General features: G+C 38.5%; 7 protein-coding genes and 2 non-coding genes across 15 annotated transcripts; 4 read left to right on the top strand and 5 right to left on the bottom strand.

Moving 5' to 3' along the window:
• Positions 1 to 4,307: 4,307 nt before the first annotated feature.
• On the bottom strand, positions 4,308 to 10,383 carry LOC121628991 (SH3 domain-containing protein 21-like). The gene is made up of 5 exons (XM_041968451.1): positions 10,277 to 10,383; positions 9,997 to 10,028; positions 9,343 to 9,510; positions 5,657 to 5,739; positions 4,308 to 5,010 (listed from the first exon to the last, which is right to left on the bottom strand). The coding sequence occupies exons 1-5, from the start codon at positions 10,341 to 10,343 to the stop codon at positions 4,764 to 4,766; spliced, it is 597 nt and encodes a 198-aa protein (XP_041824385.1). The 5' UTR covers positions 10,344 to 10,383; the 3' UTR covers positions 4,308 to 4,763.
• Positions 10,384 to 14,046: 3,663 nt separating this feature from the next.
• Positions 14,047 to 15,300, bottom strand: rrs1 (ribosome biogenesis regulator 1 homolog). The gene has a single exon (XM_041968450.1). The coding sequence runs from the start codon at positions 15,246 to 15,248 to the stop codon at positions 14,205 to 14,207; it is 1,044 nt and encodes a 347-aa protein (XP_041824384.1). The 5' UTR covers positions 15,249 to 15,300; the 3' UTR covers positions 14,047 to 14,204.
• Positions 15,301 to 50,934: 35,634 nt separating this feature from the next.
• crhb (corticotropin releasing hormone b) lies at positions 50,935 to 52,579 on the top strand. The gene is made up of 2 exons (XM_041968371.1): positions 50,935 to 51,104; positions 51,657 to 52,579. The coding sequence occupies exon 2, from the start codon at positions 51,677 to 51,679 to the stop codon at positions 52,187 to 52,189; it is 513 nt and encodes a 170-aa protein (XP_041824305.1). The 5' UTR covers positions 50,935 to 51,104; positions 51,657 to 51,676; the 3' UTR covers positions 52,190 to 52,579.
• Positions 52,580 to 53,524: 945 nt separating this feature from the next.
• trim55b (tripartite motif containing 55b) lies at positions 53,525 to 57,943 on the bottom strand. Its single transcript, XM_041968404.1, has 8 exons — positions 57,676 to 57,943; positions 57,017 to 57,186; positions 56,152 to 56,329; positions 55,938 to 56,033; positions 54,960 to 55,193; positions 54,806 to 54,828; positions 54,357 to 54,481; positions 53,525 to 54,245 (listed from the first exon to the last, which is right to left on the bottom strand). Exons 1-8 carry the CDS (start codon positions 57,793 to 57,795, stop codon positions 54,079 to 54,081), a joined length of 1,113 nt encoding a protein of 370 aa, XP_041824338.1. The 5' UTR covers positions 57,796 to 57,943; the 3' UTR covers positions 53,525 to 54,078.
• A 977-nt stretch (positions 57,944 to 58,920) lies between these two features.
• Positions 58,921 to 58,993, bottom strand: trnaa-agc. Its single transcript has one exon. It is a non-coding gene; the product is annotated as a tRNA-Ala (tRNA).
• Positions 58,994 to 59,378: 385 nt separating this feature from the next.
• Positions 59,379 to 59,464, top strand: trnay-gua. Its single transcript is given in 2 exon segments — positions 59,379 to 59,415; positions 59,429 to 59,464. It is a non-coding gene; the product is annotated as a tRNA-Tyr (tRNA).
• A 6,566-nt stretch (positions 59,465 to 66,030) lies between these two features.
• Positions 66,031 to 88,186, top strand: pde7a (phosphodiesterase 7A). Of its 4 annotated transcripts, none has more exons than XM_041968351.1 (13): positions 66,031 to 67,062; positions 77,803 to 77,863; positions 79,856 to 79,888; positions 82,127 to 82,213; positions 82,870 to 83,033; positions 83,161 to 83,224; positions 84,461 to 84,657; positions 85,055 to 85,186; positions 85,311 to 85,402; positions 85,635 to 85,779; positions 85,874 to 85,970; positions 86,103 to 86,183; positions 86,275 to 88,186. In XM_041968351.1, the coding sequence occupies exons 1-13, from the start codon at positions 66,925 to 66,927 to the stop codon at positions 86,514 to 86,516; spliced, it is 1,533 nt and encodes a 510-aa protein (XP_041824285.1). In that variant the 5' UTR covers positions 66,031 to 66,924; the 3' UTR covers positions 86,517 to 88,186. The 4 variants fall into 4 exon arrangements, with proteins under 4 accessions (XP_041824285.1, XP_041824284.1, XP_041824287.1 ...); XM_041968350.1 differs by having other exon boundaries at positions 82,124 to 82,213; XM_041968353.1 differs by lacking the exon at positions 79,856 to 79,888.
• A 942-nt stretch (positions 88,187 to 89,128) lies between these two features.
• Positions 89,129 to 95,009, bottom strand: mtfr1 (mitochondrial fission regulator 1). Of its 3 annotated transcripts, XM_041968779.1 has the most exons (9): positions 94,925 to 94,993; positions 94,786 to 94,836; positions 93,908 to 94,003; positions 93,566 to 93,664; positions 91,656 to 91,789; positions 91,268 to 91,503; positions 90,901 to 91,147; positions 90,526 to 90,703; positions 89,129 to 90,382 (listed from the first exon to the last, which is right to left on the bottom strand). In XM_041968779.1, exons 3-9 carry the CDS (start codon positions 93,941 to 93,943, stop codon positions 90,335 to 90,337), a joined length of 978 nt encoding a protein of 325 aa, XP_041824713.1. In that variant the 5' UTR covers positions 93,944 to 94,003; positions 94,786 to 94,836; positions 94,925 to 94,993; the 3' UTR covers positions 89,129 to 90,334. The 3 variants fall into 3 exon arrangements, with proteins under 3 accessions (XP_041824713.1, XP_041824714.1, XP_041824712.1); XM_041968780.1 differs by lacking the exon at positions 94,786 to 94,836 and having other exon boundaries at positions 94,925 to 95,009; XM_041968778.1 differs by having other exon boundaries at positions 94,786 to 94,988.
• A 303-nt stretch (positions 95,010 to 95,312) lies between these two features.
• On the top strand, positions 95,313 to 104,888 carry armc1 (armadillo repeat containing 1). 2 transcript variants are annotated; one of them, XM_041968403.1, is made up of 7 exons: positions 95,313 to 95,542; positions 96,414 to 96,622; positions 97,186 to 97,277; positions 100,796 to 100,988; positions 101,532 to 101,648; positions 102,114 to 102,188; positions 102,733 to 104,888. In XM_041968403.1, the coding sequence occupies exons 2-7, from the start codon at positions 96,461 to 96,463 to the stop codon at positions 102,922 to 102,924; spliced, it is 831 nt and encodes a 276-aa protein (XP_041824337.1). In that variant the 5' UTR covers positions 95,313 to 95,542; positions 96,414 to 96,460; the 3' UTR covers positions 102,925 to 104,888. The 2 variants fall into 2 exon arrangements, with proteins under 2 accessions (XP_041824337.1, XP_041824336.1); XM_041968402.1 differs by having other exon boundaries at positions 95,315 to 95,542; positions 96,411 to 96,622.
• Positions 104,889 to 143,234: the final 38,346 nt, after the last annotated feature.

Here is a 143,234-nt window from a genome sequence, read left to right as displayed (position 1 = left end):
TTCTGTCGTCCATGTTCAGTGTGGTACACACCATGTCACTAAACACAGTGACTACTTGTCACCCTTTAAATAGACAGACTGACTCATTACAAGTTTGAAGACGCTTGTAATGCTAATTAGAAAACACACCTTAGTTGTCCCTATGGTTAAATTATTTTCAATCTTTTCTAGGGCTGCCATTATTTATGCTCAGACCTGTTTCATTAGTTTGTTTTTTTTTCTTTAAATTATTCAGTTCCAAAGCAATGTCTCGTTTTCTTGGGTTAATTTTCAGTATTTTTTTTTATTTATGATTACTTAAGTCAGTTTAAAGTTATTCCAGTGACCATTGTGGATTTTTCTTTCTTTAACAGATGGGTTACAACAACTTTGTCCTTGTCTGTATGTTGCTGAGAAGTTTATCCAAGGTGATGTGAAGTTTTGAGGATGGAAATAGGACGCTGTCAGTATTGCACTACTGAGTTGATTTTGCTGCTGAGGAAAGGGTAGTGTTATTAAGGGCAAACTGGATAGCACTAGAAATGGTATCTCTTTTACGTCACAGCGTTTTCCTTTCCAAGGCCATAGAGTCCATGGAGACATCAGTTGAATGTATTTCATTGCAATGTACATGTGAAAGAACCTCAAACGTGGAAGGGTACTATAATGTTTGTTTGTTTTATTTATTTTCTGACAGCTCTAAAGCTTAGATTTTAATATAAATTGGACACCATGAGTTTTCTAAGTTTAACTTTGGTGAAAAAAAAAAAGCCTAAAATTCTTACAAGCTCTAAAACATTTTTTTTCTCTCTCATTGCCAGTTTTCATATTATTATACCATCAGCATTTGGTTAAGAAGGGTTTAGTTTTTTTATGTGAAGGCTGTAGGTTTTATTTATTTAATTTCTACTAATTTATTTATTTCTTTAAAAAAGAAAACCTTTAAGAGAAATTATTGAAAGAATTATATTGTCTCTTCATCAAAATCAGGATTGGACAAGCTTCATTTCTCCAAGTTAGAAGAACATGCACTGCCACAAATTTTATGTTAATTACTCTTCCTGACCAGGCAAGATCTAGCAGGTAATCAATTTGTAGTTGTATGTGTGATCTTGTAACATAGAGATAGGACTTTTTTTACTCATTTAATTCAAATGAATTCTTCGCTATTAGGTAGCAGAACTTCACCTCCGACCTCCAATCATAGACAAATTGCACTTTTTACTCATTTGAATTTAAGCTTTTCTTTGTTCATTCTCATGAGGTAGCTCTTATGTGTGTGAGTGTGTTGTAAATGAGCAGTTCCCCTTGTTTTAAGAGTTGACATAAACACCTTGCTGCTTGATATTTAACATGTTATTTTCTCCTGACATGCTGCAGAAATCTGTTTTTAAAAATTCACTACATAAAAACCTTGCAATAACCTTTTTTAGACAGATGAGTCTGGGTAAAAACACAAAATAACTTGTGTCCTGCTGAGAGTCCCTTGAACAGGACTCAATTATTTGACTCTGCATTGAAGTAAAATACTTTACTGAAATGCGACTGAAAAATGAAATGTATTGCATTATCTTCCATGTTAATAGCCTGACTCAGGCTGATTCAGGCCATTTGGTAACAAACTTTCTATAATCTGCACTACGGCTATTAATGATCATCTTGTATTACCTCCATTAGTTGATCCAGTATTAGCTACAATCTGGATTATCCTGCATTAAGCCTTTGAGTGAGAAAAGGAAGGGAATCCGGTCAAGGAGATCAAGTGAAAAGAAGAAGTATCTGCTACAGACAGTAGAATAACATCCATATAAGTCATTTTTATTTGAATCTGGTTGCTGAGATGTGTCTAATCTGTATATATTTGTGTCATGTTGTTTGTTGTTTTGAGTTGTGTTTGTACATTCCATTTGTTAAGTTCAAGATATATTTGTACGTTAACAACACTTGGCCATGTAACATTGTAGGTTTTGAAGGAATTAAGTTCACATACAGGATAGTAGCAGCTGTCATATACTGTTGAAGTTATGCATGAGCAATATTCAAGATGCTGGACTTTGCTTTCATTTACAGGGTGAATCACACATCTAAAACCTGCGCTATTTTATGTAGTATTTTCAGTTGAAGACATAACCAAGGTACCATAGAAATCCTGCCAACTGTCTTTGTAACCATGTACCTAATTTGGAAAAATAAATGCATCTTTTGCATGACTTCTGTGGTGGTTCGGTGGTTTGACTTTCCTGGATTTGCAATTTTCCTGGTTTTTCTTCCTCTGCCAAATGCCCCTGTACAAATTAGTATGTTGCCTCACCCACTCAATAAAGATTTTTTTTTTTACACATGCACAGCAGGCCTTGCAGTAACCTGAGCTTTTGCCAAAAGTCCATTTACTGAGTGCTTTTTAGTGTTTATTATTGGTAAAATAGAACTTGAGTTCTTCCATCTTTGATCACATTTTTGCTGCTTTATCCCAGGTGTTGACAATCAAGCAGGTGAAAGCTGGGATTTACAGCCCATAGCGTGGTTTAAACTGACTTCCACGTCATATATGAATATATATGTTGGGCACACTGTCAACTTGGCCTGGGATCCAGGGACACGAGCCCCCTCCATCATAACAAGAGGCCTCTCCACAGGGTCAGCTGCTGGCCCTAAAGGGGCCCACTCACCCATGACTTAATGCCCCTGGGTTCCTTTGTCCTTTAGGCTGTTGGTTTTACATGCCCATTCACTCAATTGCCCCCCAAAATGGAGGGAGGCAAGGGACATGACGACCTGCCTTAAAAGTGGCAGCAGTGCGCGTGCATGCAAACAATGTTCATATAAACTCACGGGCGCCACAAGCACGCTATGTCCACTTAATCAATCTGCCCTCTCTTTGCTTTTATTCATGGACAAGAAGGTCTTTTGTTCTTGGGTGACTGATACATGGAGTTGAAATACGTCAGGAACCTTTTGCCTCTTAATTGGTTATTGGCAGCAGCCCTTCAACCTTATGTTTCCTGTTTCATTATAGGAGAAGAAAATTCTAGATTAAAGTGGTCTATTATACATGCTTTTTTCATGTTTGTTTTGTTTGTTTTTTTACAAAAAATAGACACTTCTTATATTTACTGAAGATGTATTATGTCAACATTTTACAGCTTTTATTTCCCCTTTATAGATCAATGAGTCTGCAAGGATTACACCAAATCAAGTGTGCACCCAATTATTTTTACTACCTTATGCACTGAAGACATGAAGCAGCGCCTGCTGGCATACACCAAAAATCTCCTTCTCCAGGCACACACTCCCACACACACTGTTTGCCTTTGTGTATGCTAGACAGCAGATGGCAACCCATTATAGGGCTGACGGAGCAGTCATCTGGCAGGCACCCTGTTACCCCCTCCTCCCCATCTAACCTCCCCCACCCCAAAGAAGACACCTAACACAACGCAGCAGGGATGGGATCTTTTAGGCGGGAGAATACACAGCCTTAATAAAGGGTATGCTTGCATGTGTGTGTGTGTTAAAATTGGACCCTAGCCTTTCCATCCTAAATAGGTCACAGTTTCCACTGTTGCATGTGTCAGCCCCTGTGAGGCTCACATTTATTTGGATTTGCCATACTTTGCAGCACCATTAGTAGATGACTTCCCCTTTACTTAAAGTTTTGCTTCCTCTTACCATAAGAGTGAAAAGTCACAAACCAGAGTTATGCTATATAGAATAGCCTCATTTTGTCTCATTACAAATCAGTGTTCTCAGAGGACCAAGTGGAGCTGTCTCCCTTTGTAACAGTTACACCCTTTCCTGTACAAGTCTTGCCTCCCAATCACTGGCCCCAGAGTGACTGCCTCCTACTGCCTTCATAACAAAGGATTATACAACAGTGAATATCAAACAGCTGAAGGAGGAGGTTTTCCCTCTGGATGTCAAGGCCAAGGTTAGGATTGGATTTGCTGTTTGCATGCACTAGAAGGAGGTAACCTATAGAGATGCAGCCACTGGAGCATGCTGGGAGGCACCACAGATGATGACATGCAACTTCTGAGAGCTGCTTTGGTGTTGCCTGGACAACTGGCACAATCCCTTCTCCTTTGGCAAGGCTTTAGGCAGGCCTCAATCACACTTCCTTTCGCTTCAGAGAGGTTTTTTGTCCTCCAAGACTTAAATAGAAGGAGGCCCAAAGTGTTCAAAGGAAAATGAACAGGAGTTTATGTGTGGAGGCAAATAAACAGATCATGGCCAGGAAGGGTTTCCTATTTTAATCATCATCATAGTAACTTATGAATACAACCACATATGTACAGTATGTACAAAAATCATGATAAAGAAACAAGAGCATCAACACTATAGAAAATGGCTTCATTTGATTATCAAGGGGAATAAAGATTGTTTCATTGGTTGCTACTACTGCTGTGTAGTTGCACACATAGTTGCTGTAATTGTATATTTTCCAAAGCTTATGTCTGGCATTTGATAACATGCTGAAAAACTGGGCAGCATTTCTCCACACCTCCTCATTAGTGATGTCACAGCATGAGTTGCCCATCAGCGGCAATGTGCAGAACAACCTCTGTGACATCCCTAATTGGGATGTTTATATTTAACATTTTTAACTTCTTGCTTGCCCCTTGCAGCAAAGTCAAGAGCGCCGGATGTGGGACAAGTACAGGATATCTAGATAGTCATGATGTATATTTAGATTGCATAAACTAAGCTCCCTACCCACCCAATCCCCAGTGCTGCACCAAGAAAGTGGACTCTGCTCAGTGGCCCAGCACAAAGAAAAGGGCTTCTTAGTCGCCCTCGAAGGCCCCGTTGGTGGCTCCCTGGCTTTCAGTCTTTTTCCGGCACTTGGACATGATCCTGTGGAGCAAACTTGGAGATCTGTGTATCTGAAGGTGGGAGGCCACAGGCGGGGGCAGAGAGATCTGGGGCCTACTCGCCAGGAAGGGGCCCTCAGGCTCAACCTGGCCCTCATCCAGCCCTACTTCTCTCCCTCCTCCTCTGCTCCCCCTCTTGAAAGCCTGTAGAATGTGTCCACTGGGGTACAAAGAGGAAATAACAAACACAAAGGCCCTGTTTATTCCTTATGACCTGAATTCCACTGCTGGAATACAAGTCGGGCACAGAGCTGTACAGAGTGCTGCGTAGTGTGAGTTTATTCATGTACATGCAGTGAAATATAATCTATATGAAATATTGTTTGTATATGCCTTTTACTCTCTCACAAACATAACTAATCTCTTGTATTTGTTAGAATTGACTGCTATGATTAAAAGATGTTAAATATTCAGCAATAATAATTATTTTTTAATATTATTTAATATATTTGTTTAATAGACAAAACAAAGCAATGCATTTTTCTATTACTCTGGCTCTAATTAGATGCAATGCAGTAAGAGGGGGTTGGCTTTTATACTTAAATGAGTGTGTGTGTGTGTGTGTGTGTGTGTGTGTGTGTGTGTGTGTGTGTGTGTGTGTGTGTTTAGGAGGCTTGGTAATCAGTTTGCTTTGTTATCTAATGAGGGACGAGAGTGGCCACCTGTTGGGGGGAGGGGGGATGGGATTTGGAGATGGGGGATGTGAGGAACATCTGCCGGATGCTGAGCGTGTATCAATGATGTGCAGGTTTGTTGAGGGGGGATGCATGTATTTGTTAATAGTTGTTGTTTCTGTTTATACTTACTTTCCAAATCTTATGCGCTCACTGTCCCCAGCTGAGGTCCTGAGAGATAAACTCCTTCGTAGGCCTTTTGGAGGCAGATTTACCTGTAAATGTATATAAATATATAGTATATACTATATTAAATGTATACAAGATGTGTTTGGATTAGAAATAAGCCACTAATGTCCTAAAATAATCTGTAAACTGTCTTTGGTGCTTTCTTCTATGTGCTCTAGTACTTTGTCTTTTCCTGTGATACCAGTATATTTATTTTTCCTGTGATTTCTTTCTTTTTTTGCAAACTTTAGCTGAAGACAGAAATGGATATAGTATGTGCTGTTCAGTTTAAGGATTAAATATCTTCTTATGGGCTACATAATTATATTTGACATATCAAATGTATGTATAAAGTAAAAAAGTGCTTACTTAAAAAACCTTTCTAGCATTCTTCTAATAATAGTGTTTTAAGGTTTACAAAACGATTCTAAATTTCTGCAAAAATATGACTCAGAATCTCAAATTTTCAGGCATGTTGTATAAATAGGAAAATAGAATACACACAAAAAAAAATTAGACTGATCAAAAATATTAAATCTGCTGGTGGAAAAAACATGTTGAACTCTAACTCCAGCAGATTCAAATTTAATGCCAGCTTTATTTTTGTTTTATTTGTAATATTAATTTAAATGGCAATTTATTTATTTTCTTTTAAAAATGCAATCTATGATCTTCACAACAGATCTTTTGGGAGTGGATCATGGTACAAAAAAGTATTTTCATCATCCTACAAAATATTACAAAACCATTTATAAAGAGTTTTGACTCCACCAAACCACTGTCAAAAAGATGATGACCGAATGGAAATTCAAGGACTTTGCTCAATCCAAAAGCCCATTTGCATTACATGAAATGGTTCAGGTTGGTACAGTATGCCCTGTTTGCGCTGAGAGGTTTGGGTCCGGTACGCTATTTTGTATGTTTCAATTATAAAAGGGGCCCATACAACCAAATCATACCCACCATCTATGGACCTCATTTGCTTGTAGGTCCATAAGAATATTGTATGGTACTGGTATCTAATGATAAAATCCATTGATTGGAGGACAGAAAACGTCACTGCCCACAACAAAAGCAAGCAAGCGAAACAAACACAACATTGCCGTTCAGTTCATGGCTCAGTTGGACATTGGAAAGATAATAGGAAAAGGATGCCTGCAAACAACACTAAGGTCTGGTCGTACAATGCAGCATTGTTCGTACAAAGATTAAGCCAACAGAACAAAAACTAGCTGCTGACGACAATGAATGTGACACAATTAACAACAATGATAAAAATTGAGAGCAATCTTTGTATTCTTCAGTCATTCTCTATTCTACAGTCATTTAGCAGACGTTTTTATCCCAAGCGACTTACATCTGAGAGTAAGAACAACACAAGCAAGAATTCAAACAAGATGGGACGTCATAATTAAGTGGTAGTCAGACTGCTGTGAGTCCAGTTGGACCCAGGTGCTGTTATGTTGTGCTAGAGGTAGTGCATAACTTTTTTTCTTTTTTTTTTTGTGGTGGGAGCACTAGGCGTCTTTCACTGGCAGAGCGTAACTGTGGAGAGGGAGTGTAGCTCTGGATTAAGGAGTGAAGGTAGACAGGAGCCGTTTGGGTTATTGTTTTGTAAGCCGGAAGCAGAGCTTTGAATTTGATGCCTGCTGCAACTGGAAGCCAGTGAAGAGCGATTAGCAGCGTAGTGACATGAGCTCTTTTGGGCTGGTTGAAGACCAGACGTGCTGCTGCATTCTGGATCATCTGCAGAGGTTTAACTGAGCATGCAGACAGGTCTGCCAGTAAGGAGTTGCAGTAGTCAATGTGTGAAATGACCAGAGCCTGGACAAGGAGCTGGGCCGTGTGTTCAGTCAGGTAGGGTCTGAATTTCCTGATGTTGTAGAGAGCAAATGGGCAAGATCGAGCAACCCAGGCAACATGGTCCTTAAAGGTCAGCTGGTTGTCTACCATGACACCAAGATTTCTGGTAGAAGACGTAGGCGCAAGTGTGATAGAGTCGAGCTGCACGCTTATCTGTGGGGGTAAGGAAGGATTGGCTCGAAAGACAATAAGCTCGGTCTTGGACAGATTTAGCTGAAGGTGGCGATCCTTCATCCATGCGGAGATATCAGCAAGGCATGCTGATATTTGCATTGAGACAGTTGTGTCGTTAGGTGGGAAAGAAAGGAAAAGCTGAGTGTCATCTGCATAGCAGTGGTAGGAGAAACCATGGGAGCTAATGGCTGCACCAAGTGAGGAGGTGTATAGTGAATGAGAAGAGGGCCAAACTCCAAGCCCTGAGGCTTGTAGTTCCAGAGGTGACCAGACCTTACTGTTGTTTGCTGGCATCTTTTTCTTATTATTTAATCAACACTATGTGAACAGTGAAGTGAAACAACTAAACTTCCACGAGTAGTTTATTTCTTGCTCGCTTTTGTCATGAGAAGTGACGTTTTTTTGCTCCCTAATCAACACCAGTAGCTCCACCCTAACCGTACCTTACTATTCTCTCATGGATCAACATCAGAAGGGAGCCCAGAAATGGTATAGCTTGGTTTGGTTGTAAGGGCCCCTTTTATAGCAGAAACACACAAAAAGCATAGCATGCTGCATTGCCCCAACCGTACAGCTTAGTAAGTAAGTAAAGTAAGTAAATGTTTATTTATATAGCACCTTTCAGGATAAAAATCGCAAAGTGCTTAACAATAAAACAGAACACAAAATAACAATAACACAGAGAAAATAAAAACAAATAAAACTAAGTAAAAACAAGTTTTAAAAGATGTGTTTTTAGCTGCTTTTTAAAAGAGATCATGGAGCCCATAGATCTCAGGCTGAGGGGAAGGGAGCGCCAGAGGGAAGGAGCCACTGCTGCGAAGGCTCCGTCACCTTTGGTTTTTAGCCGTGTTGGCTTAACAACCAGCAGACCTTGATCACTTGATCTCAGGGACCTGCTGGGCACGTAGGGCTGTAGAAGGTCTCTGATATATTCAGGTGCTTGGTCATGAAGGACTCGATAAGTTAAAACCAGAATTTTAAAATGCACTCTGTCATAAATAGTGGAAACGGACCGTAATAGTCTGGGGTTTTTCACATTGACTAATGTTAATGAGCATATTGAGAAAGGTGAATGCCTGGTGTGCATGGCAATAGTACAAGAGGAAAAAACTATTCTCCACAAAGAACATTGTTGCAGCCAGCAAAAGATTGCATGGACAAACCAGAAGATTGTTGGAAAAACATTTGTTGAAGAATGAGATGAAAATAAAAATAGGTTGGTTAAAATAAATAAATAAATGAATAAATAAATAAATAAATAAAATAATAAATAAATAAAATGGAAAATATTAACTTCATGCAAACTGTGAAACACAGTGGTGGTAGAATCATAGTTTGGGTCTGTCTTGGTGCATGTGGGCCAGGATAGCTTTTCATGAATTCAAAATCAATACCATTAAATGTAAAGTATTTTATCACATTTGGTTAACTTGATTATTTTTATCTACTTTTAAGAACTCAAACAAAATCCCACACAGACATACTGTATGTTGAAAATGATGTGTTTAAGCAGGATAAAGAGAAAGGTTGATCTGCTCTCAGAGTGCGCAGCAGTAGCAGCTCAGTCCTCTCATACTGCATTACTCAGTACATCCAGGCAGCCAACCAACCTGGCTCAACTCCATCACACATGAGGCGGGGAAGTAGCCCTGCTGCCCATCCTGCAGCTGCCCAAACCACCTCTCCTCCTCATGTTTGGACAGCACCCGGATGACGTCACCTGGAGACAGCTTCAGCTCATCTGGCCAGTGGGGCTTGTATCTGTGCACCACTACCATCTAATGGACAGAGGGAGAGCTACAGTCATTTCTTACCTGGGATGATGTATTATCAGATGCAATTATGAATTTTAGCCTAAACTTAAATTATGTGTGGCTTGTTTAATTGTTCTCTGATGTGATTCAGTCTACAGAAGGGACTGTGTAGAAGACTGCATGTCTAGATTCAGAGATTAAGTGCTGTGCAGTGAAATATAAACCCTAATTCTGGGTCTACTCCTCATTATCTGTTGCTTCTAAACATGTTCCAACATGTTTGTCAGAGTAATTAGATAAAAAAAATTCATAGTAAAGCTGCAGGAAGTTAACTGATTTTACATAACATCAATGTCACACTCAAATCAGTTTTTAGTATATATAAAATATATCTATTGTATTTAATTTTGTTTAATCTCTTTTTTTCTGCTTAAGATCTACATAATGCTAAATGAAGAAAGCACAAAAAAAAAAAAAAATAGTGTTTTTCATTAAGAAACTAGAACTTGCCTTTTCAGCTTGTGCCCTGTATCGGTATCTTGCTGTTTAACCATTTAGAGGGGAAATGAATCAGCAAAAAAAAAGGTTAGTATTAACATCTCCCATGACTGTAAATATGCACGACAACACCATTTTATAAGTGGGCATGCTTAAGCATCCTTTCAGCTGCGTCTTTCAGTAATGACAGGAAGAGAAATCAAAGCATCAGATGGCAGTGTCCTTGCTCTCACTAACAATGCAAATCATGTCACGCAAAACCACACTTCACCTCAGATATGATTCCACTCACCTTGTGGAGCAAGGACAGTGGTGAAGACTTCAAAGTGCTCACTGCTGTGCATGTAGATGTGCTGCATGGTGAAGATCTGACACTTGCACACTGACAGAGGCTCTTGCGATCTCTCTGCACTTCCTTTAAATAAATACAGCTGACTAATCCACTGCAGCACCGACTGGAGCTGGACACAAACAACAACTCATCCTTCCCAGAATACAACACACACAAGCATACACAGCACAATTAAGATCTCACTTCATGTCAGAAAGTGTATGACAATAAACAGAATTAATTTGTTATAAAGGTTAAATATCACATAAAAAAGATCTGTTTTCAATATTTTAGCTCAGCAGTGGGATAAAAAGTTGAGAGCTCATTAATAGGCAACCTGTCTTCATGATGGCATCTATTGTTCTTTGACCATCTGGTCATGTTGCAGGAGAAGTTTAGAGGCCACTGCCACAGCTTGCTCTGACATGAATAACAATTCATAATTTTATCTCATCAAGAGGGCTTGATTGATTTAGAGTTATTGACTGTGGCCCACTTTCCAGTGGCCTGGGTGAGCAGGGACAAAGATGAATGAGCTTTGGACGTGGTGGGGACTGCTCAGCAGATGGTGATTGAAACACCACCACCTCCCCTCTCCTGCTATGGTGTGATGGAGCTTGGCTTGTGTCAGCGATTAAAAAGCCTCCATCAATTACACTAGAGCAGTCATTCAGCCGGATCATCATATCTGAAGCAAATACCCCTGCAAACATGAGAAATAGCTGTTAGAACAAGGTGACAATACACACAGAGTGACTTTATCAGCTTTAGTTCTATTTACAAATTTACATTTTCTATTTTTTATATAAAGTTTAATCAATGTCAACAGAAAATAAGGCTGAAATCCTGTCAGGATTAATTAGGTGATCTGAGCAACCAGCACCTTTGTGTGACAACTGAAAGAGGAAGCACCTGTAAATGGATGAGACAACTAATTAACCGTATTAACCGTTGCTGCAGAAGGTCTGCAACAAATCACTGCATCCTTTTAGCTGTAAGGTAGTTTCCATCAAAATGAGCCAAATGTGAAAATGCATACCTGCAGAGAGTGAAATGCAAACAGCTTAAAAAGCATGGAACTCACTTAAGTTTATTTATGTTTTTGGTTTAAGTTGTGTGAAAACACACTGAAGGTGCAAATCCTGCTTTGTGGGTTATATGTTACACTTCTCACTGCTCCTAATTCAGTGTGATGCCTCAGTTGGAACATGAAGGCCAAAGCAAAGCCCTTACATAACCAAAGACCACAGCTAAACCTCTTAGAGAAAAAAAACTCACCCTGATGCTTACTTCTTGGAAGAGGAAAATGGTAGAATACTAAGCAGCTCAGAGTTTAAGCACTGTTAACACAATCTAGGACAGGTTTGGAAAAATGATGTAAGACACTTTCAAAAAAAGTTAGGCTTCAAAGCATCAGCTGCTACCTGGGCTCCGTTAATAATGGATTTGATGCTGTGCTGAAATCAGTGGGGAGTGGGGATGCTTCAGAACAGAGTTAGATAATAAGAGATGACATATATGTCAGATTTATCAGAATTTTTTTTTTTTATCAAATCATTTGTATCAAGTCTGTATATAAACATCCTTAAATATCTCTGGGGCATAAAGCCATTATAGGCAATGCTGCAAATGAGTGATGATTCCTTGACTAATTGGCTTTAAATTGTTTCAGGTTTTATCCAAAACTCTGTTATCTGCTTTTTTTTCCCAGCAAGAACTTAAAAAACATACAAAGTGAATACATTTAATAAAAGCATATAGAGCATTCACAAAATCCATTAAACCAAATGGAAAGATTATAACACCACAATGATCCTGCCAAGAGAGGGCAGACTAGCGTCCTCACAAAAGACCATCTTCATGGCCATAATAAACTTCATGTACTATTTGTCTACTATCTACTAAGGATTAAATCTAGTGATGAACACTGACTACTCTGATAAAAATACAAAGTGAAACATTTTGTTTGATTAAGTGCTTTCCATTTCATGTGTCCATTAAGTCCAGTCTAAAGCAGAATCAAATCAAATCAATTTTTATTTATAGAGCACTTTTTAATGCACAAAGCAGCACAAAGTGCTTTACATAATAAAAACAGATTATACTTATTAAAAACTAAATTTAAAAGCCTTCACACATCAAAGAATAAGAGAAAAAATAAAAAGGCGCAATCACACACATACAAACAAAGGCATGTACACCCCCCCCCCCCCCCCCTATCTACTTTTAATCCTTTATTTGCTTATTTACTAGATAGATATAAATGATGAACCAGTTTAGAATGGGCATTTGTAATTGGAGGGAGACCAGGAAACTGCTCAGCCTGGTGTCTGAGGGTCCAGTTCCTACTTACAGCAAAATGACTCTCAGAACCACTTTATCAGATTGGTCTGACTGGGAGAGCTCGCAACATAACACCTATCTTGAGACAAACTGAAGCATCAGAAGAGTCAGGAGAGATGGTGTGTAAAATCGGTTTCTTTATTAGCATTAAGCATTTCTATTACATGATCTTAAAATACATGGGATGAGTCAACATAATCTGTAATTAAACTAAAGTGAATCTTGTATGGATGATTACTTTAACTCTGTTACTTATCTCAGTCTTACTGAATGAATGAAAAATGAGTTCAAAAACAAACAGTTAAAAATGCAATACGGTTAATGATTTATTTTAGATGATGTTGGCCCAACCCAAATAAATAAAGCTGAGACAGCAGAATTGCTTCATGCTGAAAGAAACCTATAGTTGTGCAGCCATGTTTGACAGTTTTTTCTATATATACATTACTCACCAAGATTTAGGGATATTCAACTTTCAGGTGAAATTTACAGAGACTGTAAAAAGTTGATGCTACACTGACATTATATCATGAATGTAGGACATTTAATTATTACCATTAAATGATAATTCCTTTATCTCAAACCATTTATTTAAACAAAAGCTAACAACAGTTAAGACATAAATGTCAGTAACTTCATTAATCACTTTGTTAAGAACAGCTGTTGTGCAGTAAATGTGGTACATGTGCATTCAAACGTTTAGTCAAATTAAGTCCATCTGTAAAGGTTAAAGTGAATTTTAGGTTTTTACTGACATCATACAAGAAGTCAAATATCCCTAACTCTTTATTATTTTAAAAATATTGAAGACCTTGGACAACTCTTTTTCAGGTGGATCGTTCCGGACTTGCACACCCACTGTTTGCACTCACTTCTGGTCCTGATTTGTCACCTTGTTGTTGGTCAGCACATTTCTAAAATATTTTCAAAAAATGCTAGGATTACACATTTTAACTGGGACCATATTTATTATGTATTTATGACTCATAGAAGGTATGAAAAGACATTTATAAGGCTTAAAAACAATTTTGTATCAGAGAAATATTTGTGTCATTGCTTAAAACATTCAAAGTGCAAAACCAAGATAACATTAATTGAAGATGTTTCCAAAATTGTGTATCTAAGTTTAACTCGTATTGGTTTTCTAAAGTTGGTTTAAATGTTTGATGGTATAGTCTCCAATTCTAAATTATGACAAACAGATGCAACAGATACTTGTACATAAAATGCACATAACTGTAAAAAAAACCAAAACTTAATACAGGTGCAAATTAATATTTTAAATAATGAATTATTTTGAAATATGGATCTAAATCAGCTTGAGCTGTTATGGCTTATATCTGTGTTACTGAAAAGGAAAACCAAAGACAGCTTTGACTTCTGATGCAATGCTTAAGTGTTTGCTTTTTTAATCGAGCCTCTCTGATGCTGGCATCATTTTACAGTTCAGTTAATTTACATAAACAGAAGCAGGCACACAGATGTCACAGTTAAATGAGTTTATATTGCATTAGAAATGTCCAGTCCAACTCTGCTGGTGATATCCTCAGTGCTTCCCAGGTTTGCCTTTCTTCCCCCCTCCTCCAGCTTTACCTCCTTTTCCTCTACCTTTACCTTTCCCCCCTTTTCCTTTGCCCTTTGCTGCCATGTTGCCTTTACGTCCCTTCTTCCCTCCCTTCTTGTGTTTGGCTGCAGCCTCCTCTCTGTCCTCCTCTCTCATCTGTTTATTCACAGCCTTGGTGATGTCTAACTTGGGCGTCTTGCTGCCAATGACCTGGAGAAGCTCCAGCTGCTTCTGCTTCTCGTTGGAAAAGTCACCGATGAGCGGCTCGAATTTCCTCTTCTTGCCTGTGTTCTTTGGTGGCTTTTCTTTAGACAGGCTTTCCTGGAATCTACCGACAGATGCAGTGGAGGTTTTGGCCACACTCACAGCTCTAGACAGCTCGTCTTTGGACTGCTGGGCTTTGGGGAGCAGACCCACACCGGGAGCTTTGCCTTTATGCGCCCTGGCGATGTTTTTCAGCCTGTTGAGCTCGTTTTTGGCCACTCTCTCATTCTTGGCTTTAACGCGTTTGGCGAACTGATCCTCATTCGGGCCTGCCTTTTCTGGCACCTCGATCAGCCAATCTTTCGTGTCATCGTTGGCTCTCTTATAGCCCCAACGCCTCCTCCATTCCTTTGCAGTTTCATCCCAAACCAAATTGGTTTTCTTCTTCTTTTGTATACCTTTTAGCTTGGCGAACTGCTCCCATTTAGTTGGAGGTCTAGGTTTAGGAGGAGGCTTCTCTCTGGGCAGTCGCGTCGTGGGCTCCGGTAGTTTGGCTACTATAGCCTCCTCAACCCTCTCTGTGGGGTGCTTCCATATTTCGTTAATGAGAAGCTGCGTGTTGTCACGAGCTAAGGACCGTAAGAAATCCTCCTTCTTCTTGTCCCTAAAGTCCCGGGACTCGATGCGGTTTCTGTCATATGCGAGCAGATTCCCAATATCAAAGTCCAGTTCCAGCTCTTTCTGGACGGAGATACTTTTGAGTTTTTCAGCCTCTTCTTGCTCAGCTTTAGCTAACAACTCCTCTACACTGCACGCTGCCATGTTGGTCTCCGAAAACGTTCAATCCCCACGTGCAAATCAGAAAAACGCATACATCTACTTCCGGGTTATAGCTTGGAGAGGGAGGTTCCACTTGTGGCCACAAGAGGGCGGTATTGTTTCACCTCTTTATATACAAGGACACTAAAACTTCGACCACATTGACAAATACACATTTAGAATTAAACTATGTCAATGCAAATATTATCCTAATGTAAAATAAAAGTATAAATCAGCTTTTACTTACATTTTTTGCATTATATAGTACTGTAATACTGTACAGGAATATGTGCATTATTGTGCAAAAATGTTAAAGTAATCAAAAAGACAGACCATACAGACATCACATTAATGTAACAACTTTTGTCTGTAGGGGGCATCAACGAGGCCAGCTTGAGACAAGATATCAATGTTGCCATCTGTTCCACTGCCATTAAAGACTCCATACAGATATTCATTATGTCTCATACTGTAAGCTGCATGCTGAATCAATGACCTCCTGTTTGTGGAGATTGCGGATACACACGTTAATGCGAGATTATTGGTGAAAGCAGAACAATGTTTTCTCTTCAGCAGATAATCCCAAAAGACTCCATCTCACTAGTTCTGAATAAAATTCTGAATAATTAGTTTCCTGTTATACAGCGATATCGGTTTGTGATAACAGTTAACAACTGTGGTTCCCTCTAAGATCACTGATCTATATGAGGTTTGCTCAGGATACGTAAAGACAGACAAATACTTCATCTAGTCACCTGCTTAGAAATCCTTTTGTCTTTCAAAACTATGTGTGTCAAGTTAAAGTCTAGATAAAATTAATTTAATCTTTAATTGGTTTTCTATTTCACATTTTGCACAATATTTCAGAACCTGACACAAAAATAAAAAAAAGCTTAGAAACTGTTCAGAGTTTTGCTTTGTTTGTAATTTACTGGAAAATATTACAGAAATTGGTGATTCATGCTGCACTTAGAGGCCTATACTAATTGAGCTTCCAATGACCATGAATTCTAACAGTAAATTCCTGAACTGTAATCTTGAAGATTCGTGTTCAGCATATGGCCATTTTTATTATTTTTGGGCCAAAAGTGGCCATATTTGAACAAAGTTCATGGAGCTGGAGAGCGATACAATACTGAAAGATAACTGGAGACAAATCAGATAGATAGATAGATAGATAGATAGATAGATAGATAGATAGATAGATAGATAGATAGATAGATAGATAGATAGATAGATAGACAGACAGACAGACATACGTGAGGTGAGGTGCAACTCCATGATTTAACAGAAAAGCCTAAAACCTAAAAATGACTAATGTTGTCACAGTCACACATGCTCACACGTGCGCTTAGTGAAGACCCAAAAGATAAATACATAAATAAATTAATAAATTATATATATATATATATATATATATATATTTGTCATTATGTTCAAATAAACTTTCAATCAATCAATCAATCAATCAATCATAACATATAGTTCAGTTATTGCACATGTAGTGACTGAGTTCTGCACCTGAGTGTTTAACGTTCTCACGGCCCATAGAAAGAAGCTGTCATCGTTGAGGTGCAGGCTCTGATCGACCTGTATCTCCTGCCTGAGGGAAGCAGGTGCAACAGGTGAAGTGCAGGGTGGGAGGGGTCAGAGAGGACAGCTCTGGATGGCTAAAGCAGCGTAGTGGCTATCTCCTCATGGTGGGGCAGAGGGCAGCTGATGATTAGCTAATTTTATTCTATATACTGAATCATGGAATTGTCTTCATAAGGACCTCAAAGTGATTACAAGGAATCATACACACACACTGATATATATATATATATATATATATATATATATATATATATATATATATATATATATATATATATATATATATATATATATATATATGAAATGGAAATGGTAAATTAATAAGTAAGACATTTTTAACATTTACACAACATGGTACTCCTGTGGAATTACAATGCCAACATTTACGCAGTCGGAATTATTAGAAAATGAAAAAATGATAGATTAAGTACAGTTTATAACAAAATAAATAAATAAAAATGAAAGAAAGTGGGTATGACAGTAAATGCTTGTGAAAAGCCAAATGTGTTTTGAGTCGAACATTGGCAGTTAACAGACAGGGCATTTTAAGACACTTCCAGCACCATCACTTTCTCTTTTTACAGTCCATCATGTAATCACTATAATGACAAGTTTTAAATTGTAGTTGTAGGAAAACTGAAATTTGTATGAGTTTGGAAGGTAAGGTATGAAACATGTCGGTGCTAAGTTTAGAATATATCTGAATAATATTATAGGTGGAGCAAATATAAAAAAGCATACCATAGGAAAAGTACTGCAGTGGTGAAACATTTTCAGCTGGCAAGTAGGTAATTAACCCTAACTAATGCAGTAAGTCAGCTGCAGCCAATCCATCAAGTCATCACAAAATCTGAATATTTAAAACATGCCTCGGCCTGGGAAGGACCGTGGTGCTAAATGCAGCGGATAAAGAAAATGTTGTCTGATGAATCTAGATTTATTCTGTGATGAAAACATCAAGGTAAAACAACAGTGGCAGATGAAGGTCTGCACCCATCATACCTTGTGCCTACCACACAAGTCTATTGGTGCAACATTATGACCTGGTCAGGTTCGGCAGTCTTATGTGCTCAACAAAAGTTAGCTGACTATACATATTCAGATGTTAGACAAATGAAATGTTGTCTGACAAAACTTAAGAGCAGATTTGAACATGCTGTGATGTTTATCAACCTTAAACCGAAGTTAGAAAGCACATTTCATGCATGGAAACTTACTGTACTTTGCAATAAAACTTAAAATGGCAAAAGAGCCTGATCACCCACCAAGGAGAGTTACCTGGATCTGCACTAAAATTCATAGTTTTTTTTCTTTGCCAATAACCTGCTTCCATAAAATAAGTTCCATAAAATCAACTGAAGTAGTGTTTTGTGTAATTTTTCTGAAAGACAGACAGGATTAAAAACATATGTGTACTTTTGATCTTACACAGGAAAAGATCATTTACTAATATATGCAATACAATCGTATAACGAAAACACAGAGGCTTATACATACACATATATACATGCACATATACCGTTCACAGCTTTACCTATGTACAAATCTCCTCACAGACTTGAGGAAAGTCAAATTCTTACATAATAACTTGAAGCTCTTTGAGGATCGATCGTCCATGATGGATCATTCTTGACGTTGGACACAGCAGGTACCAAGACACACAGATGATAAAGTGGTTCCCCTGAAAGCTCAAGAACAGCCAATAGGTGGACTGTGTGGCTGTTTTCAACACCAAAAATTACCTCCAAACTTCAGTTTTTACTATCTAACAAATTTCCTCCTTTTAATAAATTTAAAATCCCTATTAAATAGCGACATGCATAATTGCAATGATTTTATCTTCCTTCATTTTATCACTAATGTCATTTGCAAATTTAACAGCCTGAATTTCGGTCTATTTTACTCCCCTGTGCTGAACATGAAAGAAGGATTGTTAATAATTTAACAAGTAGCCAGAATAATTTGTCTTTGCAAACTAACACTTGTTGAACTAGTTAACACTCAGTGGCAAAGCCATTGGGATTTTTTTTAAACTCAAGGTTACATTATTTAATGAGTTAAATATTAAATCAAAGTCTTATTTGGCATTTTTAATTTCTGTACGTTTCAGTGCTGTGACTCCTGTAATTCCTGCACATCATTTTAAAGTTCCGGAGCTGCGATACACTTTATAATAGGATTACTGTTTGTGTTTTCTTTAGAAATTAAACCTCCTGAATTGTTAATATCACATCCCCTCACTCCATTGCATTGTGTATGGGTTTCTCTCATAGACCTGAGACAATAACGACTCTATTTTTACCCTCGGCTCCTCTAATTTGGAGGTGGGAGGGTGGAGTTCTAAAACAATTGACTGGCTATTGGTTGCTCAACGACAATGGTGTTATTATTTTTGGGCTCCAGTAATTAAATTCATCGCCACACTTGCTATGTGAATGCTAACACTGACAGGCACAGAGATAAGGTCACAAGTGATGCTGTGTTTGGAGATGTGAAGAGGAAAAGCGTAATTAGTGGCCCAAAGTCCCCATCGTGATTTAGCGAGGGCTATAAGGTCTTCGATGACGTAGACATGTATCGTCTAAAATCATCCAATTTAAACATAGTCCACTTGTTAGCTGGCTGACCTCGTCTGCTGGTGCCATTTCTTGCTGACTTTTGATCCAGGGCGAATTCAACCAAACAGGATTACTTTTCTATGGTGTTTTTTTTATTTTTTTTATAAGGATACATATACAGACCGGATAAAGTTCTCTATGAGCCGTGACCAAGAAGCAAAGACTTTCCCGCTTTCATTGTGCACATCTCCGTAACTTTTAAATGTGCTTAGAGGATAAGACTCAAAAAAAAGTTTTTTTCATGACACATTACTGCTTTCAAGTGAAAACTCTTGCTGGTTTAGATTTCTTTATTTCCAATTCATTAGTCTCAGTCTGAGAAGCCCCCCCCCCCCCCGCTTCCTCCAACCTCAATATGTGTCCCATAAATCAAAACTTTTAGGACTTTTAATGGGTATTAACATTCTGCTGGTGTCTGAATTCTACCTGAGCTGTACAGTGCTGGAGAGGGATTCAGCTATTGTACTTAAACCTTAGTAATAATGCAGAGAAAACATAACATAGTGATAATCTATCACTCAATATGACATTTACAATATAACATGGAATAAGATTATTTCTTCTTGATGCATTTATGAAAATAAAGGAATATTGAAATAATCACAATTACATATAGCCAAAAGTGACACTTTTACAACTTTAGTATTGTCAAAACAACAATCAAATTATTAAAATGATGTCAAAGTATTGAAATAAAGTAAAATAGGAGCAGAAAACTTGCATAAACAGTAGAAATGTTTCCATTTCTATTAAATGTTTTAGTAAAAAACAGTAGTTCCAAGTTTAATATGTGATAACTGACTTATTATTTCAGATGTATTTGCATCAACTGATTTGTAGATTTAGGAGCTTTTGATGGGTTTTCTGTTATATTTTTGCAAAAGATATAATTCACTAAGCTGGCAAATAAATGCATTACAGTGAAAATAGAATATTTCCTTTTAAGGTCTAGAGGAGCAAACAGATGGATGACTTTAGTAAAGCATGAGTCCTTCAAATTTTGAGGTTTCTGAAGTTTGGTATTTAAGTAGAGCATTTAGTTACATTCAACCATTGGCAATATAAAAGAAAGAGAAACTACCTTATCTATGATGTTTCTGTACATTTTGTCTTTGCAGCTAAAACATTGTTCAGTCTTTAAACCGTTTCTCCAAAAATAAGCAAGTTTTTAAAAAAATTAAACTAAACCTTAATACTGTCATTTTTCTATAACTCTATTTAAGTGACTGATGTATTCAGTGTACTTGCTGATACAATTATAAATTTATATATTTGCTGATATTATATAAATTTGCTAATAAATTTATTATAACTGCATTTAGAAAATTTATAAACAAATCATCAGTGCATTCAAAACATTTGGGAGAGAAGCAAAGACAGAAATGTTTATAGAAAACACAAGTAACACAATTCTGGAAGATTCTACAATCAGTAGATTAATGTCAAGTGAGGGTGCCAGGATTGGTTATAAAAGGAACATCCACCAGCTGTTTAGTCTTTATAAGCAAAGAGGAGCTCAGCCAGAGAGAGAGAGAGAGAGAGAGAGAGAGAGAGAGAGAGAAAATAATAAAATCCCAATGCAACAGTCTGGGGAAATTTCAGTTTGTCCAGGCACTCCAAAGCACAGCAGGATGCAGATGACCTTTGAGAATTCATGTAACACTGCATGAGAAAAGTACCATGCAAAAGTTCAATGCAGCCACATGGGTTTATCCAGGGACTGAATGAGCACATGTGGCTGTGCTTATTCATTATCACCAAGCACAGTCTGCTGCTGTGTCCAGAAATGTAACCTCAGAATTGTATGGGGGCCATTCATTCATTTTGCACATTAATGCAACTGAGCTATCTGAGCACAAGTTCATCTCAGACCACATGTCTGTGGTCAGATGAATTCACATTCACAAAAAGGAAATGTGGTGCCCTTCAACATTCAGATTTATAAAAGAGTGGGCATGCACGTGTCACGGCCCCTTCTTCTTTGTGGCCGTGTTCTTTAATTATGTGTGTGTGCAGTGTACCTGGCTGTGCGTGCGTGCGTCAAGGGCCTGACGCACTGCGCGTATAAAAGACCAACCTAAGGCCGGCCTCAGCTCTCTCTTTTTCCTCGCTTCGCTCCCAGGCTGCACCTGCGCCCGCTGCACCTTGCTTTTGCTTTACTTTTAGTTTAGTTTTACACCATACAACATTGCACTCATTATATTCTTACACACAACCATGCACGCACCTACACTTCTGATTTTGCAGACAGCCACACTCCATGGTTAATCTTTCATTAATAAATAGTCATAATTGGCCTTATTTGCCGTTTGGCGTTGTTTTGTTGTAGCCGTGAGCCGAGTTATGACAGATGCGCCTAGAGGAGAAGAGAAAGCGAGAAACAGGGCAAACAAAACACAACAATGAACCATTGGCTATTCTACAGGTTCGCTACCCAGGTGGTACGAGATGGGACATCCCCAACAAAACACGGGATTCATCAATCAACCTGGACAACTCACCGCGTTGGACCCAGAGAGACGGGATAACAAATGGTCCACGTCAGCCAAGGACTATGAGTTTTTCAAACCGCCACATCACAAGCTGCCGCCCGTCTCTGGTTCCAACACCTGTTTCCGTTTATAGATCAAATCAACTCATATCTCAGTCAGTAGAGCAACCGTCTGCCAAGCAGGAGATTGAAGTTTGATTCCCACACGGGTGAACAGTAACACCTTCCAGTTGAGACAGTTAGGCAAAACGCTACAGCTACATCATTCCTTGATTTTATTCTGTGCCGTTTCCCGTTTATTCAGTTTCCCGTTTTCCCAGATTTTGTGCATGAGGTTCCTGTCTCCGAGGGATCCCTGCTTGGGACGCTCCTCCACCTCCTGAGGTCCCTGTTTCTTAAGGGATCTTAGGTTGGGACCCTCATCTATCTCCTGCAGTTCCTGTGCCCAGCGAGGTCGCTCTTCCTCTGTCTCCTGTGGTTCCTGATCCCAGTCTCCTGTCGTTGAGGCCTCCTCGCCATCCTCCAGAGACTCATCTCCTGTGGTTCTTGATCTCTGTCTCTTGTTGTCGCAGCCTTTCCAGCCACTCTCCAGAGACCTGTCCCCTGTCATTGCATCCTCTCGGCCGCCCTCAGACCCCAGTCTCCTGTCATTGCGTCCTCTCGGCTGCCTTCCAGAACACTATAATCTGGAGTTCTGGAAGGTTCACTAAAATAATATGGTTCATTATTTTAGTACTGTCCACACTGTGTTTCTTTATAGTATTCTTCTCAAGATGACCATGGATCTCTACACACCTTCTGGTTAAATGCTGTAAATGAAATTATTCTAATTCCTGTCTATATATCTTCAGCTCTGGACTGGATGATCTATTGGTTTATTTCTGGCCTCATCTGCCTCTGTCATGCATCCATAAATCATCTGAAATAGCTGCAATATTTGAATGTGGTCCTATGATATCATAAATGCAATTTTGATACATGGAGGAAATGCAAAATGTGTAAAACCACCGAGATTTCTTTCTGTCCAGGAAGAGATAACTAGAAACGTTAAAAATTCAGGCAATATCACTTGATTATTATCATCCATCTTCATTGTGAAAGACACCCTGACATGTGACAGAATAACTGGGATATAAATAAATACCTTAAGCAGCTTTGCTAATTTCTGATTTTTATGAATGAATACAACTGGTGAATGGTTCACCAAGCAGGAACAAACCCCTGATGGGATTAAGTGGTTTGCATTATTCAAAGGTCTACAAAGCCCATTTCTGCTGCACATTAAAATCACTGTGTATTAAAAGCATGCACAGTAAAAATATTCCTTTGTACCATTTGATTTGAACCTTTTCAAGTTGTTTATAAAGTGTAGCATTTCTCATGATTTGTGGGTTTTCATTTAGGGTTTTTAAGTCCTAACATGTTTAGTTCTATATCCTGTTTTATTTTGTAGGTTCATTCCCCTTGTGTATTGTGTTCTGCTTTGCTTTCTGTTCATTAGCAGTATGTTAAAGCTGAATTTATACTTGCATTGCATCTGCATATGGTAGGGTTGGTGCAGCTGATGCCTGTTAAATGTGCTGTAACACTGAAATGTATAGTTATGCCGTGATGTTGCAGTTTCTTCTTCAGAATAGTGGCAGCAGGTGGCAGATGCTGTCATCGCAGTGTCAGAAGGCAAGACATGCCAGAGGTATCCGAACATGTGGCTGGACATATCAGTAGCTGCGTTTCCATTACAGTATTTCGCAAAATAAAAGCGATATTTCTAAGATTTCGATAAAGTGCAATTGAGATTTGCAGGTGTTTCCATTGAATGGTGTTTAGCACATTAGCCATTATTCTCGTAAAATTTTGTCCTGTGAGACTCCACTTTGAGGATGATAGAGATTTCTAAATCTTTGTAAAACTCTTGCATTTCGCAGTTGTTTGCTATCAGGGATGACGATTATATTTTTTTCTTTAATTATTTGTAAAAAGATTTCCGTCTCCTGCGTCTACTCAGACTGTGCCATCTTGATTTGAAATTAACTGGTCACATGACCTGCTACGTCACGTCTGGTGAAGCGTAAACGTGAGAAAAGTGTTTCCATTACACTTTTGCGATATACTTCTATATCGACACGTCTGAAAAACCACCTCATGTGTTTCCATTACTGTTTTTTTTATTGCGATATTTTGCTTTTGCGCAATTCTCGGGGTAATGGAAATGCACCTAGTCATAGGGCATCCACCTGCCGTGCGGGAGATGGAAGTTTGAATCCCACAGGGATGAACATTAACACTTTCCAGTTGGGACTTTAGGCAAGACGCTACAGCCCACAGTAAATCGTTTTGGAAAAAGCGTCTGCTAAATGACAGTAATGATGCCGGTAATGTAGTCTTTTGTTTTAATGTATAAAATAAATATGCACAGATACATCTGAGATTGGTAGCAGTTTATTTAGTGTTAAATAATATTTTTTTTATAGTTCCTGGGTGTTTCAACTGGTTCAGCGGTGCTGCAGCTGGGGTTGGAGAGGGTGAGGCCGGAGACTCCTCGCAGCACCGCAGACATGTCCTCCGAGGAAGTCCTGCAGGTGCAGGGGGATACGATCACTGCGATTCACAAGGTGGACAAGGAGTTGCGGGAAATAAAGACCATCTTGATGGAGATTGGGACAACAATTACAAAAGGATTGTGTAAGAATAAATAAACAAAGAAAGAAAATCCAACTCTTGTGTGTTTCATAAGTGTTGCATCACTTCTAGATGCTCCAGTCTGTCCCACTCTGTTGGATCTCAGAATATAACCAAAGCTTACTTTTCGTATTTTCTTTTACTGACTGGTAAATGTTGGCAGCAGACTGTCCACCTCATCATGTCCTTGATTTTATTCTGTGCTGTTGGTGTCACAGTTTCCCATTTTCCCAGATTTTGTGTGTATGCAATGGTCAGAGTTTGCGTGGAAGTGGGAACATTCTCCTGCCAAGTTTGGTTTTTAAAAATCCCAAAAGTTGACTATACTTGGCATACTCCGGTTTTTGTACCTTTGCCAGCTGCATGCATGAGGCCTCTGGTCTGTGACATCTCCAGAGGTTTCTGTCTCCGAGGGATCCTAAGTCAGGACCCTCCTCTGTCTCCTGTGGTTTCTGGGAGGTCGCTTCTCCTCTATCCGTCTGCCTCTAAGTCCTGTATTTGGGTCCACTTCCTCCTCGACCCATGGCAGCATTAGTATCGCCATTCTAAAGAAAATTTTTATCCAGAACAAAAAGAGACAACAAAAACAATCAATGTGCTACATACTTACTGGTAGCTCCCAAGATTTAAATATCCCATAGGAGGAAAATAGGACGTTTAATCATGCAAAAACTAGCCTGAGGCTTGAATCCTCCTTCTCTTTCCAAAAGTTGACCTGTTAGCATCAAAGAACAAATGAGAGTGCTCGAGGCCAAGACACAGGAGAACAAAATAATCTCATCAGCACCATCCTGGCATAAATCAGACATGATAAGCTGCTGACAGTTCTCTTGTGTATTTTTAGTAGTTGAGTTATTACATAAAATTCTTTGACTTACTTGGCTTGAGGACAGAGGAAGTTTTTTTTTTTTTTTTTTTTTTTTTTGCTAATTTTGTCAAGGCTGAGAGGAACATCTTCCTGTTTGTTCTGTCCTCTAACAACATGCTGCAGTTTTTATATGTGTTCCAAGGTGACGTCTGCATTTAGACTGAATATGTTGGTAGGAATTTTCCTATTTCTCACATGTTAGACATGCACATAGAGTGAACATGTTGATGTATAACTGTAGTAAATATCATGGCAAATAACCACTTCTAAATTTTTTTTCAAAAGGTAATCAAAAAGAAAAAGAAAAAAGGCTGTTTGTTTGAATAATTTTTAAAAATTACTTCCTGGCCATCATATTCCTTTGCCATACGGGAGCCCTGTGTCCCCTTACGAACAGAGTTTAGTTGGCTGACAGTTGAGGTCAGAGCTTTTATTGATCTGCTGTTTTTGGGACAGAAACACCATTTGGCTATGAGCAATGCCTCTCAGTTACCTGCTGCTCCCAAACTACTGCCCACGCCACGTGGCCAGAAGATAAACCACATCATCTTTTTTTTTTTTTCTTTTTTTCACATCATGCAGGGGAAAGGGACACCAGCAAGGGCTTGCAGCAAAAGTCTTTATTTAGCTGAACTTAAAACATGACAAGAGAGGGTAAAAGGTAATCCTGTGTTTACACCTTACGTTGTAGGAAGTGTTACTTGGCTCTTTGGAGCAGGACACAGCAGTTATCTTGTTTGCAGATGACTTGAAAAAGAGCTTTTTTGTCCTGGAAATGCACCCCCTCTCTGCCCAGTTGACACGAGAAACAGTCCAGCTCCCACAAACCTGGCCATCTTCCTGGACCCAGCGTGTTATTGAGAGTCCTTGAGTTATCATTCCAACCACATTATAACTGTACTTGCATGTGTGTGTGTGAGCGAGGGGAGGGGTATGACGATGTGAGCATGTGTTTAGGAGACTGTGTGCGTGCTGGAGTGGCTCTATGTTGGATGCTAGAAGCACACAGGACCGGGTAGTGCCTGGTGTCATGGCAACTTGCAGAGGTCGTCCCTCAGTTTGGTATTCAGCTGCACTGTGGGGGTTATTGCAGTGACATCATTGGCTATACTCTGGGCTTCCTGAAGCTACAACACGCACCAAGTTACCTCACAACTTGGTCACAATTGTAGGAACTACAGTGTGTCCCACTGAAGCTAGATATAAACTCGCCAGGCCTCTGCATAAGTTAGGGTTGTGGCATCAACAAGATGCCACAACCCTATGCTTGAATGTGAGAGCACATTTCACCTGTGTCAGCTGTGCTGGCCATACCGTAAGCCAGTGGTTCTCAAACTGGGGGGCGGGCCGCCCTGGGGGGACGCGGCAACATGACATGGGATTGGGAAAAGGTTTTGACAACTTAGGCTCTTGGAAACATTCTGGTCCACAGTTCAGACCACTAAGTAGCAGCAAATTGGTTTTTGCCAACTGCCAAAAAATATAAAGAAGAAGAAGAAGAATGGCAGCCCAGAGATCAGGGTTTACAGAACGCATCGGTAACAGGGATGAAAAAGGGCAGATATCTTGCTCTTGGTTTAACAGTAAATGTGCTTCTTATTACATCTCCCTCAAGTCTGTGATATTATGAGTATAGTAAGTTAATGTAAGCTGTATATATACACACACCTGGTCCCCTTGCTCTGTGTATATAATGGCGAGTACATGGTGGAAAAAGTTTGAGAGCCACTGCCGTAAGCAGACACCTTACAAATATGAATCCAGCTTAGGACACCACAAGTTGTTTGGTGTTGTTCCTACTTGAACTCATTTGGGCCACGATTACTCTTCCTCTGATGTTTAAAATTGGATTACCATTTATTTTCTTGTGATAGTCTGTTTCTTTTTGTTTTCCTTTAAACAACATTCCTAATAAACAAAACCCTTTCACCAGGCACAGTAAAAAACAGTTTAGCCTCTCCCACTTACCTGCGTGACTGGAAAATCGACTTTAAATAACCCCAGGCCAACATTCCCCAAAGGCAGACACACAAAAAAAATAAAACACTGCCCCTTAGTGGTTGGGGGGAAAACATGGCTCAAATAATAATGATGAGCAGTTATTCAACTAAACCATTTTATCCTTTATCAGCTCTTTTAGTCTTTTAGTGTTTCTGCTTCCATTACACATCTTTGAAGGTCCCATGTGCAGTTAAAATGTTTTTAGAGACAGAAGTTAAAATAGTGGAATCACAATTATTAGGCTAAAAAAATTAAGCTGCAGACAATCTCTGCAGATACAACAAGCCTTCTCATACTTATCATCATGTCAGTAAGTGATATGGAAAATACAGTCCTTCAAATCCTGCTAAAGCATATGGTGGTGATGGTGGTGGGGGAAGGGGTGGGGGTGGTGGGTTTCATCCATTAAGTTAGGTGCTTTTTATGCTTGAATGATTCATAGGTCAAAGTGAAGTAGCTTAACAAGGTAAAACTTTAAAAGACTTTCAGAAAGTCTGGAGAACCATTGCTCAGTGCTGCTTTAAAAGAATACAAAAAGCCTGGCTCCCTGGAAGCAAAATGCAAAGAAACGAGAGGCTCATTGCTTTTGTACAGAACTGTAAGTCTCTATAGAAAGACGGTCTTTAAATATGAAACCATTATTTTCTTTGACCTTTATGCTACTTTGACTGAAAACCTGCACCTTTAAATCCCTCTCTTAAAAAAAAACCTTTTTGACTTTCATGTTACTTTGATTTTACTTATTTCTATGTGTTTGGTGGGCACAAACACCGCTAGCTTTGGTTTAAGAAAGCATCCAATATAGGTTAAACTAAACCATTTAATATGTTACCAAGATAACATAAAAAAGAGCACATCTATGAGTGTAATAGTGGGCTGATTTATCTCCTGGGTGACCCATGATTCAGTACTGTGCCTGAGGGCATGCTGTGGAGGGGAAAAAAAAACAAAACAAACAAAAAAAAAAAACTGGAGCTGGCAATGCTCTGCTAGACTACTTCACCCCTTTCAGAGTGCAATCAGGACAGAGTTTAGGGCACCACATTGCACAGTCTAGTCCACAATCTCTTTATACAACTCTATCTCTTCTCTCCCCTTGTCATTGTCTGTTTAGCCTGTTTTTGGTTAGGTTGGCTAACCTACTGCAAGTTTAATTTTAGTAAATGAAATCTGGAAACAGCAATAAGCTCACATATTTAGTAAAAATCTTTAAAAGAATCTTTACTTTTCTTCCCCTGTCTATTATCTTGATAAAAGTAGGCAGTGTGGAAAAATACAGATACTATATGTCTTCCAACGTATCCCTTTGTGCATCATTCTTTATCATCAGTTCTGTCTAGATTAACAAATCTGCTTGTGTAAGATATTAGTCTTCCATATTAATTAATTAGTCAATCAATTCTTACCATCCACAATCACTGCTAGGTGGGTAAAATAATCAAACCTTTCTAAAGGGGTCAACAGTAAACCTTCTCACAACTGTTCCTACTGTGGTATTGTCCTCACAAAGCTCATTGCTCTCTATAATTTACTCCCTGCTTCCCATAGGAGGCTCTAAAACATCCAATTATCCCTAATACTATTACGATTTGGCCTCAGTTTGGAAAACAATACAGTTCAGATAGACCTTCAATCAATACTAAACAATTACTTATTCTCTAAATAGGGATTGTTATGAAAAGTCTATTTTGCCTCCTTTTTCATCTTTCAGCTTAACAGCTTTTGGGAGTTGTCATCTCAAATCACTATTGGAGTGACATCTTCTGCCTGATGCATTCCTCATCCATATGTGGCAAGTGCTTCACAAAACTAACTTCAAATATGTTGAACTGACAAGGATATTTCCTGATAGAAGCTATACTGGAAACAAATGTCGGCTATGTCTGCTCATCATTTAAATAAGTTCTTGACAGTTCTGCAGCTAAATGATTTTTGGTCCAATTAATTAAAACAAAATACAGCCAGGAAACCCACTAACAGCCCTGTTCAGTCTTCTTCTAAGTATACCCTCCAGACTTTGTATTGATAGCCTTACTATCACTCCTAAAGAGAGAAAACTTATTTACCTTGAGTGTCAACGTGGGTTTGGTTTTTTCCTCTTTTGTAATTGTGTGCTGTGGACTCATTAGTTTCACCCATGTTTAATTAGTCTCAAAGTCTCTGGTTGCAGTTGGATAAAAAGTTTTTAATAATTTATTTGCTCAAAACCTTTCATTGACCTCAATGAACAACGGCATCATGAGGTTAAAAAAGTGTGAAGGAGAATTCATCTGAACTAATGAACAGACACCCATAGAGCTAAGAGAATATGATTGCACTTACACGAGATAGTGCAAAAGTATTTTATTTGTGAAGATAGGCTACAAAAACTGCACTGGATACTTTTCTTTGAGTATTTTCATTGTATATTCCAACACCATCCAGAAATAGAGCCAGAAATGGACAACAAAATGAAAAGAATGTGCAACTCTAGTGATTGTGATAGGAAATGCATATAAAGGGTAAAACTGGGATCCATTTAAATGAGTGTTGCATTGTAAAAAGAATGTATTTTAGCCCAAAGTAAGTAGTTCTGATTTCTGACCCTATGCAAGTTAACAGCCTAAAGTTAACCAGGAAATGGCAAAACATGACCAAGTTCACTAAGTATGTACTTGCTAGTATCAACATTACAAGTTACTTCTGAAAGATGTCAGTACACTCATTCTGTATTCAGAACAGCAACGTACTTGATGTTAAAGCTGTTGCAGCAAAAATGCTTATATTAAAACTCCAAAACATTCAAAAAATTTTAAAATGGCAGTGCTTGCATTTGCTGCTGGTAAACTCGACCTCAAAGCTGAGGAGGAAGTGATGAAACTGAGGAGGAGGAGATGTGAAAGATGAGCCAGGATATGGAGAAGGAGGGGGAGTACCAGGTGGTGTTTTTTATTGGCATGCCTGTCATTTTGGTAAAAATTTTTAAATAACCAATTCATTCAATTTAAACTTAAATTTTAACTTTGGGTTGATAGCCTTACACAACATTAGTAGTTGTTCTTGCATAGGGACAAAATCTTTACTAGAAACGTGTAGGTGATACTCCAGTAATATGTCAATCTTGTATGGTGGCACCTTGGGTGTCCATAAGATTTCAGAGGTGGTCAGTAGGTTTTGGTCGGAACGGCACAGTTAGGTGGGGATATGGTTTGTAAACTGTAATCTTGTTGCTTTTCTGTGGCTGAGAGGTGGAGTATCAGTAGATAGATGCCTCAGGTACGTTGTAGCATGATGCCATCGCAGCGCAATGCCTTCCTTAAAGTATAACCAAAACATGACTCACAAACAAAGGAAGGGAATGGCGGTCATCCAGCAGTTTGTGTTCTTTCTTCTTGGTGGTGCTTTGTAATGCCATTATAAATGGAGATTTAATCAGCAAAAAGAAAATATGTTCCTTTAAATAAGGACCCGCTCCTGCTTTGCTTTTATGCCAGAATGCTGTGAAGTGACCTTTTTTTTCTCAACCAATCAATGGATTGCTTTGTGTCAAACTCCACCCTATTGGTTAGATTGGTAACACAACGGAAAGGTCCCAACAAAGTGGGACGAGTCGGGTTGGATATCAGGGTACTCTTCACAGTTTTCGGTATGGAAACACAAAAGAATGCGTCCCACCCCACCCTGACCTGCATCCATTGGTGGAAATGGGGGTTTAGATCTTAATGTATCCTCAATGCATCCTGGGTGTGTTCACATCTGTATTTCTACCCATTATAAACATCTTTAACAATGGCGATACTGAAAGATAAAATTGCCTTAATATTTAGTTTGACTGTCAGCAACCATGTGAACAATGGAGGATTTGCTTTCTGGCTGTGATTATTTGGGATTGTTGCATGTGTTGCTATATAGCCATCACAAGAGCAAAGAATGCTGTTCCTCAAGGCTAACGTATTCCTTTAAATTCACCAGCCAGTCACCAGACACAGATACATTATGGCTAAATCTCTGCTCTCACAGGTCTTTTTTGTTCTTTCACGTCATAATCATGTTAAGGCTCCACTGGGCTTCATGACTTGTAGGGTGCCTTTAAATAGCTTGTCATTTTCTCATACAGCCTGTGGCATTTTTGTCATGTTTATAATGTAACCAGCCTCCCAAATGCATGCATGCAAAAAAAAAAAAAAAAAGACTTTTTGCCAAACTCCTGTCTTAATGTGTCATCAAGCCCTTTCAGTGGAGCCTAAGAAGTCCTCTTTGAAGCCTCAGCTCAGCTACAATAATGAGGGAGGCACAGCACTGGGCCCCTATGTGAGGGGCATTCAGGGGCCTTATTGATCCCCCGTTAATTAGCCCATATGTGCACACTGGCGCATAATCAGACTGATCCTGAGTTTAATGAATGCAGCCAACCATTAACCCTGTGGGGACATTTTCCTTCAGAAAAGATGAAGAATTTGGTTAATCAAACATTACGTAGGGAAAACAGCATTACGTGGAAAAAAAACTGACAATGTATTCACTTTTAAGTAGAGTTATAATTTCAATGTAACTTACTGACCACTAATTAGAGATAGGAAAATATGACTTATTCAGAGAGAGCAGCCTGATAAGGCAGTTGTATCACATTTTTATTAAAGGAGGTTTTAGTTAAGTCCTCTTCGAATTTGTGTAACCTGGGCCATATAGATTATTTAAGAAAAAAAATCATGTTGGCAAGAAATTGTTTCAAGCAAACTATGACTAGTAGCAATTGGTCTTTTCAAAAATGCATGAAGCCACAATGGAAGTTGCACAAGTCATACATCACTTGAAGAGAGTTTTATCTGCTTATTGAAACTCTCAATCATTCATGAATGCAACTGAAAAGTGTTCTGTGAGAGATTAACTACAATTTCTTTGAGGCTTTTTTGGTTATGTCACTTTTACTGACTGTTTTCCATTTCTGCCTCTTCAACTGGACAATCCTCAGGTCAGTTATTTTGCAGTTCACTAGATGACCATCTGCATCTGCAGGTTAGAAGAAAATGTTGGTATATTATTGGAAACCACTCATTTGAGTGATATATTCAGAGCAGAGTGTTGCACCCTGCATGGATCCCTAGAGACCCACCAGGGAGTTTTACCTTTTTTTTCTCCTGTGCCATTCAACAGATCAATGTATAGATCAGTCAACGTTGTTGGATGAGCCAGACGAGAGGTGCTCATTAGCTAAAGGGCAGAAGTCACCTTGCTCCACAGACCCTCAGGGCCACTGTCACTTATTGCTTCCACAGTGTCTGTGTGTGCATGCTAAACATCCCTGTACGATCAGATTAATGTTGGAGCAGAAAGTCAGTGATGACAATATAAAATATTTCTCCAGCTCTCATGATAGTGCCCCTCAAAGTGGCTCCTGTCAGCCTCTTTTACTTTGTTCTCCAAAAAGCTGTCAGATCAATGGCTTGATTAAATGTTGGTCACGCATCTTTTAAGAGTTTGGCTAACCAGGATGCAACAGCCTATAGATGCAACTGTCCTCTCTTGTAGCATGACAAGGGATGAACAGCCTCATGATCCCAATGGACCCTCCTAAGCTATAAATAATATGGATCACCTTTATCTATGCTGGGGCCCACAGGCTGCTTGCTTTGATATGAAAATTTTATTTAAGCTTTTTTCTAAAGTGAACTAAGGTTTGAGTAAGTTATATCATTTAAAAGAATTTTGAAAATGGTCTCAGATTAAAACACTTTTTGTTTCCTAAATTTAAATTTGAGCTTTAAGTTTAAGCATCACTTTTATGAAATATTAAATGTTTTGTTTGCTACACACAGATGTCCAAAACTCCTAACAGCTAATGTTAAGTGTGGAAAGACTGTACAAGCAAAGAGTAGTATAGGTCATAAAGTAGTGGTCAAGTAACTCATAAGTACTCATAGTTGTGGAAAAATTTGATAAATCCTCTCTCACATTGTTATTGGTGCCTCATTTTGTTTTTTCTTCTATTATGTGTTTGCTTTTGGTGTTTTGTTGAATTTACTTTGTGTTTGATTTCAATTCAGTTGCATAGTTCTTGAAGTGAGGTTGTGTGTTCGGTGTCATTTAATTTTCTTTCTTGTTCCACCTCTGACCATGATTAGAGTATCAACTGCAAGTGCTGAATGACAGCTAAGATAGTCAATTCCTTTTAAGAGATTTTGGGGTGGTGAACCAGTGTGCAGCAGGCAGAGAAGCAAAAGTGTGTGTCTGCAGACCTAGAGACCTGCAGATTCAGAACTGCTGATCTGGACCCGCTCTTCTGGACCCCTGATGCTTGTAAAACTGCAACTGCATTTCTGAAGCAACAGATGAAGATATCAGTTTTCAGACGAAACTGTCGCATTGCACCTAGTTCAAAATACTAATATTTAATTGCTTCATGAAGCTTCAACTAAAGAATTCCCCATGGAAATGAGTATTTGATGTTTATTACAGTATAAATTGTAATAATTTAAAGGTTTAGTTCATCAACAATTTGGCTTATTACACCAAACTATTAAACACTAACTCTTAATTAAAAGTTTCTTTAATTTGAACATATTTTCCTTGGATTTTATCACACAGAAATATGTATTATTGTATATATCTTAATATAGCTTTTACTCATGTGCTTCAAACTTGCTAAAATACGTAACAGTAAATGTCTGGTCCTTGATGTCCAGTCCTCATTTAGTTGTGGGAATTTGAAACAAAGAGTGAAACGCTGAAATGGTTTGAAATGTTTAATTATCTGGTCGCAAATCAGGGTAATCTGCAGAGAAAATAAAGAAATAAAAACATCCATCACAAAGCTAAGTAAAACAAAAAACAAAACAAACACTTTTCCATACTATGTATGTATCACTGTTACAGTCAGAAAGGACAGAGAAAAACTTTACAGAAGGTCCTATGTCTGTCTCCAAGTTGGACAGGTTTCTCCTTGTTAGACTGTTGTGTGCACCTTAAAAAGAAAGTGCTTAATTATTCAATTAATAAAATCTCTAAATATAAGCTACAGGTGCTCGTCATAAAATTAAAATATCATGAAAAAGTTTATTTATTTCAGTAATTCCATTCGAAAAGTGAAACTTGTATAGATTGACATATTTCAAATGTTTATTTCTTTTAATTCTGATGATTATAACTGACAACTAATGAAAACCCCAAACTCAATATCTCAGAAAATAAGAATATTACTTAAGAGCGATACAAAAAAAGGATTTCTACAAATGTTGGCCAACTGAAAAGTATGAACATGAAAAGTATGAGCATGTATAGTACTTAATACTTAGTCGGGAATCCTTTTGTCTGAATTAATGCAGCAATGGAGTCCATCAGTCTGTGGCACTGCTCAGGTGTTATAAGAGCCCAGGTTGCTCTGATAGTGGCCTTCAGCTCTTCTGCATTGTTGGGTCTGGCGTATCACATCTTCCTCTTCACATACCCCATAGATTTTCTTTGGGGTTAAGGTCAGGCCAGTTTGCTAGCCAATTAAGAACAGGGGTACCATGGTCCTTAAACCAAATACTGGTAGCTTTGGTACTGTGTGCAGGTGCCAAGTCCTGTTGGAAAATGAAATCTGCTTCTCCATAAAGTTGGTCAGCGGCAGGAAGCATGCTTTAAAAACAGCTTTAAAACTTCCTGGTAGACGGCTGCGTTGACCGTGGACCTAAGAAGACACAGTGGACCAACACCAGCAGATGACATGGCACCCCAAACCATCACTGACTGTGGAAACTTTACACTCGACCTCAAGCAACGTGGATTCTGTGCCTCTCCTCTCTTCCTCCAGACTCTGGGACCTTGATTTCTAAAGGACATGCAACATTTCCTTTCATCAGAAAACATAACTTTGGACCATTCAGCAGCAGTCCAGTCCTTTTTGTCTTTAGCCCAGGCGAGATGCCTCTGACATTGTCTCTTGTTCAAGAGTGGCTTAAAACAAGGGATGCGACAGCTGAAACCCATGGCTCGCATACGTCTGTGCGTGATGGTTCCTGAAGCTCTGACTCCAGCAGCAATCCACACTTTGTAAATCTCCCCCACATTTTTGAATGGGTTTCGTTTCACAATCCTCTCCAGGGTGCAGTTATCCCCATTGCTTGTAAACTTTTTCTACCACATCTTTTCCTTCCCTTCACCTCTCTATAAATGTGCTTGGACACAGAGCTCTGTGAACAGCCAGCCTCTTTAGCAATGACCTTTTGTGTCTTGCCCTCCTTGTGCAAGGTGTCAATGGTCGTCTTTTGGACAACTGTCAGGTCAGCAGTCTTCCCCATGATTGTGTAGCCACAGAACTAGACTGAGAGACCATTTAAAGACCTTTAAAGATGTTTTGAGTTAATTAGCTGATTAGAGTGTGTCACCATATTCCACAATATTCAAGTTTTCTGGGGTATTGAATTTGGGGTTTTCATTAGTTGTCAGTTATAATCATCAAAATTAAAATAAATAAACATTAGCAATATGTCAGTCTGTGAGGAATGAATGTCTACATTATACAAGTTTCACTTTTTGAATGGAATTACTGCAATAAATCAACTTTTTCATGATATTTTAATTTTATGATGAGCACCTGTATATTAAATAGATGTAAATAATGCTATAAAACATATATGGTATAAAAATGTACTTTTACCATAAAGTATAAACTGCTAAAAGCCAAAGTGTATCTTCAATGTCTGTCTTTCAGAAAATGTAAACAGTTTCTAAAATGCAAATGTTACTAAAACATTGGCATGTCCGTGTTTACTCATATCATGCACTTCCTTACTTTAATAATTTATTTATGTTTAATTTGTCATGGCACCTCGGTTTCATTGAACTAAATGTGTGGGTCAATAAGTTAGTTTAGCTTGTTGGTTCATTTCCAAAGTTGCAAAGTGGGCAAACATTTGCTTTTATAGAGGCACTCACTTGATGATCAATTAAACAAGTGCATTTCATCATCAATACCTGGATGCTATTTTCTTGATTCCTGTGGAAGAAGTAACTATATATTTGGTTTTTCACTATTATTTTCATATTTTGGCTTTATTTTTGTTAAATAAATAATAGCTCAGGGTAATATTTCATGTACACTGTTTTTGTTCATTTATCTGTTAGATACCTAACTAAGGACCAAATTGTTATCATTTTTTAATGCTCTGAAGCGTAAAACTAAAAGAGTGCATCCTCTTTCCTTTGTACATGACTGTGCTATTAACTCTGTCAATCATCCCCAAGAGGACTTCAGGTTGTGACTCTCAGTAGACAAAGCTCAAATGTATAGCAATGAGTCCTTTCAGGAACCACTTCTAATGCTTGTGCTCAAAGAAAGAAAGAAAAAAGAACAAAACAAAACAAAAAAACTGGTATAAGAAGCTCAATATCTGCACCCCTGAGCAATGAACATCAGTGGCACTTTCTTGGGAATTTGCGATCTTAGCGTGCAAAGCACATTTCCACCTCCTTCATCCTTCAAAGATTGAATTTCTTCTATTGGATAAACACGTTTCCAAACTGAAGCAGCACCTAAAGAGGGCTTGAGCTCTTTTTGAAGGAAATGTGCTGCCGCTACTTCCCAGGTAGTCAATTTTATTGGGTGTTTCTATTATTTGCCTGCTCGGGCTCAGAAGTACGACACAAGATTTGTAATGTGGGAGTCCTGCTGTTCTGTTGCCATTTTTGACTCGCTGCTAAGTTAGAAAAAACTACTGAGCTGAGCTATGATCACAATGACAGTTAAGTCAGCAGCTCTGAGATGCTCTTCTACTTTGACTTTTGCGGTCCTTGAAGAACTGCAAAGAGAAAGCAAATGTCACAACCCGTGTGCCTATTCTCATGATGATTTGGGAACTTTTTATTAGAAGACATCTGTATAACAGATATTTGGATAAATTACACACCAGTTTATTTAGCTCTTATTTGCATTTATGGTTTTAGATGAGAACATTTTACACAGCCAGACACAAAGGCCTTGACTCCTATTATACTTTAGAAGCAAACTCAGTGAGTCACAATCACATATTTTCAAATAAATAACAGATCCATTTATGATTCCTTACATTTTGTTATAGGCAGAGAGTAGGCGTGCAACAACATAGCATTCTTGACGCAGTTGTGTGAATCACCTCAGGCTATGTACACTACTTGTGGATAGTTTGGCTCTTCTTCCCTCTGTCCTGTTAAAAAAGTCATTGCCAACTCAAGTTAGACTAAATTGTGTTCACCCTGAGGCCCAGTGTTAAAATGCATTACTCAGTCATGCAGATTGCTGCATATATTTAGCCTCAGTTCTTACATCCTGTGGCAGGTTTATTGCTGTAACTAGGCATTGTGGGCATGAGAGAAATGCAGGAATTCATGTGTAGTGGGAAGCTACTGTTTCTGATAAAGCTGTTTTACTGTGTAAAATGTTGATTAAAAACAGAATAAATAGTGATTTGCAAATTATTTAAATCCTATATATAAAACTTAAACCTGTGAGAAGATGATGTGTCAAATATAACCACAAAAATTAAATAGTCTCTTTCTTTCAAAATAATTAGCTATTCTTGATTAATGCTGGATTTCACTTTCTCAACAGTTAAGGGACTCTCGTTATTTATTTCCATTCATAATGCACCAAATGTTTTACTTGTTAAGAGGTCTGGACTGCAGGAAGGTCCGTTAAGTAACCAGATTCTTTTACTATGGAGCCATGTTGTTATATAAGGAATGGGGTTTGACTGTGTCTTGCTAAAATCTAGATTGCAGCATATATTGCTTAGAAGGTAATAAGAGAATAACTAAAGGAGAACAGGCATTTTATTTATTTTTTTTTAAAAAATACACAGAACATAAAAAGCATACAAAGGATATGAAATGTTTATGTCCCTGCATGACTTGTCACTATTTGCTGGCAGCTAAATAGTTTATGAACTATTTTAGATGTGATATGTTAGGTTAACCAGAACAAGCTGAAAGGGGGCATATCAAACTTTAATCAACACATTAATCCCCCTTGTGTACTGGTCGAGGTTAATGACCTAGTCAAGCTGCAATTGTACTTTGAATTAATTATACATGTAAACAAACTGACAGATGATACAGCATCCATGAGGTTTAACACAAATTATCAATTTTGAGCCAGACTACATGAAAGTTATCCTCTTCACTTTGGTTCATCTTAAATGACCTCAGACACAGATAATATAGCTGCGTTTCTGCTTGTTTTATTCTTTGGGTTGTAGAATTTAAAGCTGAATCTCTGAATAAACAATGTGCTGTTTCTGTTAATACCCAGTCTTGTTTCTGTCAGGCAGACAATTCCAGCTAAAACACATATATATTATTCTATTCTTTCCTTATAGTTTTTTGGGCAATATCTTCATTTTGTTTAGAAAATAGGGATTGCAGTAACATGAGCATCATGGAGAGTGACGACTTCCAGCTCAGCGCAGAGTGAGGGACTGGTGTTGTGCCAGTTTCCAAATCCCTTATCTAATTAATGTTTACATAACTGCAGGTAATGAAATGCATGCTTGCCGATGTTGAGAGGGGTCAAGGAGCTTGGGGAAGCCCATATGAGCTTACAATCGCCTGTGTGGGAGTTGTATGCACAGACCAGTGAGCTGGACACATCAGGAGGAATTGAGGGGAGAGAAGCAAAAACAATCTAATTACGAAACACAGGTCAGAGAGCAACTCGATGTTCAAATTATAAGTTTTTGAGTGAAACTTCTATGATCAATGAATTAAAAACTCCCTACATCATGTTTTAATTAATTGACAATTAAAAAATACATGCATTGAGATAAATATGTAAAGAAAAAAGACTTTTACACAAAACAGAGTAGTAAGTTGAAACAACAATTATCTAAAATGCAGGTTCTCAGTTATGACATGATATTGAACTAACTCGAACATGCAGCAGAGAAAGTCTTAGCTTAGTAAATTTTCAGTGCAGGGAATTTTGAAAGCCAAATTAATTGCCATCTCCACAGATAAACAAAGGCAACCTTTACCAATGTTCAGAGAAGCCAATAAGGTGAACATAGCCTCTCCCAGCCAGACGAAAGTTGTCTTACTTTCGTTGTCAAAGGTCATCACTATTGTAAAAATAATTTACTTGTGGGAAAACTTAAGTTTCATTCAGATTTAAAACAAACAAACAAACAAACATAAAAACCTGTATCATCACAGAATGACAGAAATCAAGAAGTTCTAAAGATGCCCTTTGTCTAAGCTCTTACTCATGGCTGGGAACAGAGATTTACAGAGGGAATGACTGTTAATACCAACTTAAAAATACTGCATGGCAAAGACACAACCGTGTGAACACTCCAGAGGCCTTCTCCAAAGATTAAGAGGAAAATGTAAAATGTGAATCTTACAACAAAAAGCAGATTTGGAGGTTGAGGCAGGATGTGGTAAGCAGCTTAGGCCTCGTGCAGAGGTCAGTGTTAGCGAGTAAACTGAAACTGCTAAATCTAAAGATAGAGGTTATTCAACTCTCACAGAGGATTAAAAAGACCAAAAGTTGGCTAAGATGCCCCAAAAGTAGGGTGTGCAGTTGTAAAAATAGACTCTGAAAGAAGCAGTCGAGCAGGAGGATGTAGCTCAAGGACTTAAGGAATTGCAACAGGACTCAGAAGTCTTGCTGTATGAAACAAAAACAAAACAGGCTGCTGGTTGTAGCATCAATGCACCACCAGCAGGATATCACAAGGTTTGCCAATGCACCTGAAGAGTAAAGAACAGATGGACTATAGCAGCATTTGTGTTAAGGTGATACTGCGTCTGCATGTGATGGAGCTCTTCAGTAAAGTTTTAACATAGTAGGATGCAAAACTTTTCTCAAGGTCATTATGCTTGGCTGCAAATAAGCTTCACTTTAGAGTAAACTCATTTGTTTTACCCTTTTACAGTATTTAATGTTCTAAGAGCAATTTTGTAGAACTGAGAGATTTTAATAAATTTAGCCAGAGAGGGCACTAAGTTATTTGGCAGCAGTTAGGTATCAGGCCTGTCCTCTGAAAAAAAAAAAAAAAAATCACAACAAGAACTGCTCCAGTAGTTTGTTTGTGAGGGTTTTTTCCCCCTCAACCTTAATATTTTGACATGTTTTAATTGCCAGTTTAGGAACAAATAAATATTATTTAGGACTATATTGATATTGCTATATAGAAGGTTTAGGTAAGAATTTATGTACTGAAGTGAGATGTTTTAGTTTGCACAGTTTGTACTGGAATGCCTCATTTCCATATGCATGCAAATTTGAAGTGAAAGTCCATTCATTTTTAAAAAGAAATCCCCATAATCTTAAATAAGAGTACAAAGCTCCATCTTGGGAATTTTCCCTCAAGTATACCTAATTAATTAAAGATGTCAGATAAAGTCCCATATTGTGTAGCCTTAAACAGGATCTACATGAGCAATTTTGGTTGTTTGTATACACGACAACAAGAAATGGAGCAAATGTTATCAGAAAGTGTTTACTTATTGTTATTTTCTAGTGAGGGGGGTTGAGAGGAGGTAAAGGAGAAATAGACTAAGAAATAGGAGGCTAGATCAATACCATAATATAATAGCTAACTTTTCACACTCTCCTAGGTTTTTGTTTGCTTTTTGTTACTATTTTTTTGCCTTTTTCTTTGGTTTTGCCATCCCAGCTATTTGCTTAGATTGAGGCAATGAAACAATTTGGTTTGGTTCAGAAAAACATCAGTTTGGGCATAAACATTTTATAAGCTGACTGTGAAGATTTGATGAAGATGATGATGTATCAGGAGATTAAACATGCTTACACAAAAAGGAAGTGCATATATGGAAATTTCATTAGTGTATGTCTTAATACCTGCTTGAGCAAATGACCCACGGTGGTGTTTTATGTAAAATGATAAACTCAAGACTGATATTGTCATGTAATTTATTATAGAAATGTTATAGTATTCCTTTCGTGCTAGCACGCAGAAACACAGATGCATTGTCATTACCATTTCACTTTGCTTTTTAAACAGGACTCACTTTTCACCATATTCATCCTCTCAGAACTGAACAGGACCCCTGTGATAACGCGTGGGCTTTCTTGTTAGTTAGTTGGCTGCACCTGTGAAGGTGTTGATAAAATTCATGCCTAGCGAAGCTCACAAGAGCTTCCCAATGCTCATTTTTGAATTGCACCACCTTATTAAGTTCACATGCATTTTTAGACCACTAAAATTCCTATTGTTCTCATGTTTGTCTCCAGCCTTTAATTTTCATTGTTATTTATTAGGGTCACAACAGAAATGGGAGATCTTGTGAACTTTTTTTGTGTTTGAGACTTGAGTTTTCTTTGGAATTCTGTTAATGGTATTTCATTCTGACTTAAAGAAAATAGCTTCGAAACTCGTTTAATTTATATGATTATGTTATTTTCAGGCTTGGGGTAGTTAGATATTTATTGTATGAGTGCAGTAAGTAAAGACACGGCTGTGATATGTGGAATTTGGAGTTCAATAAAGCTGAAGTCACAAACTGAAATAACCTGCTGATATTCGGAAATAAAAACTTACTTATTTATTTTTATTATTGTTCTTACATTTACTGTATTTACTTTTATAAATGTTTTATTGTTGTTTATCTTTTGTTTCTGATAATTGTGAAGCACTTTGGTCAATTTTGGATTATTTTTTTATTTTAATTTTCATATTAAATTTTTAAATATTTTTTCAGTATTTTTTAATTCTGATGTCATTTGAAAGTGATATGATATGAATTTACACAAAAGTATTATAACAAATTGCACTGTAAATAAGCACTATTTTGTTTTTGTATTATAAGGAGTAATCCCCTGATGTTTTATGACCAACGTATTTCAGGGTCTCTGGACCTTCTATGTAGTAGGAGCAGTGATGGAGCTCAGTGATGCTGCGGGAACTACAGAGACATTTAAAACGTGTTTGTTTCAATTGTAAAAAAGTTATTCATCATATTAAATATACACTAAACTGTCTATTTATGTTCAGAGTCAAGTTATGTTCAGTTAGAGTAAAAGCTATAATGGTACTAAATAGAGACTCAAATAACTTAACATATTTAACATTTAACATACTAATATCATGTATTTATACAACTAAAACAAACTCAGATTTGCTGCCTTTCAGACTTCTTGACAGCAGTGTGCCTGCAGTGTGATTTGATTTGACAGCAGTTCAGATATTTCTATCTAAATGCAGATCCCTGTAGTGAAAGAGGGCACAGTATGGTACATATCTAAAAGACAACCAAAGAGATGTGACAGCTTTATATACCCACATGTCAAATCAGTAACTGATGATATTTGTTTCTTGTTTAAAAATAAGCAGTAAAAAGCTGTGGATGATTACAACTAATGATTTTTACAACTCAAGTTGGCAAACAAAGATCATTTTCCACCTCCCAAGGTGATTTCCAGTCTGAGCCTGCTCAGGTGTGTTTGTCAGTTTCTTATCTGTTGTTTCCCCCTCTCTTCAGCGCAGCTGGATTAAATATAGCCTGGAGATTGTTAGCAGGAAGATGGCACCCTCAGCTTGCTGCCTGGGTTTAACAAGCCTTTTCCTGATCTACCTTGTTATTAGACGAAACATGTAAATGTTGGAAGAAGTACACTGTAAAAAGCCAGATAAAAAAAAAAACTTAATATAACCATAATATATCAATAAGAGTAAAAGGATTTTCAAAAACAACATATTCAGACATCCTGGTGGCCTCTTGTCCTGTAGGATCATTTAGATCCTCATCAAAGCCTAAATATTCACTGTTGTTGTAGCATTACTAAATCCACTACAGAAACATTTAGTACCTTCTCAGTTTGAAAACAAAAGAAAAAAATATATCAACAAAAGGATCTTTTTAAGGTAAATGATGGCTTCAGTGATGCCAACAAGAGTGATTATGCTACTGTAACTGCTCGTATTACTCAAATAATAAATATAAATAATATAAGGAACTTAATGTCAAACTCATTATGTGTGCAGTATGTAGTGGAGCTGAAAGCAAAAAGTACTGAGTCCAAATAACATGTTAAATCATTCTGCTCCTTTTGTGACATTACATCTCAATAAATCTGCATATTGTTTTCTCAGGATCACAACCTGTTACCGTGATAAAACAAGCTTTTAGATCATGAGATGATAATAGTGAGCACGAAAGTAAGTGTTTCCTGTGTTAACATCCAATTTAATCATTCATTATTCCTATCTTGACATTTGGGGAATATAACTAAATCAAGACAAGCATGTGTAATTTTGTTTGCTTCACTGAACTGAGTAAATACCTGCTCTTGAGCACAGACAGTGATGTCTGTGGACATAGATGAGAGTTAACCAAACTCACCTTCAGCCAAATAAAACTGTCACAGTACAAACAGATGTCGCCTAATGTTTGCAAACTTGGCTCAACACAAAGACCAAAAGGGGCCGTAACAGATGGCATGTCTACATTTAACTAAATTTGAGCAGGTTTAGATAATTACAACTTTTTCTTTTTCTTTCTGTGAATAAAAGGCAGCGTTGAGTCCTCACTGATTTTTTTTTTTTTTTTTTTTTGTTGACTGGTTTTGGTGCAGAAAACCTGAACTATTTCCATAAATACTAAAAATGTTGTGTCCTTGTAAGGTACTTTTCTATGATTTCACTGGGAACTGACTGTGGAGAAGAAAAATTTTGATAGAATTTAATTTTGTATAAGATGTCACCTTGCTTACATTATTTCTTGTGCTCACAGCATCAAAGAGGTATTCTGTTTACATTAGCCGCACCACAGGCATTTATATCTGATCTGCTGTATTGATAAATGCTTGGATGACCTCCCATTATTGCTGGATAAAGGTGGAGGGAGACAGTCAAGGACAGTTCAGTTTCTGGCACATCTTCCCATATGACGGTCGCCTTTTGCGCAGCTTATCCCAAGAAATGATGTCACTCTTCAATCAGCCAATCACTCACACTGATGAATTTACTAGACAGGACAAGCTTGAGTGGTCAGCTCCCCGCCATCCTTTACCAACATCTTCCTTCTCTCAGTTTCCCACTTGTGCGTCCTCTTTCTTTGTAATTACACGGCTCCCTCATGGGATGCTCACTACGCAGCTTTCCCTTGGAGGGTTAAGCTTGGTGCTGAAAGGTTTCTGACAGAGGCGCTTCAGATTAATGTGTGTATCTCTGTTGATTGATTCATTACATTAGTTTTATTCAACTGGTTCAGCAGATTGATGCTGAGCTCTGGAAGCTTTTAAATTACAGCCACTCAATTGAATTAATCACAAAGAACAAGGTTTCCTCCAACAATGAGGCTCTGACATAGTTAATGCTCTCAACGCAACACTATATTTATTAAAAACATATTACTAATTGTACAGAGGTGGAAACACATTTTCAACTGAAATGTAGCATGCTTATTTTCCGGTTCTTGTTAAGAAACTGTATTTTTTTTTTCAATAAAATGATACATATTTTCTTCTGAACAATGTTTATCTGGCATGATTGTCTCATTTTTTTATTTTGGCTGCCACCATTGTGTAATCAGTTCCTGTTAGCTCTTCATTTAGGATCAGAGAAAGACCAAAGAAGAAACGTCAACACCTACACAAACAATTAAAGTGCAGCAACACTTCCCAATGTACTGTAGAAGCCTCTCAGCCATCTTCTGATCTTAACCAGATAAAAAGAAGAAGACAAAGGATGAGTCATTTGAAGTGTTGTGCATAGCATATCTTCATTAAACAGTCCCTCACCCAGTCCTCCTCCAAAGTAATGAACACCAAAATCAAGACTGCATTATGCAGTACACAAGAGGACTCAAAAGGCTTGTTTGACCCAGTTTGTTGCTCAGTCATTGTGCCTTCATTATTCTATTTTAAATGAATTTAAATTCTGAAAAACAAAAATGCATTTGCAATCACAGCAGACTTCATTGCATCTTCACTGGCTTGGATCCTGTCTCATGCAGTACTGGACATCCATTATTATGTGTGCTAAAGACCAAATGCCCCAGTGGGATTTTGTGCACATGGCATGAAGTGGAAGTAGGACACGTCTTGCAAATGTTGATGAAGGACCACACTTATGTAAGAAGGTCAGAGTATGTTTTGGTCAAAACATTTTCTGTACAAAGGTGACTATTAAAAAACAAAAACTGAGTGTTTTTTTTTAACTAAAGTGGCTTGATTTTGGTTTTAAAGTTTGCAGAAGAAATAATTAAATCACTAAAATTCAAACACAAAAAACTGTGTTTTCAGACAGGAAGTGGTGGCTGATGTGGAGGAATCGCCGACAGGTTCTTTGGTTGGAAGGACTGACACGGTCGACAGGTTCGGGTCATAGATAGTTCTGCAAATTTTTATTTAAAAAAAAAAAAAATCAAATAAACGCTCCTCTTTTCTTTTTAAAATACTCACTTCTGAACAGACAATCCAATGACCAAAACAGACACTGACTGTACAAACTTGTAGTCATCACAATGAAGCATTATCCACTCAGAACTTTAATCAATCCAGTCTGCATTCTGGACATTTACACGATCTGCAGAAATATGCCTTTGTTTGCTTTTATATAAACGTTTCTGAATAGACCGCAGGTCGCTGTAAGACAGGTGTGTGGCAAACACTCAGAAAGATGGAGGAAACCAGCTCAGTCAGCCTTCACACAACTGATTGTTAGCTGGAATGAGAGTCGCTGTGTTGAAGGATAGAGAGATTTTTAGGCTTACGTACAGCTAAGATACAAGTCAAGTTTGAACTGTTTATTTTCTCTGGCTGTCTTCTGTCACTTCAACCCATGTGGCACTGTCAGTATCAATAAACATGATTTTTTATCAGTTTTTCTGAATAGAGGGACAAACATATTTTGATTTCCTGCCACTGGTCTTACTTTACAGCTGTATCAAGATTTGACCAAATAATTACACATTATTCAAATGTAGTCATGAGGGTACAAAGGGAAGGCAGCATCAGCAATATTACTCAGATTAAAGAGCCTCAAACAGATGATTCTGGATAAACTGCATTATCAAAAAGATGAAAATTGGTTTACAATCTTGTTAGAATGGCTTTGGCCTAGATTTCTCCCAAGACTACATTTTTTTTTCTTTTTTTGTATCACACTGCAGCAGCCGGATGTTTGCTGCTGGACGTGGAGCATTGGAGTAAAACATTACACTTATAAATCATGTATCACTGAAGTGAAATATCATTTAATTGCATAAAATCATGCACAGAAGCATAACATTTAATTTTTCCCTATACAGAAAAAAACCTGTACAGAGAAATTATTTTATCAATATTAAATAAAACAGATAAAACAGAAAATGGACTTGCTCCCACAGCAAACCGAAGATCTTCAATATAAATTATTATAGTGACGGGCAATCTATAAATAACCCACGAAGGCGTATCTGGGAACATTTTATTCTGACTATAGTGATATAGTGATATAGATATGCTGCATCAGTGCTTAGTGGGAAAAGAAAAAAGGATTTTTTTATGTTAAAGTTAAAAGAAAAAAAAAAGTTACCCTGAAAATTCAAGGTTATGGGTTCAGTTGAACCGATTATGTCCTGAAGTGTTTTCCCAAACAATGTACTTGACTTTATTGGGAAAAGGTTACAAAAGCAAGGAAAGTTGGTGGGAGGAACTCTTATAGATAATTTTCTAACACAGCAGCTAAATTGTGCTTTATTATGCCTATCAGTAGTTTGATAATTAGTTTAATTGTATAAAGTACCACTTTAATATCAAATGGTAATTTAAATAGTAAAGAAAACAGCAACAAAAGCAAATGACATCACGGATTAATTACACTTAATGCTACTTATAGTAACCACAGTAACCTGCTTGAAGTAACAGCAATACCAGTTAGTGTTGCTTTGAATGTGCGACTGCAAAGAATTGTGAGATGGCATTATATTATAGATCCTTATAAATAGCCATTATATGAATACAACTACCCCGGCACTGGAATAAGCGCGTAAAGTCAGTGGATGGATGAATGAATATGACTAAAAATGGATTGTGCTCATTTGGATTGATAAATGTTAACCAAGAGCCCTTGATCTGTTCAGTTGTAGATTGTTCACACAACCTGTGATTGAAAATATTTACAGTAACATCTAAATAGATATTTTCCACAATAATACATGAAAAACTCACTTTGAAAAGTTTTCTAATTGACCAAACAAGATTTGGATGTGCAGTCTCACTAATATTGTAACTCTGTTTCTCATATTTAAGTTAAAAGATTAAGCTGATGATATTATTTTTTGTTCTCTCTATTTCCTTTTGAAAAGGCAACAATAAATCCTCTCTACAAACACAGTACTTGTATTTCTAAATCTAGTTCTGCTGTTGAAAAAAAAAACCTAAACTATTACACAAAGCCACATGGTTGCACTCTGTGACTTGTTTCCACCTTAAAGATGAGCAATGTTTTACTACATCCTGGTGCTGTAAAAAGCAACTATTGCTGCAAATATACACCTCAGTAAATGCAATATTTACCCCTATTTCAGTAACCTTTTGTAAAAACTACAGAGCACAGCTGTTCCAGGAAATTATTGAGCCCTTTATAAGAATAAAACCATTTATTTAAGACCAGTTTCAAAAGATTTATGTCTTCACAGGGACACAAATGAAATGTGACACAAATGACAAAGAAAAGGTTGCAGTAGCAGACAGACATCACATGACTGGCTTGGTTTTTTCATGCAATTTGCTGTAAATAAGGATAACAGTGGAACAGCTGGAGACTCATGCCCTTTTGATGTATTCGGAGTGGTATGCATCCACAGGTTTTGTAACTATTTCATTTTTAAAATCAGCTTTTAGGGTCAAGTAAAGGTAGTTTTGTTTCCTTTTTGAAATATCAGTTTAATTTGTTATTTAGAAACTTGAAATTTAGACAATCTCTAATTATTTCAGTTTTGGCTGTAAATCGTAGAGTATATTGTTAAAGGCAACGAGTATCGTTTTTACAGTAGTCACTTTATTCATTCAACCATTTTATGGCAAGATTACCATCCAGTGTATTTGAGCACGCATGAGGGGAGCATCAGATTCAACACCATCAGACCTACAGGATAGACAGACATGGACAGGACAACGCCTGGGGGGACAGTTTTTATTCTCATGCAGGATGCACACACATTGCTAAGCTGCATGCAAACTGCAGATGCAGCCACAATACTTAATCTTCTGAAATGTGATTTTTGAGGATTTTTAGATTTCTTATTTCAGAAGCAACACAACATTTCTTTGTTAAAAGTGCACTCAAGAATCCTTTAATGCAAATTCACCAAAGGGGAAATTCAAATCCTCTCGCTAACTCAGTTAATGTGCTCAGCCTAAACCTGTCAAGTCAGAAGGTTATCACACATTTGATTACTCATATTACCATTAAACTGGTGGGTTATGGAGCTCTTTACTGTTTATAAAAAAAAATGCCATTTCTCTAAAATGTTCCACATCTTTTCTTTATGTGTTTGTATTTGTGTGCGTGTGTGTGTGAAATGAAAGGCCATGTGGTGACTTCTGTTAGAGTGTTTTTTTTATTTATTTTTTATTTTTTTTTATAAGCAGTTCATCACTGGACAATAAACCAGAGGGACACCTGAGCTACAGGACTGAGGACAGACAGGTCTCCTTTGTGGAGCCCTAAACTCTGCAGTCCCAGCGATCATACCCACTTCAACAGCAAGAGTAACTTTGTTAATTAAAATTTTGTATTGGTCAAAGTGAAGCTCAATGTCAGAAATTCTAGGAAAATCACGCTTCAGTTGGCTGGGGAATTCTGTCCAGTGAAAAACACTTTTTCTCTCCTTTTGTGAGATCACAAGTGGAAAGGCAAACGATCCATTGATGAATCTGTTACAGTGAAGAACCTGTTCAGCTATCAGCTCTGTGAATGTTGTCTCAGCAGCAAGTTGCTGTTTGTTGTGGGAAATTTGACTAAATACATTCTTTTATTTTCACCTGTGTGCCAAAGTGAAAGGTCACATTAAGTGGAAAGATCCCACTTTCCCAGGCTTTTCCCAGGAATCATTAAAGCTTTATCTAATATAATCACCTAAGAGACTGGCTCTAATTGAGGAAACAAAGGGATCAAATTTTAAGCCCAAGTTTCCGGTGTGGCGCCACAGTAGACTAATTCTCTCACAGTGATCTGTTCGGGGACAGTGATTTGAAAATGAGGTGACATGAGTTGACCACGAGCAGTCACTCTCTCATCTTGTGGTGTTTTCTATTTGTGTCAGGCAACATGTGTTTCTTATGATGGGACCTGACACCTACCCTGGAGGAGCATAGAGGATGAGGAGCGACAAAGTGAAGAGGCTGCAGGAGAAACATTTTCACACTGACTGCAAATTATGCTCTTATTCGCTAAAATGCCTATAGATAATATGAATATGCACTTATTCTACAAAAGAAAAAAAAACATCCTGCACTCCATAACTACATTTGCAAAATTACATTTTCTGCTCTCAGATTGGTTGTTTTTACTTAAGTGCACAGAATCTATATCTTCACTTTAGCCTCTGCATATGTTGTGTGTCTGGAACTTAGTTTTTCCACGAGGCGAGTGTCCATATAAAATGGTTTTACTGTTAAGGATTAATAGGAAGGGCTTTATCACATTGTTAAGGGTGACTTAACAAATATGCTGAGTTTGTGCTTAAATGGAAAAGTGCCAACTTTTGCTTTTCATCAACATATGTGAATCCACATCCCTATCAGTAATCAGAGGTTATTTCATGGTATTACTCAGTAATTGGGGAAAGAGTGAAACAGACAGAAACAAAGAAGTTAAAGAATCAAACTGTTTAACATTCTAATGGCTTGTCTGATGTTGGATTAAGCTTTCCATCTTGAAAGCGTGTCTTGGCGGTGGGCCCCTCTCAAATAAGGTGGCCAAGGCACCCAGTGGCAGAGGTAGTGACGTACGTGCGTGCAGCAGCAATGAATCACAAGAAGACAATGAGTCTCTGCGCCTGAGGTGTTTGCAAATGCTCACTCACTAAGTATAACACGGGTCAAATTTGGAACTCCTTGAAAATAATTATTGGGAAGCAATGTGCCGAAATAAAGTCAGTTCTGACAATTGCACCAAAATGTACCTGCTATACTTGCAGCTTTGCATTTTAATGTGTTTGCTAAAGAAAAGTCAGCAGAAGTGCATATGGCCGTATAATTCTGATAAAATAAACTGAAAGATAGACAGATAAAAGCACATCTCTAAAGCTTGACTCAATCCCTCACTTCAGAGAAAGGTCTTCTTAGAATCCAAGAACATCTTCATTATTTTCTAACAAACTCATTCAAGGGAAAATGCCGGCAGGTGTGGCACCTATAGGCCTATTCTGAAATCGAAGAGGTCGTCGCTTGTGCACGAGCGCGCACGCTCACATATGACTCATCTCATCTAAACTAAAGCATTTTGTCAGAGGCGTCCATTCACGTTACACCCATGCAAGAACGCGCAGACTCAATCTCAGCTTGGAGCGAGGCACTTATAGTGAGGGTGGCTATATAAGTCCACACAGCATCAACCCTTTAAGTAACTATACTTGTTTTCTCAAAGAAGTGAAGGAGGGCGACATCTCGCCAACTACCTGACAACCTAAACGGCTGTACTGGACTTCCTGTACTGAAGGTATGGAAATCATGTATTTTACCCAAATTCAGAATCTCTCTTTGAGGCACGTTTCTAATTCTCAGCTCTTCGGCACAATATAGTTTTTCTAAATAAATTTCGTTTGGGGTTATTGGAAACCTTCAGAGAAATGCGTTGACAGCTCACCAAACAGATTTTTTTCCCAGGGCAGAAACATTTTTCTTTTCTTTTTCTTTTTTTTTTAACCTTTCTATGCTGATCTTTTTAATAATAACGGAGCAATATAGAATGATACAATAGCTACTTAAACTTGAATCCATGACGAGCCACAAATCCGAGTTTTTATTACTCGCAGATATAACTCATTACACTCCTTTTAAACAGGTCAGCTTTTTTCAGTAAGAATTTGAGGAGAATCGTAAAATATCTTGCAATAATAAATAAACTTCGGCACCGATAGATTTTTTTTAAAGAAATAAATTTCATTGTTGTAATGTGTATTTTTGTGTGCGTAAAAATCATCTTTACGCAGCACATTTTACAGTTGCGAAAAGACAACAATTAACCCAAAATGTGTCTTTTGATTCTCAGATTCCGGCTGATATCCTGACATGAAGCTCAATTTATTTGGTACCACCGTGATTCTGCTTGTTGCCTTCTTACCGCGCTACGAATGTCGGGCTATTGAGAGCCCTGGCGTTACCCTGCGCGTCCCAGCTCCCCAAACCCAAAACTCCCAACAGCAGCTGCCACAGCAGTCTGGTCCCATTCTGGAGCGCCTTGGAGAGGAGTATTTCATCCGACTGGGAAACGGGGACTCTAATTCTTTCCCATTAACGTCCATGTATCCCGGCGGATCATCTGCCATCTACAACAGAGCATTACAACTCCAGCTGACGCGGCGTCTTTTACAGGGGAAAGTTGGAAACATCAGGGCGCTCATAAGCGGCTTCGGAGATCGCGGGGATGAATCGATGGAGAGGGGAAGAAGGTCCGAGGAACCGCCGATCTCCCTGGATCTGACCTTCCACCTGCTCCGGGAGATGATGGAGATGTCCAGGGCGGAACAGCTGGCCCAGCAAGCGCAAAACAACAGAAGAATGATGGAGCTCTTTGGGAAATGAAAACCTCTTTCCACTCCGCCAAAGATCACAGTTCCCTTTGTTTCTCTTTTTGTTCTGCATTTTCACCATCAGCACAAAACATGCTCTGTGCAACATAGTGCTGCTTTCTCACTCTGTTATTTATGGCTTTAACCTCAAATTATGGAGCATAAACGGGCTTGATTTAGAAATGAGCTGATTGTACCTTGCCATTTTAATGTTGGTGTCAAATCTGTAGAGTTACACCGTTCTTCATATTTGAGATGATCCACTTTTGGTTGAGACATGAATTCCATTGACAAAATTGGTATTTTGTTTTAGATTATGAATCACTGTATTTATGATATTTGTTTGTTAATAAACTTATGTGCAACCAGTCATATTCTGTTGTGCAACAGAATGTCTTATATCTATATTTTCTAATAAAAAATTAAAAGCAATGCTTACATTTCTCTGTCACCATCCTTACAGTAAATAGCACACCAATAAAATAATAACTACTAATCTGATTCAAATGCACACTTAATGTTTCTTGACATGTGCATTTATAATTTCACAATGACAAAAAATAATAACAGTTGTTTAAAGAGCACAAATGTCCACTGTATCTTGCCAACACAGGTGCTGATCCATAGATAACTAGAAACAGGAATTCTATATGGAACTATGGCATTGCTCTGGAGACAAGTCTATCAACTATTCTCAGCAAAAACACACATACACAAAACAAACTGTGCTACAATTAGCCAAAGATTTCCACCAGCATGTTTCAGGAGTGCCTGTAGTTGTTCAGGTGAACATTTCTAAAGCATCCTTTCTTCTATAATCCTCAAGAGGCAGTCCTCATTAAACCAGAAAAGGCAACAAGACCGCTCAAAGATGCACCACTAATAGCTAATGAGTGTGAAATATGCTACTTGTGTGTGCATGCTGATCTCTGACCCACTGTGTCAGGGTACACTGAAAAAGAGCTGTGGGAGTGAGTCATCCCATTCTGCTTGGCTCGTGTAGCAACTTGGGGCTTTGTGCTGCGCTGAGCCCATTTGTAAAGGATCCAGCTCACAGAGTGATGCCGTATAATGATTAGATGGGCTATCTCAGTAGTGAAGTTATAGCAAGGTGATACTTTGAAGACTTCCTACAGTCTCATGTAGTACTCCATGTGCAGGAGTGATCTCACAAACCCATACAAAATATGCATATAACTGCCTAAATCAACTATAAAAAAAGACATGCATCCAACTTGATTAATTGAGAACTGATAGCGGCACATGGAGCATATGAAAAGTTAATCTAAATCTCAAGACAAAGTGAAGGTATTTGTTAAAAGCCCTTTTAATGTTTCATGATATAGAATATGCCATAAAAAGACAAAAATAAGACCAAAAAAATGCTTCTCTGTAACAGGATCATTTACCCGTGTTACACAACAGAGAATACAACACATAATAGTAAAAGTTTGAAAAAAAAAAAACTTCAATATCACAGTGATCTTTTCTCGAATTTGCTGCTGCATTCATAAAGTTATGCCAATCACAAAATAACCAAACATCTCAAGCCCTCTTATTATGCTGTCTAATGATGAAGTTTAAGCATCGAGACTCAAAAGGTTGCAATATGAAAATGCATGAGTACATCTAAATTCTGGAAACAACCAATGGACAGCCTATCACTAATTATGTCTGAAGAGGAGGAATAAAAACATACATATTTAATCAGATTTAAAAAAAAACACACACACACACACACACACACACAAAAAAAAAAACATTTGGTATAGGGTGATGTGCATTTACTGCTGTCTCAAGCTTCTTCCTCTAGATTTACCTTCTTTATATGTCAGATCTACATTTCTGAAATCAACATCAAGGAGCAAAAGTTGTCCTACTCCTGGTTTAGGTGGCAGATGACTAGGTGGAGGCAGTGGTTTTGGTTGTACTGGGAGAAAACGATATCTGCTGGGAGACAGAAGGCTGAGTAGGGGTAAATGGAATTGCACCACTTGCAGAAACAGTCGGTGACGCTTCTCCGGCCTCAGCTCCTGCATTCTCATCCTCTTCATCTTCATCCTCTTCATCTGCAAAGGAAGTGTAGATACAGGCAAGGAAAAAAAAAAAAAAAAAAAAAAAAACAAGTTAGATACACTTAAGATGTTTGTTGAAATTTTTTAATCTCCATCCCTTTTTACCTTGGATGAACTCAATACTGCGCAGGGCCTTGCCTTCCTTCTTGAAGTTGACGTTGTAATGATCCATATTTTCATAGCCACGCTCAACCTTATCCAAGTGTGCTGTATTGGATGCTTCTGCAATCCTGAGTGCATTTTCATAGGGGGGAAAAACAGTCTCACTTAGTCATGGTAACACTTGCTAAATATATTGATCTATTTGTGGTGTTTCACACATTCCACAAGTTATTTCGGGGCGCTACAGCAGAAGATAGTGTTTTTCAACATTTCACAGAATTGATTTTCACAGGCACCACAGACAGGGTGCAGCTTTGCTCCATTAATGTTGTGTTGTTTTATGAGCAGGAGCAGGTGTAAATTTGTAAAATGAAAGAAATATTAACAGTGTAAAACTGGAGAGGTTACACCTTTGCCAACAACATTACTGGTGCATAAATAAATGTACTCACTTTTTGAGGAGAGGCTTTATGTTCTGAAGGAGACAATGGAAAAACAGACTCCATTTAATTACTGCAAAACCTATCTATATTTTCAGCCAATTAATGCAGTTTATTTTTAAACCCCATATTAAAATTTCAAACTTCATTTGGTATTAACGCTGACCTGCAGGAATAAAGCCATTTCTGGCTCTTCCATGGTCTGAATCCCCATTTCCACAGTCTTGCAACTCTCCTCCAGATGGTCTCCGTATTTCCTTGTCAGGCTCCGGATATAGTCCACCTTCTCTTCCTGCTCAGCTGTCACCCTCTGACTCATCTCCCTTTTCTTTTCCTCCAGGATGGTGTAAAGATGGTCAAATTTTTCGCACACCAGCGTCTTCTGTCTCCGACCATTCTCCTATACATGCAGGAAAGAGATACAGAGGAAAATGTGCACACAGAAGCGGAAAGATTGGAAATTCCAACAGGCAGTCTGCATTAATGATTTATCAAGGAGCTCTAAATGATAAATTTATGCAAATGAAATTTCAAGAGTTTAACAGGATTTTGAATATTCAAAAGCAAAGAAAATAATATGTGTTTTTATGTGTGTTGTTTTTAGTGCATGATCATATAAATAATGTAATCTACAAGGGTGGCGGTTAACCTATCTTCCTCTTTTTTTCAAACACTTCCATATGTGCAAGGAGGATAGTGAAGCTCATTCTGCATGTCCATCCTGAGTGACGCCACAGAGGGGGACACATAGGGAACTGAAGCAAATCCAGGTTTTTCTCTACTATAAACAACTGTGGCAGATAAACCAGAGGAAAGCTTTCTCTTCTCCCCGCTTCAATTAGGCTGCTTATTTTTCTTGTTTTTTATGTATGCTGACAGGGTATATCGAGAATCAAGTTTGTGCAAGTAATGCAGAAGAAAAGGAAAAAGAGAGGGGACAGTAGACTGTGGCACAAAAGCGTTCATTTTCCCTTCCTTACTCTCTGTTACACTCACAAACTGATACTGATAAAAGCAACGAGAGTGGCCATGACAAGGACACATTGCACCAGTTTGTAAGTCTATACAGGTGCATTAGTGCATGCACAGAGTGAGGCTTGCTGTGTGAGTGAGCAGCAAGGCACTGCAGCAGTTGGGGACTGACCTCTATGGCACGACAGGCTTCCTCTAGCTGACTAATGATGCCTTGCATCCTGTCGTTGTTACCAACCATCATGGCAATCCCGTCACTCAGCTCTGTCTTTAGATAAAAAAGCATAATGGAGGGATCATTGACTTTTACCTGGGACAAATTAATAATAAGTATTCATTCATTTCATGACAGTATTCATGACCTCAGTGAGTATTTCAGGCCTCACCTTCTTTGTCTGATAAATGCTGCTGAGGGGTGCCACTTCACAGTCTTTGTGAGCTCCAAAAACCTTACACATGGAGCATGTAGGCACCCCATGGGTCACGCAATAAATGTTTATCTTTTCATCCTCATGAACATCGCACATGGGTGTTTCCTCCTTTCTCTGTGGTGCTGGCTTGCTGCTGTTGAGGTGGAATAAAAACAGTAGTATCTTCCTCTTTTTTCAGTGCATACTGATGTGACATGTAACGTCCTTTTGATAATGCCACTGTTGTACACCTTGGCAGTTTATTGATGATCCATCCGTCTTGCCTCGCCATACACATGCACTGTCAGCATGGAAATCAATACATCAGCATTCTGCAGGTTTATGCTATGACTTCCTATATTTCATGCATAGATTATGCCTTCTTAGTCAGAATGATTCATACATAAAGGGCTTTCTGAAGTTATCAGGTAATTGTTGATAAAATATTTGATTACTAGATTAGGCCACAAAGTATTGACTGAGTTGGAGGTAGAGCATCTTGAGTGCACCAGCTGAAGTGTTTTAAGATTTTATGTCAAGCCTTTTGGCTATCCAGTAATCCACTGGATAAATCATCTGTGCACATGACCGCTGCTAAGAAACATCCTGTGATCCACTCCAGCAATCTGACTCAGATACCCCTGGCATTTAGTCCTAAATATGAACTGGCACACTTTGTGCTCATTTCGTGTCTCATTTACTATCTATTCAAAGTCCATAGGGAGGTCAGGGACTAATACAAAAAACAACTTACTTCATGTGAAATTGTAATGTGTATGTGATGCCAGTTTCCTTTAATATTTTTTTCATCCCAACGTCATATATCTCAGATCTGTCTCACCTACTAGATTCTTGTTTGAACATATCAATGATATTCTCAACCAGCAGATTCCTCTGAAGGCCATAAACTCCATGTCTGTCCAGTACCACCTCATGTCTGCAAGACGGGCATCTGAAACGGCCTCCAGATGTCAATGAGCCACTTCTTGTTGGAAGATATGGGTTTGAAGCCTGTAAGCAATAACAATTTAAACCCTAAATTTAGTGTGATGGCAGGGTTTTGATGGATAGACTGATCTCTGCTGCACAAATTAATCAAATTGTTTCACTCCACAGTTATGAAATTTTAATCCAATGGATTAAGGAGTTCACAACACAAAAGTATGGCCACATTACTTAAACTCTAAATTGGTTCCCAGGAGTTCAAAAGTATGTGTATACAGGGCCGAATACTTAACAGTTAAATCCAAGTTCTAAATATTTTCCAGCCGTAATGATTTTTTTTATGTGAATTTTCTCAACACGGCTTAAAATAGTGTTTATTTTTTGACTGAAACCTTTTTTGCATTGGATGTCACCCAAAGTGATTACTTTGGCCTTGAATATGACAAAAATCTAGGGCAAACATGAAAACATGCTAATAAATAATAACAGCATTCCTCAACTGTCATTTTCTCACTTATTACTACAACAATCAGTGGAAGTTGTTTGGTTGCTTACCTGAAACACATCATTGGCACATTTTCTGCACAAGTTGTGCTGGCAGGGTAGGATGACAACAGGCTTTGTAAACATTTCCAGGCATATGGGACAAACTAGCTGCTTCTCCAAGTCCTCCATGACATCAAATTTTGCCAAAATAATTTAAAAGCCCTTCAAAACTTAATTAGAATAGACCTGTTACACTAAAAGTTTACTAAGAATTCAGTTTCAGAAGCAATAAGCATTACACTAAGAGTTACATGGTCAGGAGTAGGCCTGCTGATCTTGTCCAAGAGGGTGTACGGTCCTATCTGGCTTGTGTCAGTTCTTTTTTTAGCAGCTATTGCTGTCACGTCAAAGGTTGCCATTTTTACCTTGCCCATATTTGAAATTAAGCAGGGTAGTACTGAACAGCTGTCGACAAGACTCTACACTATCTGTGCCACATATTTTCTTAAAAGAACAGAAACACCATAACAAACAACCTAAACACAGTTTTGCAGTTTGAATGTTGGATTTACTTTAGTAATCTAGCATAAAACATATTGTATAATGTTTGGCAAAAACATGGAATCAACAACTGAATGATGCTCATTGAGCTGTTTTATTTGATAAAAACAAACACCACTATTGTTATTTTATTTAAGCTCTTCTGACTTTTACAGCAGCTTGAATTCTTTGAGGCCCTCAATCATGAAAAAACAATGGAACACAAAAACAATAAATTTCAATGGGAAGATGTATTTAACATCTCATAGACATCATCACAATTTCAGAATTAATGAATAGAATAACAACAATATTGTACAATTTCAGTGTCCATCTGTACACTTTCTCTTACCCATTTGCTAGCTTTTCCTTCATTATTGAATATCATTTTCAAAATTCATTGTTAGTGTAACAGCCAGGTGCAACATTAAGGTCTGAAGGACTCTTTTAGTGCAGATTATTTAATTATTGAAACTTGTACGAGTATTAGTTTTAGAAATGCAAATAGCAAGGTTATGAGATTATGATTCAGGGATTCCACACATTTTCTTTTCTAATGAACTTAAAAAAAAATTAATGGATATGTTAAAGATATATTGCCTTAAATAAAGGATCATTAAAGTTGTCAGATGTTCTTGTCTTATATTTATCATTTTTTTAAAGTGGCGACGGAACACTGTTTATGGTAATTCGGTAATATTATTAGGTAAAAGCATTAACGTTGCTCATTCAAGATTTACTTCAACTGACATTAGAAAAAAATGTCAAAACCATTGGAGAATGCGGGCATCGATCCCGCTACCTCTCGCATGCTAAGCGAGCGCTCTACCATTTGAGCTAATTCCCCACATGTAAAAAACAGCATACAGAATTATTTTTATTAATGCTTCCCCACACCATACTGTTAAATCTGTAGGTGTTTGATGATTTATTGGGTGTTGGGATGAACGGTACTACCTAAACTGGCTTTCTACAACCTTCGAGCTTGCTAGCTTGAAGCTAGTTAGCGTGAAGCCAATTCGCTTCACCATTGACATACAATAAGAAGACTTGGATAGCATCAAATCTTGGTTGCCATGTTACATTTCACGTTTCTTTAACGATTGCTTGGTCATATTAGTAATAAGGACTATAAAATCTCGAATGTTAAAATAACTACAATTCATAAACCATGACCAGACCGTCGATAGAATATACGATAAGAATCCATGCATCAACATCTTCACTATCTCCCTTCGATAGCTCAGTTGGTAGAGCGGAGGACTGTAGAGGTTTCATGGATATCCTTAGGTCGCTGGTTCGAATCCGGCTCGAAGGAGAGTATGATTTTTTTCATTGCTCCCTATGTAAACATTAACAGACAATTGCAGTAGATTCACTTCACATGTAAAATGCGCTATAATACCCATGAATATAGACGCTTTTCTATGTGGAGGTAAAAGACCTCGTTTACACGGAATAAAAATGTGTCCTCAACCTGTCAAGAGTAGACCGGTACCCCAATGCCTCTTCTCTGAAGCGGTTTTTGACTGAAAAATATTTTACTGAACCTATCCCATTACAGGCCATCCACGTGGCGATGACAGTCCATCTAGGAAAATAATGTTAATACAGCGTCCCTGAACAAGACTTTTGGAAGTATCTGCAACCAAAATGTTGCATTTTGTCTGCACAACAAAAACCCCAAACACAGTTAAAAAAAAAAAATCTAGTGCAGAGCAACCAGGGAGTTAAGGACAGAGCATCCAAATACTATGGTCTAATGAGACGATCCCACCCACCAAAACTTGAGAGTTTTAAAATGTGTTACAATATTGATCAGTCATTAGAATTATTTATTTTTTCTCTCTAGGGTTGATAAATATGTCTAATTTTATTAAATTTTATATTTAATTTTATATTAATATTTCATTTTCATTATAAAGATATATTTGTAATAATAAAAACATACGATTGTTATTTATTTTTATTTATTATATACATGTTGCCACATGTTTACTACCATACATTGAGATGCTTGATTATTTATCTGTTTATTCATTCATTCATTCATGCTTGTTCATTTATGCCTAAATACTTTGGTTTTTAAAAAGTCATTATCATAGAGTATTTATTGCCACAAACAGACTGCTTCAGTAAGCTTAATACGTGCTCTGAATTGTTGCTCTGCATGTTAAATGCAAAATGACACCACTTCCAAGCACTTTCTTTTAATATAGTTTAAAGGCAATAGGGCTTAATTTGCTTGCTGCAGACAAACATGATAATTTCCATTGAAATGGCTTATAACTCTGCAAACGCATATTGATAGATGACTCATTGATAATAATAAGTAGTTGTGCTGAGGACTGTGGCAAGCATCAAACACATGTAAAGCTTCTAGTGTACATATTTCCGTTGACTTTTGCTCAGCAGTATTTTCATTTGGACTACATATGGATTGCTTGAGTTAATGAATCAGTGTTCAGAAATATGTACAAACAAATACGTATATAAATGTTCTAACATGTGCCTATAATTCTAAAATGGATTTCTGCAGGAAAACACAGCAAAACAATCACAGTGATTTATAGCTCATAGTTATTTTTGATTAAAATTACAGTGAATTACCGTTTTCCATTATAGAGCTGCTGTTATTTTCAACAAATGGTTTTGTTTTGTGCAAGTACCTTGTGAAACCATGTTTACAAAATTATATGTCAAATGAACTGAATCAACACATACATAGCAGAGCATCTTCATGTGGTGATTCTGGTAGCTTTTGACCCATCTGTGCAAAAATGTCCTTTTCATCTGACTCATACAATTTGACATCTGCATCTTGCACCTCTGTTCCGTTTATAGCAAGGTCGCATGGAAATGCAACCAGTGCTATTCACACATCAGAGTCAGTGAGTCATGTTTAAACATTTCAGACAGATGTTGTTGCCAAAAATAATGAGTGTCTCTCCCCCTCTCTAATTTGTCTCTTTGTTTTTATTAATCCATGCAGCAGCTTCAAAAAGCAAGTTTGGAACTACATCGACATGCATGCACCAAGCTCATGCCTTTAAGTTGACGAAAGATAAGAAAAATACATTTTTGAAGTCACCGCTTTTATATTTTGCTTTTAAGTTGAAAGCTGCTGCTTCATGTGATTTGTAAATGAAAATGTAAAATAGCAGACTTATTAATTTTCATCATTAAGTATAGGCATGTGTGTTTCACTGCTTTTCCTGTGATGCACTACAAATGAAGTCTTTTGTGATTTTATGTTGCTTTGGGGAAGCTGCTTTATTCGCTTTTAATCATTAATCTTTAAAGAGGTTGAACTAGTATGATTACATATTCATTAACAAGCGAGGACTGCTCCGATGCTCCCCATTTAGGTGACGTCTAAAAGTGAATTCAAATTAGATCAATTAAGGAGATGTTCTGGGTTATGTTTTTGTGACTGAAGTGAATTCATAATTTTAAAGCTATTAACATCTGACTCATAATATTGCAGCTCCTGTTGGCAAAAATCCAATAAAGATTGACAAATTAGGAGCAGTATGGAGATTTCTTGGAGATGAAAGGCCAGTATGAATACCAGACTGTACTGCTTTTGAAGGCAAAAGTTGCCAGTTTAAAGAGGCACAGTGTGAAACTACTTGCTCCGTTGTGGTACTCAGTGCTTTGGGTATGTATAGTAAAAGGGACTTCAGGCACTTCCAAAATACACAAAAAGAGGTTTACTCACATATAAACACACGCAAACAGTAACACAGCATAAAATGTATATAAGAAAAGAGGATGAAGCAGAGCAAAGGGTGCCATCTGTTCTCTTATATGAATATTTTAGCAAGGTGGAAGTCAGATGGCAAGCAGTGATTTAAAAAGTCATTGTAAGCAATTCTAAAAAAGAGTGTTTGCCCTGAATCAACCCTCTGAAGTAAATGTTTTCAGCTAAGACTATGGTTTAGGATTGGATAAGCTAAGATATAGTATGAAGAAATATGTTGTTTTAAGTTTATAAAGAGCACAGCTACATGTTTTTAGGATTTGGGAATGATCAAATTCAAAATGGGTACAAGGCTTGCATATTTCACTGATGATTCAATTCAATTCAGCTTTATTTGTATAGTGCTAATTCACAACAATGTCATCTCAGGGCATTTTACAGACAAATCAAATCTTGACTTTGATTCAGTCCCCCATCCTGAGCGTGCACGGGGTGGCGGGAAACAGTGGAAAGGAAAAAATTTCCTTTTAATAGGAAGGAAAGCCTCCAATATTACCTGGCTAGGGGAGGGCAGTCTTTTGCCTCAACTGGTTGGGGTGGAAAGGACAGGAAAGAGAGACCAACAGGCACTGCAACTTTTAGCCAGGGAGACCTGCTGAGAGTCTGTCAGCTGTCTTTGATCAATGTCACTGAGGGATCCAGATTCCAGAGAACAAGGTTTTTACTAATAACCATTTAATAATGCAAGGTTATGCAGATTATGCATGATGCAGATATGCAATGATAAGCAGATAGCATGCGTTCTAACTTACAGACAGCTAAACTAAACTTGATGTGGCAATCAAGAGCTCCAGTGTGGTTGGAGCACTTATTCCAGCATAAAGAATTTTTAACTTGTGTTTCAAAATCCATTGTATTAATGAATTAATTAAAAAAAGGTAAGTTACTGGGTACTGATGAAATAAGTAATGGGATAACCTTAGTGTCATAAAGCACACTCAAACAGAAAATAGTAGAAGAAATCTTGCATTTTATTGTACATAGATTATGAAAGAAGAGGTTCTATAAAAATCCATACTGCTGTTTCTTAGATAACCAAATTTAACACAGGTTAATCTGCTGGACAAATGTAGCATGAGCCCTGGTTCTGTGTAAATTGTTAAAATAATACTTGACACATGCTCACATTATTGTGACAAAAAGAGAAAATACATACAGTCTGATGGAAATTTACATAACATCACAGCTCGTACAGTGACGTAAAAGAGACGTCAATGTGTTTAACAAGCATCACTGCGGCTCATGGTTATGGGAAACTGAGATGCACTCAGCATTCAAGAGCTTGTCTCAGCCTTGCCTAAAGCTCACACTCTCAAAACCACAAGAAGTGTTGTACTTTAATCCAGAGTGTAGGGAAACTGGGTGGTTTTCACATCTAGTAGCTGGGTGTTCACATATCAATAGGCGTCTGCATTGAACGGATAAGACTAGGAGTAAACAAAACATGTCACATTCTTTTCCATTATCCATTTTATCAAGAAAATTTGAAGTTATCTTTCATGCAGAAGACATTACTACGCCTTTATTACAGTGCATCATTAAAGTGGTGACAGGGAAATGAGCCAAGAATGATGCTGTTCAGTTGTGCAAGTTCATCAGTGCTTAAGAAAACACCACTTTTTGCAGTTTATTTGTTGATTTTGATAAACAGTTTAAACCTTAAAGCCTAAGCCATAATTTTATTAATTCTATCAGGGTGCTCTGCAGGTGGACTTCAGTGGCCTTTAACATAGTAAAAGGGTGCTATCTAGTGGCAGAAAAAGGGCAAGCTGTGTTTAACAGTTTCACACAGCTGCATACTGACATCATTGCAGTTGTCACCATCTCACTGCAGTAGTAGTTAAGCTGCTGAGTCTAGATTTGCCTTTCACTAAGTATATTGTGCACAATACGATGTAAACAACAGATGAAATACTGCATTACCTTTGTATATAGGAGGCATAATGTAAAGTACTGATGTCAGTTTTGGAGAATATGAGTCTACTATAAACATGATATTAGTGTTAGTACACAATTTATGCATACATATTTTAAACCAAGTTTAACATCTTGTATTTTAAAGTAAATATGTGATATGGTTTCAATTGTGGTATCAAGGTGTCATTGTAAAGGCTCCTTTCCTCCACAAGATGGCTCTAAATGCATGCAGCAAAGAATTACAGACCTTGGGAAAATGATCTAATACAGAAGTACAGTATCATTTTAATTTCTCCAAAACAGCCTGATGATAATAGCAATGCAGATATTGTGCAATTATTTGAAACAATTTAAATATATATATATAGGCCTAAAAGATGCTACATAGCTAATGGGGGAAAGGTAATGAGTCCTTGATGCTTACTGTTTTGTAAGCATCAAGGACTAATACTCAGGGAGTATAAGGTGAATCAATTAGGGCACATTGCAGTCTGTCTCCAGTGAGTTTTCAGCAGTACTATAGAGCCTGGGGGAGTGGGCCATAAGGGGGTCTCACAAGCCCGTACTGCACCTGTGGGCCCACAGGGAATTAATAAGTATGCAGCTCACTTGTCTTCCTAAAGCTCCTGAGACTGATACTAGAGCACTTAAACACACCTGCTTAAAAGGTGTGTCTCTAGGTATGCTGTGCATACCATTTACCTGTGCTGTGCACAGCAAAACAAAACAAAACAAACTAAAAAAACCAAAAACAAAAAAAAAAAAAAAACCAACAACAACAAAAAAAAAAAGACATACACACACAAACAAAAGCTGAGGAAAAAAATAATCAACAGAAATGCTTCCCAAATGGATACTTAAAGGGGTGGGTGTAAATTATATGCAGCCATGTGCATAGAACTGATGTACAACTGACAAAGCCATAAGCTATATCAAGCAGTTTTCAGGCAACAACCGGTTTGAGAACCCTGCATGTACGGCATGTAAAAACACATCCCTGTAAGATTTAAAAGGAGATGCCTTGAAAAGAAGAATAAAAAGAAAGAGATTTTTATGTTAGTCATTTATACTAAGTGTACCACCACAAGGAAAAAAATTAAGTGAAATCTTTTGAATGTATTTTCTGCCAAAAGGCATCCCACCTTCTGTGTATGGTAGTTACTGGAGTTGCAGGCATTTAGAAGTTCTTCTTTTTGTGGGTACTTTTTAAACTTCTGTAATATTACTTATTTTCTATAATAACCTAAATTTTTGCACAAGGTTATAGTCATGGGGAATTCAAGGGGATACATTATGAGGGAGTGTCAGTCTAAACACTGCATTTACTTTTAAGGTGAATATATAAATATATGTGTGTGTGTGTGTGTGTGTGTGTTTGATGTCGCTCAGATCCAATGTCTTTCTTGTAGCTACCCAAATTCTATGATTTTTAAAAGGCTTTATGTATGTTGCCTTAGTTGCCTGAAAAGATGCAGGGCCTCTTGGTGAGGGGGTTTAATGGTGTGGAGCTACATTCAAGCCCTTGGAAATGGGGAATGAGGGGATTATGCTTGCACTGGCACTGGGCCTGACAGTTGCCATGGTACACTCATTGTCCCTCAGCACATGGGCATGGCATGAAAAATCTCCAGTGCAAATATTCTGGATACAAATGTAATATGGCGGCACATGAAGCAGAAAGTCAGTTGCTTTCTATATCATGCAAAAACAAGTTGTCAAAAATATAAACAAAGCATGTAGGTGAGGGCAACAAGACAAAATAAGGGTTGATTTTACACAATAATTCGCATGAATCTAGAGTCACAACATGCAGACAGATTTTGCAAATGATCATGGATAAGCATGCAGATACAACGTTTCGAAATGCTCCCAAGGCTGTATTTCAAACTCCCGGTAAGTCAGAGCTCCTAAGTAGTATGAGTCATGAGAGGAAGGTAATCACTGGCAATGATGTGGATCGCTGCAGGGCAAGCCCCATTGTGGAGGAATACCCTTGAGAAAGTCCACGCCGTCTGCAAACGACTGCTCATATAGGTCCAGGGATCGCCCTTACTTCACAGCTAATCATATATGTCCTTTTATAACGGCTGAACGCATTTAGCCAATCAACGCTTAGCTTACAGTTACTTCCTCCGCACAATTGGTCGAACTTAGACAAGGGCGTTTTTTTCCCTCTCTCCAACAGCACCATCTCTGGCAGGTGGTGTGTGCTTTAAAAGCATACAGTAGGCTAATGTTTAGAACGATAGGCAGGTAGTTGTAGGGAAAAAACCACACTTTAGGTTGTTAATTTTGAGTATTTTTGGTCGGTAGTTTTGTTTTGCGTGCCATTGCCTTTTCTATAAAACCACGGGAGTTGCGGCGAATGAGATGAACGTCGGGGTTCCCCCGTATGAGCTAGACATTTTGCGTTTCACGGCCAGCGGTGAATTAGACAATTGTTCCTTCATCGTGCAGCTTTAGAATGAAGACGGAAAAGACCTACATGTTGATTTTATTTCGCCACCGGTTAAAGCCTGAATGAGAGAAAAAACCTCCCGGCGACGACTGTCAAGGTCTTACATCCTGGAGCTGGCTCACTTCATCTGCCGGAGTTGCATAGAAAATTATATGTTGATTAAATTTTTTTTTTGGAAGCGGTTGTGCCTTTTGTTTTCATATCGGGATATGCGGATCTGTAAACGCCACGAAACCCAAATGAGCAGACGTTTTTTCTGCTTTGAAAATGAGGAAGCGATTTCATAAAGACCCAGAAAATGGCAAAAAGGTCTCGTCGTCCGTGGGCCCTGATTTCAGCAAAATGAGAAGGAAAGGGGCAAATGCAACAGCAGCATGATTTTTTTTCACCCCCTACAGAATGACACCAAAGGAGGTAAAACGGTGGAGGTAGATGAGACGCAGCATCGATGAAGGCGGTCTGGACAAGTTTTGAGTCGCTCATAATGAACAGAAATACTTTACAGATCGTTTTCACTCTACTGAAAGATATTTTCTAATTCACCAGTCATCTTTTTCGCATTGCATCAATTATCTTGTTTTTCCCCTTTTTAAAAAAAAAAATATATTTTTTTTTATCCGGATCCTGCCCTGACTACTCAATGGAAGTATGTTACCAGCTACCGGTTTTGCCTCTAGACAGGCCGGTTCCCAAGCATGTCCTCAGCCGGAGGGGAGCCATTAGTTTCAGCTCTAGCTCTTCCCTCTTCGGGGCTCCTGATCCAAGACAGCTGTCACAGGTAAAGAAATCGAACTTTTTCCAAATATATCTAAGATTCTCAAATAATTTAAATGCATATGTTGTTGTTCTTTTTCTGCAATAGTCTAGAATCTTTTTCTGCCCTCCCCTTATAACAAATACATGAATAATCCACAGGAATCTTGCAGGTGGTTGTTGGATATTTAGGCCCTAATACGCACAGAGAGCATTGCCTTGCACAGAAGCACTCAAGATGTCCATATCTCTTTGACCTAAAACACACACAGCTCCCAACTTTGTGTTTGTAGATAAAGAGCCACTCGGCTTACACGTTAGCCAGCACTAACATGATGCTGAAGTTTGCCGGTTTACTACACTCTGTTTTTTAAGCTTGCACACATTGACAGAACATAAATCATTGAGTCATACTTGGACTTCCTGTTTCTTGTACTCACTTGAAAATAGCCCATTGTTGGCTCTATTTATTTGACCTGTTCTTTGGTGAAAGATAACATATGTGCAGCAACAGCAGTCTGCATGGTGTAAGATCTGACTTCCATGTATGCAGAATATCTTGTTATGGGAATGCAGTGCATCTCCAAAAAGATGAACCCCATACTAAGTAACTTTTGAGCATTTGTTTCTAATGTATCAGCTATTTAGTCTTTGCTCTGTACTGTAGATGAACATATTGTCCCTTCACTGTGTGCTCAGGTAAACGTTTTCTCCAGATGCTCATAAACAAAAACCCCATAAGAGTTGCAAAGTATCTTTCAATCCTCAGCGAAGCATGAAGTCGCTGTCATTGTGTGAGTGTCCTCTTCAATGGGCTGCCCATTAGTAATTTGTGCAGGTCCCTGCGTTGAACCTGTCACCCATCCTCACAGACAGGCCCCTTTAAAAAAAACAACGCAAAGTCTTGTAAGTAGAAAGCTCATTTCCAGTGGCTTTTTGTCTGTCGGGTTTTCTATTGTCCTTTCATCTAATGCCACTAAATATTGGATAAGCTAGTTGGGAAGCACTTTTCTGTCTAACTGTCATCCTTTTATTGTATACTTGAAGTAATTCTCCTACTACTCTATAATGACCATCTGCCTTAGTTGTTAGGGCTTTAGGGAAGACTTTTTGCCACAGTGCATTTTGAAATTTAATTCCCCGACCAAGGAAGAGTTCCCTGGGTAGGTCCCAAACCCCCAGAAAGAAATTAGTCTCTGCATGATTTTGGTTGCTCATTTAATGCATATATATATATATATATACACAAGTGTGAAGCTGTTGTGTTTCTCTTTCAGGTTTCAGGTTCAGTTTCTCAGATGGGCTTTTGTTCATTTTTAGATAGCCAGTATGAGATGTCCCGATACTGTGTTCCTATTGTTATAAAAAAAAAAAAACAAAAGAAAAAAAAACAGGGTTTATTTATTATGGGTAGTGACAACTGTCTATATGATTTGGTTTTGAGACAATATTAAATCATGTATTTACAACTCTATAGTGCAAAAGTTAAACAAAGACTTAGTAACATAAGAACCTGCAAACATTGTCATCTGTCCTGTTTCCATTTAAACGTGGGCAGATTTGGGTAAATATGCTGGCATGCATACAGTAGTGTCACTCAGTCTTTGTTGCGGAACAATTCTGCAAATATTGCGTTTCAGGCCTTATTTATGACCATAAGGGTGCATTTGTCCTTGGTGGCTGCTGTGTTTGTGTGTGTGGTTCCACAGGCCTGTTGTTTGTGGAAGGAGGGCTGAACTACCATTGCAGAAAGAGGCAGTTAGGCATGTGCCTGGGCTCTGTGGGCAGTGGTTTGGCCCATTTCCAGACTCACAGATGGCTGGAGTCTCAGTCTCTTTTCTTTTGCTGGCTATCTTGTTCCGCTCGCTCACAAACTCCCTCTTTTTTTTCTTTTTCTCCTCTGCCCTCCCTCCTTTTCCCTCACTGATGAAGACATTTCCTCTTATAAACAGGGTATAAAAGAGTAGGACTGAAGACATGAGTGAGTCTCAGAAGAATATGTTGCTTTGTGGTTGTGGAATGCTAGTGACTGGGTGTAAATATGCTGTTGAAGAGGCGTTGAAAACGACATCAAATAGATGGGCTCGTTTATTCATTAAGATGCCTTTTTTTTTCTTTTTTTACTCGGTATGCTTGTGTAACTCTCAAAGTAAGGTGGAAGATGAACTAGAATTTTGATGGAATGCAGTAAGAGATGTTTGTCTCTTTTGGCTGATCTTGGAAAAAATGTAGGGTAAACACAGGGCTGAGACCAATCAGATTGGTGCCAATTGAAAGGACCAACAGCAGCAGACAAGGAGTGGGACACAGTAAAGAGTCATATGGTTCTCATTTAAACTATAAAGCACACATGCATTTGCACGGCTTGGCATTGCTCCACACATTTTAGAGGATGCACATGGCTGGAGTGAGTGTTTCTACACCAATTGTGATTTTATTATTAATGAAACACACTTGCACAGAGTTACATGATTGTGATGTGGTAAATAGTTTACAACTTTTGAGAAATAAGTTAATTAATTTTAAATATGCACAATATTGATGAGGCTTGTTAAGTCACATGACTATTGGTGATAATGGTAGGAAAGCAGCTAAGACTACAAAGACTGATGCACTGATCTGCAATCTGCTCAGTCTGTTATGTAACAGTTGGACATTTAATCAAAAGTATAGTGGCTTGAGATAAGGTTCTTTTTAAATGTGAAATGTTTAAGCAAGGGAGATGATAAGCCTCATGCATGAGGGTGGGAGATGGCAGTGTTTGTTCCAGCCACACCGTGGATGCTTCTTTTCACAGACTGATAAGGGAGTACAGTACAGTGCCTCTTTCTGTGGGAGTTACTATGTTGATTTAAACTGCGATCAGATTGACGTAGTTTCAGGATGTGGTAAGAATGCTGAAGGAGCCGTTCAGAGTCTGAGCTGGGTGTTTCACAACCTTTTCTCAAAAACTTTAACCCCTGTGCTACCAAGTTTGATGTTTTTTAACAGATTTTGCATGAATAAGCTGGAATGCGTGGCCCTGTTTGCTGTTAAGGGAAATGCCTAGCATTTACAGTAGTAAATAAACTGCATCCTGTCTTCACTTCAGCTGCAATATGTGCACTCCCCATGTTGCTCTGCATTTGTGACTCTCTGTAAGGGGCCCCTCTTATCACATGACCATGATGTTTTTGTACTATAACGTTGAGTGCAATCAGCCATAAGAATGTGGCTATACGCATTGAGACACAACATCAACTGATCTGCCTGAATCGTATGTTGGGCTGTAGGCCAATATAGGAATGGAGAATTTATCTACCAGCGTAGAGAGTATTTAAACCACTGACAGGTCACAGTGGTTAGGTGACCTGGGTTCTGTTTGCCCTCTTAAGATGGCTCCAAGGAGGAGGTCGAAGGAGTGCATTAGGCTGACCCCGAGAAGCAATTAGAGCCTGGGGTTGACGTTTGAAATGAATGAAATTCCTGTACAGAGTAGACAGGCTGGGAGAATATGAAGCAGCCAGCCTCTCGTAACTTCGCTTATTTCAAAGAGTACCGCTAAGAACACATCCATTTAACGCCCTTTTATAAGCACTGTAAAAAAAAAAAAAAAAAAAAAAAAGTTGAACACTTTCTCTGCCAGTAGTATAGAAAATAATAATAATGCTTCGTTGTGCAGCGATATAGCTAATTGTCATTTGCTTGTTGAGTAATCAGGCAAATTCACCCCCCCCCCCCCGGCATCTCCTCCAACCAGCAGGCATCTCTCAAAATTCAATGCAGCTGGAGTGTGTTGCAGTAGGCAGCATGCTCATAAAACACTCCACCAACAGGTAGACTCTCTATCTAGGGCTTTTGTGTATGCAGCGGATGGTGCACAAACACTCGCTCACTCCAAACCTGCCTGTGTTTATGGCTTAGCACTCAGTTACTGGAATGTGCCGTCCCACACAGCGGAGCGCTGTGAGAGGTTGTAACTCAGAAGGAAGCTTTTAGTTTATGAAACGGTACTGAGTCCAGCTGCTTTTATCTTTGGAATTAACGTGTGTGTGTGTAGTGTTTTTGCTTTATTGGGTTTTTGATATGCCACTTTATTGAAATACTGCTGGCAATCATTTGCTTGGCCTCAGCTGACTTACTGACTGCAATATGCCTGTCCTCAAATAAACCTAATTTTTAACATGTAATAACACAATAAACCCAAGTTTTACACCTGTGCTGGAAACACGGAAGCGTAATGTAGCACTGTGCACTGGACAGTTAAAAAGCATTCAAAGCGCAATGGACTGCAATATGAGCTGAACAATGGGAACTGCAATGGTGAACATTTGAAAAATCCCTTTTAACTGTTTTCAGTTAAGTTTTTGTAACTATGTTAATATATTGTTTATTTTAACATGCCTACATCAGGGTTTTCTTCTTAAACAAACATCACAATGAGAATAAGAAAGCTGTTGTGGGAATGTAAGGCAGATTTCCCACTTACTTTCATAGACAGAATCTAACTGAATTCCAATAGAGTGATTTGAGTCCGTATTTGTGCACCTTTTTGGGATTTTTGTGAGTATTTATTGAACTGTAAGAGTGGAATATGACAAACACTGAAGCCCTAAAGCTTTGCACTTTGTCAGGAATTTGACATTAGGTCCTGACCTCCAGAAACCTGAGCTTTTGTGACCTCAGGCAGTGAGACTGAGCTAAGATAAGAAACAGAGACATATGTAAACCAGTTTGCATGAAATTTCAGGGAGCACAATGAGCAGATTGTTATGCTTGCAAGAAACTCCAAACGAAACAGAACTTAGCTTTTATTAGACCTCTGCAAACAAACACCAAATAGGTTCAGCTCCACCAGCCAAACGCATAAAACTGCAGATTCATGACTAAGACTGTGCATCTGTTTGGCAGAAATGTGCACGTCCTTTTAGGTACATTCATAAATTACTAACAGAGTTAAATTGTGCAGTTGCACAGAAACCTAGTTTCACCTCTCATCTTTTGTTACCCTATTTAAAGCAGCGACTAACCTTAATTGTTTGCATTTAAACAAAAGTGGTTATTTCCAGTGTCCGAAATTAACTTTTTGACTCACCGGCCAAGTTGGCCGGTATATTAAAAAATCAACATATTTTTTACTGGCCAAATTATTAAATTATTTTACTCACACATACCTCTACGGACATGTTATTTTCTATAATACTGTGTTGTGTTGCATCCAAACTGAAAGTGGAAGAAACTGAAAAACACAACATGAATTTGGTACAAACATTTACTCGCCATTTGGCGGATCACCCTCTGAGATTTACTCGCCAAACGAAAAATTCGTCTCGCATTTGGCGCCTGGCGAGTGTTCATTTCGGACCTTGGTTATTTCTAGTGATGCACGATATAAAAAAATTTCAACCGATAATTTTCTGCTTCTGATGGCCGATACTGCTAACCGATAAGTTAATATTTTTATGTTTACATTATAATCTGCAGTTTGTGCTGGTTGCAGTGACGAAAACTGATATTTAAGTAGCTCTGGCTTATCTATAATAGCAAACAAAGTTTTGGCTCTTCAAATGTTTGTTTTTTTCATGTCATAGCACATAAATGTGGTCATTTGCACTAGTAGCTCAGTAAAACCTTTTCTATGACCACCAAACACAGTTAAGACAACAAACAAAAGACCAGGTACACAAAGCCAGAAAAAATAAGTAAACACAAATTATGACTCCCTGTGTCGGCCCAACTGCATGAACACAGACAAACCACAGCTCTGCTGAACACATCTCACAGATTCCAAGAATGTAAGTTTCATCTCGCTATGACCAAGATTTATCAAACCTGAGGTAAAAGAAGGCTCAATTTATGCTTCATGTTTGTAAAACTAAAAGGTCTTACCTTTGCTGTCTTGCCTCAAAAGGCGGAGGAGGCATTGGACTGCAACCTTCTGCATGTGGTTTCTCTGTGTTCAGACCAGTGAGCAAGAACTTTGACCCAAAAAAACAAAAACAAACAAAACAAAAACCAACTGTGTTAACACACATTTAAAAAAAAAATATTAGTGGTAATCAATTAACCAGGTCAAAAACAGAAAAAAAAAAAGTATTTTAGTCTTTGTTTTCTCCCTCATTATATTGCTTCTGTAACATTGAAAATTACCAGTCTGGTCTGATTCTGATGGACTCTGAAGGTTTTGTTGTACAGAAAGTGTGCCACAGCTTCCCCTGCTGTTCTGTCCTGCTCTGCCTCCAATTTTCTCTCCCCCACTCGTCTTTTTATGAGACTTTTTAATGAACAGCTAATTGAGGTGCTAAGACCACAGGTACAATGCCGCCCTGCCACGGATGAAGTTTCACGTTAAAGATGAAATAATCGGGTCAGTTGTTCATTGCAAGTAAAGACACAGATTGACTGACTGACTGGACCAAAACAACCTTTTTTTTCCTTTTCTTGCGACCTTGAGAAGTTCTCACTTCTCGTGGAATATGTGACAATTTCTCTGCTCTACAGCCTCTTTGCTGCCATTTTTGAGCAAGCCGCAGTAGAATCAGACAAGTTCAGACAGTTTGTTTTTCAAAATTATTTGCAGAGGAATGTCACATTTCCTGAATACAATTTCACACACAAATTATAATCGGTAAATGTGTGCAAATATAGACTTTATGTGCATATGAATCCATTCATACAATGTACTTAGCATCTAAGGAAAAAAAAAAAACATAATTCAAAGGCATGGCGGCTTTGATTTTTGCAATGGTGGCGTGCCACAATCATTTACATGTGGCGAAAACCCTGTTTTTAATGCTTCTTCTGCACCTAACTGTAATGCTTTCAATGTTTTTTATGTAAAGTTCTTTTAATTGTCTTGTACATGAAATGTGCTATACAAATAAACTTACCTTGTAGAGCATTATCTAATTTCTTTCTCAGTTGAACTATAAGTTCTGATAAGATTTTGCAGTTTACTGGAAGCAAGAGCAAAAGAGTTTTGACTTCCCTCTTTTAAGGTGCATGATTTGAGGTAGAAGTTAGGTGCAGATGAAGATGGCGAAGCTGCAAAATAGTACTATGAGCATGAAATGTGGTGCAACATTAGGCTGAAAGTATGAATGGCTTACTGAAAGTCATATTTTTAACCATAGGCAGCCCCAAACAAAGTGACATTGGTTGTATTTTGTCAGAGTTCTTTACTTTGTAGTCATTTCAGGCACTCAAATATTTCCTCTGAAGCATAGAAAGTGATTGCTTTTTCATGAGTTCCCTTTCTAAAACACTGTTGCTGTATCATTATTTTGTGTCAGATTCCCATTAAACAGGATATCTTTGCTATGACACATCTGCTAGAGTCATTGATCAGATGCTTGCATATGGACACATGACCAGAAGTGGAGGGTTAAAAAGCTGTCAAGCCTGAAACCACTTTTATCAGAGATTTTGGTTTTAAAAGAAAAAAAAATCCTGCAGCTGTTTACTAGTTAAGAATGGCCCATAAAAGGTTTTGATGTTCAGAAGCTGTTAAGCGCTTGTGAGTTGGATAAAACATCTGTTTAGCCTTGATGAAAATCCTGAAGTCTCTGAAACACAGATGTTTAAATAACCCAAGAGAGTGGTTTTCACAGCTAATCTAAAACAGGTAGGCAGCTCACACAAATGCATATTACAGAGAGGAAAGCAACCATAGCTGTATGTCATTCCTCATGTCAGGTAATTAATATCTGTGCATGCAAGGGATTAGAACAGCTGAAACCTATCACATGTATTTGGGTTTGTACAGTACTTGTCCTGGATTTGACATTGTCCTTAACTCATCACTTTTAGCTGTAAAGCATAAATGGACCATGACAGAACTCTGGGTGTGCTGCTTTGTATTTGTGCTTCAAGGTGTGGAAGGGGTGTGTGGTGTCTGATGCAAATTTCAAGGGTAGAGCATTACTTTCTTCTCTGGTCACACTGGAAATGTAACATTAATGGTAGCACAGTTCACAAGGGAGCACAAGCCAAATGTAGGCTGACCCTATATACTGTCCTTAAGATTAGTTTCCAACTAAATCTATCCAAATAGTGTTTGCAGAGCTGGTCACTCTTAATTCCCAGTCCCAGAGCCAACAATATACAGTTCCCACACATGTGACAGCTAATACCACCCTTTTACACACTCACTCACCCACACACAGATACATGCAGCCCATGCATACATACACACAATCTATAATGCTCACACTAAACACTGTTGCTGTGTGTAAACAGTCCTGTTGACATTAAAATACAGCTTTGCACATTACCCAGCCCGAGTTGAGCTGTTTGCTAGCTGGTAAAATATTAGCTTTGTATTGGTGGTTGTCATGAGCTTAGAGGGCAGACATAGTCAAGTTTGAATATTAAGTATATTCACAGTAATTGTAAGAAGTGGTAGTACATGAAGAAGTTCATTTGTGTTTGCATGTTGTCTGTGTTTGACGGTTATTATTAAGCGATTCCACAGTCTAGACACTTTTTTTAAAAATTTCATTTCTCCTGGAAGGATACAGGGTAGCAAGTGTTAGCCACAATTTTAACTATCTTCTCAGACCCTTTGTTGTTTTAACCAACCACATCTTCAACAGAAAATGCATAAACATCTTTTAAATCTGTCCTACCAGACAGCCATCAGTCTGGCAGTAAGTCGGTCAATGAGCCAACCTGCCAGTTATGCATGCTCCCTGTGGAATGGGTAACCCGAGACAAGGGAAGCCCCAGAAGGGAGAGAGGAGTTAGCCAGGCAGGGGGGGTGCACAGGCTATTTAGAGTGCATAGTGAGGTGAGCCAACACCTCAGCGTAGCCCTGAGCAGCTGTCTGTCGAGAGCAAATATGCCATTACCACAGTCAAACATGTTACATCTGCCTCAGTGTTGGTGATGTTCATGCCTTGTGCATGGGATACTAGGGATACTAGTTGGAACTGGGTATTTTCACACACATACACATAATTATATTGCTGGAATTCTTTTCTATGTGTTAGTAATTCACTCCGGTTCTGAGATTGTCCCTACTTATTTCAAGAAAACAAAGTCCATATTGGATTTTTCTTAGGCAGAAAAATACTGGCAGGGTTCAAGTTCGGGGATTATTAAAATGCTACTTGTATGCATGCATACATATGTAGCTATTACATAGCTAACCGTCCGTTTCTGGGTTGATCGGCTTCCAGAGAGTTTAGTTGCAGAGAGATATCTATCAGAAATTATGAGTACAGGTCAGGAATGAGAGAAAAAAAAAAGCCAGAACTGCCTCTCCAACATTTTCTTTCTTACTTGAGTGACAAGTTCTGCTCATATGATTGCCTGATAAGTAGAGATTATGACGACAACAGCGCCATTCTACAAATTTCAGATGCTCTCAAGATAGAAACTCTGAGAAGTCATACCAACTGTTCTCAGAAAAGCCACTGGATGTAGTAATTCCAGAAACTAAGAATTTTCTATTTTATTTTTTATTTCTGAAAGGGTTTAATGCAACACTGGTGGATATTGGTGCATGATTAGCTTGTGTTGAGCCTTAAACTTATTCAAAACAATCCCATTGGGTGTTTAATGTGCATCTCTTTTCAGAACAGAGTAATGCTGTTTGACAGATTTAGTTTTTCTCAGTCTTAAATGTGAGGTATTTTCTAAGAAGTTAAAGCAGTTGTTATTGCCCCTTCTGTGCCTTGATCAATAATATCGCACCTATAAGGACTACAGTTAATGCTTAAGAGAACACGCCTTGCCAGCTTTTTCTGTGGCTCTACAGATTCTTCTTGGTGCTCTGGTCCTTAAACAGCCAACCTGGTTTTAGTCTGTGATAGCTTTCAGATTATTGAAGCTGAATCCCAGCATTATTTGAAAAGTGGTTTATATTATTTACTCATCATGGTCATTGAGGGGTTGCCTCCCATTCGGAAAGTTGTTCATCTTTTTGTTTTGCTCTGGCATACACGGATGGGGGGAGGGGGCTGATCTAAATCTAGATTTAGATCAGCTTTTTATTGAATTAACAGTTAACAGATGGCCACTAAACTTGGAGTAAACTTTTCCTGTAGCTGCCTTTTTAGAAAACATCTTTTTGTGATGCAGATACCAACAGGTTTTGCTTAGTTTGTAAGAGTTCTTTCAAAAAAGACTTTGTCGGTTAATGTTTTATTATTTTTTATTTAGAAATAATACATCAAATGTAAAGTAAAAGGATATTGTTGACTGGTAGGTGGTTTGAATGTGTCGTAGTTGTCAGTTCCTTTACTTTCATTTAATGCATTCAAATAATCACCTGACATCAATAGGGGATTTTTTGTTGTTTGTTTCTTATCTGTACTTTGAAATATTTCTGCATTTCCAACTATGCATTTTGACAGAGAAGTAAGCGTATCACAGAAAACGTCTTGGGTGGGGTCAGATTTGGATCAGACTCAATAAATTCTTTTTATGGGAAACGCTGTGTTTGTGTGCATAATTGTGTGTGTTTGTGTCTACATAGCACATGTGTTTCTCACATGACTGATAGCAGTGCCGTATCAGGCCAATGATGTGGAGCTAGAACATGTTTATCAGTGCAACAACAGTTTATGCATGCGCGTGCACACACACTTGCACACTCCCACACTTCAGATTAGAGCCCACAGTAGCAGCGTTACGCCACCCTCTACTTACAAGAAACTGTAAAATTAAGGCCTGCTGGTTAGAGGGAGCTGGGTTTATGAAACATACATTTACGTGTGATGAACAGCTTTGACAGGCTGTCACTACATTGCAGTAATATGTTTGTGATACATCTTTTTTTCAGAGGCGAGGGGCCATTTCCTACGACAGCTCTGACCAGACAGCGCTATATATTCGTATGCTAGGTAAGTGTCTCCCAGCTCTCGGTGCATATGCACCATTAGTGAACATACATGCACACAGTTATCAACACTGCTGAAGGTTTATCTCCCTATGATCACGTCCATTTCTTAATATGCAGTGGCTTAAAAAAGCAGTGAGATGGGAAATGGATTAAGAGATGGAGAGATTGTGAAGAGAAGAAGGCACTCTAAAGTGCACGTTTTGAATCCACTCAATTCATGGCCTTTTTCTAATCTCTCAATCACAGCAGGCTTAAACTGCATGTGTCTGTACAGTTGAGTCTTGGAAATTTGATCAGATTTGCTAGAAGTGCAGGGTTAGCAGAGTGCACTTCTGTGTTATTGTACATATAGCTTTATATACATACTGCCTGTGTCCAGGCCTCCATTTGACCTCAGCGACTCCAAATAGAGTAAGCAGTTTAGAAAATGGATGATAGGATAGAGGGCTTGTAGGGCTGCCAGTCAGATGGAGTCAGATGTATCTGGGAAGAAGCCAGATCAGCTGTGGCTTCCTGATCAATAAGGTTATTGGCGATGGATGCGATTAGAGCCTGGTTATACCCCTGTGGTTTGTCTACTTAATACGGATGTGCCTTTGCATGGAGTTTTTGTCACTTAATGCAGTAGTTCTGCTACTTTTATTGAGAGGTAGGAAGAAAATAGGTAAAGTTGTTTTTATCATCACCCGGGGCCTCTTTTATAAAACTATGTTGCAAAGCAGACTGCAGGTGGTGTACATTGGGGGAAATAATAATAATATTTATTAATAATTATATATTAAATAATATTTCTTTATAGTTTCTTGATGTTCCAGCTGGGTCGATGGTGCTACAGCTGTGGTTGGACAGGGTGAGGCCAGAGACTCCACACTGTGCCACAGTAGCTGTATTCTCACATTTTAGTGGTTGAGGTCCTTGTTGATAACATCCCCTTTGTCTTGTAAATCCTAATTTTTTTTTTTTTTTTTTTTTTTATAATGAGCTTCCACTCTTAGGAGTATTAATATTGAATTTGCCTCTTTATTGATTTTTTCAAATAGCATTAATATATAACTTGGTGTGTAAGATATTTGATTGTGCACAAAGGTCTCATTTCCTTGATTTTATTCCGTACTGTTGGTGTCACCAGGGTCAGAGTTGCCGTGGAGGTAGGGACATTCTCCTGCCAAGTTTGGTTTTTATAAATCCCAGAAGTTGACTATAATTGGCGCATGCTGGTTTTTGTACATATGCCATCTTTATAAATGAGGCCCCAGGTCAGTGTTGCTGTTAAATATCAGATAGGTTTTGTGAATTATAGTCATTAGGAGGCATTTTCATTTTCTTTTACTTTTGTTTCATATAACTAACTGTTTTTTCTTCCCAGCTTAATCATGAGCTGGCTGCTGCCACGTGTTGAGCTCACTGAAGAAGCTTAAGCCTTATAATCATTTTACTTTGCTAAGTATGATGGCAATCTCATACGTCACTGGCATAGAGCATCTGTGTCTGTAGATTTTATATTTAACTGAGTGTGAGGAGGAAAGGCATGTTAATGCAGACTGGTGTTTGCCTAGGCCAGGCTTCTGTCTGCCAACTTAATGCTGATGTGCTTTCAAATAGCAGGACTCAGAGCTTTTGCCACATCAGTTATAATGACATGACCTACATCCACCCCAAAGCACCAGCTCTAATGCACTGCAGGGGAAACATGGACCCTGTGACACTTAAAAACACACTAATCACACGTGCACACACACGTGCTAAGCCCTAGCACATGCATCTGCAAATGTGACAGATGTATATACATGTGGCCAGACACACATACACACTGCCCAGGAATGAATACAATTGTCATGTTTTTTTTGTTTTAGCATGGTTTCACTGTCCACACTCATGTAAAAAAAAACAAAAAAAAAAAAAAAAAAAAAAAACAACTTTACAAGCAACTTTTCAAAATGTTTAGCTTCATAATGCCGTGAATTGTAATTCTTAGTTTTTGGTATTTTGATAGGAGCTTGTGTAGTATTCAAACAGCTGTTTGCAAGTAAGTAACATGCTGGTTGTGGGAACACACCCTTGTGACTTTGCTTTTTAATTCTGATGCACATGACACAACCTGAAGTGCCATGCTGGAAACGTACCACTGCACTGTTAAGCACCTTGATCAGTGTTCTGCTATATAGAGTCTTGCCTGGAACAACACTCTAGCATTTTGCTGCATCAGTGTCACAGCACCATCCTGTCGCCTCACTATGCTCTCGCCCCTTCCAACTGCAGTCTACAAGCAAGCCGGTCGCCATCTGCGGGGTCTAAGTCTGGAGCCTGTTCCTCTGCTTGACTACTAAAACCAGTCATAGCTCGACTCTAGATCACTCTCAGTGGCTCTGAGTACTAATGGTAGAGCAGACTGTCCTGACATGGCATTGCATGCTCAGCTGTTCACTTCTCTGACCGTTTCCTCTTCTGGGGACATGGGAGTGTGATGTGTGTGACTGTTCCCACACAGTGATGGTACACACCAGCCCTAAGTCAAATAAATATATACATATATTTATATACATATAATATAGTGCCACAGTGATTGGTTTTACCACATTATTCTCTGCTGCAACTTGCTCATTTCAAAGTATGTGATATTTTTCAATTCTTCTAAAAACCTAAAATACAGCGTCTGGGTTTTCTGTCAACACTCCAAAGAACAGTAATAATAAATCAGTATCAACCACAGTTTTTGCTTGGGGGAAGAAATTATGCTTTATTGTAAGAAAGATCAATGGTTGAGTATTTTGGATTTATTGCTGTTGAATTTGAACAATAAATAGCTGAATAAAGCATTATAATTTTTTGGCTTAATTTAATTGAATTATACTGAGTAACCCCAAAAAGAAACCATATTGTTGCTGTGCAAATGAAGACAGTTATTATATACCAATTGAAAAAAAAAAACAAAAAACAAAGAACAATGATAAAAGGCAGTTAATGCATTTCATCTAAAAGAAGTCTCATCTCCTAGTTCAGAAAATTGCTATAAAACATTGATGTGGGCAGGAATGACCTCTATTGGTTCTTAATGGATGAGAACTGAAGAAAACTGTTGTAAAATCACTATACTGTGTTGAAGGTGTGCAGCGTTGTTTATGTTGAACAGTTGGCACAACACAGATTGCTTTCTTCTCTCCAGAACCATCTATGGGGTCTCCAGAACAGTCCCCAGCACAAAGACAGTCTTCTTTATTGGCTTGCTCATTTTCTTTCAGTCACATTCTCTGATACTACTCTTCCAACATTTGACTGCAAAGAAAACTGTGCTTTCCAAAACAGACTGATGGAGGATGTGCAGCATTTTGCTGCAAACATTAAAGAACCTCAGTTTCCCAAAGAAGTAGCTGCTCTGTCCTTTCTTGTAAACAAGCTCACTAAGGTGTCTGTAGTCCTTCACCACCTCTTCACCTCATTTCCTGAGATAGAAATAGTGTTTGACTTTTTTTCCAATTGCTCCTAAAAATCCCAAATAATTTCATTTAGTCTTAATTGTGTTAAAGACGAGATGATCCCTCCCACAATATTCCACAAAACGATCCGGTAGTTCTCTTGGACCCCATTTTAAAAACTTAAAAATTAAAATGAATTTACTCTGTTTCTACAAAACTGTACAGCATTACAGAGCTGTTTTACACTTGACCATTATTATTATTATTATTATTATTATTATTATTATTATTATTATTATTATTATTATTATTTTATTTTATTTTATTTTATTTTATTTTTTTATTTTATTTTTATTTTTCAACCAGTTGGGACAAACTGGAGGAAGAAAGACACATTTAAAGTAGAATGTGACAAGAGGTGCAGTAATATAGTGCCTGTGTATAAAACAGAATATCAAACAAAGAAGCAACAAATTAGAGTTTAAAAAACTGAAGTAATTAAGACATTTTTAAATTCTTAATTTGACTTTGGATTTTGCCAGAAAACCAAAAATTTACTAAGCTTCGGTCCAACAGAAACTCTTGAAAAAGAAGCTTGCTGCAGAAGGCTGGGCCAGCCTGTCAGCTTTGTTGGTAACTCGAACTTAAACTGCCTTTGTTTTCTCGTCCAGCTCTGTTCGTTGCCTCATGGTAAGGCCCATCCTAATGGCACTTAAAGCAAGATAAATATCAATGTAGCCTATATAATAAAAAAAATTAAAAGTGCAACTTGTTTGAGAACATTCACACACTTTTTGTTTTTATCATATAGTATGAATCTTGAGGAAATAAGTGTTGATTTCTTCTAGGAGATGTGAGAGTGAGAAGTCAGGTTGGATTTGAACCGGAACGAAGAAGCTCCCACCCATACCTTTGTATCGACTTCCGAACACTTCACAGTGAGTATGAATGGCAGTATAATTACCTCAGCCTTTTAAGATCAGATGCAGATATTTATTTTTGCTCTTGCATGTGATATTTCATGATATAAAACACAGGTTAATAAAAAGTAAATTCGGCTTTAAAGAGAAAATTCAAATCTTGCATTAGTTTGTTCCTTATCTGAAAGACAGATATGTTTGTACCTTTTTATCTGTTTAGGCGTGTCTTTGTATAAAACAATAACTTTCATAATGAATAGAAGCTTTTGTTTAAAGTGTCAAACAGTTACCACAAAGTAGTTGTGTGAATTTGCGCTGACAGTTTGACCTGAAAGTAATCCTACATCATGCTGACGTATTTCCGGATTGCAGCTACAGTTTATACAAACACAGTGGCTTTGTAGTGTGTGTATGTGGTATGGTGTGTGTTTGTGTGTGCGTGCAAGAGAGACCACTGACAAAGCATGTCTGCTGTGTGATCCCAGACGAAAGGCTTATGAGTGGGTGGCTGTGTCAGCACCCACTGCTTGTATACCCCTCTCTTGGTGTCCGATCCCCACCAAGCTTGTCAGAGCCAAATGACTCTTTAAATTTAAAGAGCCTGCAAAATAATTATCCTGCAACTCTTCTCTATTCTATTTTTGTAAAATATTCATGCACGTCTGTGTGCACAGCACGGCTGAGCCGCGGGTCCTCGTCATCCAGTTCTGATTCTGAAAGGAGGGTCCACAGACTGCTCAGCTTCCAGAGATACCTGCATTCATCCCGCCTGCTGCGGGGAATCCCCCAGCAGATTCCTCTTCACATCCTTGATGAAGACTACACTGGACAGGCCAGAGTAAGACAGCGGCCATTCATACAATAACACAATGACAAAATATCAAGAAGTGCATCTTTTGGACTTTTTTTTTTTTTCTTGTAGATTTCATATCTATAATTCTGCTTATCCTTTCTTTCTCTCATAGTGCATGCTGGAAAAAGTTGGCAACTGGAATTTTGATATTTTCCTCTTTGATAGATTGACAAATGGTAGGTAAAATATGACATGAAATACTGTTTAGAGGTTGTTTCAAGTCAAAATAGTAATAAGTGTGAACGTCTGCTTTATATTCAAAAAGTTACCACTGGTGCCATCTATTGGATAACCTCATAGTATGAAGTTTACTCCATGAATCAGTCATTACATCTTGCATTGTAGGACATCTATGCCACATGCATTTTAGTTTAAGGGCAAGTAATCTGACTGAAATGGCTATTTGATACCTAAAAGAGCAAATAAACAGCTTGATTTAAAAAGATCCTACTATTTATCTAGATAATACACAAGTTTGTCAACATTAGATTTTAGTTGTCACAATAAATCATATAATGCAAGTTATGTACAAAAACCAGTGTAAAATTGTGAAGACAGAGGGCGGAGATGGATAGCTTCGTTCCTCGAGAACTGTTGTTGTACAAGTCTTGGATTGTTTGAACATGCCTAATACAAATTAGTGGATCATTGTGCAGGACTTGACAACAAGCTGTTTCATCAGTTTTATGTGAATCGGGTGCCTTGGAATAGGGAAAACTTCTAAAACCTGCAGGACAGCAGCTCTAGAGGACTAGAGTTGGCCTTCCCTGACCTAGGGTTAACGATAAATAGCTGTTTTCAACATGGCGTGATTATTGATATTTTAACAGGATTTTTTTTTTTTTACTTATGCAACACGTTGTATTGATGCATTCAATGATGGGGTCAGACTGAGGATAACAACCATTAAACCAGTAGAGGCATTTTATAACCACATCATTTATACAACATATCGACTGTGGGACAGCAGAAATGTGCTTGTGGAGTTAAAAATGATTTAAATACACTATGTGACTGATTTACATAATTATGTAATATTGGGATAATTTTGGGAACATTTTGGGAAGCTGACTTTTATGAAAGCTGAAACTGAGAGAAAAATGGTCCCTGCATACAGAGCTGCAGGTTCATTTTACATTTTTGAACTGCTACATGGAGAAGGTTCACAGTAAGGCATATTGTTTCTATAATTGCACATTCTGTTCTAGCAGTGGCCTCAGTCTCTTTTCTTGCCATTTTCCTGACTTGGAACAACACATTGCTCGGGGAAGAAGTGTGCAGAAAAATCACAAGTATTTAAAAAGATTTAGAAACACTGGATACAGCATTGAAATAAATGAACATGACTCTATGAACATTTATTAAGAAAAAACAATGTGATAGTGTCTAATTGTTAAGTTCTTCCTGCTCAGGGAACAGCCTGATCACCCTGACCTTCCACCTGCTGAACCAGTATGGCCTGGTGGAGCTCTTCCAGCTGGATATGGTCAAACTCTGGAGGTTTTTAGTTATGGTTCAGGAGGACTACCACAATGACAACCCGTACCACAACGCTGTCCATGCTGCAGATGTCACACAGGCCATGCATTGCTACCTGCAGGAGCCCATGGTGAGCCATGCAGACATTTGTTTTCTCTTAGGTCTAAGTAGCCAACTTTAACACAGCTGGCTGTCAGCCAGGACAGCTATTGCCTGAATGTTTCTTTATACTTTTATGTGTCATCTCTTGCTAAAGATTCTTGCTCAAGCAGTGAAACAACTGGCAGTACAGGCTTTTCTGATTTACTCTTTTCAGCTCTTTTTCATTAACACTAAACTGTGAGTTTGCTAGTTCTCAGCTTTTGTCTCTAATGCACATCTAAAACTGAATGTATCATCTTACAGACAAAGCTTTAGAGTGAATAGATGTTAAAGTGTCATTTACAAATGTGTTAATGCTTTAGAGAAGGTGTTATGGAACATCGATGATGAGTCATAACCTTTGTGACATTGTCTTATGAGCACAGCTTGCACAGTCTCTGACGTCCTATGACATCTTACTGGGGCTCCTAGCAGCTGCCACACATGACCTGGACCACCCTGGGGTCAACCAGCCTTTCCTCATTAAGACTGACCACTATCTAACAACACTGTATAGAGTAAGACAAGATAAATGTATCATGTGTAATTTATGTAGTGCAAAGCACCATGAGATATTTTCAATGATTGTGTCTGTGTGTAATTTCCTTTTATTTATTTATTTTTTTCATTTCGTACAAACAGAATACCTCAGTTCTGGAAAATCACCACTGGAAATCAGCAGTGGGTCTCCTTAGAGAGACTGGACTGTTCTCCCATTTGCCTGCTGAGGACAGGTCAGTCGGACACTTAGAAGCATTGTTTAAAGCAGTGGTTCTCAACATTTTGCCCAGGTTCAGGCCTGTGACCCACTTTTGGGTCAGGAACTACCAGTTGAGAATCACTGGTTTAGAGCACTGAAGATATTCAACCTGTGCCACACACATTTACATCTGTGCTCTAGAGAAACAGCTTTAATCTTTAAAAACTGATCATTGTGTTAAATAATTGTACTTTCTGGCACACCAGTAAGAGCATGGAGAGAGAATTGGGCTCCTTAATCCTGGCCACAGACATCAGCAGACAGAACGACTATCTGTCCAGGTTTCGTATGCACCTGGACCAGGACAACCTGTGCTTGAACCACGCCAGCCACCGTCACTTTGTCCTACAGGTTGGTTACCTCATCCTTCTCCCATGAAAACACTTGATTCCACCATGTTTGCAAAACAATGTATTCTATGTTTTTTCATCCCCACTGCATACAGATGGCTCTTAAGTGTGCAGATATCTGCAACCCCTGCAGACCCTGGGAGCTGAGCAAACAGTGGAGTGAGAAAGTGACAGAGGAGTTCTTCCAACAAGGTTATCCATCTGTTTGCCATTTCCTTGTCTGGTCATTTGTTTTGCGCCTTTCTTTTCTATTCCAACTCCATCCTTTGTTCTTTCTGTGTAGAACAAACACAAATAAGTAAATGTTTTGCTTAATTCATGCAGGAGACATCGAGAAGAAGCACAAACTTGAAGTCAGCCCACTTTGTGACAGAGAGACAAACACAGTTGGCAACATTCAAATAGGCAAGTATGGTAGCTATGATGGATATCTGCTATTTTTAGATGCAACTAATATAGTCTAACTTGCGTCTGCCACCTTTCCCTCCCCCTTCAGGCTTTATGACATACGTCGCGGAGCCGCTGTTTGCAGAATGGGCCCGTTTTTCCGACACACGGCTATCCCAGACAATGCTAGGTTACATGGGGCTGAACAAAGCCAGCTGGGGTGGCCTGCAGCAGGAACAAATCCCCGTCTTAGAGGAGGTAGAACCCAGCACAGTCGGCACAGACACAAAAGACACCGCCACAGGAGGAACCAGCTCCAAAGAAATACCTCAGGGAAGCAGAGAATCCTGACACTCCTTCTGTGCTCTTTCACCCCAGCCTCCCAGATCCAGAACCTTGGCCTCAAGGCCTCACCACATACTGAGAACCTGGTGGGGCTCCCACCAGCCTGCAGCCCTGTCGCTGCCCCTTCTGATCCCATAATCTTGTTTATGTTTTGTTGCATTGGTCTCCCATCTTGATAAACCACTGATTTTATTTAATTTATTTAATTTTTAATTCATCCTTTTGGCATAGAGCAATACATAGATACCTCATTTGGCTACTGCTGTATTTTCTTTTATTAGCTCTGTTTAATTTATTTGCCCACTGTAGTTTTGGCATTACTGACTGAACACACCATTTTATTTTTATTTTTTATTTTTTTTATTTATTTATTTTTTTGGAGGGGGGTGAACCTTTAGGGGAAAGCAGTATAAAAACTGGGACTTTTTTTTCTGGATTTTTGAAGTGCCATTTGAAAACTGAGATTTGAAGAATGATTTGGATTGAACTGACTGAGACAACTGGAGTATTCATGTGAGACCCTCCTGAGACTTTTGAGTATTGATGTGTTGCATTTGTACTGAAGATTCTTCCTCATGTTAAAAAAAAAAAAAAAAAAAAAATGTGACAAGCCCAGTCCTTCTGCTGCCTCTATGATGACTGTTTACGCATCTCCCTGTCTGTTGTATCTTTCCCTTGAACTGAAATGAATCTTGTCAGCTCCACGGTTTGCCTTTGAAGCACAGATGTAAAGAACCACTTGTTTGAACTGTCATCCCACTGTTGAAGCCATGAGCAGAACCTTATTCAAACACACCAGATGCCATAAATGACTCCACCTGTGCTACTATGTGTTCTTGCACTCCAAATAATGATGATGTTGCTTCATCTCCATGACCTTCCTAAGATATCCTGTAAAAGGTATTATCTAGCCCTGGTTGACCTCTGGGAGCTCCCCGGCCAGAATGGACACTGGTCAGTCACTGCACTTGCATCTAACCTGGAAGTCCGCTCCATGCAACTTGACTCGCTCAGGGTTTTGCCAGTCTCTTTTTAGAGGGAGAGGGGGAGGAGGTGACTACAGACGATGCAAGGTTGCTGGGTTTCTTTTTGTTTTGTTTTTTTGGCTTGGATCAACTGGAGATTCCCTCTCTGCAGAATGTCTCACAGCCACATGAAACCTAAAGGACTGCTTGACTTATGCCTTATAACTATGCACAAACTATGCTAAGTGACCAAACCAACTCCTGTTCCCATCAAGTGCATGGTGTGCTTGTCTTTGAATGCACTGTCCAGACCCTTTGTCCTTTTGTTGTGAGGAACAACCCCAGCTGTTCTTTTTTTTTTTTTTTTTTTTTTTTTTGTTTTTTGTATGGAAACATAATGGTCGAGTGAATTAGAACATTCCACTTTTTTGTGTTTGGTTTTCTATTTTGATTCTGTATAGTGGCACAGATTGTGTTTGTGTTGAAACATTTTGAACGATAACAGGTGCTTTTCTTACTTTAGCTGATTTGTATTTTGCTGTAAGTGCTGTAAGACTGTTGATAAAACTGTTTACAATTTGTTGCAACAGCCATTTTTCGGGAAGACTTAAGTGTCAAGCCAGGTTTTGTAAAGGCTTTGCTGTATTGACCTTTTTGATACATGCCTGTTGCAGTTTCAATTTGAATAATAAAACCTGTTGTTGACTTTCATGAGTTGAGTATGCCATTTAATAGCAGGACTGACATTAGGAAAGCAATGAATGGTTCAGTTAATGACAAAAATACATTTTGGCCTGTTTTTCTTCACCTTTTGAGTATGTCTACAGCAGTGTTTCTCAATCCTGGTCCTCAGGGACCACTGCCCTGTATGTTTTACTTCATTCCTACCCCAGTACACCTGATTCAGATTAATTGAACTCCTTGTCAAGTTCTTTGCAAGCCTGCTAACGAGCCATTCATTTGAGTCAGGTGTGTTAAAGATGGACACCTCTAAAACATGCAGGGCAGTGGTCCCTGAGGACCAGGATTGAGAAACACTGGTCTACAGCTAAATACTCATGAAAAAGTATATTTACAGGTTGAGTATTTGATCAATAAATTGTAAAAGTGATATAGCCTTTTTGCCCCCTTCAAAGTAAGGACAAATCATTGGCACTGTGGCATTTATCAGACATCTTATTAATGAAATGCTGCAGTAAAAATCCAGGACAGGCAAAAAATACACTACTGTAGCTCCACCAGTTCACTGACCTCACTAAACCACAGTACATGGACGGAGATTGAGTGTATGTACAAGGTTTGGCCTACAACGTGGCTTTTTAAAAAGATTTTAAGAAAGATATACATTTTAAAAATGTAAGATTTTAATGATCCCCATTTGGGACCCAGTTTTTAAAGTTAAGTGTTTTTAGCCTCACCTTGTTTGTGTTGACATGGCCTTCAGTCTAATCACACGGTTCTGAACAGTCAAAGCCTTGGAGCCCCCCTGTGCTTTATGGGGGACCCCTTTGGGGGTTCAGCAACCCCAGGTTGAGAACCACTGCCCTACACAATGATTGGTTCAGTAGTAAAATATATTATCTAGTGCCAATTACAGATGACTTCAGTTCTTCAAACCCAAATAAAACCATTTCAGAAAGAAACAGGAGAGAATAAATTGTTTTGAGATTTAATGATTTAATTTCTGTGACAACTCTTCTACAACATCTTGAAGAGTAAAACTGAAATCACCATTACTGGCACCCAGCCCACCATCCCTTTTAAAAAGGCAACCGTGTTGACATAAAGCATCTACTACACAAGCTTAAACAATGATCAGAAATTGTACAAATGTGCAGCAAATCACTTTAAACAAAATAATGTATTAAATTCAAACAACTCAAAATTTAATTAGTGTCAAATTTCCAAACAAATAAAAATGTGATTATTGCTGATGTGAAAGCACAATTCAAACTTTTGGGTTACTGAAGATTGCGGGTGCCGTAGGACCCATTACCTTTAAATGTGCTGTCAGTATAGAAGTCACAAGACAGCTCCTATAGAAAGAGCTGAATACAGATAATTGAAAAAAAACTACCAAGAAATATAACTGTCCTAATACAGTTAAAATGTTCAATAATTTAAGAATAATTTTAACTCGAAAATAAAGAACGGGAAGACAATGTCAAAGCTCAATTTGGCAGGACAAGGCAGAACCTTGCAGAGCATCATGACTTTGGCTCTAAATCATATAAAAAACTAAAACTGCATATACTTGTACCAGCAAATGACACAAGAGAAGGCAAAACTGGTGCCTGGGTTACAACTTGCACAGGAGCACTAGAAGTATTAGAAATGGACATATCTAGAACATAACTGTTAAAACATTAAATGATCTATTAAAGCCTCAACATAAATAGACAAATCCCAAACATAAATTAGTCTACGAGTCAAACATGAATTAACAAAAAAAATACAGAATGTCATTTTACTTGTCTGAAAGTTTCTTCCATGGTTGAAAAACACTTAGGCTTTTACACACCCTTAAAAATGGGGACATAAAACTGATCACCCATGTTATGTGCAAAAATGTCAAAAACGCAAATTGAAAAACAAAATTAATAATACTAATAATCCTCTAACATTTACTTCTTAGAACCCAAAAACAAAATCCTCATAAAACAAAGAGCTGGTCTAATTTATGAAAGTGCAACAGTGAAGATTTAGGATGATAAGCATATACTACACTATGAGATGATGGGTACTTGGGCCTGCCAGACAGAGTCAAGCAAAAGGCTTCGTTGTTTCACTGCTAAACGGTCGATAACGCGCTTCAAAGTGACCACAAAACATCTGGACCTCAAGCTCATGTTAACATTTTCACGGCAACTTTCTTCTTCCAGTTGATTTCAGCATGTGCTGCCCAAACTGTGAAGACATGCAAAAGACAGAAGGGACATGAAAGCACTCTAAGCCACTCAGAAAATGTCACCATCAAAAAGTATAAAATGCCATTCTTTTTTTCCCCTTCTCAATATATGCCTTATACCTATGAATCCAACATTTCTTACCAGTGGGGTTTCGGTCTGAGGCTCCACTTGGATGGGAACTTTGAAATCTTCTTTGTCATCCCGTTCACTGTTGTGTCGATGGCGATGGGCAAACTTGCGTTTCAGGGCTTCAGCAATCAGAGCTGCAGCATCTGTAGGCTCCTTCAACTTTGCTTTGGCATCATCTTCCACTGGACGACTAAAAACACAAGGTAAGAAGGGCATTTATGTATTTTCATAATACATGAGTTTCACTCAACAATTAAGTGATGAAAGGAATCAGAGTGAGTTGTGTTCACACTGAACCTAACACTTATTCAAAGTTTTAGAAAGATGCTTGATGGGAGCAGCATCTAAAAACATGTACTGCTACTGATGAGTAAAGATGAGACAAACCTCCTCACAGATCGCAGCTTAACTTTGTTTATGTCCTTCAGGACTTCAAGCATGTTGGGAATTTCTGCTGGCCTCGATTCCACAACTGTCTGACTGTCTGTCTTCTTCCCTCTGCGCTCTTTTATCAAATCAATGGCTGAAAATGTCCGCTGTAGACCCAGGGCTGGGGGCGGAGGAGGTGGAGGTGGAGGGGGAGGAGGAGGCAGGTTAGCAGAAGGTGGAGGGGGAGGTCCCCCTGTGGTAGCAGCTGTTGTGAAACAAAAGAAAAAAAAAGGTTTTAAGGTATTGCATCAAGTGTACTTCTACTGCCATCTAGAGGATAAGATACAGTATTACTAGTTACTACTGAGCAAAATACATTTGGTACCTGACTGTGCAGTTCTTTCTTGAGCTATCACGATTTGAGCTATCTGAGCTCTGAGTTTTGCAAGTTCAGTCTCCAGTGCACTGATCTTCTGAATCGCCTCATCATTTGCGACTGTTGGCCCCTGAGGGTCTGGAGCTCCCTCGTGCAGGCTAGGTAGCGACCTCCGACGGGGAAGAGATTTTCTCTGAGGATGAGGGCGTTGAGCTCGAAACATGAACCCTGGTGGAATTCCTGACCTGTTTCAATGTGTTCATGTGTTAAAGACAAGCAATATGCAGTCTTTTTCAATACTTTGCAGAGAAACTTGTGAATCTTCAAATCTCTGAGTTTCAAAGGACTTTAAAAAAAAAAAAAAAAAAAAAAAATCTGATTATTACCCTGCTCTCACCTGGGTCTGTCAAAGTAATCTTTGTCATCCTCTTCTTCCTCATCAATCCAGGCAACATCAGCCAGAGAGGCCACCAGGCCATTCTGCCTTCTGGTGCTGATAAGGACACCTGTATTCTCAGTGTATGGGTAAAGCTGTCAAAGCGGGGAAAAAACATGTTTAAAAACATTTGAGAATTTAACCCCTTATCAAGCAGGGTCATTTTGGCAAAACACCTGTAATATGACCTCTCCAAATTAGAATTACTGCTGTTATTGAACCCTCTGGATTGTAAGTACAGGCTTGGGCTCTTTGTAAAGGTAACACTCTCTAGTTTCACCCACAGCAATCAGAATCACTGTAAGTATTATTGATAAAAAGTTATACACTTTAGAACACACAGAAAAAAATATTTTTTTGTCCTCCCCTAACCTGTACGGACAGAATGAGACCAATCTTGATGGGAAATATTGATGTTTGACCTATAGAGAGCCCTCAAAGGTAAGGAAAGTCAACATTTAAACTTTCTGCTTTTCTGTAAAAAAGGCTTTAGTGTGTCAAAATGGTTTATATCATCGGAAAGAAGAGACTTTGAGCTTTAATTTGATGTGTATATTGTGGGCATTCATGACGGAGGGGCTTGCACACATGGCTGCAATGTTGTTGATTAGTAGTCATGTAACGGGACGTCTGCATCGTAAGGGGTTAAAGTAATAACATGCAAAAAAAAAAAAAAAAAAAAAAAACCACACTCACACCAGCACAAAACACATGCAACATTTTAACTACAACCCTACTTCCAAAAATACTGGACCCTAAAATGAAAAAAATAGTTGAGCTCTAAACCCTAAACTTAACTGGAAATACTAAACTAAAATTAAATGCTACAAATTTTTTTAAATGGAAATTTCATCTAAAAATGTATTGGTTCGCAGCCAGTGTATTTTTAAGATATAAAAGAAGTAGTACAGACAAGTGGAAATCACTATAAATCACATCTGTGGGGCAAAGGGACACATTTGTCCACATGGTGTGAGCAAGTAATACATGTTGGAAGACTCCATTAATACTAGACAATCTGCGCTATCTAGATTATGTTTTTTAAAACTATATTCTGCAGGACTTGACTCACTATGAAACTAAAAGTAGAATAGAGGAGAGCCTGGACTGCTGAGGAGGTGAAATCCAAAGTAAGAAAATTTTTATTTTTTTGTTGCATTAGTCACTTTGTGGTCTTTTCTTATTTTTAGTTAGTTAGAGTCTAAATGGCTTGCTAATCAGTTCAAGCCATTTAAACTTTATTTTGGAAACAGGGTTAGGATGAAACAAAGAAATTTAGTAAAAACAAATTAAGAACATAGCAGTCCAAAAAGGGCAAAAAACAATGTATAGTTAAGGGTAATGAAAGGTTTGGACGGCTCAGTGGGTCTTGAGTCAGCTCAAGGTTGTTGAAGGTTGCTGAGCAAACTGACCTAAAGCAGACAAACTGCATTCCTCATAGCTAGGGGGGTAGCTGGAGACAGAAGCAAAGAAGAGAAGAAAAGAGCACAGTAATGAAGACAAAAAAGTTCAGAAAGTAGTTTTTAAAATAAGATAGCATTGATAAAGGTTGACTTTACAATTCCATTCCCAAACAGTCAGTGTTTTGCTCATGAGGAAGTATCTCTTATGACGTTACTCTGTTTATGGTTCATAAATGAAAACAGTCAAACAGAGATAAACAAACTGGGTGGATGGTTTGGTTTTTGCACATAACTGTGGCTTCAACAGTGAGGAGAGATGGATAGAAAAACAAGATAACATGAAATCATCAAAAGGTGAAATCATCTATAGGAAACCAAAGATATTACAATCAGAAAAAGATAAGGTCATCATCTTAAAAACACAAAGTTTATTTTCCAATAAATGAGATGCAGGTACTCTTCCCTTACCTGAAAATGAACCCTTGGACAGGGTTTAATGGGAAGATTTGAAGCTATTCTTCTTACAATACTTCTCGAAGATCCATAGGGCTTTGCTGATCCAAAAGCCTACAAAAGGAAAGTTTGCCACAAGAGTTATATCCCAGATAAATGGGGAATAAAACTAAACTGATAAAACCTATAAATGAAAGGAAAAGCTATCTACTCGGGGTGCATCACAGTGGAAATACCAAGAAATTACTCCAATTCATGACTGATACTTCACAGGTCTGGTAACTATTCTTAGATGAAAACTGCACAATAGAAAAATACAGAAATAGAAATGCATCTGCTTGCCAGACTTTAACGTACCAGGTCCATTTCAATCCGTGCATGTTTTTTACTCATTTCTGTCAAAGAGTTTCAGAATAACCAATGGGTTCATGCATCATGAGCAATAAGTGGTATCTAAAAGAAACATAGGGGGAAAAAAGGAATATCAGGTTGAATCACCTTCAAACAAAAACACACAATGGCGAGAACTTTGTCCCTATACAATCTACACATTCTAAAATACCCCAATACAATATACTTGGACTTTGCATTAGTCTTGGATTGTTTTGGCCAATATTATGAAAAGCAATACAGTTCTCTCTCCGCTATTATTATTACTGTCAATATTTATCCAGTAAGAAAAGAGAATTTCTCAACCCATCCTTCCAAAAAGTGAGGCATGATGTAGGACTTTCAAATTTAGTTGGAATGCATCTGTAAAAGAGTCTCGAGCTAACTTTTTCATGAACTGGCACTCAGTTTAGTTTGAATTGAAATAGATTGCAAATTTCCTATAGGACAAATAAAGTATTTTACTTAATTTAATTTAAATTAACCAAAAGTATAGGCAACATACAGTCAATTGTAGTTGTTGACAATTGCTGATGTTCAATTTAGTTTATTTTGCGATTTTGAAACTTTGCGGCTCTCCAATTCCAATTTTTCTCTGTAAACTCATCTAACCGTAACTTTTTTTTAATTACATCATTAGGTTAAACTTTGTATTACAAATTTTTCCAGAGTTTATTTAAGAGATTTGACTCTGGGACAAGAGGTAATGTGAAATAAAAGGTTAGAAGGTGATAGTATACATATTATTGCTTTCGCTCAGCTAAATTAACTTCTTTTGACTTTAAGCTAGCGGGCAAATTGGCTAACGGAAGCTAACGATAGCATACTAGCTAAATCCAACTTACCACAGATGCACCCTTTAGGATTTGCTTTTAACACACACACTGCCCACTGATCTATGGTATATAACAAACCAACACGATACGATTATACATTATATTTATAGCCGGAGACTAGTTGAAAGTAATTCTGAAATCAATTTACCGAACTACCGCTAGCTGATAACTTTCTGGAGTTCTACCACCTTGCCAAGTTGACGAATATGTACCGCAGGAGGTGACTAGTGTGGGAAGAGCTTTGGAATGCATTTGGAGCCAATTGGATTAAAGGACTTACTTACGGATAAGTTGCACCTGTGAAACAAAGCCATTGGTTTGTCAGGATGATTGATAATCAAAGTTACCAATTAGCGTGAAGCTTTAGGACAAAACTTACTGGTGATTCGTCATTGTCCCTGTCAGTGACGCTATAATGTCCAATCATATACAAGCAAATCTCTGAACGCTTGTTATACCTTCCTGCTTTTCCCGGCGGAGGAATTTCACACGAAGTAGTCAGGATGCTGACGGAACACTGGGATGTCCTTGACCACAAAACAGCTGCACCCATTTGCTTGCCATAGAACCCAAACACTGTCCACAGCTGCTAGCTAAAGGAACACAGAAAAAAAGGGGAGCAGGCCTAGCATTACTCAAATTCTTTCGCTATACTTTTTTAAAGGTCGTATCGGGACGTAACTTTTTATTCTTGCGTTGTTTTATATAGTTTTTTACCTAAACAAACTGGGCGTGACGTCTGTTTTTTATGAGAACTAACAAAAAGGTATGCTATAATTGTCAAGTAACGATTGTTAGCTTAGCCTAGCTGTTGAATCGGCTGTGTACCATAGGGCTTGATTTGAGGTGAGGGTTGGGGTCAAAAAGGTGTGTTGGTAAAAAAAACATGAGCTTTTGTTTTTGAATTTAGTAAATTTAACTGACTGAATAAACAGTGGTAAATTGGTGTAAATCGTGGAATTTTAGAATCATTTATCACAACATGCTTAACTATATGCTGTCTCATTGGCAACTGCAATTTAATCAGTGTGTGTAAATAAAATCAGTAACTTTATCATTGGTCAATAATCAGTGTAGTACCACATGTCATAGAATGATGATGGCATATACCACAGAAACAGTTAAGTAAAGCTACACTTAAGACACTAGACTAATAAACTCAATTATTTATTATCACTATTATATGGATAAGTGGTGAAATTATGTTTACCCATTTCAGTCATTGTAATGTTCATCACGGTGGTGAACAGTTATTTTTCGTGTCATCTGTAAAGCCAAAAGGCTCAATATTCAGTTCAGTAAAAAACAAAACAAACAAACAAAAACCAAACAAACAAAAAAACTAACAAAAAAAAAAAAAAAACTTTATATCAATTCAAATGGAGGGGCTTTATGGTTTATGGTCCAATATTCAGTTCAGTAAAAAACAAAACAAACAAACAAAAAAACTAACAAAAAAAGAAAAACTTTTACTATTTTATATCAATTCAAATGAAGGGGCTTTATGGTTTTGCATCTGTGGTCAGAAAAAACAGCCTACCATTTTGCAAATGCAAACTTTAGTTAATTTTACATTCATTTTCTTCATCCATGTATCAGAGAAATGCAGATTTATCCTAGCTTTGTATTTCCAGTAGAGAGAGAAGACTGGTTTGATGTGCATGTCATCAAAACAAGAGGCACCATGAGTGCAGAGGTGGATGCTCTGACTGTGGTAAACCAGCTGCGAGATCTTGCTGCAGACCCCTTGAACCGAAGAGCCATAGTAGAAGACCAAGGCTGTCTGCCAGGCCTCATCCTTTTTTTTGACCATCCTAACCCACAGGTTGTCTACTCTGCACTATTGGTAAGCCACATCCATTTATTTCTTGGTGTATAAAGCAATCTATATTGTTTGATTGTTCATTGCCATCATATAAAGACAGACAAATTAGTTTTATATTGAAATATCTTGTAGAAATACCTTCACCAACTTGTTATTAGCTCTGCTCTTTTTTTTCTACTCATGTCTTTTACTGTCCAGGAGTGTCACAATAAGCTTTAGCGAAGGCCAGTTCTTCCTCGTAACCTGACCTGTGGTAGTTTAATAATGCCCACGTATGTGCGATGGTGACATCTGCTGTTTGTTTTGATATACAGTAAACACAATACAGTGCTTCCTCTCCTCTTCCCTCCCATCCACCCTCTTGTTTAGTACATGCGAGCACACATTTAAATGGCTTTATGTAACACTTGCTCCTTGACAGAAATCCGTCAAGTGTAAACACAAAGTCATTGCATGTGTATTTGTAGTCCTTATGTAATATATTTACCACTGCACATCTTTAAAAAAGGCTCTCTGCTTTAATATCAGAAAGTGATTGTCAGCTTTTAGCACGGAATAGATAACAGTTGCCCTTGTCCTTGCAGGCCGTGCGCTACCTGGCAGAATGTCGAGCCAACAGGGAGAAGATGAAGAGCGAGCTGGGCATGATGCTGAGCTTGCAGAATGTCATGCAGAAGCAAGTCCTCATTGCCACCACACTACCAAATCTCAAACACACACACATGCTAACAATGCACTTTCTTTTCATAAAACCTTAACCCACGATTTTTTGTTTTGCTTGCAATTGTGCAGAATATCCGGGCAGGATGACACCCTTTTGCTACATCGGGATGACTTTGTTTTAAGTTGAATTATGGCCATGTGGATGGCGATAACTTGAAATGCTATTTGTGCATGATACATTTTTTAAAGTGTCTTGTCATTTTGAATTGACTGATGCTGGAAGATATGTAATCATCACTGCATATGATTTGGAAGTATATTTGAAAAAAGAAAGGGGAAAAAAAAGAGATGATGCAGACACATAGTCATCCATTTCATATTATAGCTAGGCATTATACTCCAAGTAGCTCAGTTTTATCTGAGGGCTTGTGGGAGGACCTTCTACTTTTTGGCAAAGCTGGTAGTAAAGTAAACCTTTTACTTCCCTTATTCTGGGTTTGGCATTAAGAGGAGGCCTGCATCATGTTCACAGTCCCATCTGTCTGTCTTTAGATAGAGGTCGGTGATATTTGGCCAGAGTGTGAACACATGGCTGAGGGGTAAAGTCTAGCAAAGCTGCACTAATAGGTGTGAATATAATTTTTAATCCTTCAGCTACATAATATCTAAAGTTTGAGAATTTGTCGTCTTTTCTGTGCAGAAAGTGTGAATTAGACAAATAAACCCGCTGAATAGAGTGTAAGTTTTACCTTAAGGCTGACAGGATTCTATGGAGCTGCTGTGGGAATGTATTGCGTAGGCTCCTGAAGGGCAGCTATGCCAAACAGCCAGTGTCGTGTGAGGTTACAATAGAAAGAGTGATGACTTTGTGACAGATACTGCAGTGTAGCCTGCAGGGTTGTCCCACTGTCCCTCATAAAATATCACTTCTTGCATGACTGCTGCCACTGACCTCACATAGTTTCCTCAAGAAGAGCTGCAGCCCCCTATTGCAAAGATGATATATCATATATATATATATCATATATATATATGTGTGTATATGTGTGTGTGGATATGTTGGCAAAATGGGAGCTTATTTAATTTCAGCGTTCCTCAGATGTTTAAAGATAATCACAATTTGTCTGCTTTTTGCTGGCACCGTCATATAAAATGCACTACTGTCTGAGTCACTGCCCATTGTTTCTTTTTTATTGTTTTTTTTTTTGTTTGTTTTTTTTTTTCTTTTTATTTAGGGAAACAGAAAACTAGGTGCAGTGATTAATGAATAAACATCTACAAACATACATGGAAATACAATATAAAGGGAAAAAGTTTGTTCATTTCTATCAAGCTTGAAAGTCAGCATTTGGTATGAATATTCTCATTCTTCACCACAGCTTGAATCCTCTTAGACAAGCTTTCGTGGAATTTCTTCAAATGTCAAAAAGAAAAGTTCTCCGGGCTTTATAAATAACATTTCAAAGCTCCTCTTTGGATGTTGGATGCCCTTTGGTCCATTTTCTTTATTTCATTTATCAAACTGTGCGTAGCAAAGCAAACTGCAGGTGGCGTCTGTGGTGCAAAAAGGAAATGTGGCGCACTTCAACTTTCAGATTTATAAAGGCTTGCGCACACATGTCCCACTCCTGTTTCCTTTTATAAATCAAAATCAACTCTAAAGCAGGCGCACGGGGGAACGCCTTCCCACGCCCACATGATGGCTATAAATGGTCAAGTGGACACCTGTAATGAATATTCATCACATAAATTCCATGACGGCTCAGGAGGGGAAAAGGGGGAAAAGGCGTAATTTTTCAGGGTGTGAGGTAAAGATCCTGATGGACCACGTTGAAAAACGTAAAAACGTTTAATTGGTGGGCAAGGCGTGGGCATTACTTGTGTCAGAAAGGTAGAATAGTGGCAGCAGGTGGCAGATGCTGTCATCGCAGTGTCAGAAGGCAAGACACGCCAGAGGTATCGGATGTTGCGGCTGGAAATCGCTTTGGAGAAAAAGCATCTGCTAAATAACAGTACTGGCGCCGGTAATTTAGTCATTTGTTTTAATTTTTAAAATAAATATGTACAGATACATCTGAGATTGGTAGCAGTTTATTTAGTGTTAAATAATTCTTTCTAGTTGGTGGGTGCTCCTGATGGGTGGGCAGTGCAGAGGGACACAATCACCGCTATTAACGAGGTAGCCAAGGAGTTTTCTTGAAAATCCTGTTTTTTGTTTTTTTTCTTTTTCCCGAGTGTGCGCTCTTAGGAGAATTAATATCAGCTGTGCCTCTTTATTCATTTCTGCAAACAGCTTTAATATATAACATGTGGTATGAAAGGTAATAGTGAATTGTGCACAAATGTTCACACATTTCATATCATTTCCTTGATTTTTTTCTGTACCGTTGGTGTTGCCGATTCCTGTTTTTCTTATGTGCATACACCTGGGTCAGAGATGTGTGGAGGTAGCAACATTTTCCCATCAAGTTTGGTTTTCACAAGTTATAAAAGTTGACTATATTTGACGTACTCTGGGTTTTGTTCCTATGCCAGCTTGATAAATGAGGCCCCTGGACTCGGGGGAAGGTTCATCACTCCATAAAACCTGTTTCTACTGATTTTCAGTTCTGTGTCATTTGGCATACCTCACTACTTTTTTTTTTTTTAATCTTGTTTCTATTTCTTTTAAAATGACTTCTTGACAGCCACCCTTTCGTGTAGACCTTATATGATAAGGCTTGAACAGATTTGACCCTTCAGCCTGTCAGATCTTGGTTGAATTTTTACCTATTTCCCAAGGACATCACTTTCAGGCCTTCTAATTCAGTTTTAGCTTTTTAAAACATTTTAAAGCACTGATGCTTCTTATGACTTCCGCTTGTCCAATTTCCTTAGAGTTTTTAATCTAACAACACTTAGCTTTGTTGGCCTACTCTATTATATAGTGTTATCTTTGGCATTTTCTTACATGCAGCTAAAGAAATTGAAGAAATGAAATTTGTGTCTTTTCAGCAGGCTGTTTGTAAAAAGGTGCAAATTAAAATGGTTTTTTGTTTAAATTTTTATGTTATGTGTAGACGCAACAGTGGCTCATCCCTTGAATGGGTTTCTTTATTTTCCGCTTGAATGATTCATAGGTTAATGTTATGTGACTTCAAACTAACTCATTCAAGTACAGTGGTCTGGTACAAAGATTTGCCTGAAACTGAGTGAAAAAGCAGTCACGGTCCAAAGAAACTCTTGAAAGACCTTCAAGATTAAAGTGATCAAGACCACTTTACAAGACTACAGGAAAGTTTGATTTCTTGAAAAAAAAATGTAAAAAAAAAATAAAATCAAAGTTGCTTCTTTGATTAATCTGAATCAAAGTTGCAGAATTGCAGCTGCAAATTCACAGTTAACAGTTAATACCACATAACTCCATTCAGTGAATTGGCAGTGAGTAACTATGTACACATTATACATGTGCAAATAATATATTAAGATGTCTATTTTGTATATTTGTGTTTTTTTTCGTGTAATTTACTTTTACTTTTTCTCACACCAAAGGGGTACATCACCTGGAGAGACCAAACTCCTCGCCTCTGAGATCTATGAGATTTTGCAGTCAGCTGGTGTTGAACAGGCTGAACAGGCTGAGGCTGCTGCCGCGTCCTGTCGACGTAAAGCCCAGTTCTTCTTAGGCTCTAATAACAAGAGGGCCAAAACTGTAGTGCTGCACATTGATGGGCTGGACGACCCTGTGAGTATTCACAGTGCACATTCATGACTTTACATTTTATACTGATACGCACGTGTCCTACTCACACACACCAGGCTTCTATTGATGCACAAAAGTCTCCCTTCAGATCAACTCACTTACTGCTGTCATAATCACAGTGTTGCCAAAGCTTCTTACGGGGTGTCTATCTGGCACCTCATAGGAGGGCGGAGGGTTTAGGTTGTAAATGTCAGCCATTGAACAGCAGGATGTTAAGATTGAACCTGAGTGTTACTCTGCAGGAAGCCTGCACCTAGCCAGATTATATTACAGCAGACAGACGGCCTCTGCTGGGCTACAGACGAACACAACACTGTGGCAGCTGGAATCCACAGATTTATAAACCAAGTTTGTATGCAGCAGCTGAATGTTTTATATTTTAGCTACACATTTAACATTTTATGTATAGTTTCAAACTTACATTTTTTATAGTATCCCTTCAAGATGCAGTTATTTCTGAACTCTTTAAAGACTTTTGTTTTACACATCTGCTCACAACTTTCACCTGCCTCCTCTCTGTGTCAGACTCGAAGGAGCCTGTGCGAGGAAGCTTTGTTAAAGATTCGAGGAGTCATCAGTTTCACCTTCCAGATGGCTGTTAAACGATGTGTTGTCAGGATCCGTTCTGACCTTAAAGCTGAGGTAAGTACAGCATCTGTCCAGACACAGAAAACAACTTGAGTCTATTTTCAGTTTATTGGATACACAGAGCTTCACATTAGCTTTAATTTTGGATTAATTACTTTTGTGTTTTTTGATGTTATTAAAACATCAAAAAACATGTTTGATGTTATGTCCTTTTACATGCTGTTAATGGACAGAAGAAAAATATATATTAGCCTTCATTGAAAGTGGCTCATCTTGAATAGATGAAAATATAGCACATTTGTAGGCTGCATAATTTTAATATTAGATTTTGTAACAAACATTACAGGACACCTGCAGTATGATGTACCGTATATGTGATAAGAACACAGCTGTCATTGTGGTTTCTCCTGTACTTCCAATTAATGATAAACAGCAGAATGTAGCATTTAATTTTCTCAATATACTTTTAAAAGATGTATGTGCTGATTAATGCAAATGAAAACAAATGTCTTCTTGCAGGCGTTGGGAACAGCAATTAACTCCACCAAAGTAATGACAGCCCAGCAGGTGGTGAAGACCGAAGATGGAGAAGAGGTGAGGACTTGCATTGTTTCTCTCAAACTGCTGTACATTAATTTCCACCCAGAGGAAATCGGATGATAGGGCACTGTGCTTGCTGTATGTTGTATGTATCTGTGTAAAGGAAGTGTATCCCCCCCTGCCTTTGGCTGAGACTTATTCACAGTGACATGATTAGCTAGTCACATCTCTGCCTCGGCCTGTAGGCTACTTACTTTTTACTGGAAACACAGCCAGTCCTAGCTGCACTATTTAAAGCATTATCAGTATCAGGCAGATTTTCTATTCAGTGACCCAATATCAATAAAGCCTGAGCTGAACAAAATTCCAAATTCCAAACAGGAAAATTGCATATTGCCTAAATAATTGCAGAACAAGGGTAACTTGAGGTGCAGTATATCATGTGTCCAGCAGGGGTCAGACCAGTCCCAGTCATGTAAATTCATTTCAGATATTTGGTTCTGTTGTTAAACAATTCAGCTTAAATGAAGAGGGTTTTATTTGACAAATACATTTATGATTACAAAAAAAAATAATATTCACTCCTCTGTCTGTGCAGCTGATGGTGCCATTCCAGGAGGACTCGGCAGTTCTGGTAGAAGAGAACACAGACATCCCAGACTACCTGCCTGAGGACGAGAGTCCAGCCCAGGAGCAGGACAAGGCCGTCACACGTGTAGGATCTATCACAGATGGCATGGGATGGCTTAGCACGGCAGCCAACTTCCTATCGCGCTCTTTCTACTGGTGACAGCTTCCTAGGTTTCCTTCTTTGCTCCCTGTTATGTCAAAGGTATCCAGCTGCAGCCTTAGCATCTCTCAGCCTAGTTTTGGACTAAGCCCCGTCTCACTACTTTAGACCCCCCTCTTCAGAGAACACAGAGCCCAGCCATGTGTGCAACAGGTGTTGGGTTGCCAAGTGGAACCTGCAATAACTTTAACTGTGTATATATTGAGCTACAAATCGCAGTACTGGCTGTATGTGCACAAGTATATACTAACTGCATATGTATTTAAAAGACATAGCCAGAGGAGTTGATATTGAACAGAACCAAATAGCTTTGTGGATATGTTAAATGCAACGTTGACTGAGTTGACATAGGAGAAGTGCGTATAACTGTTCTGAGGCTCAAAGTTGGGAGTTTAGTTTTCTTTGTGTGTGTGCGTGCGTGTGCATGATTTTGGTTGCTTGCATCTATTCCCAATCATCGTCCTTTTACTCAACACATTTCATCCTATAATTTCCTAACTCTTCATTTTTAGCATGCTTTTATTACTCTCGTGCCAATCTTGCCCGATGCCTACATCCGTGATTGTTGTGTGTGCCTTTTTGACATGTAATTATTTATTCATTGTTCATTTAAATGATTTAAGAGCTCCAAGCATGTGTAATTGTTGCGCTTTCCTAGCCACAGCTTAGGTCAGTGTAGGAATACTAGACACCAGCAAGAGATCGCAGCTCGTTCAGCCACTTGTTCACATGAGTTTCGATTTTAAAAAGCAACTTGTGGATTTTGTTGGTTGTTAAATGCACAACCTCTTAATGTGTTAAGTTGTTTTTGCCAAAAATCTGTGCTTCTGTGGTGATTATGACAACAATAACGCAGGAGAAATCAAATGTGAGCTTAGTGATTGGCTGTGAATTGACTGACAGCTTTTTTGTGTTAATTGCACAGAATTTGGGCTACCTCTGCTTTCACAACCTCTTATCCCACATCAGCGTTGTGGTGTTCTGCCATTTTTAGTAACAAACCCAGAAAAAGCATGGTCGTGAAAACCCTGTTAGCTACCTGCTTGTAAAAATATTCCCACTGTTAAATGAAGTTCTGCTGACATTTTTACAGTATTGTAAGCGCTTTATTTTAAATTTCAGTTTAGCCAATAGTGTCCTTAAAGCAAATATCACTTTGGTGTACACTCTCACACATTCAGAGGACTCACTAATGCTCTGATATGAGCATCAGAGGGGTTATATGTACATTTTGTAAATGGTGCCTCATTCCCTAAAATTCTCAGACCTGATATGTGAATGATTTTTATTCTTTTTAGTAATACTGGTTTGCAGTTTAAGTAAGAATTCATCACACAAGCTTGTAGCAGCTGATGTTTTTGGTGAGGGTTTTCCTGATTCTTTAGCTCTTACAACCAGGTTTAATTATTCTGACGTATGTCATTAACAGTTATTACAGACAGTGCTGACCAGGTCTCTTTTATTGTTTGATGGTGCAGAGACGTCACACTTGGTTGAAGTCAAACAGGGGAATGGTACTGAATAGCCTGAACTGTTGGTGGCTATACTCTGGAAAAGCAATAATTCTTTTGCATTTTATGTATTCATTGTAGGTCAACAACACCATAAAAAAATTATGTTTTTGGATAGAAATGTGGTAGTAGAAATTAAAAATCATCAGCAGTATTACATCTTCCCAGTTAGTCAATTTTTGCAGTTTGTCTTTGTTGCAATGTGTAGTTTCTTTTTATTATTTGATGTTTTTAGCTCATACTACAAACAAAATACTTGAAAATTGTTCAGAGTTATCCTTTTGTGTTGATAAATAGTCATGTAACACCACTGTAAAGTTGACAGAAACACAAAGTCCTGAAGAGATGTAACTTCTTGTGTACAGACTACCACTGTAAGCAGATGTACTATAATTAAAACTGTAGATGCCCATACACTGTTAATGCAAACAATGATAAACTTAAACAAATCTGGTTCTGTGCTTTTTATTTTTTAGTTGATTTTTGTCTGTTTTTGTCTCACGTTATTTCACAGTATTTGGATAGTATGCAGCATCATCAGCTTTCCTCATTTTGTCTAACCGGATTGCTGAGGGCAGCAAACATTCCTATCACATACAGGGGGGCAAAATTCAGTTTTCTGTGCTGGTGCATAAGCGAGGCTCCTCGGGGCAATGCTGTGGTCTGCCCACCACGTCTCCCAGCCGCGGTGCTGGTAGGCAGACAGAGGCAGCAGCCACCCCCAGCTGGAAGCCCTGGAGCCACTGATGCTGCTGATGCTGCTGCTGAGCCTCCAATGAAAAGGTGCCAAGCTGTGCAGTAGGCCTTCACTTATCTGCCATATCATCCGGATGGATGGTGACTAGAAAGAACGTTTAATGTTAATGCTGACAAAACACTTCTTAACTTCCTGAGGCCACTTTTAGATGAATCCTTTAGTTATGCTGAGATTTTTTTAAGAACTTTAAGATTAAGGCCTTTTTTTAAACTCTGGTACTTTCTGTTTTCAGATTGACAAACAAACTTGATTATAGCTTTTTTTCTTTCCTTTATACTTCACGTCCATTTGGCTCATGTTCTGGAACAAGTTTTTATTAACATTTCCGAGGATGTTCGGTATTTGGAATGCATTCAACTATTAGGTTACAGGCGAACATTGATGAGGATGTTTATTTCTTTAATGATTATCAAATAATATCGTCAGTCAAGATTCATTGCTGCCCCTCACTTTATCTCACTGGCCACTTTGATCAGCTTATATCTAGCTTTTATTTACCTTAATAAAACCATTAAACTACAAAGCAACGTTATTAAAACACAGTCAACATTGACACTCTTTAAAGCTTGAGTTTTAGTTCTTCCTTTTGGCTTTTGCAGCATTTACCTTCAAACTATCCACTTCACAGACTTGTTCAACCAGCTATTCCTTATACCACAAAGAACAACCAGCTATGCATTCACGATTAAACACATGATGTATGTGGATTTGATTTTCCAAAATTAAAAAAATGAGTTCTCAGGCTCATGTTTTTCACCCATCTCGACTAGAGAGATCTCATCACGTGATGAAAACACTTGTTTGTAATCAGATGACTTGAGACCTGACCTGACTTATTGAGAGCCCCTAAAACTGCATTTCCATCTGGTGGGTTTGAACTTGAGGAAGAATCGTCATAACCATTAACCGACTGCAGCCATTAACAAACTTTGTTCACCTCAATCAGACCTAACGGAAAACATGCAGCCATAATGTTGTTTTTAATGGTTGATATGGTAAATTTTTCCTCAGCATTCAAGTTTTAAGTTTGAAATTTTTTTAAGGGTTCAAATGCTATTTTATAATGATGTTACTTTGCTTAGAAGTTTTTTGTACACATAACCTCCAGAGTACAGGCAACACTCACCTCTCACATTGAAAAGCTTTAGATAATTTCCACTCTTCCTCAGTCCTTTGATAAACCATCATACAGTCCTCCCTTTCTTACCTCCCACCATCTTATAAAACACAATCAGACCCTCTTGTGCATGTTCTCCTTCCCCATATCAGCCCAGCTGCATACATGTGCATAAATGTGTTGTCGATATCAACCTCCCACCTGTGCGTATTTGCATGGTTAATCTGCGCATGCAGAAGGGGATCTGATAGCGAGGAGAGCAGATAGGTGCATCTCATGTGGCTCTGCAGGCTCTTGAGGAGTTTTATTGGAGGTTCAGCTCCCAGTCAATGGGATCAGCCGTAAATCCCACTCCCAGCGTGGCAGGAAATGATGTGACTCCAGCAATTTATGTCAAATAACTTTTGAGGATGTGTGAGTGTAGCGATCAGCTCTACCAGGGCAGCGATAACTCTTCGGCGGGGGGCCCTGGTGAAGATTTAATTGAGACATTTTTCTTTATCTGAAGCGAAGTGCCGGTGCCGTGTTGTTGTGCAACGAGATGTAATGTCTCTCTTTATACGGGGGTCAACATCCAGGATGAGGGAAGGTCACGGACTGACTGTTTGAGCAACCAATTTGCTCACGTAATACCCACTCTACAGGGAGCTGAAGAGTATTAAGTTACACACAGCATACACAGCACAGACAGACCTGCAGCCCCAGTGCTATTTAGGAATGTAATGCATCTCTGAGCTCATATGTAGTCTTTCTAAGAGAATAAAAAAAGTAATTGCAATTTGGTTACTGAATCTTCCTAGAAGCAAGAAAAAAGATGTTTTAACCTAAAGTGACAATTTGATATTTTGATGCTTAATAAACTATAGCTCCAGCAATCAGATACCTACACTAGTTTCCCACTTTCCAGTAGGTCATTACATTTACAGTTATTAAAACCTGGCATCCTGCCTCATTCATAATAAAGCTGTTAATTTCCTTATGATGATGCTTTATTAAGACAAGTGGTACCAATGTGTGGTTTTCCTCTAATGAAGTAAAATCACAAAACATTAACATACAGCATTAAAAATGTTCTTAAATTAAAAGTAAGATTATATAGAATGACACCGGCCAGCATTCAGTTTTTGCAGATGAATGATTCTGATACAAGCAAGCTCCACATGATGTTGACAAGTCATTTGAGCAATCATATGGACTTGTGAAGAAATAATATGTAGTTATCAAACAAACAGATCCAACATATTTTTTCTCTAAATTCATAGAACTGAATGCAAAATGCATCATAAAGCTATCAAATATGAAAAATCTATAACATAAAAATGACAATCTTTGATTATTTTGAATAGGATCTAATGTGTAATAATGTAATAATCAACGTTTTTTGGATAATTTAATAACTAAAGTTGCTTTCATAAAACTGTTACAGGTTTTAAAATGATACAACAGCAAAAACAGTGTAAGAAGTAAAATGCAAACTGACTCGCCACATCTCACCTATTATTATGTCATCTGACTTAACATAGAACTGGAATAACAATTTGTTATGCAAAGTCTAAATCTGATGTATATGTCTTGTTTTGCTTTGCCTGCTGCCCTTCTTGCAGCAGCTTGCACGAGGCCCTTGATGAGATGAATGCGCACACAGGCGACTCATAATTGTGGCCATAGCTCATTATTGTCCCCCGGATGATTTGGATCCACCGGAGGGAGTCTCGTCCTCTGACACTGCTGCTTTCGCCCCGGCGACAACCACTCCAGGCACTGATTGGTGGGATGAAATATTGCCGGCGAAAATTAAAAGGTCCCAGTGTCAAAATAATTCATGATATGCATATCTTCCTGGCTTGATGAAATCGCTGATATCTGGATTAGATGGATAATAAAAGCTTTCAGGCTACAGTGAAACTGTTTGATCAGTGGGAGGTGTGTGTGTGTGTCTGGGGGGGTGGGGTGTTGAAGGGAGAAACATCTTTGTGTGTCAAGAGAGGTGGACTGCAGGGTCAAGATACAACAAGTGTGGATGTGCATGTGCGCGTGCATCTTAAATCTCTGTCTCTCATGGCCAACCCAGACCTGTGATTTGAATATCTGCTGTAATTGTCCCAAAACGGCTCATCAGTGGATCTGCCTGCTGCCATTAGGGCCCAACAAAGTGGTGTGACATTCAAATTCCCCTCAATGACAGGTTATTAGAGGGCCCCAAGCAGCCGGCACATAATTAAACACCATAACGCTGACCTGTGATATGAATTGTGACTCAGTTGTATAGTTGGCGAGATTGTTATAACACATCAGAACTGCTGGATTTTCTTTCCTTTCTCATGGAGCAAAGTAAAACAGGAAAGCTTATAAAGCTTACTCAGTTATAGAGGTAAATAGCACAGTGTGATTCAAGAAGAAACTACATGCCAGATGCCATGGCAACTATAGTCACACATTAGACATTGAGAAATGTCTAATATGTTCTCAGTTTTGTTCTCCTATAGGAGATCATGTTCATATATGATATGCAATTGACTAAGATTCCATTTTCATCACATTGTTGATCAGTGTGAGCAAATATCTAGGAGAAAGAAGCAACCCGAGAAAAAAACAAAAAACAAATGTGTGACTTTCATTTGAGACACTAAAAGCCTATTACACAACTTAAGACATGCTATCTGAAGCCCCCGCTTTCCCCTTTGGAACAAGTGGACGTTGTGATGAGCAATGGACCCATCTGCTGTGCCCTCTCCTCCAACTGGTGTGTTACCATGATGTAGTCTGTAGGTGCCATTTCCAAGCCTAAATATAGCTAATACCAGTGGTACCTGGAAAATAATTCAAGAAGGAAAACATTTGATTTTATGGTAAATGACTGTAAGCATTTATCATGCTTCTGCATTTAAACGTTTGTGGTTTAATACATTAAAAGAAAGATTTTTGTGACCTATCTCCGTCTTCTTTAATGGATCCAAAGTTCACCTTTACATACAGGGACAAAAGCAAGTTTTCATGTTAAACTGAAAGCCAGAGGTCTGTGTAATGGTGGGTCTGTGGCAGGCCTGCTGAACAGAAGGTCTGCAGTTCCCTCCCTCCCTTTCTATCTCTCTGCAAGCCCCCCCACCCCCTTTTATAAGGGTGGCAGATGGCTGCAGATGAATCCCTCATAATCATGTCAGGACGGCTCCTCCGATCCCAATTCATCTCTTTAAACACATTTCATCAGACGGAGAATTACACAAAGATAAAGGCGGCCGGCAGACAACAAAAGCACACAAAGATTGTCCTTGCAAACAAGTGTTCCCAGTTCCTAACACCACTTAATCAGTTGTGCTCCTGTTATTGCTCCTCACCCCATGTGCAATCAACTCTACCCCGTTTTCCTCCTGCGTCTCTCACTCTTTTGCTCTTTATTTATGTTTTTCCTCTCTGTTAATTGTCTCCACTGCCAGCTACTATCTGTGCTTGTTAAGCGTAAATCTTTCCACACTTCCCTGCTGCAACCTTTTTAAAAAGACAGGTGTGTAAAATCCTTTTCTATCCTCATTGAGTCCCAGTTCCTGATGGCTGCTCCTTTTGGAGGGAGGGGTGAGGAGAGGATGATTTCCACAAAGTGAATTGTGCTTTTTCTTTCTTACTTTCTCTTTTTTTTTCCCTCTCCCCCCACCTTCCCACCCCTGCTGTGACTCTGTGTCACCCATCCGCATGATGCCATTAATTGTGGATCAGGTGAAGTTTGTTTCACCTCATTTCAGGGCCATGCTCTGCTAGGGCCATTCTCCCCACTCAAAGGCCACATAATTTCACAGCCTCCTACTTCTCATTAATCCCTCCTGAGTGGCTGCTCTCTGAGTTCCAGTTCACAGATTTGTTTTGCTCTTGTTTTCTGACTCACTGCCCTTCCTGCCCCACCCACTCCTCTCCCCCCGACTTCATATTAACCCCTTTAGGAGGGAACCCCTCCCCTAGTGTATGCTAGAATCTTTACTGTTTACTCACTTTTATATTTCCTACCAAAATCCTGCCATTTTGCAAACATTTGACAGCTGATGGCACATTTGTCTTTTTTTAAAAAAAAAAAAATCATTACCAATTCACCCTATTTTTTTGCCTTCATGGGCGGCTTCTGTTAGGATAGTAGACACTTAACTATTTGAACAAAATGGTTATGAACAGGCGCTTGCTTGTGATGCCAGTATCACCTCTTTTTTTTCCAAAACAACTCCACAGCCGGCTGCGTTAAGCATTCAGCTTCCATCTCCAACCCAATAAATAGCAAGTGATAAACTGAGCAAAACAATAGCAAGTGAAGCAAATCTGTGTATTTCCTCGCCTCGGCACATGTGCACATCTCTGATCAACACGACTTCCTCATCCCTTTCCTGCTTAACTTTTTGCTCTTTTCATAAATTATTCATGAGAAAAAGCTGAAGATCTCTCATTAACATGAAATAACAATTTGCTAATTTACGGAATCTTCTAATTACTTGCCTTATTTGCCGTGACCATATTAAATATTCATAAATATGTGATTATTTCTTTGATTTGACTGCCGTTTAGTTTACTCTGATATTTTTCCATAACAAAAGCCATGTACCAGCTTGTGATAAGTGTGGAGTGCAGGAGAGAACAATGAACAATACTGTGTATTCATAAGAGGAACTTTTAGTTTCAGTTTATATAGACTTATAGTCGATGTTTTGAACATTTTTTATTTGTGGAAAGGTTTCTGGCTGCTGATGTCTGAGATCATTCAGTAAACTGATCTATTTGAAGCTCTAAGTGTGTAAATATAAGGTCTGAAGCGTCTGCTCTAAAAGTTATTATTTAGTTATTATTGGCTGTGACATGCTAAAAATCTTTCCCATGTATGTGGTAAGGTGCTCTAAAGTTACACAGCAATGTTGGGAAGGAGTAAAAAGTTAGACCATGCAAACTTGTGAAATCTTATGTGGGTGCAGCTTAATTTCCCTGCACTTCAAAATCAAAAATGCATTCATTTATTATGCTTCCACCCAGAACTAATAACTTATCCATTCTGCTGCCTGAAAGCCGAATTTCATTTCACTTCATTTCAATTTACTCATAAAGACAGAAAGGGAAAACAAAAGGAAAATAGTTTATCTCTGACTATCTCTGCTCTTGTATTTATTGTAGCGAGCAGTTGTCAGAGGAAGTCTCAGCCAAGTTCTTGGGAGAAAGCAAATTCTTGGATCCCATCTGGGACGTCTAGATGAGGTCTCTTGCTGTCATCGCGTCTGTTGTCAAGGCTGTGTTTAACCTCAAATTTATGGCTTTGTTATATCAGAGCTAATTACAGATATTTCCCCCCAAAGTGAGTGACGTTGACGAAAACGCTAAGCACAGGCAATTTAGCTCTATTTGCAGATTAATTTGGGCCCACCTGTGATGCTTGGTGTGTTAAGTAGGTACATCAGTTTTAATTACAGACCTCACAGAGTGGGTTTAGTGAAATTACAGTATTAATTATCACATTTACCAGATATCAGAGTGACAAACGGTTGTGGAGAAGCGCTTCCCTCAAACCTCCTGTTTCTCCAGGCAGTGGCTTCACTCCTGTCCTTCAAACAACCTTAGGACAGGTGTGTGTGATGGAAGCTTCCTGAAAGACGTGTTTACCTTGATTTACCACATCTGATTAACTGTCAAAGATGGATGTCATTTCTGAAGTTTAAAGATTCAGCTTTAAGTTTTCCTGCCATATGGTAAAATTAGGTTAAATGATGGAAAGCAAAGAAAACACCTAACACACCTCAAAGCACTTAGTGCCATCACAAACATAAAAAATAACTCTTTGTCCACATCATTACCCTCTTCATTCACTCACCTACATTAATCTCTTCAAGAATAATACGATTCAAGCTTGACTGCTGTCTCACCAGTCTGAAAGAGAAAATTGTGACTTTTGACCCATGGGATCAGTGTAAATGGAGTCCATAAAGTATGAATGATCGATTGGAGACATTAATCTTGTTCTTGTTCATATGAGGTTATAGTTCACAAAGCAATAAGCAGCTCTTTGCAGCAGCTATAATCAGTTGTTTTATAAAAAAAAAAATCCATATTGACTCATTTTATTAACAAGTTAGAGGAATTACATGCTCATAATCTAAAAGATGTACTTGCTCATTTACTTTATTGAAAACAGTAAGGTGAGACAATGACAGGATGGTCTACACTCTGAATATGAAGGTAGTGAAAGTGAAAGCCAAATCTGTCTGAAATGAAAGTAATTCACAAACCAGGCCATCAGGGAGATTCCACATCTGTCCAAGAAATAGTTCTGAGCATTATCCTCTAAAAACTATAATGTATGCTTTAATGCTGCTCATTTTTGTATTTGTAAGGCCAAAATAAATGTGTTGACACTGTTGTAACCAGTTTCTTTCTCTGCTGGACTGTGCTGTTCCCTTTTGATCTTTTGATTCGCTTTTGAGCTTCATAGTTTCCCTGTACAATATATAAAAAGATGGATGTAGCCACTGTGTCTGAAATGCTGAACCACGAACAACAGAAAATCCAAAAATCTCTGAGTCTCACAATTTGCATTAAAACAACAACTTTTCTCATGAAATGCTGACAATACATTTTACCTGCAAATCGTCATGGTGTCATCAGCTGAACACATGCCTTGTGTTTAATGTGCAGTTGGTCCTTCTGTAAGGAATTCAATGGTGGAGTGTATCTGAAGCCTTAAAGAGGAGTGTAGATGTTTAGTGGGTGGCAGATGGGTTGGGGATCATTCACCAGGGAACTTTACAATTATTTCCATTCATGACTGCTATTTTATTATTTGTCAGTGGGGAAGGTAAAACATTTTCCACAGTATATTATGCTGTGCTCATGATCTAGTTTTAATCTGTTTTTAATTTAATGTGTTTGATGACTGCCTTGCCCAAGGACACTTCAATATGTATGATGGAGATTAAACAACAAAAGAGAAAGTTAAAAGGTTACCATTCACTTAGTCTAACTGATAAAAAAACAAACAAACAAACCACCTGCTATTGCCAGTTTAATGGGGATTTTCTCCCTGTACTTGCTAAGCTACATGCTGCAGTTTCGTATTAATACTTAACTTTTCATTTAACATTCAGCAATAAAGTAAATGAAAACCAGTTTAATTTGACTAAACATTATGAATGATTTGTGAAATTGTTTCAATTTGAAAAGGTTTTCCTTAAGATATCAGAAGTAATACTTCCAAAAAAAAAAAGCATGGTAAAGTGCCTGGTGTTCAATAAATTTTACAGCCAAAGTCTGAGCTAACAGACCAATGCATGTGTCATACCAAGAGGTCCAAGGCAAACCTGAAAAGGGTCCAGCACTGGAACTGGATAGAGAAGGTCCTCATTTAGCTGTTGGCTGATGTTCTCTCCCACCAAAGTACCATATTAATCATAATCACAAAACACCATTAGACTATGTCATTCTATTAAAGAAATCACATTATCATACATTTCATTAATTAAACTCAAACCAGGGCCATCCACAGGCAGACAAGGAGGTGGGGGTGGATGGGGGGCTCAGAGGGCAGGACTCTTCACCACTCCACTCACCATCTCTCCAAAGTGAAATCAAGGGGATACATTTGCATGTTACAGGCTGTGACAATAGAAGCTGATGATAGAGGTGGAGTGGGGAGTCTGAGAAGCAGCAAAATCCTCCTGACAAGTGTCTTCATGATGGAGAAAAGCAGCAGAAGAGGAGAGGAACTACATCCTTAAATGTTAATCACAGGCAGGGTCATGGGGTGACTCTGTATGGCATAATGAGGATGCAGGTGATGTGATGCCTCCTCGCTGGCACAAACACACTTCAAGTAGCTGTGAAGAGACACTACTGTTACTGATACCTCTTGCAGAAGAAAGTGTGCACTTATTGCCACCTAAAAAAGGCCTCGTTTATTACTGTTTTTCACCCACAGTAATTAGATTGTTGATATTACCAACAGAAAGCAGTATGAGATCAAAGTTTACTTTTCTGTCACTGTTCAACAACTTGTTTCTTTCTATGTAGTATTTTTATTTTTTAAGTCATTCTAATTGCTTCTTCTGTTCAGCTTTTCATCCCTTCCGCCGTCTGCCCATCTCGGCTGCTCCCTCTCTCTGTCTCTCTGGGTCTGATTAGCATGTGTAGTGTAGGTTCCCGTCACGCTGTAGTGTTGACCTGTGCTGTCATCTCCCTGATTACCTCCCTGATTCACTTTCCTTGTTTAGTAATGTGCAATCAATCATAATCAATTAGCCAAAATGTTGAATCATTAAAACCATTATCATTAATTAAAATAATTATCACTTTCTGCCAATGCTTCATTACCAGTGTTGTCTAACGTGTCTGCCACACACCAGACTTTCCTGCTGCTGTTTCTTTTTTCTCTCAGAACTCAGATTTATAAAGTTCTCTATAAAGCTCATCTGATGCATACAAACAATTATTAATTACTTCACTTTTGTTGGTAATAATTATTGTAAATTTGACTATTATATTAAAAAGCTTTAGGTTTTATGGCTATTATTAATATGATGCAGGAGAAGAAATATGCAGTAAACAAGAATAAAAGTCTGAGAATTGAGTTTATCTAAAAACTTTCTAACAGCACAGAAGCAGGTCCTCTTGTCATGAACTGAAGTGTTTTCCCACTCTCCTCTCTGCTGCTTCCTCTGCATCACTGTTTTCTTTTATGCTTGACCAGAAACTGTCTTTTCCTCCACCTCAAACCTACTGCAGCTCTGCTCCTTTAAAAGACAGCACAGCAATGAGACAAGAAAACCTTAATGATGTGTAAACATCCCGGGAGAGGCTGGGTGCTCGTCTAAAAAGCCCCAAGGGGGGAAACAGAGCGGCAGACAGACATGCAACTCGCTTAGTCCGGGGTACTGCCTCGACCCTAGTAATTCCACCCAATTGCCAGCCTGCTTCTCCTCTGTGGGCCGGCTGAAATCCGGAATAGACCTGTCACTCCCTGACGCTCAATAATTGCTTGTGTCAAAATTTCCTTTAAAGTGGGCTGGAGACCCTCAGGGTGAAAAGGGTGCAGCTGAGTGTATGTAAGAGATTTTCAAGCCTGTGTAGGCGTCTGGGTTTTTTTTTTTTTCCAGCCCAACCACTGGGCAAAGAGGGGTCTCCTCGCTCTCCTGCCCCTTTGCTGTGGAAGAGCATCGCTCACTGCCACCTGGGGAAAGCAGGCGTCTCATTGGGGTCATGCCACCCCCACTAGAATGTGAGTCAAAAGGAAATGGGCCTGAACATTGCACAGTATCCCCAGTCTGAGCTCCATTAAGCTAGGCATGCTCATTGTGGGATGGATGTCCATTATTACACAGAGCACAAGGACCATCCATTGAGCCTATAGTCACAGTCGCTTATGTCCTACATCAGAACAATCCGAAGAAGATCCTTTTTTTTGTGTTTCTTTTGATATGTCAGAAAATAAACTAATACATTTAATTCAAATGATGAGAAGAAATCGTGCAGAAATTATTTATCCATATGACTGGCTTCTTTATCCCACCAGCTCTATTGATGCCCATGGCAATGCCTGGCAGGAAGGGTGGTCCTGCAGAGAGGAACCACAGAAAAATGGGAGACAGGAGAAGTCTCAGAGCATGTGGCATCCCCATTTTTCTCCACGGAGAGGCCCTCTAATCCTTCATTGTAGCCCATCATGCCCACCTGATTCCATTATTCGCAACTGGTCTCCAGGAATGACTGTAATTGTGTATCATTTAGGGTTGTGAAATGTGAGAGAAAAAGACTATAGATGTATAGCTGTATAGATATATATCTTAAAAAGTGATGATTCTAAAACCTACAGGAAGGATAAAATACTTTGTGAACCACAGACCTGAGGATGCCTGTTTGTTATAGTGTAGGCTTTGATATAACCACAAAAAAAAAAAAAAAATAAGAACAAGTATCCAGAAATAGACAGAAATACATCCTACTCAATCTTGGTTGCCTCCATCTCTGCCTGTTTATAAGGAAGGGCTCTTCTTAGTGTGAGAGTGAAAGAGACAGGCTGGGCTGGCTGTCATGTCATAAAGGATGCAGTCAGAGAGAGCAGACATGATTTCATGGCTAATGATTCCTGCACTAATATCAGTGTGGGCTGCAGAGGGGATAACCAAGTTGAGCTGTCTTAGCTCAAATGATTCAATTAGGCCAGCTGTCCCTATTTGTCATGGCTCAACTGGCTTCTAGATTACCTTTCCAGAATGCATACGTGTCTCTGCATTGAACTTACCAGCTCAACAGTTTCATGGAAAAAAAAAAGAGAAATAAAAAAAAAAGCCAGAGAAATAAAGGGAGGAAGATTAGAGCGGTGGAGGGGAAGACATCAAAGAAAGAGTGCAGTCATAACCATGTTATCCACTTAAACACTGAAGCCAATTTCAGAGATAAATATGAATTTTTGTTTTGAAGAGGCTCCTTGTGAAATGAAAGTAGAGCTTCAGAGCATGCTAGAGTAATTTGAGAGATGTTATACATTGAAATCTGGTCTGCTAAACAGCACAGGAAACAGCAACAGTAAAAGAAAAAAAGTGTGTAAAAAAGTCTACTCATACTCCTGAAATTATAGAACATTACCACTCTTTGACTTAAGATATGCAGTATATAAGAATATCCCAAACCTGTCTTTGACATAAAAATGCTGAATAAAACCATAAAACCTGCAGTAAATTATGTTTTTTATCACCTTTCTTTGTCTGATTTTTGTGGGTTGAGGTTTAATTAGGTGCAATAAGTATTAAATTTAAAGAAGAATTAGAGTCATTAGTGTTGATTGAGTTGATGACTTCAAGGGCGATGTCTTCTTCCTTTCACTGTAACGTAGTTAAATGTAAATTTGTGTCAACTAACCTCATCAGATGTAATTAACACAATTGTCAGCTTTGGGTCAAGGAACTGAAGACAAGGATCAGCATAGTAAAATGGTTAAATATCAAATTTATTAGATCCAATTAATAATGTTAGCATTGTTAACACTTTCACGTGGTACCTATGTAAGAGAGCAACTGCATTGCTGCAAACGGACATAGAAATGTGTGGTAGAGCTTGATTAGACATGCTTTTTTACAACTCAAATAAAAAACATCCCATTAAAAGCAGGGACATAACATGCTCTGTGGTAAGCTTGCTCAATGCTTATGCAACCATGAAAGCACAAATTATGTTTCATTTTTCACTTCTTCATGGCTAAACAGCATCACATTATTGTTCTCCACAGAAGTAACATTAGTGAAAGAAATAAAGGGTTTTAACCTTGTGGAGACGTCTTAGTAGCCTAATGGGACAATGGTCCTTAAAGATGTTCTGTTTGACTGTCCTGCTTATGGTCTGGTAACAATAACAGTGGAGGTAATGAGATAACAGTGCTGTGTACATCGTTGCAGCTTCTCATTCTTGAAACTAAATAATGATGCTTCTTTCTTTTTGAGCAAAAATGCACTTTCCTTCAGTAACACCACAAAGGAAAAGGAAATTCTTGACTTTAGGCTCCAGATCTCTAAATCACATCTGATTAGCAAGTGTGCTTCTAATGGTAGATTATGTAAATTGAATTTAAAGATTAAAGTTTATCTGAATAGTAAAATACCCAATAATTACTTGTAATAAATTTATGTAGTAAAGGCTTATAAAATAAAATAAAATATTTTTTTGTGTCTTTTTATGTAAGTATGTATGCATATATATATATATATATATATATATATACAAGACACCAAACCCCAAATTGTTCCTGATGGGTCGTGGTTGAACGCCTTGCATGGCAGCTTCCGCCATCAGTGTGAATGTGTGAATGGGTAAAAAAAGGGACTGTACGCAGGCTCACAGCAAGAAGATTGCTGGTTGCTGGTTTGAATCTTGGTGGGTGGTGGGTGGAGGTTCAAACCTGGGGGGCAGTGGCTTTTCTGTGTGGAGTTTGCATGTTCTCCCTGTGTATGCATGGGTTCTCTCCGGGTTCTCCGGCTTCCCCCTACCGTCCAAAGACATGCCTGTTAGGTTAATTGGTGACTAAATTCTCACTAGGAATCAGTGTGAGCGTGAATGGTTTGTCTCTTTCTCTGTTGGCCCTGTATTACACAATCATGTGGGCGTGGAAAAGATGTTAGTCTGTTTAAGTTGGTTCAAATAATTGGCATGAAATGCTTCAAGTAGTGAAAACATCTGAGGACATTGCAGAAACTTCTGTCCAATGCATTATTAAAAAGTGTGAAGATAGTGAGGAACCAGAATTTTTGAGGAAGAATTGTGGTCAGAAATAAATTCTTAATGATTGTGATTGGCGATCACTTAATTGTTGGGTGAAATCAAATTAAAATTAAACAACAGTAGAACTCAGGGCTATGTTTAATAGTGAAAGTAAGAACATTTCTACATGCACAATGTGAAGGGAACTCCTGTAATAATAATGTAATAATAATTAATAATAATAACAATAACAACAACAACAACAACAACAACAACAACAACAACAACAACAATAATAATAATAATAATAATAATGACTTCTTTTTGGAAAGGAGACCTTATAAATTCAGGAGCCAAAATGAAACTCTGAAGACTGACAGTGACAGAAGTAGATGAAAAAATGTATAAAATTACCAAAATGAAGTCTAAAATCTATTTTGTAGACCCTTAAAGTTATCAACCTTTAATGAGAATAATACATGCTATTTAAATTTTTTCCAGTTTCTGATGACAAGGTAAATGCACTGATGTATGTAGTTTACAGATGGACTGTTGGTTTGCCCGACCACGTTGTTTCCTCTCGTGCCATATAGAATGAGGACAATCTTATCTCAGAGCTGTCAGGGCTCTGACTGGGATCAGCCTTATTGCGATGATTGAGAGAGCGGGCCTTTGCACCAGCAACACAATCCAAAGGGACTAGAAAGGCCGCACTCATATAAACAAGTTTACACATTTGTCTTCGTTAATCCAATTCTGTTCTCTTTTGTCAGTTTCTCAGTTGGACAGTTACACAGTTAAATCCACAATGAGGACATAAAACTGCTACATTTTGCCAGAGGTCACAGAATAGATGCAGTAAATAGGAGTGCTTCATGTTGTTAACAACCAAATCCCTTAAGTGGCTTTGTTATTGACCCTTTGAACATCAAGAATGGAGAGACAGTGTTGAAACACTAACTAATCTTCCCCTTGTTATCTCACAACACATTCTATTTAACAAAAAGATGTTATCTTTTTGCAATGTTAAAACTTCAAATGCAGATCTATCCTTTGTTTGATTTTCTTTTTACTTCCTAATAATACCTTTTTATTAAAGGAAAATGCATTGATATGGGATGATTTTCTTTTATTAATTTACAATATGCTGTCATTATGCTAATTTGCTGTTGAGATCTTTACCATGCGGGCCAAATAGTGACTAATACTCAGACTCGACAAGCCCGGGAATACAGAACGTCATAACGGACTTATCTTTAGAGATGGAGCGAGGTGTCAATGACACTTCTGCTGTATGCAGGCAGCAGCTGAGCTGTGAGTTGTTCTGGCACAAAACACAGACTTCCTGGCCAGAGCTTTGTAGCCGAACAACTAGGATCTTTAGCTTTTTCATCCTTGAATATTTCAATGATACATTCAAATTCTGTGCATGAATGTTACTATTTTTTGTACCTAAAACATTTCCTTGCAAGTCTTGTTGCAAGTACAGCAAATGTTTAATAAATTCAGTCGTTTTTGTGGAGGAACTTGAGGATATGCAAAAAGGTTTTCAAAGAGCATTCATTTAAGCTCAAATCCTATTAAATAAGTCAGGACATATTCATTCTTGGTATCCAGTTTTGCAAGCAAATACTTACAGATAGAGAACGTTGAAGAACCAAGCAGATATTAAAAACCTTAAGACATTCAAGAACCCCTAAAAAAAAAAAAAAGAAGAAGACATCTTAAAGTAGAGGCAGACAGGGAGCAAACTGGGTGCTGATAAGATAAGTCAAACACTTTTTTTTAAATTCAGAGGAAGCCTGAATGGTCCCAGAGAGTCCGTCAGATGAAAACCAGATGATCACTGACAAGCTCAAGAAGGAGCAGAAATAGCAGGTAGTTCTGGTTAAAGACGTTCACCAAGATGTTTGATTAAGTGACATCCTGAAGTAGAGAAATATGACAGGTTGGCTATTATGTCTGCAAAACTGTAAAACTTAACATCTAAAAAAAGGCCATTGGTTAGAATTTCTGCTGCGCCAGAAAAGAATTTTTCTTTCGTTTAACAAATAATGGAAGAAAAGCCGGTAAATGCTCAAACTTCAAAGAATTTCTTTTACCTTGTGTTTCAATTATTGTACATTTCAAAATGGTGACCACATTTCCACCATTCAATACTGCAGCAAAACATTAAACAGTCACGTAACAGAAAATGTACATGAAATTTGTTTTTATGTGAGCTGCTCTTCATGTCTGGTCTGTTTATTCTGTTTCAGCTGTTTAGTTGAGAATGTGGGACTGTAACGTGTTGCTCAATTTAAACATAACTTTTTCACTGTCCAGTTTTTGGAACATGCTCACGTAATTGCATTGTATAAAATTTAAGGAAAATTGTGAGGCTGTTGTGGTTGGTATATAGTAGGTTTTGTCATAAATGTTGTTTAAAATGGTGTTTGAAGACGTATGAACCATTGTAGCAATGCTTAAACTCAGTACATTACACACCAAACCCATTATGTCAATACCAACACTGGCTAAAAACAGCAATGAAGTTCTCACATGTCACGAACAGACTAATAAATTAATAGGCTGACAGTTAAATTATTAACTATAATCTGAACCTGCATTTAGGATCAAATTTGTAGTTCTATTTAACCAGCACAACTGAAATTATAGTAGCTTGTCTGGCAAGAGAGTAATGACAGAGTAAGGGATCATAGAAAACCTCTTCACCTGCTCCTTTCACCCCTCCTTCTCTGTTCCTTTTGTACCTGTGATACAAGGCTGCACTGCATCATGGGTGCAGCTGAGGCCATGCCAAAACCTAATTTGGAACGTGTCCAGCACTTCATTGGAAAGTAATGGTTTTCACTGAACTGAGTTATGACCAGCTGTTTGCAGACAGTCTGTGACATACTGATGGAGCAGAACACCGTATGTTGCTTTCCAAATCAAATGATACAAGGAGTGTGACAGTGTGGAGAAACATCTGTCATTAGCAATTTTCAGCACGCTCCACTAATTCTGGACAAAATACAGCTAATGAAGTTACTGCAGGAAACTTCAAATATTGTCAGTGCAACAAGGCCATAAGAAGCCAAAGCTCACCAAGGCTTGTAATCTGATTCATTTGCTGTGAGGGAAACACAGAAGAAGGAGGATAATTGTTTTTGATCATGATGTTTTAAATGCAAATCGCAAATGCTCTTCTTTAATCCCAGAACAAAAACCCTAGAAATCAAGGACGAGAGGGTGGTTTGCTCTTCTTTATTGATGTCCCCTCCCTTGTTGTGGTGCTCTATAGATGGCATTTCCATGAGGGAGAACACAAATGCTTTGATAGACCTGGCAATCAACTTCAGTCAACATATAAAAAGACAATTATTATAAAAAAAAATAATAATAAAAACAAATTACACACTGGCCCTAATGTGGACAATCACTCTCTCATGGTCTGAGAGCTACGCTGTATCTTAGCTGTTCCCAGGTCTGAGCTCAACTGGTTCTCCAATGCTGTTTAAGGGACCTACTTTTTCAGTTTGGATGGAGGGACCAGGTCATGTTTCCAAGTTACCACTGTTGCCCCCACCCGCCACACCTTTTGTATTTCTTCCTTCAGCCCCTGATGGTTTTTGAATTTCTCATGTCCCAGCTTCTCTTTAACATATATTTATTGTTAGCTATCACCAGTTCAATCCAGATCTGGAAGTCCAGCCAAAGGATCTTAGCTCTGTTATACATATATATATATATATATTAATGCATTATTTTAATTTTATCTCTCTGTATCTCAGTAGTAATACGTAAGTGTGAGCATTGTGATAAAACACAAACTCCTAATACCAAACTCTTCATTGTTGAGTTGGTGTGAATGTCCATTTAATGGGCTGAAGCAGTTGGTTGAAATGCAGAGTATAATTCTACTCCTAACAATATTCATTTGGCTCCTCTGTTTGTTATCACCACTTTCCAATAGCTGTTCTCAATTTATGCAGACTTTGCTGTGTGGATGAGAGGGCTTGTGACAGGCAGCTCTGCTGAAAGTGGTCCTCTCCTCCAGAACAGTTGTTGTGGTGAGAAGTGTTAGAGACGGGTGGGCGTCTGGACTCAAGTATGCTGCTCAAACACGAGGCCTGTGTCTATCTGGCAGCCATCTCCTGGCGGCAGAAGGGGCCATAAACCCGTCTGTGTTAATTCTGCCGTAATTATCATGGGTGCCACATGTTATGCAGGATGTCCTACCATTGCAGATTCACTCAAAAGTTTGCAGTGAAATCCTTCCACGCTGCTGGTTAAAGCTGCGGCAGACGAGCGGATGCAGAGGGTGACAGTTGGCCGTTGTGATTAGAAAGGGCTGCTCCTGGAGCCCTGCCCCACATCTCATTTCCTGTTATTGCCCTCTGTAATAATGTGTTTTATGTGGTGGATGTTGGTGAGTAACTGGCTGCATTGAAATGACAATAATCACCCATAATTCCCCAAGGGAGGGGGTGGCCTCTCTCAGAAACAGCGTTGATCATAAATATGCAAAACGGCTGTTGTCCTTTATTATGAGGTATTTTACTGAAACACTTTAAGTGTTTTAGTATAAAGCATGAGAGGCTAAATATTTACAAAAAAAAAAAAAAAAAAAAAATCCAACCTTTGGTGAGTTGTAATATTATCACTGCCAATTGTTTTCACTCACTCTCCTACTTGTGGAGCTTATAGATTGTAAAATCTACTGCTTCATCTTGAATCGCTGTATTCTCAGCATCCCTTCTCAGTCAGCCTGCACCGTGCTTTGGCATAACGATGGTTTAACACCCTGAGAAATCACACTCTCTCCCAGTCAGTGTGGAAGGCTTTGTCTCTCTCCCATCTTGACCTTCTCCCACTCTTGCACTCCTGTCATCCATCTGTCAGAGAATGATTTCTTCCTGTTGTCTTGTGATTCTGACAAGATCACCCTCATGCTCTCGTTTTGTTATCTCTTCACAGGAAAAGCCATTGTACTTTTACGCTTTGTAGTCACCTGATTATCATCGCTCTTTCATGTATTTGCATGAACACATACATAATCAAACTGCATGGGCTCTTGTCTGGGCAGTAATAGAAAACCCTCTATTATATGTGATAGTAAAATAAAGCCTTGTGTTTTATCCTCTCACTACTCTAATCTAAATGAGCACGCCATCCTGTTTCCAAGGCTCTAAGCATTTAGAGAAGGGCAGTGACATCTAGACATGTCTGTCAGGTTAGTGGATGTCTCCCTGCTTAAATCTGCTGACGTTGATTTTGGAGTTTAATGCCTGATTATAGGATGGTTGACAGATAAATTTTTATCAAAATTAAGGCACAATTAAACATTTCATCTCCTCTAATTACTGGCTGTAGATTTGGCGAGTTGACCATGTGCTGTAGGAAATCAGCAACCATAACACATTTTAATGGGGCACAGCTGTCTTACAGCTTGGTAATATTTGCACAGTGCACCAGAACTGTAATTTATGAGACATAAAGAGGGAGAAAATCTGCATTGGATTGAGTGCCAGAATAGATTTTGAATTTATATTCTTTAATGAGGTTTGGATTTGTTGCTAATAGTTGTTCTGCATAAGAGATCGATGTGAGTGCTGTGCAGTCCTGGATGAGATTGTTGGTGACTGTATGTGTTAAATTGATGCTAATGTTACAGCTTGCGACTTTGCACTCATAGATATAAATAACATTTCTTTAAGAAGCTCAAGGTAGCTGGTTTTGGAGCAGGCAAACTGGGCAGACTTGATGGGTTCACGCTAAAGTAATCAGCCACGGTATCCATGTCTGCCAAAGAATAAGCCTGGGAAATTCACCAAAATGTGGGAACAGCTTGGGAACAGATTGATGCAGAAGGGTGAAAAAGGCTGAGAGTGAGTGTGTGCTGAAATGGGTGTGTAAGTGAGTATGTGCTCTCAAAGCTAATTCCAATGCAAACAAGGGGAAGCTTCTTCTAAGTAACCTAGCTCTGGTGTTCTCTGATATATCTATGTTGGAGTCCAGCAATGCCTCCTCAATCACAGTTGATGCATAGTTGAGGAAAATGAATTTTATTATTTTCATAACAACTGGATTTCTGTTTTTCCCGACTGTCTTGACATTATACTCACCAATGTCTTTGTGGACCTGGCAGAGATGGAAAAGACCTGCTTGGTCTTTGCTGGCATGCTGCAGGCTGTGTTTGGTTGGAGCCCATAGAGGTTAATTTAACTGCTGTTTCCTGGGTGACACCTTCAGCCAGTGACAGGCCTGCAAGGGTCAGATGCTTGTGGCATTTTCCATGATACCCCACTGATCAGCAGTTGGGTCCTGTTCAGGTGCTGCTCAGTACAGTGCACCCCCTGAAGGCCCTGTTGACCTCTTTTTATGAGCGATTATGTTGGTGCTTAGTGTGATGGTATCATAGCTGGGTAAGGTCATTTAGCTGATCAGATAGCCTGTCTCTGTAAAAGACTTTTGGCAGGTATTGGTAGCTGCTCCATGTTTTACTATTTATTTCTATATCAAATGAACTGCAATAGGTTACTAAAAGATAAATGGAGGTTTTATACTTAGGAAACAAATTTATCTGCAAAGGGAAGCTCATTATTAGGCTAAAGATGCAACGGTTTGACCTAAGTCATGTCGCAGTCTGTGGCCATAGATCGTTTCCGCTTTGCTCTGAGCAATTTGACCACAGGCTGGCATACAGTATGTCAGTTTGTGCATCGTGCTGGAGACTGACGAGGGGGCTCACCCTCACAGATAGCCGGCTGTTGTCCTAAAAGTGCAGCACATTGCCTTATTGCTCCAGGACAGGAAATCGGGGACAGCAAAGGACAATACAGAGGGTATACTTCATTTTCTACTGGCATCTCTTTTAATAAACAAGCAGCAATTTAGATTATTTAGTTATTTATTTGCAACAGTTAAGATTTTGAGACATTATTTATGCATTGAGATGTTTCTTCAGTCATTAGGTCAACTATGCGCTTGAATAGTACATCTTTGTTGAAGCATTTCAAACATTAGATTAAGTGTAATTGAGAGAAATAAAGCCACGCTTCAAGCACTTGAACCTTTTGCATTAATACACACAATGAAATGCTCTTTGTTAATCTGTGATCAAGTGGGATATTACCTCTCATGAAGAGCTTAGTAATGCTCATTAAGATATTACACAGGAAATGCTTGAATAATAATCAATTCCACTTCGCCTAGCAGTAAAATCTCACAGTTTACCAAACAGGGACAGACATTAAAGTGAAGAATTTTGGACTGCTAAAGGAGCATTAAAAATATGTGGTGACATTACACATGTCAGTTTTAAATCCTGAACATACTCTTCACCCTCCTGGTCATGCAGTACATATGTCAGAGATAGGGACAACAGCCTCCTGCCAATGTCTCATACCAGGCTGAATCTGCTTGAATCAGACTCACGCATGAATGGACATTTGTGTACCAAGACTATTGCAGAGCATTGTGCACTGATTATTTTATTATGACAATTTCCAGGCACACTCACTGATGCCTCTTTAGAAGCACTTATCCTTAGCCCATGTGGCTGCACAGCCTTTGCCATGATGGATACCGCAGCCAGCTGTCAACATATTATGTAAAGGTGTGACATTAATGGCATATGCCAATAGTCATACATGTCACATATCAATAACAATGTTGACAGTGTGTTGTTGTGTAACTATTACAGCATCACCAACATCCTTCCTTCTCTATTGAATTGCCACATGACTTCTTACAGGACCATCTATGATTAGGAACAGGTGTTTGTATGTATGTGTGCGTGTGTGTGTATATACATTGACATAACTCGCACATGTTCTGGATAGATCTGTTTATTTTTTTTTTTTGACAAGCGGTATTGTGTGCTATGTGTTTGCTTGTCTGTGTGTGTATGTATTGTCACAGGCCAGTGACAGCTGAAGAAGAGGACTGTATTTGTGGAGGAACAGCATGGCTGCAGTGAGGAGTGGAGATCCTGAGGGAGGCCTAATGGTTCCACTCCTTCCTGCACAGAGATAAAGACTCATAATAAGCGTGTATGCTCACCATCTGGCCCTGTGCATGTGGCCCTTATGGAGGCGAAAGCAGCACAATCTGTAAACGATCAGGAGCCATGGCGCTCCCCCTAGAGAGGCCGCCATGCAATCAAGGTGACAGATGGCAGCACCACTGCTGTGGCCTCATGGAGGAGATCAAAATCACCTTCAATAAACTCTGACTGGAATGGGCACAGGCCCCTCAAAAAGTCAGTTTGTCAGTCAAACTGTGGCAGCTTGCTGAAACAGGGGGAACACACAGCGGTCCGTCCGTCCACTGCCTGATTTCCATATTTTCCATCTGACTGAGCCTGAACTGTGATCTTTCTCCAGTTGTCCTCTCAACTCGTATCTGCGTGGGCAAGCTGGCTGCCAGGACAAGCAATGCTACTGGGGGAAAATGAGAACATGATGCTGCTAATGTGGGGCAATATCAGCTGATGGTGGTAAAATGACATTAAATAGCCAACTGTTTCTCTGCTTTTGATATGACAGAGCCACCATCATTTGCCTCTTTGAGTTTTTTTTATTACATATTTACATAAGCAAATGGAATCACGACAAAACCCAAAACATCTGTTGAGCATTTAATAAAACTTATTACAGTAAAATGGCTGAATTTCAGTGGAGAGTGTGCTGAATTCGGCACATTTGATATCTTTTTGTTTTAACATCTGATGAAGCAGCATGGTCCAGCCTCCGCATCGTGTTTCTATCTGAGTGTTTGTGTCTTAAGCATGAAGACAGAAATGCTTGGGAATGCTATTTCACACATCCCCTTCATCTGATGCGCAGCTTCTGTCAGTGATGTGAGAAAAACAGCCTGACTCTCCAAGCTTTTTTTGCACCAGTGCAAAAGTTCAAAATTGAAATGCCATCTGTTCAATAAAACTAATCGAGGCAGGGAGAGCTGCTTCCAAGGCTATCTTGATTGGATGTGTTCTTTGACTCTGAACTTATTGCCACAAGGCTTAGTATTAGCCCTGGATATTGCCATTTACAAAAGACAATATTTTTATGTTCACGAACGTGCTTTCTATTTTTCCTAAGTTTTGTTAACATTCTATTTTCCACAAAGTCCATACTTCCTTAACGTTATAAATCCACCCACAGGCACTTTTATTATACATTACATATCTTCATTGAGCCTCTTGACCATCTTCAGTCTTTAGTTCTAATAAAATGAGAGGCCATAAGTACTTTAGAGAAAATCGATTGTCCTCTCTTTCACTGCGGCCCCTAGGCACTCACTTAGTTAATTGCCACACTTATTTGATTAATTGGACAAGTTCCACTGTACTCTCTTTTTACCTCCTATGTTTTATAGAGGTGATTCAAAGTACTCTAAATCATCCACTTTTAAACATTTTTACAAATGTTAAATATGTGCACTTTAACTAATAATTAGATCAATTACACTAATTAGTTTCATAAGTTGAATTGAAAAAGTAAAGGGGCTTTTGGTGTGGTGTCTGCAGTGTGCCTTCCAGCCGTCTTAAATCTGTGTCCAGTGGCTATCTGGATGTTCATCAAGGACACCAGGCCTCTGGTGGTCACACAGAAGGTTAGGATAATAGTACTTAAGATTCATCCAAATTGAATTGGTTTTATTTGGCCCCTCTGAGTCATGAGACCAGGGCCACCAAAACACTTGGACTGAATCATTATGGCTTTAAATCATCTCCCGGGCTGTGTATTGGAGCTGCTTATTTCAACCAGTTGTAGTTACCAACAACTTTATTTTTTACAATAATTATTTTCAAAAACTTATTATGAAATTATTTTGTTGCAGATTGACTTTCATATTAATAATTAAGCTACATAAATTATTCTAAATTTATTTTAAATTAGACATATACCTATATGCACATGAATTTGACATTAATGGTATCATATAGATGTCATATGGTATTATGTCAAAGCTTTTTGCCAATTTTGCTATGGTTTGTAGGGCAACTTTAACACAAATAGGACAGAAATTTGCATATTTTGGAGAAAAAAAAATGGATTGTGTCACACTGTAAGTGACTTCAGGTCAAAACTGATTTTGATTATTTTTTATTTAAAAGTCCAAATTTGCACTATTTCTTTTAAGCTGGAATTTTTTAACTTACTTGAATGTGTATATATATACATATATATATATATATGTGTGTGTGTGTGTGTAAAAGCCAAATTATCCACATTTTCACTTTTGACATTCGTTGTATTCCGCCTCTTGCCTGATAGCAGTGGGATAGGCCAGCGGGTATAGAACATGGATGAGTGAAGCCAAACTGACCAAGTATTTGGAAGAAAATTTGCATTTTTAATCCCATGAGATCTGGTATCTTGAGTTTTTACTTACACTATTATTTGGCATATAACAATGGTTTTGTATTACAAATCACAATGATCCCTCCATTTACAATAAATAGAATGTATGGAGAAGTTATGCACCCATTCCTAGTAGGGTGATTTCTTCCGATAGTTGAACAAGTTTAAACGGAGGCCTGCATGAAGGACCCTGTGGCGTATCAACTCTAAACTGGTGGGCTACATGGAAATTAAGTGTTGCTGAAATGGTCAGTAACAACTTAAGTTCCATTTTTACATGTTAAATGATTATTAAAATCATTTTAAAGCAGTTTGGTTGCAAGGTATTGTGCTAGTAAAACTTAAATGAGCTATTCTTTAACACTGTTATTTAGCTTTCTGCCTTTGCAAAGGAGCAATGAAATAAATGAAAGATATGTTCTCTACAAAATGTTGCTGCAATAGCCTATAACAGTTAATGCAAAACCAACGTGGCTGTAGGTATCAAGCTTTTACCTGTAGTCCGCACAAAATAAAATGGACCCAGCCACGATAATGTTTCTTTTGGACTACTGTTTTGAAGATTACTTTTTCTCATTTGGCTATCTCTATCATCAGGAATCAGGACGATACCACGATACTTACCAATCACTGATAGTAGCCAGACCTTACTATGTCCTAATGCACAATGTTTTTAGATAAATTTATGAAAAGTACCATAAATACTGAATGTCTTCAAGACTCATCTCTTCCGAGCATGCCTCCTCATCCTTGGATTTGCAAGTTGAAATTTAGTGCAAGACAGCGCAGCCTGAATATGAAGCTGGTTTACTCGGGATGAGTCTGAGTGTTGTAATGGCATGGCATTCTGTTGGATATAATATGAGGAATCTTGTTTCAGAACAGATGAAGTTGCTACTTAATTGTGCAAAATGATGAAGAGCAGGAGTCTTTGTGTGTTGTGATTTTGTTTGAACCAGGTTGAAACTCCACATTAAGTTATTCCTTTAGCATTTAATAACAAAAGACAGAGGGGTGCTTGAGTTGATCCTAAGTGGAAATTTTGGCTTTGGGGTTTCATATGATTGCACTAAATCACACAGATTGATGATAGAGCTTGCACATTAACCATTGATTTGTCAGATGGGGATTTTAATTTGAGCCTCACCTGATGGATGCTGGTAATTTATGCTGATTAGAAATAACGCATCATACTGTATTTTCCTTTATCTGCCCTCACTCATCTGAACAGAAGAAGGGTATAGGGAGCTCTGTTGATTAGTTGTAATGTGACTGCAGTAGCCCACAGGCTGAAATTTATGTCCTCCATTTGAACTGTGGCTGCATTTGCTGTATACATCAGGTTTGTTAATGAAATTTGTCGCCAGGAGGGAGTCAGTTGTTGCAGTCATTCAATGCTTTGACACATAATCATGGGAAGTCCAACCTTTCAAAGTTCAAATCAGTGCAACTTTAACTGTAGTGTTAAAATTTAATTTTAAAATTCACATCAAAACATTCTTTGTTTTATTGCCTTCATTGTGCTGATAAGCTGTTAGGAATTGAGCTTTTCTAGTGCTTCTAGTAATTCATGGGCACGTTTTTAGCGCCATCATGGCAGCATGATTGTACCTGCTGTGAGTGGTAGGGTGAGTTCAGTGCTGTTCTGTTGTAACATGTGGGCCGGTGTATGCTGTTATTCTCTACATTCTGTCTTGTGAGTGCATGACTGACAGGTGTCAGGCTTGTCATAGCTTCCTAGGCTGTTGAGGCTGATGCTGGATGTTTAGGGACAGCAAGAGATGGAAGCAGAAGATGAGAGAGAGGGCAAGAGAGTCTGTCATTTCATTCAGGATTTTCTCTTTATGACATGCATCCTCACCCCTGTGTTGTCTATCAGTATCAGCAGATGACGAACAAAGTAACTGCTCAGCCTCAGACAGATACTCATCAAGACTGTCTCTTCACTATATGTACCTCTGTGGATGAATGCAAGAAATAACATATGACTTAGCCATTTCTTCACTTTCTCAAATCAGCACATGCCTTGCAGTAGTAACATGCAGCTCAGAACAATTGAGCCATGCCACCACTTTACTGCCCTCTCCCCTTTATGCTCACTCAGTGACTTCACTCGGACCATCAAAATGCTGACTGCTTTCCAAAAACTTGATTTCACAAATGGAAAAACAACATCTGCTTTCCTACAGCCTCACATATGGCAGCCATAGCTGCTCGTATGAGCTGAAGCAGGTAAGCAGGGTAGGGGGGTGGCCCCTGGAGACCTTAAACAGAGGGCCGGGCCCTGGGGACCATTGGGCCACTCTATAGCAAGGGCCACTGCTACCCTGAGCCAGATGAACCTGCATAGAAAATTAGGCCACAGAGACATGGGGACCATGAACATGGAGGAAAGTACAGCAAACACTACATGTGTTTTGTGGCTGTTGTTAGAGGGCTAATACTTTTTGAAAGTGGACACTCCTCAGGTTGGATTTATTCAGTTGCTGCAGCTCTCAGAACTCCACATGATGTGTTTAAGACCAGCCATAAGAAGCAGGTTTCATAAGGATACAGATAAAACTACTGATTAGGACTACACAAAATATTAAAAATGTACCTTCATTGCATTATTAACCTGTGCAATATACATATTTCAACAACTGCCTAAACTGTGAAAAATAATAGTCCCTGTTTGCCATTTTTAAGGAAGTGATGTGATGCTGTTCCAGCTGATGCTGTGCATTCATGCTCTCTGCGTGTCAATGGAAAATCAAATGGACTTTTACTGCCCTGGATGGCTGCTCTATGTAGATGCTAATGGTTTCGACAATAGAGCACATGGAGTGAGCGTTGATGGTGGAAGATAATGAGAGGAGTGACTAACAATGTGGCTGAAGAACTCTTGGCTAAACAGAACAGCACATCGGCTGTTTGGAACTATTTTGGTTACAGGAGAAATTATACACTACAAACGCAGGTACTCTGCAAGATATGCCGGGTACTTGTGCTAAGCCCCAAGCTATAGACCAGGGTTCACCAACTCCAGGCTCTCGAGGGCTGGTGTCCTGCAGTTATTGAATGTTTACCTATTGCAACACACCAGATTTACATGAAATGGATCTCCCACCCCTTGATGTCAAGTTCTGCTCAAGTTTGCTCATGATCCATTTATTAGAATCAAGTGTGTTGCTGCAGGGAAACATCTAATATCTGCAAGACACTGTCCCTCAAGGACCGGAGTTGGTGATCTCTGCTATAGACAAATCCTGCAACAGTTTTGTGTGTTGCGGCATCTTGCAGTGCTGCTATTACTGCAAGGCCTACATACCTTGTGTCTGTCGATGTGGACAGCAGAATGAATATCTTGACTGATGATGTAAGAGAGTGGTCCACAGTAAGTTGCTGATGAGAGTCTCTTGTCTGCTTTTAATAACTGACACATTGGAATATAAAACACAAATCTTGTTAATTTATCAAAAGTTCAGGCTGCAAAACACCACTGTATGTGGTCTGCTTGTGTTACTGACCAAATGATTTTTACTTAGAACAAGAGCAGAGTTAGTAAAATATAGCGTTAGCTAAAATAAGCCTACTAGCATTATTATTGCTATAACGTTCAAAGGATGTGCGTGCATGAGAGTTTTTGTGAGTGGAGCTCTGTAAGAGAAAACATCAAAGTAGCATTAAGTTTTGTTTATCACTAATCATATAGTTGTTACAACTTTCAACACTGTTATCACATGTTTTCTGATGCTAATGGCCCTAATACTGATATTCTTGCATGTAACAAAGGGGGTTGTTGAGTTTCTTATAACTGAGCAGCTAAGACAATAGGAACAAGATCAAGTTCTGTTTTTTATTAAAGTCACTTGTTAATTTTGTTTTGTTTTCTCTTAATTTTCACACCAGTAACATGCTCTTTAGAGAGTTGTTTGTCGTCTCAGAACCACCTTTCAAAGAAATGTCATTATTCTAAAACACATATTTTTCTATGTTTTGCTGCACCAACCACTTCATAAGGATAAAATGGATTGTGAAAACAGATGTACTTCCTTTTATATTTACAATTGGGATCACCAGTATAGTATCAAACTGCACCACTGATATTTTAAATATTGCTGCAGATGATCAGGATAATTCTGCAGCTCTTTCATCAGCTGTTTAAGCTTGTTGTGTGTGATGGAATGAATCAAGGTCTGTCAGAAAAACGTGAGTTTGTCAAACCAATTTAAAGGAGATAGTGGGTCTGACCTCAGGAAATGCAGTTTGCTTGCATTTTTGTTTGTTTTTTTCTTGATGAAATAATTCAAGCAGCATAGATTATGGCAATTTGCTCGGCTGCAGTGAGTACAAGGACGATGACAAACAGTCAAGTGTTTTGAGGCTGATCAACAATTAACTTTATTGACCGCTGGTTTCACCCTGTTGACAACATAAATAGCCAGTTTGTCAATTAATCCAGGCTGTTTTTTTGGCTGCTTTTGCCTTTTATTACACTATGATAATGTGTTTTGAGTAAAGTGAATGTGCTGACAGAACATGCTGACAGGTACAGCTCAAGGCTAATTTGCTTTTTGAAAGTTGGAATTGAATCTTCTGCAGGATTTTATATTTTTACATGCTGATACCAAAAAAAAAAAGCCAACACAAAAACAAAGAAGACTAATAGCAAAACATCTCTAATTAGAATGTATTGATTTACTTAAACAGAAAACATACACTTTTCTACTTTTTCCTGTTAAGTATCCATTGTTTCCAGAAAACACCAAAAATTGTTTTGTAAATAAAAGTTATGTTACAGGCTGCCATGATTTGGTACTTTGATGGTACTTCAGATCGACAGAAGATGAGGTCTGACTTCTTCTTCCTAGTTACATCAAATGCAGCATTGCTCCCTCGGGTGTAACCGACGCTGTTTTTGGTGTAGAAATGTTATCTCTTTTGCTTCCCTTTTGCTCCCCTCCTCTTGCATCCCTCTGGTCTCAGTCTCCTGGTGGTGTTATCGGTGATCACGGTGTGACAGACTGTCCTTGGGGAGTCAGCGGCAGGGTTTTTAGCTCTTTTGGTGTCAGTGCTTTCTGTCTGCTCCCATTTCCAACCTACTACTGTATCTTTCAACTGGCAAAATGCTTGCACCTGCCCTGGACATGTGCATCATCTATACTACATACAAAAGGTGAAATGAAGAAGAATCAGTGTTAGTCAAAAATAAACTGATAGCCCAAAATTTTAACCTTTATGAATGTCTTACTCTTCTCCTAATAATGTACATGTTCACACAAATGCATACATAAATTGGAGATTAAATGCATTGGTAAATCATTCCTGTTATCTGCCTGTAGGCAAGCCAGTGTGGAAATTTGTAATTATTGCTAATTGCCTTGTTAGTATGAAAACAAAGCAGAATTTTTTTCTTATGCTAAAGGGCCAAATTACCAGGAAACAAACAAGTGGAGGGGAACATGTGAAAAAAGGATGTTTTTACATGAGCATCTGTGGATACAGCTGCTGCTTGCTCTGACCGTCCTGCCTTCTCTCTGTTTCTCTCAGGCTCAAACAAACAAAGCCAAACAAGACGGCATCCTCATGTCCCTGCACTGGGTGAGTGTTATAATGTACAGACTGAGTTGTTAATAACAATAGCTCATGCTATATATGTTTTTTCTATGAGTATGGTTGCACAATATCAGAAAAACATGCAACATCATCATTGATGATTACAACATGATTTGTGATGTATAAATATAGATTTTAATGTGTGTTTTGATGAGGGTTATATTCCAGTTCTACTCCTCTTCATGCTAGAACATGTGGAACCTTCATTATTAAACTAATTATGCTCCTCTTATCTCATGTCAGAATGTTTTAGTAGTGTTGGTATTGCAATAAAAATACATTTTACACATTTTGTGCAGCCTTTATGCTGCGTAAAAGGACCTCCATGATTATCTTAATATATTCTACTGAATCATGTTAACAAGGTCAATTAGTTTATTCTTAAATATTGATGTGACAAATTGCACCTTTGGATATTTTTTAACTTTTTCTACCGTGGAGTACAAGTTTAGGAGCATCTGCTGTTGGTTTGTGTTTTACACCGTTGCTTCCCCCACGCTTCTGCCTTCATCCCGAGAGAAGTGTGTTTACATCTCAGTCAACGGGTACTGCAAGAGCCAAAATGAGATTCAGAGGCCTTTTTGTCCCAATCAGCTTTTCCTATCAGGCTAAATGCTCTCTGGAGACGGGGCTTATTACCTGACACAATTCCCAGTGTAGATAAATGGCCCCCCATGTCACGAGCTGGACCCCGTTTCTGGGGGGTGGGGGCTGAGAAGACAGACAGCTTGGGGCCCTAGAGATGAAAGGAGCCCACAGCCTTATTGACGTTTTAATCAAAAACAGTTAGCTTTGAATCAGTCTGTTTGAAAGCAGCGATGCAGAGAGGCTTTTCATCTGTGCCCACTGGAAATATGCAAGGATTGAAATGCAGACCCTGCTGACACACAATTTACCTGCTGTCAGTCTGTATGGACCTGTTTCATCATGAGTCCTTGTTGTGATGTCTCCTACTCTAACTCAACGCACCCACCCAGAGGCACACATCCAGTCCTCCCATTTTGTGCCACCTGTTTGAACTTTAGTTATGTGAAGCTGCATGCTCACAAACATCCGTTTCACAAACTGTTGTTTAGGTTGATGAGTCCCAGGTGAAGTTCTTCCAAGGGCAGGGAGCTGGCATGTTATACAAGTCTTTTAAACACAGTGTCACAGTCTGAGGATAATCGGGCTGATTTGCATTTGTGACAACAGAATAAAGACTGCCATTGCTTGACGTATTGCTGTGTGTGTGAATGTGACAATGCAATTTTAAAGGTCCTTCACCACTTAGGTTATTATTTAAAGTTGGACGGACCATATATTAGGGGTTCACCTGTTTTAGCTTGCCATAGTTTGATAATAGCAGGAGTGGACTGGAGAGTTGCTCAGTGCAACATGTGAGGTCTTTAATCCAAAGAAGAATAATTAAAGAATGGGTGAGGGTCACTCAAGCAGCCCTAATCATAAGCTTTATCAAAACTGAAAGTTTTTGCACTAGTTTTGCAAAAAGTACAAAAAGGATGTCTGTCTTTTGAAGTAACAAAGATTCTGGCAAAAGTTTCATGATCATGAGGATGGCACATATTTGGGGACGTGTTAATACCCCACCGAACTGTGATGTAGACTCAAACAAGCAAACTTTGGTCGGCCAACAAACATAGCTCTCATTTAGCTTCAAGGGAATGAAATGCAGGAAGCAGATTACAATGCAAAGGGCATTGTAAACATAACCAAAATAAATGCATATGTTGGACGATAGGTGGCTGTGGCCAGGAGGAATGTCTTGCTTTTGGACATGGAAGAACATGGTAAAAGTTCTGATAGAAATATGGTCAACCCACCCAGGATTTGATGCAGCTCTTATGTGGTGAAAACAGAAGTTGTCATACAATAATAGTGAATGATAAAATATGAGAACCCCTGTTACAAGTTTCCACTCAGTAGACATAGTCAAGTCACCACACAAGAACAAAAGATACATCAAGATGTATAAAAAATTATTGTTTTATAATCGCATTGCGAATGTGAATCGTATAAAAATTGTGATGCCTAAAGATTCCCCTCCCTTACACTACATCATGTTCAATCTCAGATAGATCTCCTTTGATTAAACTATTCCTGTTAAAAACCTGGCTCCTTTGTAGAGTCCTCATCTTTACTCCAGGAGAAATTTGGAACTGTAGTCTTATTCATTCATTCATTCATTCATTCATTCATTCATTCATTCATTTCTGACATATGAACCAACAGTCTTCTGTATAACCAGAATTATGCCCAGTCAAAGTTATTATGAGGACTCTAGCAACTCTCATTAGCGTTTTTTTTTTTTTTTTTGTTTTGGCCAGGCAGTGTATCTTACAGCTTCTTTTTCCAGGTTTGACCACATTATCCTCAGTTAAAACTGGTCTGTTTACCTATGGGTTGTGATTCTATCAAGCAGATAAAAACACCATGATTACTACAATCATTTAATACAGGACTAAAGTCAACAACAAATTTTCCAGCAGCACATAAAAACCCAGCTGTAGCAGTTGTTATTAGGGGTTTTGACCAGTATGAAAAGGGTTTTTGCAACTCCACTGTTAATTGCAGATCTGCTGGTTTTAGTGTCTTACTTACTGAGTGAAACAAGTCAAAGGATTAAATCCATGAGGTAGATCAGGAGATGAAAACTCAGATTTAATGGTGTTTTTTGTTTGGGTGGGAGTGGTAGCTTAGTGGTTACAGAGGCCTGGGGTCTGTCAAACCCAGGTTCGAGTCCCTGCCGTGCCAACAGAAGTGAGCCACTTTGGGCCCCCCAGGAAAACACTTAACCCTCCCAACTGCTTCTTGAGCACCAAAACATGACAGCCCACAGCTCTCTAGTGCATCTAGAGATAAGTATATATTTTTTTTATTTAAACTGATTATAGTGGATGACTTAATCAAGTAATAGACACAGACAGTAACATTGAAAACTCAAGTTCTAGTAATGTCTGAAAAATGCATTCAATTACATTTCAATTCAAGATAGTAAATAAAGAAACAGAAAATATGGCTAAAACTGAGCAGACCTAAAGTTAAAGTCTATGTTATGGTACATATAACTTTTAAAATAGTTTTTGTCCACACTCATCATTAATAGGCATTAAAGGGGTGGTGCACCCAAAAATGTGTTTTTTGAGCTGTAAACAACACAGTATTCCTTAATTGTGTTGATAAAATCTATATTTTTTAAGTTTATTTAAAAATGGGATTTTGTGGGGAAAAAAACAAGTGGCAACCTCTGTGGGTAAAATGTGAAGCCTGTGCGGGAGTGCAAAAAATTGCAGTTCACCCCTCATCTATAGGGGTTGGCTCCAAAACCAAGCAAATCCCCATAGACTCCCATGTGAAAAAGACCAACTTCACAGCAGAATTAAACATGTTTAAAGCCTGGTACAAAAATCCATTTTAGGATTAATAGATCCGATTTACCTTCATGACAACTGTGAAGGGGGTGAATTTTTTTCTAACTCATCCGTCTGGATGTTATTTAATCTTGAAATTCAGCATAATTAGGGGCGTGTCCTTTTAAATGTCATGCATCTAATATCCACAGCAAGAAGAGAGAGTGCAGCACAACCATGGTTTTTAGCCGGCTAACAGTGCACCTTAGCTTTAGCCCACTTACCTTCATTAGCTGGTTAGTTCATGTTAGATCCGAGTTGGCTCAATTATCTCTTAGCTACAGACATCTCGGAGTTTGATAGACATCAATCATCCACCCCCATGCTCACAGCCCCCCTCTCAGCTCCACCACTTTGCCCATTTTTGTATTTTCCAGGAGGGATGGAGGCGTGATGCTGCCAAGATGGCGACGATAGGAACCGCCCAACAAGCTTCACTTTTGCTCTTCAGAAACCTAAGGGTTACGAGGCTCCATCCATGAGAAATCCATGGCTAGTAACGCCGTCTACATGGTAAAAACAGGTTAGGTTTTTTGTGACATAGAGAGGTTATCTACATTAAGTGAAAATTTTAAAAACCCCACAGCCCCTCCCTCCAGATGCAAACAGATGGTGAACTTATATGGTGTAGCTCTGCTAGTTTCAGACTTTTGTTCCTCCACAAAGTTTCTGATGAAATATTCCTGCAATTGGACAGATTTGTGCTTTTGAGGGGTGCAAAAGTAACACTGGATTTTATTCTTTACCTGCTGATCCTCATCTAACGAGAGACAGCAGCTCAAATCGTAGCAGTGGTAACTTACAGCGGCACTTCCTGCAGCTGCCACAACCTGCCGCGAGTCTCCACAGCTTCCCAGAGCTGCTGGAGCTGATGACAGGCCAGCGCTAACGGTTCAGACTGATGTGGTTCAGGACCACCTTGTTCATGTGTAGCTGAGGAGATTCAGGAGGGGAAAGTCCGCTCTGTGGCGTGGGTGCTTTGTGAATCTCGCTTTGCATCTTGCTAGTGAGCTGAGCTGCTGTTTGTCAATCATTTCTGCCTGTGCATCCCGACCCGCCCACTCTCCGCTCCCTGATCTGATCCTCTGACCTCCCACCCCAACCTTTGCAGTTTCAGGCATTTTTCAAATTTGGCAGTGGGTGGATTTATGCAAAAAGTAAGGGGTGTAGTTAAACTTTAATATCTGACTGTAAGCCAAAAGTCCCCAATAACACCAGAAAAAGTCTCTAGTTTTGTCGCTAGTCGGTTTATTTTAAATAAAGTTGCTAGAGGGATCTGAAAACTCTCTAAATATAGAGCAAAAGTTGGTAAGTCAGCTTTTTTCTTATGAGGATGAATATGTGTGCATAGTTCATATCAAGAATACATTTTTTATATTTTCTTATATTTTGCACAACAGTATAAAATTGTATTGTACGATAGTGTAGACTGAATAGTGTGGCTATGCTATTAAGGTTGCCTCATTTTACGTTTTGCTCATCCAATTTTTTTAATACAATATCAGAACTTTTATTTCAATTTTAATTTCTGTACTTTAATTTTTTCTTCTTAATTTGACCCAGAGCACAATAAACAATTTTCCACACATTTGCACAACACATTGTTAAACCCACTCCAGTAGGTTGAAAGGTGGCAAATACTTTTTTTTTTAATCAAACTTTACAATATGCCACCATAAGTTTTTATGTTATTCATTGTGAACATGTCACTCCTACTGATCTGATCTCTGAAGATGAAAAAAAAAAAAAAAAAAAAAAAAAACGGTAGTAAAATTCTGAATAAATTCTGATTAATAATGTTAGGCAGGAGAGAAGTAAAAGTCTCTGCTCCCCTACCGGTCATAAGTTGATCATCTTAAGCTCCAAGCTGCAGGTAGACAGTGACAGCTGCTTAATTTGGTTTTTTTCACCGGGGTGACTTAATCCTGTAATGGGCCTCGGTGACAACGACCTCACAGACGGGTGAAAGACGGAACGACACTCTGGTCGCCCATTTATAGATGCAGCAACAGAAACCAAGGTCACTTTAATTAACTGCCAAATTACAATTTAAACGATAATACTAATCACTCACTTTGGCTTCAACAAGAAGCCACTGGCTGTCATGTTAATTTAAGGCTGCAGGGGAAAATGCCCTACAGTGGGTCCACGTCTGTGCTGTCCTGTTTTCATTTGCTCTGTGTGTTGCTACTTTTCCAAATCAGGAGCAGGGTGACCTAACTTGTCTCTCCAGCTTTTTCTTTTTTCATTGCTGTGTCCAAAATTACAGTCTCTGTCTCTGTTAGTTTCACCTCTCTCATTTCATTCTCTGTTTTCTTCTCTCTCCACTTTCTCTGAAGCATTTCAGTTAAAACTCTCTGATGCCTTTGTCTGCATGGCTCTTCTCTCATAGGCAATTATTAGACTTAGTTTTCAGTGCTTTGAGACTGTAAAAAGTGCTTAATAAATAAACCTTACCCACTTACAGGTAGCACAAATGAAAAGTAACAAGACATGCTGAAATCCATTGAGACTTTTCTGTTTGTGGTATTAGTTCAAATAAATCATATTAATGTGTAACTTCAAAGAAATTTCTGATGTAGCTTTAAGCAATAGGAAAATGGGCTCATTCAACATTTGTAACTTGGATGGAAAGTACAGCCAGCAACCATACAGCTGTACTGTAGCATAAAGGCTGATTGTATAAAGGTAACATCTCTGCTTTATTCTCATTTGTTACTATTGAATCCTTCTGTCTTAGCCTTTCTTTTATCACCCACTCATTTTGTCATGGAGCTTAGATGCGCACTGTATAAAGCAGGTAAGCTCCAGACTATGGGATATTAATTCAAGCCAGGCTCCACCCCATTATAGTTACTGCCCATCTGCCACTGTTGCCACTTGGAGCCCTCCTAAAGGTTACTCATTTACATATTGGGGGGGGTGTAAAAAAAACATCCACTGATAACAGAGTTTAAATCAATCAATGCTTCATGGTTAGTCCCATGTAAAATCCCAGCAGTTGGTTAAAACTCTGCCTGCTTGCCTTGTCGCCACTTTTCAGAAAAGGTCCTAGAATGCCACGACAACCAACTGGAAACAACTGAGTAGAAAAATTCATAATTTCTTGGATAAATTATGATAGGGTGGGTGAAATTGATTTATTATTGTCATCATTAGCCATATGGCACAGACTGCTTCTCCCCCTCCTAACACTCAAAAATCTGTGATTACAGGGCTAGGTCAGTTTAACCTTTACCATTGCACAAATGAATCTCAGTCTAATCAGAAACTAAGGACAACAGAAAAATTTATTTGTATTTTTTTAAAGCTGAATTTATACAAAACAGTGGAGAATGTATACGCTTCCCTGGGAAGTGGCCTGCTGTGTCCTAAGACAAAAAGACATAAATAGAAAATTAATTGTGTTGTTGTTGGAACAGGACTTTTACATGTAAATAAATATTAAATTCAAGCCCTTTTTACACAATACTGATTAACCCTATGAGTGCCAGTTAAATTACTCAGTATTTTGCAGTCAGCTGGAGTTTCAAATCTGGTTTCTATGGTGCACAGATGGGTAAGTGTTCCCCCAAAGTCTTCAAAATCCCAGTTTTTTCTTTAACAAACTGTGATTGGTCTGCTAGAGCTGAAGAGATCAGTAACCATACTAACATAGACTGGACAACAGCAACTGGAAATATTGTGGAATACAGTGGAAAAGTTTCAGATGCTCCAAATGAAAATCAAACTTGCAATATAAAAAGATAGCAGGACATACATGGATGGAAGTTGCAGTGGCTTTTTCTTGTTATAACCATGCAACATTAACATGTGTTGTATACAGTAAATTATTGTTATTTTCAGAGTGATGAAGAGAAGTTTCACACTACATGTTACTTGCCTGAACAATGCAACAATGGTAGCCGCCCTTTGTCAAAAAGTCTCGACAACACAAATGAAAGCATGTCATCCAATGGTTCACCGAGTGTTCACTCAGGTGAAAATGTTTGTGATTTCATAAATATTGCAAACTGCATCCTATCCAGCTGTCAGATATTGTTCCTCTGTGTTTAGATGGAAGAATAGATCTCACAGTGGGAACAGATCTCGATGGGGAAAAGGGGCTCAACACAGCACCAGCTTTATGTCACAATAATCCAGCTTATAAAGTCTTCCCACAACTTTTAGTTTGGCTTTACACAACATCTTTTGCCTTCTTGAGCTCCTTCCACCTGGGAAAGACTAGCTGCATGTTGATCCTTCTTTTTTGTATCATCTGGTCACGCTGCCTTTTAAGTGTCCTTTTTCGCATGACAATAGTGAAACAGCTCCTGTGCTGTTGATGCATGTGCATGGTCCTGTATTTTTGTGAATAATAATTTAACAGATTTTCCAATCTGCTAGTGAGCCACTCTTGTGCTCTCCTCCCATGTCTCAATCACTGTGCGCTGGCTTGGTGATATTTGTCCCTTGCCTGCGGTTGTAGTTTCAAGATGTCAGACCGTAATGGTGCTTACCTATCAGCATACCTGTTATATTTATAAACAAATCTAAAATTCTTCACTTACGAGATTGAGTCAGATCATTAGCAGAGGTCATAATACACCAATGATAACAAATATATACATGCAGACATTGATTTTGGCCAGTTAACAACAGAAAATGTTACACAATGTACCTTCAAGGGACTTTAGTAAATGAATCAAACTGTGGCTAATTTGTATGTGTACAGGGCCTTCCACGCAGCCAGCCAATACGGGTCAGTACCCACCCTAGTCCCAGTCAGGCACCGTTGGGACCAGGGCACATCCCCCCATCCTCCAGATGCAACAATCACCCCTCGCCCCCTTCCCCCAAAGTGCAACAACCTAAGCACATCCTGGGGCAGTAGCACCCCTAGCAATACAGCCAGCCAAGACACTGAGTCAGCGGCTCCCCGAAAACTCTGTGGGTAGCATAGCAAAACTGAATTATTTAATAAAGTATATATATGTAGATCTTTTTCGGTGACCCCCCCCCCCAACAGCTGCTAAATCAGCATCGGCTGCCTTTACTGTGAGCATCTCCAGAGTAAAAGACAAGATCCCGTTACATTTCTTTGCTGAATTTAGTGACTATAAAATGGCCGGTGTGTTGATATCTGCTTGCTAGCGTGTGACGCAGTGTGTAAAGTGAAAATCAGCTGCAACGCCATGCGTCATGCAAGAAGCAATAGTCGTGAAGTGTGGTTTCTCAGCATCGGGGTGCTGTTGAGCAGTGACAGCTCCAGAAATGTACATGTTAAACATCACTATGCCATCAAATGAGTCAGGAACACAGGTTTTTAAGGTTGGAGAGTTACATAGTTCTTACTTTAACTTATTTGCAAATCAACTAATTCAG

The sequence above is a fragment of the Melanotaenia boesemani genome, chromosome 18 (genome assembly GCF_017639745.1).
Source record: "Melanotaenia boesemani isolate fMelBoe1 chromosome 18, fMelBoe1.pri, whole genome shotgun sequence".
Classification (NCBI taxonomy): Eukaryota; Metazoa; Chordata; class Actinopteri; order Atheriniformes; family Melanotaeniidae; genus Melanotaenia; species Melanotaenia boesemani.
Note: the sequence above shows the minus strand (reverse complement) of the source record. Positions and strands in the feature narration are given on the sequence as shown.

Excerpts from the sequence above, each read along its gene's own strand:
- LOC121628991 (XM_041968451.1), bottom strand. The coding sequence starts at position 10,343 with ATGCAGCACATCTACATGCACAGCAGTGAGCACTTTGAAGTCTTCACC. Across the intron at positions 5,740-9,342 it reads GTGTGATGGAGTTGAGCCAG|GTAAATCTGCCTCCAAAAGG; the intron begins GTTGGTTGGCTG and ends ATACATTTACAG. Across the intron at positions 5,011-5,656 it reads GAGCGCATAAGATTTGGAAA|TGGACACATTCTACAGGCTT; the intron begins GTAAGTATAAAC and ends TTTGTACCCCAG.
- rrs1 (XM_041968450.1), bottom strand. The coding sequence starts at position 15,248 with ATGGCAGCGTGCAGTGTAGAGGAGTTGTTAGCTAAAGCTGAGCAAGAA.
- crhb (XM_041968371.1), top strand. The coding sequence starts at position 51,677 with ATGAAGCTCAATTTATTTGGTACCACCGTGATTCTGCTTGTTGCCTTC.
- trim55b (XM_041968404.1), bottom strand. The coding sequence starts at position 57,795 with ATGGAGGACTTGGAGAAGCAGCTAGTTTGTCCCATATGCCTGGAAATG. Across the intron at positions 54,829-54,959 it reads AAATGGCTTTATTCCTGCAG|AACATAAAGCCTCTCCTCAA; the intron begins GTCAGCGTTAAT and ends TGTCTCCTTCAG. Across the intron at positions 54,246-54,356 it reads CAGTATTGAGTTCATCCAAG|ATGAAGAGGATGAAGATGAA; the intron begins GTAAAAAGGGAT and ends CTTCCTTTGCAG.
- pde7a (XM_041968350.1), top strand. The coding sequence starts at position 66,925 with ATGGAAGTATGTTACCAGCTACCGGTTTTGCCTCTAGACAGGCCGGTT. Across the intron at positions 77,864-79,855 it reads GCTATATATTCGTATGCTAG|GAGCTTGTGTAGTATTCAAA; the intron begins GTAAGTGTCTCC and ends GTATTTTGATAG. Across the intron at positions 85,971-86,102 it reads AGAGGAGTTCTTCCAACAAG|GAGACATCGAGAAGAAGCAC; the intron begins GTTATCCATCTG and ends TAATTCATGCAG.
- mtfr1 (XM_041968780.1), bottom strand. The coding sequence starts at position 93,943 with ATGAGTAAAAAACATGCACGGATTGAAATGGACCTG. Across the intron at positions 93,665-93,907 it reads CACGGATTGAAATGGACCTG|GCTTTTGGATCAGCAAAGCC; the intron begins GTACGTTAAAGT and ends TTCCTTTTGTAG. Across the intron at positions 91,504-91,655 it reads GATTACTTTGACAGACCCAG|GTCAGGAATTCCACCAGGGT; the intron begins GTGAGAGCAGGG and ends ACATTGAAACAG.
- armc1 (XM_041968403.1), top strand. The coding sequence starts at position 96,461 with ATGAGTGCAGAGGTGGATGCTCTGACTGTGGTAAACCAGCTGCGAGAT. Across the intron at positions 100,989-101,531 it reads TTGATGGGCTGGACGACCCT|ACTCGAAGGAGCCTGTGCGA; the intron begins GTGAGTATTCAC and ends TCTCTGTGTCAG. Across the intron at positions 102,189-102,732 it reads AGACCGAAGATGGAGAAGAG|CTGATGGTGCCATTCCAGGA; the intron begins GTGAGGACTTGC and ends CTGTCTGTGCAG.